This window comes from Malania oleifera, chromosome 1 (genome assembly GCF_029873635.1).
Source record: "Malania oleifera isolate guangnan ecotype guangnan chromosome 1, ASM2987363v1, whole genome shotgun sequence".
In the NCBI taxonomy this organism is placed as follows: domain Eukaryota; kingdom Viridiplantae; phylum Streptophyta; class Magnoliopsida; order Santalales; family Ximeniaceae; genus Malania; species Malania oleifera.
In genome coordinates this window covers 43,204,329-43,342,763 of record NC_080417.1, presented here as the reverse complement: position 1 = coordinate 43,342,763, position 138,435 = coordinate 43,204,329, and the positions used below count along the sequence as shown (strand labels likewise).

Below are 138,435 nucleotides of genomic sequence, written 5' to 3'. Positions count from 1 at the left end.
GAAGAATAGCATGTCCCCAAACAGATAAAGGCAATTTGGTTATCATAATCATAGGTATAGCAATGAGTTGAAGTTTCTTAATAAAAGATTCAATTAAACCATTTTGTGTATGAGTATGAGCAACGGGATGTTCAACATCTATTTCAAGTGTCATGCAATAGTTATTAAAAGTTTGGAATGTAAATTTACTGGCATTATCCAAACAAATTGATTTAATTGGATAATCAGGAAAATGAGCTCATAATCTAATCAGTTGGGAAAGGAGTCTAACAAATGTAATATTACAAGCAGAAAGTAGATAAACGTGTGACCATCTAGTAAATGCATCAATTAAGACCATGAAATATCGAAATTGTCCAGATGGTGGATGTATTGATCCATATATATCACAATGAATTCTTTGTAAGAAACTAGGAGATTCAAGACTTGCCTTTGAAATAGATGGTTTGACCATTAATTTCTTTTGAGAGCAAGCAGTACACATGCTTGATAAAAGAATCTTCTAGTTTTTTAGTGGATGACCATGTGAATTCTCAATGATTCTTTGCATCATTACATCTCTAGGATGTCCAAGACGATCATGTCATCACATCTCCAAGATGTCCAAGATGATCATGCCAAAGTGTAAATAACTTTGGGTGTAATAACCTAAGAAATTCATTCAAGTCTCATAGACGAACACAGAGGTTTCATCGACGAAGATTCTTCAGGATCTCGTCGACGAAGAAACGTCTCGTCGACGAGAAGATACAGAGGGAGGGTTTGAAGCAAACTGAAACTCGTCGACGAGGGTGTACGTTCGTTGATGAACTTTCTACAGGACTCATCGATGAGGTGACATATCTCGTCAATAAATCCGGCTCTATAAATAGTTGAAACTCAGATTTTTAATAGAATTTTCAGCGCAAATCACTCCCTCTCTCTCTCTCTCAAACGCACCCCTCCCCTTCTCTCTTCGATCCCGGCTCCATTTCTCGTCGGATCGAAGATCTGAGGTCACCACGACGCACCTGGTAAAGTTCTCTGCAAGTTTGTCGGAGCTTATCATTGGAGAAGTTGGTTTGGAATTCATCTCAATTTCAGGGTAAGGCAATTTATTGAGGATTTGCTTTCCCTAGAATTATATGAAATGTTATATGTAGAAAAATACTGATATTTTGTTGTGGGGGATGCTGTTTTCAGGATGCTAAATTTGGAACCCTGCGGGTACAGGGCCAGAATTCAGTAGGAGTTTTTCCAGAATCTAAGTAAGGGAAATATGCTATGCTAGAGACTTTGTTATATATTTTAGAAGATTATGAATGTATATTTACAAGCATGAAAATCAGGTTATTTTTCATAATATTATGAATATTATTTTACAGCATAAATTACAGAAATTGAGCATGAGATTTTTAGTATTTAAATGTGTGGCATGAGTTTATTACAATATGGTATGTTGATCATGTAACATTACAGATATTTAGTTATACAGATGAATAACGTAAATGAGACTGATAATATTTCCCAGAAAAATATGATTTCTAAACCACAACACTCAGACAGATTATTCAGATAGATTTTGCAGTTATAGCATCAAGATGCTATAATTAGATTATTCAAAGATTACAGAAATTATATACAGAGTATACGGGTATTATATACAGATATTACAGATAGTACAGACAGAAACTACAAATGATACTGACAGATATTATATATATATATTTCAGTCAGATACCTTAGATATTACAGCTCAGAATGATAGTGTTATGGTTGTTTTTGAAATCATGTTAAAAGCAGCAAGATATATATATATATATATATATATATATATATATATACTTACCTATGCATACAGTATTACACGATATCAGAACCCTGTGGAAATTTTAGACAGATAAATATACAGCAGAGCACGGTACCGTTGCTAGTACAGAATATAGTGCAACCACGTAACTCAGATTGTAACGACCTGCTTAATTAACTGGTTTTTTTTTTATAACTTTCATACTATGATATTCTACATACTCTGATACCATACTGGGGGTAAATCCAAACATTAACCTAAGCAATGAGAAGCAGAAATCAAATAAACATAACCATATGTAAATATATACATATACAATACCAATACAAGAGTACTAACATGTTTTCCCAAAATATACGCATAAATCTGTTTCCCAAAATACCCTCAACTATACTGGGATATACAAAAATTCTCCACAATACTCATTTCACTGACAGGGCACTACTGAAGCCCCTCTATTTGCGAGTCTGGTCTACTCGCCTACCTGGATCATCTGAAAAATGATTCAACACTGGGATAAGCCAACGCTCAGTAAGACGAAATGTGCTATTACTAGTGTGTGGCAAATGAGTTACTATATCATGAAAATTTGTTTCATATAATCATGTATAACTGAATATGTAAATACAGTACAAGTGATAAAATCCACCATCCCTTTTTATGTTGTTTAACATAACATTATCGTAGGTTACTATTCAAAATACTTCTAGTGTACGTAAGTATATTCCCTGTTTCTATAAATCTGTACATACGTAATAGTAACTAAAAACTTTCCCTGTGGATAACTGTGTGTTATGATTTAACCCCTTATGACAGGGTTGTGCGGCCTGTAGGCGGGATTTACCCTGACTAGTCAACCAAGAATAAATCACTATACTTCATCGGTCTGATCTGCCCACCTTAACCCATATCTGATGGGGAGCCTGTCCACGTCAAGGGCCTAGGTGATCGACCTACTACCACGTATTATCTAAATAGATAGTTGCACTCATAACATAACATAATATCTGTAGCAACGGTACCGTGCTCTGTAACTGCATAGTCCAATAGGGTCTGATACTATATAATATATCTCTATATACAACTATCTGATTTACCATGATTCTGAAATAATCGTAATTACCATGATGCTACATAAACTGTAATTGTAATTCATACGTCATAGTACTGAGAACCGTATAATCATAATATTGAGAACTACATAATCATAGTACTGAAGTTCGTATAATCATGGTATTAAAACTCGTATAATCATAGTACTGAAATTCGTATAATTGTAATACTGAAATTCATAAAAATCATGGTACTGAAATTCGTAAAAATTATATCCCCATACTATATTCGTATTCTCAAGTCACACCATACTTTAATACATAATTTTCATAATTTAATAAGCTGTATAATATTTTAAAAATACCTAATATAACATATTTCCCTTACCTGACTATTGGAAATCTCATGTGGTATACTAGCCTAACACCCGCAGGGCTTCCTATATAACACCTTGAAAACAACATTTTCCAGAACCAAATATCAGTATTTCTTCGCCTATATCATTTCCTATAACTATAATAAGGCCAAAAATGGGTTAAAAGGCCTTACCTTGAATTTGGGATGAAATCCAACTTCGTTTCACCAACGATCCGCTCCAGCAGACTTGCAGAGAATTTCGCCAGGAGCGTCATAGTGACTTCAGATCATCGATCCGGCAACTGGTGGGGCCGAAATCGAAGAGAGAAGAGGGAAGGGCCGTAGGAGAGAGAGAGAGAGAGAGAAGAAGAAGAAGAAGAAGAACGGCGCTAAAATTATGTGAAAAATGGGTTTTAGCACTATTTATACTGCAGGATTCGTCGACGAGCCACGTCACCTCGTTGACGAGCCACGTCACCTCATCGACGAGTCCTTCAATAAATTCGTCGATGAACCTTACCCTTTGCCGATGAAATTTAGAGTAGCCCAAATCCTGCGCTCGGTATTTTCTCGTCGATGAGATCTTGCCTTCATCGACGAGGTCCTAAAGACCTTAGTTGACGAAACCCTATATTAATCGACGAATTTCCTTATGCACTCGTCGACAAACCCCTGTATTCGTCGACGAGTCTTGGCAATTCCTTAAAATTATTATTATTATTATTATTATTATCTCCAAAATGCGATGTTGCATTCGTCGACGAATTCTACTGCCTTCTTCTGTTCTTGTTTCCATTTCTTTCCCTCTTATTATTAAAATACCATTATTCTTCGGGTCACTACATTCTCCCCTCCTTATAAAATTTTATCCTCGAAATTTACTATCTATATCTCTATCTATACTCTCCATCATCTAGTAAAAGAAAAGGGTCTACTTATTTTATTACCTGCCCTCACTTATGATGGAGGAATACCGTAGTTACATGGGTAGTTCTAGGGGATTACAAATATAAAAGAAAATTTCCCCCAAAACCAAAATACTACCTAACCTATACTCTACATTACAATTACACTGGACTCAACAAAATAAAATTACCATCTTAGCATATACATCAATACTATAATTCCTCAAATAAATAGGGATATTTCTTTCTGATTTCATCTTCAAGCTCCCATGAGGCTTCCTTAATCGCGTGGTTTCTCCATAGAACTTTCACTAGTGGTATCTTCTTGTTATGCAATTCTTGTTCTTTTCTATCTAAAATCTGTACTGGAGCTTATTCATATGCTAAAGTCTCACTGACTTCCAGTTCTGTATGACTGATGGTATGGGAAGGATCTGTGACGTATTTCCTTAACATAGAAACATGAAATACGTCATGAACTCGAAATAGAGATGGTGGTAAAGCTAGTCGATAGGCTACTGACCCAATCTTCTTAAGTATCTCAAATGGGCCAATAAACCTAGGGCTCAACTTACCCTTCTTCCCAAATCTCAAGATCCCCTTTAGTGGAGTTATTCTTAAAAATACATGATTACCCACTTCAAATTCCAATTCTCGGCGGCGAGTATCCGCGTAGCTTTTTTGCCGACTCTACGCTGCACTAATCCTATCTCGAATAAGTCGAACTTTATCACACACTTGCTGAATTATCTCTAGACCTAAAACTCGTCTTTCACCTACTTCATCCCAGAAAAAAGGAGATCGACATCTCCTACCATATAATGCCTCGTAGGGTGTCATGCTGATGCTAGTCAGATAACTGTTATTATAAGCAAATTCAACTAGCGGTAAAAACTGAATCCAACTACCTCCGAAGTCTAGCACACAGGCACGAAGCATATCTTCTAATACCTGGATTGTTCTCTCTGTCTAACTGTCTGTCTAAGGGTGGAAAGCAGTGCTAAATGCTAACTGAGTCCCCAATGCCTCCTGCAGACTCTTCCAAAATCGTGAAGTAAAATGTGGATCACGGTATGAGACTATGGATACTGGCACTCTATGGGGTCGAACAATCTCCTGTATATATATCTCTGCTAACCGGTTCATAGGGTAGCTGATCTTAATGGGCAGAAAGTGCGCTGTCTTCGTCAACCTATCAATAATTACCCAGATGGCATTTTGACCATGCAGCGCTGGCGGCAGCCCAGTAACAAAATCCATGGATATGTGGTCCCACTTCCACTCGAAAATGAAAATTGGCTGCAACTGACCACCCGGCCTCTAGTGCTCAGCTTTAACCTGCTGGCACGTCAAACACTGCTGCACAAACTCTACTATCTCCCTCTTCATGACACTCCACCTGAAATAATCTCGTAGATCCCTATACATTTTTGTGCTGCTAGAATGAACAGTGTATAGAAGTCTGTGTGTCTCCTCTAAAATCGTCCTCCTAATGTTGTCATCTGTAGGCACACACAATCTGGTGCGAAATCTCAAAGCCCCATCATCAGAAATACTAAACTCCTCCCCCTGACCATCCTGCACTTAGGCTAACACCTCTACTAACTCTGAATCATCTCTCTGAGTAGCTTTAATCTTTTCATACAATGTGGGTTGTACAACCAAACTGGCAATAAGCGCCTGAGGATCATCCTCCACTAGTTCCACACCGAGTCATTCTAAGTCCATCAAAATCGGATGCTGAACTACCGCTGCTAGCTGCGCCGTGTCTCCTAATTTATGGCTCTGTGCATCAGCTACCACATTTGCTTTACCTGGGCGGTAACTGATGGTACAGTCGTAATCCTTGATAAGATCCAACCACCTCCTCTGCCGCATATTCAACTCTTTCTGTGTAAAGAAGTACTTGAGGCTCTTATGATCAGAGAATATGTCACACCTCTCACCATATAAATAATGTCTCCAGATCTTCAGTGCATGTACAACCGTAGCCAATTATAGATCGTGAGTAGAGTAGTTCTTTTCATATTCTTTCAACTGTCTGGATGCATATGTTATCATCCTACCATGCTGCATTAGTACATAACCAAGCCCTTTCAAAGACGTGCCACTGTAAATAACATAACCATCACCTCCCGATGGAATCGTCAGTACTAGTGCAGTGACGAGCCGCTGCTTTAATTCTTGGAAGCTCTGCTCGCATTCTTCATCCCACACAAATCTGACATTTTTCCTAATCAATCGCGTGAGAGGTCCTGACAAAACTGAAAACCCCTCAACAAAACGACGGTAATAACCTGCCAGTCCTAAAAAACTCTTGACTTCCTGCACATTTCTCGGCCTAGACCAATTTACCACCGCGTCAATCTTGCTAGGATGCACTGAAATACCATCCCCTGAGATCACATGGCCTAAAAATGCCACCTTCTCAAACCAGAACTCACACTTGCTAAACTTGGCATAGAGCTTCTCCTCTCTAAATGTCTGCAACACCTGCCTCAAATACACCTCATGCTCCTCAAAACTCCTCGAGTACACCAGTATATCATCAATGAAAACTACTACAAACCAATATAGATACTGGTGAAAAACTCTATTCATCAAGTCCATGAACACGACCGGGGCATCCCTCAGACCAAAAGGCATCACGAGAAATTCATAGTGCCTATACTTGGTCCTGAAGGTCGTCTTCGTGACGTCCTCTACTTTTACTCTCACTTGATGATACCAGGATCTGAGGTTGATCTTAGAATATACTCGTGTACCCTGGAGCTGATGAAATAAATCGTCTATAAGGGGTAGAGGATATTTATTCTTAATAGTAACGTTGTTTATCTCTCTGTAATCAATGCACATCCTTACGGACCCATCTTTCTTCTTTACGAACAACATTGGAGCTCCCCACGGCGATACACTGGGTCATATAAACCCCTTGTTCAGTAAGTCTTGCAACTGTTCCTTTAATTCTCCCAACTCAGCTAGAGCCATACGATAGGGAACTTTAGAAATCGGCGCAGTCCCTAGAGGTAAATCTATAGGAAAATCTACCTCGCGCACAGGAGGCAACCCTGGTAGCTCCTCTGGAAACACATCTGGAAATTCTCGTACTACTGGAGTGCTGTCAATCTTCAATTCATTTTTAGATACTTCTTTCACAAATATTATAAACCCCTGACCTCCGTCCAGGAGTAATCTGCTTGCCTGCACGGCGGACACCAACTGTGTTGGAGCACGTACCCGTGAACCAACGAATCTGAAGTCTTGCTCTCTAAGAGGTCTGAAAATTACTTCTTTCTGGAAACAATTAATGCTAGCGTGATTGGCAACCAACCAATTCATACCCAATATTATATCAAACCCACACATATCAAATACAATCAAATCAGCTAGTAACATCTTCCCCTGAATTTCTATCGGATAGCCTCTAAGTACCCTCTGACATCTGATCACTGACCCTAATGGTGTAGCTACTGACAGCGCTATATCTAATGACTGGGTCTCACTCTTAAATAAATTAACATAAGATGCAGAAATGAAAGAATGAGTAGCACCCGAGTCAAAAAGAACAATAATTGGATATGATGAAATAGTAAATGTACCTGTCACCACATTCGTAGCAGCTTTTGCATCTCCTGGCGTCAGAGCGTATACTCGTGTTGGGGCCACATTCCTCTGTTGGCCACTTCGAGGCGCTTGGTATCCTCCCCGAGCTTCCTGATGTCTTCCCTGATAGGGCCTGGGAGCTAGGACCTGATCCTGCTGACCTGGGCAATCACGTACCATGTGACCGGGTCTCCCACAACGATAACACATACCTTTGTCTACCTGGAACTCCCCCAAATGATGTCTCTCGCACGTCTAACACATCGGGTAGGTCGGCACACCCTGGTTCCCATGAGGTCCTGCCATCTGCCTTTGGTCTCCCCTATCGCGACCTCCTCTCCATGGACCCCTACTGGAGCCAGCCTGAAAACCCTGAGGCGCAGGCCTCTTCCTCTGACTCTGAGCTGCTACATCCCTCTGAATGCCACTCTCAATAATCGCAACTCTGTCTACAACCTCTGTTAATTTCTGAGCCCTGAAACCAATCACCTGCTCAAACAAGTTTTGCCTCAGTCCCTCTTCAAACTTCCTTACCTTTTTCTCTTCATCAGGTGCTACATGTGGAGCAAAATGCGACAACTCAACAAACCGAACTACATACTGGGATACAGTCATCTGTCCCTGTACCAAATGCAGAAACTCTGCTGTCTTCGCACTCCGAATGATAGTAAGAAAATACCGCTCGAAGAACAAATCCTTGAATCGGTCCCACGTCACTAGAACTGGAACCAGCCTCTGCTCCTCTATCAAACGCGCTGCTCTCCACCAGCGCTTTGCCTCCCCTGTCAACTTGAATGCTGCAAATGCTACCTTTTGTTCATCCGTACATGGAAGCACTGCCAGTGTCTCTTCGATATCCTGGACCCAATTTTCAGCTACAATCGGGTCATCACCTCCAGCAAAGGACGGGGGTTTCATCCGCGTAAACTGCTCAATCGAACAACCACGCTCCCCAAAACTCCTAGCCATCTCAGCCATCACCTGCTGAGTGACGCTACGTAATACAACATTTGTATCTCCTCCCCCTATGCTGGAAGGTCCTGGCCTATCCTCCCCAGCATTCGTGCCACTGCTTCCTGGGTCCATCCTGAAAATAAGGAACACACTTAAGCACTTTATCTCATATACGGACCTATCCTGTACCAACTCAAAATTCATTACCTTCCCTAACCTTAATTCAATATCCAGTTCTGTCACCTAGATACACAACCCGACAATAGTTTACTATGGTTTTCCTGAAATCGTCACCCTAAGAAAAACACATAAACCACCACAATAATCCTGTACCCAGACATAGAACAAATCCCAAATCCTTTTCCTATACTCTAGTATTGCTTCTGCTACACTCTAAAGTCTACAGAACCTAGCAACCTGGGCTCTGATACCAAACGGTAACGACCTGCTTAATTAACTGGTTTTTTTTTTATACTATGATATTCTACATACTCTGATACCATACTAGGGGTAAACCCAATCATTAACCTAAGCAGTGAGAAGTATAAATCAAATAAACATAACCATATGTAAATATATATATACAATACCAATACAAGAATACTAACATGTTTTCCCAAAATATACACATATATCTATTTTCCAAAATACCCTCAACTATACTAGGATATACAAAAATTCTCCACAATACTCACTTCATTGATAGGGCACTACTCAAGCCCCTCTATCTGCAAGCCTGGTCTGCTCGCCTACCTGAATCACTTGAAAAATGATTCAACACTGGGATGAGCCAACGCTCAGTAAGACGAAATATGCTATTACTAGTGTATGGTAAATGAGTTACTATATCATGGAAATCTGTTTCATATAATCATGTATAACTGAATATGTAAATACAGTACAAGTGATAAAATCCACCATCTCTTTTCATGTTGTTTAACATAACATTATCGTAGGTTACTATTCAAAATACTTCTAGTGTACATAAGTATATTCCCTGTTTCTGTAAATCTGTACATATGTGATAGTAACTGAAAACTTTCCCTGTGGATAACTGTGTGTCATGATTTAATCCCTTATGATAGGGTTGTGCGGCCCGTAGGTGGGATTTACCCTGGCTGGCCAATCAGGAATAAATCACTATACTTCATCAGTCTGATCTGCCCACCTCAACCTATATCTGATGAGGAGCCTGTCTACGTCAAGGGCCTAGGTGATCGACCTACTACCACGTATTATCTAAATAGATGGTTGCACTCATAACATAACATAATATCTGTAGCAACAGTACCGTGCTCTGTAACTGCATAGTCCAATAGGGTCTGATACTATATAATATATCTCTATATACAACTATCTGATTTACCATGATTCTGAAATAATCGTAATTACCATGATGCTACATAAACTGTAATTATAATTCATACGTCATAGTACTGAGAACCGTATAATCATAATATTGAGAACTACATAATCATAGTACTGAAGTTCGTATAATCATGGTATTAAAACTCGTATAATCATAGTACTGAAATTCGTATAATCGTAATACTGAAATTCGTAAAAATCATGGTACTGAAATTCGTAAAAATCGTATTCCCATACTATATTCGTATTCTCAAGCCACACCATACTTTAATACATAATGTTCATAATTTAATAAGCTGTATAATATTTTAAAAATACCTAGCATAGCATATTTCTCTTACCTGACTACTGGAAATCCCCTATGGTATACTAGCCTAACACCCGCAGGGCCTCCTACATAACACCCTGAAAACAACATTTTGCAGAACCAAATATCAGTATTTTTTCGCTTTCATCATTTCCTATAACTGTGATAAAGCCAAAAATGGGCTAAAAGGTCTTACCCTGAATTTGGAATGAAATCCAACTTTGTTTCACCAACGATCTGCTCCGACAAACTTGCAGAGAACTTCGCCAGGAGCGTCGTGGTGACTTCAGATCGTCGATCCGGCGACTGGTGGGGCTGAAATCGAAGAGAGAAGAGGGAGGGGCCATAGGAGAGAGAGAGAAGAAGAACGGCGCTAAAATTATATGAAAAATAGGTTTTAGCACTATTTATACTGCAGGATTCATCGACGAGCCACGTCACCTCGTTGACGAGTCCTTCAATAAATTCGTCGACGAACCTTACCCTTCATCGACGAAATTCAGAGTAGCCCAAATCCTGCGCTCGGTATTTTCTCGTCGACAAGATCTTGCCTTCGTCGACGAGGTTCTGAAGACCTTCGTTGACGAAACCCTGTATTCGTCGACGAAATTCAGAGTAGCCCAAATCCTACGCTCGGCATTTTCTCATCGATGAGATCTTGCCTTCGTCGACGAGGTTTTGAAGACCCTCATTGACGAAACCCTGTATTCGTCAACGAATTTCCTTATACACTCGTCGACGAACCCCTGTATTCGTCGACGAGTCTTGGCAATTCCTTAAAATTATTATTATTATTATTATTATCTCCAAAATGCAATGTCGTCGACGAAGTCTACTGCCTTCTTCTGTTCCTGTTTCCATTTCTCTCATTCTTATTATTAAAATACCATTATTCTTCGAGTTACTATACAGATAGTATGTGGATTCCGTATAGCCGTGCTAGGAGAGATCGCAGTCTCCCTAGCGAGTTGGGTTGAGGTGGCCAGTTAGATGATGTTAGAGTTTGGAGATTGCCCGGAGAGATTGCAGTGTGTCAGATTGGTGTATGTACAGATGTAGATTGACTTACCTGATAGGCCAACCAGAGTAAGTCCAGCCTACGCACAACCCTATCATAAGGGGTTATATCATGATACACAGATCCCAAGGTATAGCAAAAGTTCCTATGTACAGATATATCACATAGCAGTAGTTTATATTATTATATTAGCAGTATGAATAGATAGCAAACTCAGATACACAACTGTACTTTAAAATTACATGATATATATTTTGTACAGTTTATCAGTTTTATTTTAGTATTTTAAATGTTTAACTCAACCGTCACACACTAGTAATAACATATCTCCACTTACTGAGCGTTGTCTCATCCTAGTGACTTACTGTTTTTCAGGAGATCCAGCTAGGCGAGCAAATCACGCTCGCGGGTAGAGGTTGATTAGAGCTGCTCTTACTAGAAGGGTAGGTGTGTTTTGGTATTAGTGATTTGGGGATAGTTTCTAGAATTTGATGTTGTCACTGGGTATTTAGTATTGTAAAAATATATTTCAGATTATTATAGTTTTCTGGTATTGTGTATAAGACAGTGTACAGTTTTTCAGTTACCACTGCTTAGATGCATATGACATACAAAATTATTCTCAGCACTTCTTGGAGCCTGAGTTTACCAGTAGTACTTCAGACATATGACGTTTATTATATTCAGATAGAAAGGAAAAAAAATTTATAAATAGCATGTCGTTACATTGGGTCATTGCACTTCTAATGCAAGACATTATATGATTTAACTGTTTTAATCTTTGTATAATACAATTCAGAAGATAAAGTTAACAGTTTTTCTAAATTTTTTTTTTCCTAGAAACAATAGAAGTAATATAAAGGGATAATTCTTTACTGTCTTCATTTGTAGTTTCAATGTGCTATCCATTGAGTCATAAATCTTTAAAGCTTAATAGATTTCTTCTGTATTTGCTGAAATATAAATCTTCATCAATTTGTAATAAAGTACCATTGGATAACTTTATATTAGCTCTTGTGGAACCTTCAATCAAATTTTTAGAACTAGATATTATATTAAAATTTGTTGAAGATATATTCAAGTAATGGATATATTTCCTATCTCAAAGAATTGTGTGTGTTGTAGCAATGTCAGCTAAACAAGCTTCTTCGATAGATATTTTAGAATCGATTAAAGCTTTAGGACAATCGATGCTACAATACATATTTTAAAAATCCATTATTATAATTGATCATACAAACAATAAATATGATAATTTATTTATTGAAATCCAAATACAATATTACTTTACTTTATATCCTAAAATATTACATCATTAATTTCGTCTTGATTTACAAGGAAATCAACAACATCAAGATAAACATAGTTAAATGGTCCAGCATCAAGGTCTTTTGGAACAACATTATCTTTAAAATTTATTTCAACTTTTTTACTCTTTTCCTTTTCTTTTATAGAGGCTTGGTATATATCTACCAAGTGTCTGGGAGTACGATAGGTATGCGACCAATGACTTTTTCTTCCGCATCTGTAGCATTTATTTTCATGATGCTTGGGTCGTTGATCCTGATCATTATCCCGCTTTTAGGGGCTATCCCTCTTCTTGGGGATTGCAGCATCACGTTGATGTTAATGATTATTTTGACCATAGTCATGACCATGCCTGCGGCCTCGTCCTCAACCACAATATGTATTCATATTCACTTCACGGAATGTGGTTGAACTAGTTGGATGAGTTTGGTGATTTTTCATCAAAAGCTCGTTATTTTGCTCATCAATAAGAAGACATGATATAAGTTCAGAAAATTTAGTAAATTTTCTCTCCCTATATTGTTGCTGCAGGAACACATTAGTGGGATGAAAAGTAGTAAATTTCTTTTCAAGCATGTCTTCATCAGAAATATTTTCGCCGCATAATTTTAGCTTTGACCTAATCTTATGCAGAGCTGAGTTATATTCACTGACTGTTTTAAAATCTTGCAACCTCAGGTGCAATCATTCATGCCGAGCATTTGGTAAAATCATAATCTTTTGATGATCAAATCTATCTTTTAAATTTTTCCTTAAGATAAGTGGGTCTTTAATGATGAGGTATCCAGTCTTTAATTCTTTATCTAAATGATGATAGAGGAAGATCATAACTTTTACGCAATCCTACAGCGTTGTGGTATTTTCATCTAAAATAGTGTTTCCCAAGTTCATTGCATTTAAATGGATATCAACATCAAGAATTTATGATAAATAATTGTTACCTTTAATATCAAGGGGAACAAATTCAACTTTACTTAGGTTCGACATCTGAATAAATTAACAATAATAAGACAATTTAGAAAATAAAATGTAAAAACTGAAATAAAATTGAGATACTAATAGATATAATATTACTTCCACCCTTTTAGGGGTACTTAAATATGTTTCTTCAAAAACATTATTTTTTCCTCAATTTGTACTCTTCAAGAGTATGATTTCAATTATAATATGAAAATAGGTAATAATTTACCACCTCTTCTGGAGGTTAAATGTACTACCTCATCTGGAGGATAAACGTCTCACCTCTTCAAGAGGTTGATTTTAACATCTCTTCGGGAGGTTAAAAACATACCCTCTTCAGGAGGAAAATATTTACCATCTCTTCTGAAGACTGGATACATAGCCTCTTCAGGAGGTCTATCTCTTCGAGAGATTAAATATATAGGCGAGAGGTTTAAATATATAGCCTCTTTAGGGGGACTATCTTACTATCTCTTCTAGAGATTGGTACTCTTTAATCTTTAAAAGACATATTCTCTTCTGAAGAATAATATACTTTTGTGGAGTAAAATTTACAAGAAATAGATTAAATAGGATTTAAAGAAGTATCTCAGATAGTTAGAGTCTCGTGCTGATAACGTGTTGTTAAAGATGTAGAAAAATAAATAGAGATGAGACAAAAATTTTACAAGGTTCGGCTATGCCTACTCCACTGGCGAATGGGATAAAAAACTTTACTATCTCTAGAGGAATTACAAAATAATTTAAAACTGGTCTTGTACAAAATATCTCTCTTCTTTCTATCTCTCCTCTTCTCTAAGCTTTTCTATATGCCTACTCTCTTCAAGCATTTTTGTTTGTATCCAAATGAGAGAGAGAGAGAAGGCCTCTTTTATAGGGCAATAAGGATAGTTCATTATTTATAGTGGTAGAAGATGAAGGAGTGGAAGATGAAGGGGTGATAGCCACAAGGAGGCTTAAAAGATGTGTTTCCCAGAGTGCCCCTAGGAGCAAGGTGGAATTATCTCTTTGTCCCTAATGTGCTTGGGCACACAAGGAGGCTTAAAATAACCTCAAAAAGGTCTATCATAACCAGGTTAATACCTTAGAGTCACAATTAAAGCTCCCATAGGCACCCAAGGTGCAATTAGACATGGAATGAAAACAAGAATAGCAATAGGTCTTTTCTAGCGTGTTGAATTAAAGGAAAAAGACAACTATATTCAAAATGGACATTGAGACCCTTAAAATTGGAACTTAATTGAAAATGTTTTGAAAATGAAACTTGGGCATTTTCAAATCTTTTAGCATTTTTCAAAACAAATTGTATTCACCCAAGATTTCATCTTAAATAAGGGATTAAGATTATTTTTAAAATTTGTATATCCCTTAAAGTATTTGATATATTTGTGCAAATCATTTTCTACTTTTGAAATTTGATATTTTGATTTGCTTTGGTTTTTGATGATAAAATGAAAATTTTGTTGAATGTTGATAAAATTTTGAAATTCTCCTATGTTGACATGCTCATTGTGAAACCCCATGATTATATCTTGAGTTGTATGCATCGATTTAACTGGAACATGTTTAAATGAATATTGTGATATGAATGCCTTGAGTGTGCTATGATTGAATATTGAGCATTATGAGTTGGAAATATTAAATTATGTTTTGTTGATATCGAAAATATTTGAATATTGAATATTTTGTTAAGAAAATTAAGAAAGTTAAAAATATTATTGGTTTGATTGAACATCATTATGAGTTGAGCATATGGAATATTTTGGAAATTGAACTTGTTATGATTATTGAGCTTAATGAGTATCTTGTGGTTGAGAAAATGTGAACACTTTGAATATTTGGTTGTGAATTGTGAGTTTGATATGAATTTGATCATAATATTGAGATTATTAAACATATGGAATATTGAATATTTTGTTATGAATGCTTGAGTATGTTGACATGATCATTGTAAATGGTTCCATGGATTTCATTTTTCGTAGTACCCTCCTAAAAGCATTTTCATATTTTCCAATGGGGAGCAAGTATATGTGAATTTTGTTTTTGAAAATATGAGCATGATTGCGAATGAATTTTTAAAAAATCTTGAATGATATGACCATGGTGAAAATTTGAAACCTTTGAAAATCTTGGTCTTTGATGAATCATGAAAATATGAGAAGTTTTGAAAATCATGAAAGTATGCAATTTTAGAAACTAAAACACATTGGTTCAAACTTGATTTTCAAAATTGTGGACCACATTGCAAGATTCATACCTCCCGTCTTTTCCTTTTAATATTGACAAAGAAGGAGAATTTTTATTTTCAAGCATAAAAAGTTTATTTTTAAGTTAATTGTTATCATTTTTAAATTCACTTATGATCAGCAACAATTGATATCAATTCTTTTATGATTGTGCATTAATTTGGTATCATCTATTGTCATACATTTTGACCATGCTAAATTATTTTATGGAGCATATTGCTATATCTTTTATGAAGAATATATTTTTAGTTATAATTGAAACCTTATGCTTAATTGTTTTATATATTTAGCCTCATTCCCTCTTATTTTGGTTTTGATGATGTCAAAAGGGGAAAGGGAAAAAAATAGGAACTTATGTATGATTTAATTATTTAATAATTGTGTTCTTATTTTTGCCAATAGTTTGTCATCATAAAAAAGGAGGAGATTCTTAGAACCAAAGGTTTCATTAACCTGGTTTTATGATAACAAATTATATTATAGACTAATGGCTTTGTGCTTAAATTATCTATATGATTACAACCATTGAAGTTGAAGAAATTAAGAGAAGAAGCTAAAGACCTTATTTTATTTACTTTAATATTTTTTTCTCTTTTGTAATGTATTTTAATGTATAAAATCATGAGAAAATATAAGACATAACACATATGGACTTTAAATTGGTAAAATAGGAACAAAAGTATACCAAACCACTTTGTGCCAAGGGCAGTCAACTGACCCTAGGGGCGGTCAACTGACCTCAAGTAGAGACTAGATGTGGTCCACTAGCCCCTGAAGGCGGTCGATTGACTTGGTAAGTTTTGTCTGCAACGATCACTTTTCCTTCTTTAAAGACTAGTAAGCAATCGACTAGACGCAGTAAGCAATCAACCAACTTAGCCAACAAAAAGGCTCTAATGAGCCAAAAATGATTAGTTTTCATCCAATATCTATATATATATATATATATATATATGTGTGTGTGTGTGTGTGTGTGTGTGTGTGTGTGTGCTCCTAAGCCTTGAGAGCGTTAGAGAACAAACCTATACTTAAACTTTAAGTGTTTGTGCTTTTATTCTCTCTCTCAATATATCTTTGTGCTCTAATTGCTCATCCTTAGAAGTTAGTTTAGAAAAAGCTTTTAATTGTGTATCCTTTGTTACGAGGAATTCTCTCTTGCAAAGCTTTCTTGTAATTAGTTCCTTAGTCTCTGTAAAATGAGAATTGTTTTGATTTCCTTGTCTTCATCAAAACAAGGTGTGTAATTGGTGTCCTTACCGCCATTAAAGTAAGGGAAATTAGTGGAGCCTCAAGACGGTTAGTTTTGAGAGAGTGGATATAGGCGAGGATAGTCGGACCATTATAAAAAGGAGTTTGCAATTTCTCTTTCCTTATCTCTTTCAATTATTTTATATTTGTGTATTTGCTTGATTATTTTAATTGTTTTAAATTTTGTATTAAACGCATTTAATTTCATTAAACCTAATTCACCCCCTATTTTGGGTGCCTTTGGGCTAACAATCTAGTCTCTACGTACGGTCGACTGACCATTGCTGCAACTTATTCCTTATAATTTAAAATGAAATATATATATATATATATATATATATTTTTTTAAAATTACTTTCAAAAAAAGGGACACACACACACACAAGTATAGTAATTATTCATACAATGAGTGCTATAGGATGTTAATTATTTGAATTCCATCAAAAAGGAATTAAAAGAACTAATGGAATTCAAAGAACTGACTTCCTTGTTCAAAATTGTACTCTCGAATCTAAATATCTTTTCAAGTAGGTTTCCTTTATTTTACCTTTTCAAAATTAAAATAATATAGCGGCTCCATTTTCTAAAACAAAAGAGGCAAGTCAAATAATTAATGGTTTGATTATCTATACTTTGATTTGTAAGAAAATTTTCATAAATATATTGCAGCTAAGGATCTTCAATTATCATGAACTTCACATCAATTACTTTATGCGGAAAATAAATAAATCATAAACTGTAAACTTTACATACCGAAATCGGTCATATCGAACCTATCGAAAAGAACACCCGGAGAATCCGAAGAAATCGTTTCTCCCACTTCTCCTCTTTCTCTTTCCTTCCTTCACCAGATCTATGGGATCTCCTGATTATTAGAGAAGTAGAGGCAGAGAGAGGATAATTCCTTTATTCCTAACTTTTCTTTATAGCTAACACCACCATGTAGTTAATCCCTTAAAGTTTAACTTGATGTATAACATGCCCTTATAGCTACACCCATAATAGTAGCTAATATATATATTATATATATATATATATCTAGATATTATATACATATATATCTATAATATTTATGTATAGGAATCTCTTTAAACTTCCACCATTAATTTCTCATATTAAATAAGCTAACCTTTTAGTTAACTCATACAACTATTAATTCATATCCTTATCATATGGGACACATTCCCTATATATGGGATCCACATCATTCATGTGGGACATATCCTTTGGGATATAAATCTTATATGCTCCCATTTGGCCCATATGAATGATATTAATATAGATTAACAAATATTCATAATGTGCACAAAACATTAGCTTATTTATATTTTTCAATGAGATTAACATAATATCATAATCAAGCAACCCATTAATACGAGTCATGGCGGTAAATATCATTAGAGCGACATCTTCCCTTCCATGTACCACAAAACTAATAAACCACTTAACTATGATCTATAATAGGAAGTTATCATACTGTCCCTATAATGTCTTTGTCAAAGACCATTTCTGTTTAACAGTGAACCATCTCCATAATCACGTGATTTATGGTAAACAAAAATAATGTTCAGAAACACTTTTATTGATATCATTATACATATTATAGAACAAAACATAAAGATCCACTATTATACATCAAGGATTACAACAAAGACCCATGTGATCAGCATGTTCTTTAAATGCCTTTGGTGTCAATCCTTTCGTTAAATGATCTGCTATCATGAGCTCAATCCTTATATGTTCTATAAGTACTATCTGTTTCCGAACTTCCTCCTTAATGGCCAAATACTTGTGCTCCATATGCTTAGCGCCATTAGAGTATTTGTCATTTTTGGAGAAAAAGACTGCTGCGAAATTATCACAATAAATTCTCAACGGCCTGACTATACTGTCGACAATCCCAAGTCCTGAGATAAAGTTCCACAACCACAAAGCCTGAATCGTGGCCTCAAAGCACCCCACAAATTCAGCTTCCATAGTAGATGCTGCTATGATAGTCTGTTTGGCACTCTTCCATGATGTTGCTCCTCTAGCTAATAGGAACAAATAGCCATACGTTGACTTACGACTATCAACGCATCCAGCAAAATATGAGTCAGAGTAGCCAACCACCTCTAACTGATCTGTTCTCCTATATGTGAGCATACAGTGTCTGGTTCCTTTTAAGTACCTCAAGACTTTCTTTGCAGCTTTCCAATGCTCCATTCTGGGATTACTTTGGTACCTCCCGAGCATCCCAACTGCAAAACTAATATCTAATCTCGTACAAGTCTACACAAACATCAAACTCCCAACAACATATGCAAAAGGAATATTTTCCATACTTTTCTTTTTGAATTCATTTTGTGGACAATCTTTTATACTGAACTTGTCCCCTTTACAAATAAAAGCAAGAGTTGGTTTACAATCAGTCATATGAAATCTTTCTAGAACTTTATTAATATATCCTTTCTAAGACAACCCTAACAGTCCAGGTGATTTGTCCCGGAATATTTCAATTCCAATCACATAAGTTGCCTCACCCATATCTTTCATTTCAAAGTTCATAGAAAGAAATCTCTTGGTATCATTCCATAAGCCAAGATCATTTCTGGCAAGTAAAATATCATCAACATATAGAATCAGAAAGATAAACTTGCTCCAACTAACCTTTAGATATATACACCGATCAACAGTGTTTTCTTTAAAACCAAAGATCGTGAACGTATCATGAAATTGAAAATACCATTTCCTAGAAGCTTGTTTAAGTCCATATATTGATTTCTTTAATTTGCAAATCATGTGCTCTTTTCCTTTAATCATTAAACCTTCAGGAAGATCCATATATACCTCTTCATCTAAATTCCCATTTAAAAAAAGTAGTTTTCACATCCATTTGGTGTAACTCTAAATCAAAATGAGCCACCAAAGCCATAATGATTCTAAAAGAGTCCTTTTTAGACACATGAGAAAACATCTCTTTATAATCAACACCTTCCCTCTGAGTGAAACCTTTTGCTACAAGTTTAGCTTTATATCGTTCAATGTTGCCATTACAGTCGTGTTTGGTCTTAAAGACCCATTTACACCCAATTGTTTTAAACCCTTCAGGCAAATCAACGATGTCCTAGACTTTATTCTGTTCCATAGATTTCAACTCATCATTTATGGCATTAATCCACTTTTTAGAGTCATCACTTTCAATGGCTTGTGAAAACGTAACCGGATCCTTACTAGTTCCTAAATCATAATCAACCTCTTGTAGATATACTGAATAATCATTAGAAATAGCTGGTTTCCTTATTATTTGAGATCTCCTTAATGCTATTTCTTGTGATTGTTCTACAATTGGCTCCATGGTGATATTTTCATTACCAAGTGATACATCATTAGACCGTTGTTCAGTGTTATCATGCCTTTCAACAACTGAAGGAACAACAATGTCTGTTAAAGGTCTAGATACCGGTATAGGAACCTAAATTTCTTTAATGAACACATTTTGTGATATATCACTCCCATTAATTTCACCATTTTCAAGGAACTTTGCATTTCCGGATTCAACTATTCTCATACTATGATTAGGACAGTAAAACCTATACCCTTTAGACTTTTTTGGGTATCCAATAAAATACCCACTCACAGTCCTTGAATCTAATTTCCTTATATTTGGATTATAAACTCTAATCTCTGTTGGACAACCCCAAACATGAAAGTGCCTTAAACTCGGTTTCCTTCCCGTCCACAGTTCAAAAGGAGTTTTCTGAACTGCCTTACTAGGAACCCGATTAAGCACATACACTGTTGTTTTAAGGGCTTCCATTCATAATGAAATAGGTACTGATGAATTACTTAACATACTCCTAACCATTTCTATAAGAGTACGATTCCGCCTTTTAGCCACACCATTCTATTGAGGCGTACCAGGCACTGTGTATTGAGCACAAATACCATATTGTTCTAGGAATTTAGCACATAGTCCTGAACATTGTTTTATGCCATCACACCTACCATAATACTCACAACCTCTGTCAGATCTAATGATTTTCACTTTCCTATCTAATTGTCGCTCTACTTCAGCAACATATGCCTTTAAAGCATCTATTGCTTGAGACTTTTCATGCAACAAATAGATATAGTCATATCGTGAAAAATCATCAATAAAGGTGATAAAATACTTTTCTCCACCTAAAGATGGTGAGTCATAAGGCCCACATACATCAATATGAACAATTTCTAATAGATTCTTACTTCTTGTGGCTGCTTTTTTTGTATGTTTAGTTTGCTTTCCTTTAATGCAATTAATACATACATCGAAATCAGTAAAATCAAGATTCGTGAGAACCCCATCCTTTACCAATCTCTCCATTCTTTCCCTGAATATATGACCCAATCTTTTATACCACAAGAAAGAGGAATTCTCGTTTGTTCTACTACGCTTTGTTCCAATATTATGAGGCAGAGTGAGGAGTGTTTCAACAAACTTTTCATTAAGATTAAATTTATATAACCCCTCATACAAAATACCAGAGCCAACACATAAGTCACCTTTCATAATACAGAAACCTTTATGTTCAAAATACAAACCATAACCATCATTATCTAATCTAAACATGGAAATTAAGTACCTAAAAATATTTGGAACATACAAAGTATCAAACGGGTCTAAACAATGACCCGATTCAAGATACAACTGAACAGTTCCAACACCCATAACTGGCACTTGATTTCCATTCCCTAAGACTATCATGTGTTCATTTTCCTTTACGCTCTGGATTGTAAGGTATCCCTGCATCAAATTGGAAACATGAACAGTAGAACCAAAGTCAATCCACCAAGTGTTAGAAGGAACTTGAGTCATGTTTGATTCGAAACATACATAAGCTAAAGGCTTACCTTTCTTTTCGAATCATGCTTTACGTTTCGGGAAATTTTTCTTTAAATGCCCATAGCCAAGACAAAAGTAACACTTGGGACCATAATGTTCCTTCCTACGAGCCTCACCACCATACAAAGTACTCGTCACCTTCAATGGATCTTTCTTTAAACCCTTCTTTATTTTCTTTCCTTTACTTCCAGCTGCGTGACTCATGACATTTACTGAATGTTGTCCTTGTTGTTTGAGTCTTGCCTCTTCTTGAACTAACATGCTTGCTAATTCATTCACATTCCATTTTTCTTTAATTGTGTTATAGTGAATCTGAAAATGCCCATACTGAGGAGGCAAAGAGTTCAAAATAAACTGAACAAGGAAGTTTTCATTAACATTCATTCCCAAAATATTAAGTCTAGCAGCCAGATTAGACATTTCTAGGACATGTTCATTCATTCCTTTGCTGTCATCAAATTTCATTGTGGTTAGTTCAGCCATCAACCTTCCTACAAGGGACTTATCAGTTGAACGAAATCTATCTTCCACTGCCTTAAGATTTTCCTTTGCATTGTCTAGTTGAGGGAGTGTTGATTTAATATTATTTGCTATACACATTCGCACAAACATCATACTTAATCTGTTCGACCTTTCCCATGACTTATACAAAGCTTGCTGTTCCGAACTGCTAGTTTTAGTAATAGCAGCCAGTTTATCCATTTGCAGAGCTAAGTCCAAATCCAGAACACCAAGGTGAAACTGAATCTGTTCATTCCAGTCAGAGAAATTTGTCCCATTAAAGATTGGAACAGAAGAAGCCAACGAATGCAATGAAACAGGAATAGACACTGTAATGACACAAAATGGTCACTACATTAATGCTTTTAGTTTAGAACATTTCATCAGTAAATTGCGTTCAATCTTTGGATCAACTTATGCAATATACTAATCCTAATTAAATCAATGACTATTTGAAAGTTGGTGCACCTTTGGGCCAGCCATAATATTCAAATAATTATTCTGTAATAATTTTTGTAAGATTATATCTCAATACAATGTTTATAATTTTTCTTAACAAAATCACGTTGGTGATAACAAGCTAATCATAATATAAACATTGATTGACTCCATACTTAGCAAAATTAATCCAAGTTTAAAGCAGATAATTAATTTCTCACAATGAAAATTTTACTTGGATTAATATTTTATTTTATTTTATGTAAAATATGGTAGCTCATGAATTAAAAACACTGCAGCCCGTATATTAAAAAAAACTGACAGCTACCGGCAACTATATTAAAAACAAGCAGCCCATGTATTAAAAAACTGCAGCCCATGTATTAAAAATAGTAACCCATGTATTAAAAACTACAGCCTGTATATTAAAAAAAAAAAACTGATAGCCACTGGTAGCCCATGTATTAAAAAACTGCAGCCCACGTATTAAAAACAGCAGCCCATGTGTTAAAAACTGTAGCCCGTATATTAAAAAAAAATTAATAGCCACTGACAGCCCATGTATTAAAAAACTACAGCCCATGTATTAAAAACAGGCAGCCCATGTATTAAAAAACTGCAATTAGTTTTTTTTTTTTATCTATGCCATGTTTCATATTCATCTCAGAGTTCATTTCAAAATACCAATCCATAATATACAACAGATAATTAATTCCCCAATATAAGAATTTTACTAACTTACTTTCATGTAAAATTCTCTAACTTATGCATATATAACATGTGAGTGTTACATTATTAATAAAATTATTCGCACGCAAATCATTCAGCAGCCTTACTTTAATATCACTGTATAGGGGAAAACCGTCAATGATCCACATGTAAGAAAATTTTCAAACCAACAAAAAACTCCATAAATCCAACAAATATCACATATATTTTCAGGAATCATTTATCATATGAATTCTTCAGTTCGACTCTAGAAAATATCATGAATACAAATTTTCACACGAACCCATAATAAGATTGTAAGGGGTTAAAAGAAATGATCTTTATCATGAAAGGAAGATCATGATAATTTCAAACTTGGCTCTGATACCACGTATAAGAAAATTTTCATAAATATATTGCAGTCAAGGATCTTCAATTATTATGAACTTCGCATCAATTACTTTATGCGGAAAATAAATAAATCATAAATTGTAAACTTTACATATCGAAACCGGCTATATCGAACCTATTCAAAAGAACACTTGGAGAATCCGAAGAAATCGTTTCTCCCACTTCTCCTTTTTCTCTTTCCTTCCTTCACCAGATCTATGGGATCTCCTGATGATTAGAGAAGTAGAGGCAGAGAGAGGACAATTCCTTTATTCCTATCTTTTCTTTACCGCTAATACCACCATGTAGTTAACCCCTTAGAGTTTAACTTGATGTACAACATGCCCTTATAGCTACACCCATAATAGTAGCTAATATATATTTTATATATATATAGATATTATATACATACATATATTTATAATATTTATGTATAGGAATCTCTTCAAACTTCCACCATTAATTTCTCATATTAAATAAGCTAACATTTTAGTTAATCCATACAACCATTAATTCATATCCTTATCATATGAGACACATTCCCTATATGTGGGATCCACATCATTCATGTGTGACATATCCTTTGGGATATAAATCTTACATGATTTTCAAGTGATCACCAACACATGTTGGCAACTATATGGGCTACTTAGCTCGATGTCAACACGCATACTCACATAAGTGTGGTTTTGCCCCTATCTCCCTCTCTCTCTCTCTCTCACACACATGCGCACACACACACACACACACGCACACACACACCATTGACTTGAAAATATTGAAAGGAATGAATAACAAAGCATGACTATCATATTTGGTGGTGAATCTAATGCTATTGATTAGTGCGAGCAATGGGCATATACATTGCACTTGTTCCATGACTTTCATTATTTATATATATATATATATATATATATATATATTTGTAAATGTGCAAAAATTAAGGAGCATGAGCAACTATTGGTAATTCTAGATGATTATATTTTATATTTATTAAATTGCCAATAAATGAAATATTTTTTTTATAAACATAAATTTATATTTCATGAGTACGCTGAAAATTACTTTCCTTTTCTAATTAATAGAAAGTATAATGTATCTTAATTTTTTTTTGAGCTCTACTTATATCCTCATGGGTGCGCTAAAACAGAGAATTTTTAATTAAATATTTGAGTGGGGGTTCTATCCTACACATGCCATAATGTGGACTTGCCCACAATCATATCATCCTTTGCAATGTTTGATAAAAAAGCAAGATAGAGGATATTGCTCATTAATCTTATTTAAAAAAAAATATATGTTTAAAAAATCAATAAAATCACAAGAAACAACTTTTTTTTTTTTGGGAGTGAAATCTTTAAAAAATTATATTTTCAAACACAATTTTATAGAAATTAAATAAAACTACAAATATTTTCTTTGCATTCAAATATTGATTGAATATTATTGATTACAAATAAATGATAAAGAAATATTGATCATGAATAATATATATAGTCCCCACGCGCATGGTGTAGTGGAAAGACATCACACGTAAGAAGGAGTATTGAGGGTTCAATTTCAGGTAGATACACTCATGGACCTAGCGGTACTTGTAGATGGTGATAATTTATTTTGTAAGTCAGTGGAGATCGTAAAATGGTGAGAGTTCGCTCTGTGAGCGAGCGGGAACCGTGGATGGTGAGAGTTCTTTGTGAGCTAGCGGCGACTGTGAATGGTAATGGAGATGTCTCCCGGAGGTCCGATTGACCGAACGTCCAACTGATGCACGGAAGTCGTGTTAGCATTCTGAACTTTACTTGATACCTAAGGGGAAGATGCTGATCCGTATGTTTGGTGCCGCACAAAAGGGTCTGAAGGGCTTGTTGGTGATTGAAGTTCTTATGTAATAAAAAAAGAAAAAGAAAAAAGAATTATATATATATATATATATGCAAGTTTTAAGAACATCTTGGTTGATAAAAAGTAGGAATTCAAACAAAACCAAAATCTTTACATACAAGTCACACAAAGAAACCATACGTCGACCAATAGATATCGAATATCGACAAACAACATTGGAAAATTTTTGACTACGTCGAGCATGGAAATATTATATTTTGGGGAAGCCGCCAATCGTCATCTCCGTTCCAATTTTGCTGGACAATCTGAGCTCTGAAGTTGTTCTTGCTCCGAGCCAGCCTCTGACGTTGCTGGTCTCTACTTCCGAGCACGGACAACTGCTTCAATGTCCACCACGCCGTCTGCAAGAAAACAAGCGGCCGTCGGTCAATCGGACGGCCGTGGATCCGCCCCAAAGCCCCAGCGCATCAGAATCGGAAAATCGAGTGACGATGGCGAGAAGAAGGTGCCGTTACTATTATTATTATTATTAAGAGCACATTTGTCTACTTCTTCAAAACCCTAGAACTATGCGTATCTGCCCATATATATATATATATATATATATATATATATATATATATATTATAGTGCAATTTTTTTTTTACATGAGTTTCTATAGATTTGAAACAAGAAACTGAAAGATGGTGATATCTACATTTTAATGGTTGGTAGAATACTCTTATTCTTGGAGTTTAATGCATTTTGGTCCCTGAATTTTTTAAAATTTTCTAATTCAGTCACTGTAATTCCCCCCACCCCCTTAATTTAATAACTTCGCAGTTTAAATCTTTGCAATTCAGTGCAAACTTGGTATAATTAATGGACTGACATTACAATGACTAAAATTACAACAATTTGTAAATGTGCGTCACTGATACAACAACAACAAACCAAGCCTTAATCTCACTAAGAGGTGGGGTTGGTCACATAAACCATTTTCTGCCCATTTAAACGATTATGAAAATTAATTCTTCTGAGAATTTAAGAGCTATTAAATCCTTTCTCATTATCTCATTCCAAGTTATTTTAGGTCGACACCTACCTCTTCTATTCTCACTATATTAACTAGCTCACTCCTCCTCAAGTGTGTACTATTTGACCTATGTTGCAAATGCTTAAACTAGTTGAGGCACCCCTCCCTTATCTTATCTTATATAGTTGCTATGCCTAACTTATTGCGAATATGTTTATTGCCTAATTTATATTTTATGTTACACCACTTATCCACCTTAGCATTCTCATTTCGGACAATGTTATATTTTGGATATGTTTCCTAGTTGCCCAACATATAGCATAGTTGGTTTTATAACCATCCAAGCTTGCCTTTTAATTTTAAGGGTATTTTATGATCACACAACACACTGAAGCACTTCGCTATTTTACTTACCCTACTTTAAATCTATGTATAACATTTCTTCGATGTCTCAATTAGCTTGCATAATAGATCAAAGATATCTAAATCTAGTAGTGCTATTAATTTATTGTCTATCAAGTTTAATATTTTTTCCACTCCTAGGCCATGACTTATATTATATTTCGTACATTTTATCTTATTTTTGCTTATCGTAAAACTTCTAAATTCTAAAGTTTCTCTCCATAATTCTAAGTTAGATTTTACTCTATCCTAGTTTTATCAATTAAGACAATATCATCTATCAACAACATATGCCATGGAACTTGAGTTTGGAAAAATCCTAGTAGTTCACTCATGACTAATGCAAAATGATAAGGGCTTAAAATAGATCTTTTATGTGCAGCTTTTGCCTAGACTCTCCTCCTATAGTCCTAATGCTAGTCAATGCTTTATTGTATGTATCCTAAATGACATAAGTATGCCTACTACATACTCCCTTTTTCTCTAAACCTACCAAAAAGCTTCTTTAGGTACCTCATTATAGGCTTTCAATAAAAACCATATAAAATCCCTCTTCTTTTTCCTAAAATTTTCCATTAATTTTTTTTTAATAGTTATACAGCTTCTATAGTCTATCTCTTAGGCATAAAATCAAATTGATTTTCTAAGACCGTCATTTATAACCTCAGTCTTTGTTCAATTACCATTTCCTATAGTTTCATTGTATGATTCATTAGTTTAATTCCATGATAGTTATTACAATTTTGAATATCGCCGCCTTTGTTTTTGTATATAGGTATTAAAGTGCTTTTCATGGTTCTAAATCGCGGTAGTGTGTATCGTAACGTAATAGTAATAGGTGTAACGGGAAGTGAGAGTAGCGGATGTTACATAATAGGAAGTAGGGTGTACAATCGTGAATTTTTTTTTCTAGCGCACACAACCTTGTGCATATTAGTGTATTTGCATGTTTTAAGCTTTTAACCCTTCTTAGAAGGAGTTCTAGTGTATTTTGGATCCTTTAGTTCAACTAAGTTGTTTGGTTAGGGCAAGAAATTTATATTTGTTTGAAGCCACCATTGACAATTAAATAATATGTGTGTCTATTTATAGTGTCTCATTGTTCTTATGCATGATAAATTCTTATGTGTGAATAAATTAATTAATAAAACAAAATACTTTATACACTCCATTAATATATTAGACACATAAGACATACTAATAATACAAATATACAATAACTAGAAAAGAAGGTTGAAGTTGAAAAATATAGAAGATAAATATCAAATTGCTAATATTATAAAAATAAAAGACTTTCCTAAAAGGTTAGTATTTTCAAATTGTTAATTAATGCAAAACTTGTGAGTATTTAAAAAAATAGTAAATTTTGTATCATTATCATCCTCATTATAATCTTTTCCCCCCGTTATGACATAGTGTATTAAGAGTGAATTATGAAAGTGGGAAAAACAAAAGTGAGAAGAAAAAGTAAAAAATAAAATAGTTTTTTGTGGGCGTAATAGTTCTGTAGCGGTTATGTAATGGCTATAGCAGCCTTTACATAATGGTTGCAGTCCGTAATGACCGCTACGGCCATGATTTTTCTTCTCGATGATTTCATGGTCTGTAATGTTATCCGGCACCCAAAAAACTGTTACATAACAGCGTTGCGTAATGATCGCGGTCGTTATTTAAAACCATGGTGCTTTTCCTCCATTTGTTTGGCATTTTACTAGTTTTTATAATTGTGATAAATAATTTAGTTAACCGTATAATGCCATTGTCACCTAGGGATTTCCAAACTTCAATTGTAATGTCATCTTTTCCTATAGATTTTCTATTTTTCACCTTTTCTAATGCAAACTTAACTTTATTAACTCTAATTTTGTGAATAAATCTCAAATTTTTAGCTTTTTCCTCATTTTTCAAATTTAAGTCTAAGCCTTCTCCTTGGTTTTAATTAAATAGTTTATTAAAGTAACTTCAACATCTTTCTTTATGTCACACTATCATCCTCATTTTAAAAAAATACATTTTACCTTCCCTTAAGTCCCTGCTTCTTCTACTAGGTTTAAATTTCTCTTCCCCCTTTTTATATCTAATCTAGCATATTAATTATGCTCTATGTTTAGCTTCACTAACGGCCTTTTTTGCAACTTTTCGTGCCTCTTTATACTTTTCTAAATTTTCCATGTTTCTATATTTTGGTCATGTTTTATACCAAATTATTTTTGTCTTTGAGGCTTTTTGGACTTCTTGATCCCACCACCAACTTTCTTTACTAGCTGAGAATCTTCCTTTAGATTCACATAAAATCTCTTTTGCTATCATTTTAATAGAGTTAACTATCCTACTCTAGAGTGTTTGCGTCTACACTATCCCCTATTGTCCAATCACCCTCTTTGATAATTTTATCTTTAAATTTTATTAAACTTCCTCCCTTAAGGTTCTACTACCTAGTTCTCTTGATTTATGTTATCCTTTCTCTTCCATTTTTGAATACATATATCTAACACTAGATCTCTACGTTGTGTAGTTAAACTTTCAGCTAGTCTAACTTTATAATCCTTAATTGATACATGATCTATCCTCCTAGTTAAAAAAAAATCTATTTTGTCCACTTTTGAAGATTATTAAGTGTTATTCTTTCTTCTTAAAGCATGTATTCATTATAATAAGATCATATGATGTGACAAAGTCTAAGATCAACCACTAGACTCCTTTTTATCTCCATATCCTTGCCTTCTATGTATCCTCTCATAACCTTTATTGCCCTTTGCAATCATAGTAGGCAAAAGCGCATTTGAGGCGCAAGGTGCATATGGGGTGATGGGGCTAGCGCCTCACCAGGGCTGAGGCGAGGTGACCTTCAAGAGGCACAGTAAGGCTCAAGTCGTAGTGAGTTGCACCTCGCTATATATGACCTTTAAGAGAGAAAACATTTACGTACGAGCCAGAGCCAGCAAAAGAGACCCTAGCCCTAGTGCAAGAGAGGCTTCGACTCGAACCAGCATGAGAAACCTTCACGTTTAAGCCTTTGAACCAGCTTGGCAGACCTTCGTCTTCGAGTCTTTGAGTCTTCGAGTTTTCGAGCCTTCGCTAGAGCTCTTCGTCTTTGAGGATCGAGCCTTCGAACTAGCACAACCTTTGTCTTTTGAGTCTTCGAGCCTTCCGCCAGCAAGAGTGCCTTCACCAAAGCCTTCGAACAAGTGAGAGGCTTCAAACCAGTAAGTCATCAACCAATCTTTGTGAGTCATTAGGCTGCTTCAAGTAGGTAAGTCTTATTCTTTGTCTTCTTCTTCTTCGAAACTAAGTCTTGAGTGATTGATGCTTTTGGGCCTCGGGCTTGGAAGTTCATTTCCTTTGTAATTTGAAGCTTGAACTCTTGCATGCTTAATTACTTATGTTGAAGTATGTTTGTTCCGCTTGGAACTGGGCACTTAGTATTCCTAATTTTTATGCATTTATGTTTTGTTATTGAGTATTTTGGCTTTTTAAATTCTAATAGTACTATTGATGTGTTCATATATCAATTACCCATAAAATAGACATTGTACACAATTTTAATAATTGTGCGCTTCACCTTCGTGAGGCGCATGCCTTTGCCTCATGCCTTGGCTTGAAGTACCCTTCGTGCCTCAGTATGCTTTGCGCCTTTGACTACTATGTTTGCAATGTATCCTTTCAAATAGCTATTATGAATATTATCTTAGTCCCTGATATCCCTTTTATAATACTATAAATATTTTTCAAAATTTCATTTTAAGGTTTTTTGCTATGCCTAATCGAGGAGCATAAGCACTAATGACATACCTAATACTATCTTGATTTTTATGATTCCATCCCCTACCCTTTTAACATCCACAACACTATCTTTTATGTCTTTGTATACAATGACTCCTAGGTCCTAGCCATTCTTATGTTTTTTTTTTCTTGTGTACCGAAGTTTAAAATTCTTGATTTTTTAATTCCTCTTTCTCCCCTACATATTTATTTTCTTGAAGGTAGAATGCGCTAATTTTTCTTCTAATCATTGTGTTAACTATCTCCATATTTTTACTCATAATTGTCCCTATATTCTATGTTGCTAATCTAACCCTAGTCTCCTAAACTAATTTCCTTACCTGCCCATGTCCAGAATGCCGCAGGAACCCTTGCACACTGTACTTGGGCGCTGACAGCACCTTGCTTCAGGGCGATGACCTAGTTCCCCCTCATGCATTTCTTGCTACAGCTAGGTGGTATGAGTGCAATGCGTCGCTTGTTGGAGATGCCCCAATGCATAATCATTAAGGGTCCATTTCATAGAGACATGAAAAGTTTTATGTTGCTAGCTTAAACGTTACCCTCCTCCTTTACCCGGGCTTGGGACTATCTCTGTATGAAAAGATTTAGGACATTGAGTGCATCCCAAGTGGTGTTATAGGACTGGTAACATTGCAAAAAAATTTACAGTGACCAAGATGCAAAATTTTGAAAAATTTTGTGATCAAAAGTGCATTTAACTTCTTATTCTTCAGTTGTAAAATGCTTGGACCATCAAAGTCATTTGAAAACAGAGGTTAATTGATTCTACTTATTTTTTTCTTGTTTTAATGTCAAGGTTCATGGGTTTATGTAGATTTTGAGCAGGAGACTCAAAGATGTTGAACTTTGTGTCCCAATTGTCTATGGAACAGTCTCATTTTGGCTGGGTAGAAAGGCCAGCGAGTAAGTGTTTTGGTTTTGATGGGTTTGTTTCTTCAAGCCTTTGAGAATTTTCTTAAAATGATTCTCCTTTTCTATTGCATAGATCTCAGTCACATAAGTGGACTGTCTATGTTCGTGGGGCAACAAATGAGGATTTGGGTGTGGTGGTCAAGCAAGTTGCATTTCAATTGCATTCCAGTTTCAATAACCCAACAAGAGTGGTTGAATCACCCCCATTTGAGTTGTCAGAATGTGGTTGGGGAGAATTTGAAATTGCCATCACCCTTCATTTCCACAGTGATGTCTGTGATAGGCAGTTGGATTTGTGAGTTCTTTACATTATCATATGCTGCGTTCATAATTGTGCTGGCAGTTAAAATATTAATGCTGTCATAATTATTAATAGGTATCATCATTTGAAGTTGTATTCAGAAGATGAATCTGGTCCCCAGTCAACAAAGAAACCTGTTGTTGTGGAATCTTACAATGAGATTGTTTTCCCGGATCCTTTGGAGAGTTTCTTTGCTCGTGTGCAGAACCATCCAGCCATTATTGCCCCTCAACTGCCTGATGGTCTTAACTTGCCATCACCCGGTAACTTCTTGTCTTAAGAACCATTGTTATTTACAGTTCATTTGGGGTTAAATTGGATGCTTGGATTTCTGCAGTACCAATTGAAAATGTGAAAGAAAAGAAGAGAGGTGATACCAAAGATCACCCATTGAGTCAGTGGTTTTTGAATTTTTCAGAGGCAGATGAGTTATTAAGACTTGCAACAGCTCGTCAGCAGGTTAGAATTTGATTTCCACTAATTAATTATTTTGAAACATCCTGAATAGTTTTTTGCATTATTTTTGTAGAAGTTTGCTGTATTCTTATTTTAAAATATTTTTAAAAAAATGATATAATCTGCTGGATATCCTGTGCTTTGAAAACAAATAATGGGTATGTTGTATGTTCTATTAAACTATGGCATTAAAAAGTTCAATCTAAACAAACACTTCAACCATGTGGCAACACTGGCAAGCCATTTCTTCTCTTGGAATTTGGGGACCCCCGCCCCCAAAAAGGTTTAAATCAATATTAGCATCAGCTTTATAAATTATTCTTGCACCCATTGTGGTCTGCCCCTTCCCCAGACCCCGCATACGTGGGAGCTTTGTGCACTGGGCTGCCCTTTTTTTATTTTTATTTTTTTACACTAAGCTTTTTATGGTGTCATATACTTTCTCAAATTATATGGCATTGTGATGGAGGACCACCAACATTATTTAGGAAGCATATTCAGCATGCATATTTTAGGCATAGATTTATTATATTATGAATTTTGGATGCATGACGTGGAGCTTGTTATTTCTTCTTTTATTATCTTTGTTGGTGATGCTTTCACTTGGGTTTTCATTTTTGTAGAAATTTTAATGATAGGGAGGGTAAGGGAGCTCTTTTCTCTACTTTCATCATGGGGGATTGTTGTCCACTCGGCGCTCGTCCTTTTAATAGGAGGGATGTTTGGGTTTGGGTTATGGATTGCTCTGTAATTTTTTCCTGTAAATCTTTCTTCGACCATTTGACGGGTTCTAATATTTCTTTCCACTTTATCCTTCCATTTGGAAGGCCAAAGTTCCCTTTAAGATTAAGACATTGATTTGGTTGATGGTTCTTCAATAAGTTAACTGTTGACACCAGCAATCTTGTTAAAATGTATGAGGCCTTCTAAGGCATTGTCCCTGGATGTTTGTGTTTTATGCTTTACAATGGAAAGGGGTTGAGTTTGTCTTTGCTTTGGGACAGTATACGATGTTTGGCTTCTCTTTGGGCTTTTGCAGCAGGGTGTTTCAAGAGAACTTATTTGTCAGATCTCCAGATTGGCAAGCTTTAATTGACTCAGGTCTTTTTTTATTTTTTATTTTTTACAAAGAGTGTGCTATATTGAAAATATTTTTGAAAAATAAATTGTTGTAGCTCTTTTGTTTCTTAAAGGGTTCAAAACCAACCTGCACCTTTTTAAGCCACATCTTTGTTTACCAAGAAAAGCATTCAAATTTTCTCTACCATTAGTGAATTTTACCAAAGTATGGGTCAAATCAACAGCTTAGCTTTTTAAATTGTTTCTTTCTTTTTCAAGTACGTTGGATCGGTTTTGAAAATCATATTTTCTTTTTCTTAAATAATTTTCTTGAATTCAAAATTCTTTTTGATTCTAAGTTTTCAAATTGTTATTTTTCTTTTTCCAAAATCATGATCTTTATTTACCTTTTAAATATCAAAATTGTGTTTGGAAGTAAGGATTTTGGCTTGGATTTGGATTTGTGTGGATTTGGATGAAATTCAATATAATTTTGTATTACATTTTATCTAAATCCATTCAAATCCAAATCTAAGATCCAAACTCCAAGCTCCCAAATATGGAGTTAGTATAGTTCCTCTAAAGCATCTTGATGTTCATGAAATAAAAAAGGAAGGTGGTAGTCTTTTATCTTAGGCTCTTCCTCAAGCTGTGACATTTGCAGAGATTTATAGAAGTCAATTCTTATTCTTACGAAGCAAATAGCATTTCCTATTGATTTGTCCCCTGGACTGGACCTATTCAGATGTCGGAGCTCTATTAGTAAATTATGACTACTGCGAAGTTTACTGCTACTGCTAGAGAAAGGAAATCATCCAGTTCAACTTCAGGGTCTCAGCCTTCTCCCATGCTGAGTCACAGGCAGCACCTCAGAAAGCTGAAAGCTTTCCCTTCTTATAATGTTTGCTTTTGTGCTTTCATCGAGCTCCTTCTCCTTGATCCCATTCTGGGCTAAAGCCTATGGTCCTGCATTCCATCCCATGGGACTAGCGATATCTTCTTCATCGAGCCTCAAACCTCTTTAACTCCGGCTATCTTTAGCTCCTCTTCTCCGTGACCTGAGTCCTATCCATCTTCCCACCTAACGAAGGAGTCTACGTCAATAGTTGCAAGCTCCCTCTTCATTCAATCAATCGAGTCCCCTACTCTATAATGTCCTTGCTTTTTTACTTTCATAACTTGTTACATAATCTTTCTTCTTTTGTTTGTTTTTAAAGTGATTTTCTAAAGAATTTTCTTTTAGTAAAGTCTTTCTTTCTTAGTAAATTAGATATGTTGGTGAGCATTTATTTCATTGTCACATCATCTTCTCAGGAGGAGTTGACCTTGGCTGTGAGTGTGATTTCCTCTTTGTCCTTAGTAGATTCTTTGTTTTGGTTCAAGGTAATCTCGTGAGTGACCAACAAACGTATTAGCTCACCTAGAGCTAGCTTGTTAAGATCCTTTGCTTCTATTACTGCAGCCATAATCACTTCCTGTTTTCTTGGGAAGTACTTGAGAATCTTTCTGACAATATCACTGTTAGAGTAACACTTTAAGCTTTCATTTAGTTGATGATATCAATAAACTGAGAACACTCTTTTGAAATTGACTCATCCTCTTTCACGCAAAATAGTTTATAGTCATGCATTAACAAGTTGATTTTGTCTTTTTAATTTGGTTGGTTCCTTCATGCACCTCCTCTAGTTTATCCCATATTTCATTAGCAGAATCACAAGCAGATATTTGATTAAATTCATTAGAATCTAATGCGGAGTACTTGGCATTCATAGCTTTTGCATTCAATTGCATATTCTTGCATCTACACCATTCATTCGTTTAGATTTTACCATATTAGTATGTTCGACAACTTTGACTAGCACATAGGGGCCATTCATAATGATTTTCTTAACATACGCAAATAGATTTTCATTTTGCTTTTTCCATTAAACAGAGCTAGTTTATTGGTTGATTGACAATCGGCAAGACCAGTGCTAAACACAGCTAGTCTATTAGTTGATTGATCCTCGGAAAAAACAGTGCTTACCATGGATGCTCTTTAGAATTACTCTGAAGGGAATGGTCAAGTTTATAAAAAAATTGAGATATTTAAAAAATCAATTAAAATTAACTTGCAGAAGCATAAACAAGTAAATCACATAAATGCATTAATTTTATAGTGGTCAGTCCCCTTGACCTATCTTCACTCTCGAAGCAACTTCATATGTATTTCACCCTATCAAATAGATCTTAAACATGTGCACTTGGTCCAAACATACAGTGGATATACAAGCCATGGTCAGGCTCTCAAAGCCTCAGACAACCATCCACAGATTAAGCAATCAAAAAAGTAATTTCAACAAGAAGATGAAACATAATAAATAATAAAATATACAATTTTTCTCAAGTTGACAAGCGAAAGACTGTCTTCCAAATTTTTTGAGATAGAAAAAGGAGCTATAGGGAAAGTAAAGATGTACTTATGCACTGTTCTCTTCTTATTCTTTTATTAGGAATGTAAACAGGGCGACTTTAGAGTGTGAGGGGCCAGAACCTGAATCCACCTAGCCAAGACTGATCTGCTCCTGTTTACCGCCCTGAATTTGCCTCGGAGCATTATATCTATCTCCATCCCTGCTTCATTAGGGGATCTGCCTCCTGCCGGGGGTTTGAATCCGCCCCACCAACTATAAAGAGAACATGAAAAATTTTGGAATTTTTTTTTTTTCTATGAATTTCTTATTAAAATAGTTAAGTTATTACTTATCTTATTTTTTATATAATTACAGGTAATTTTTTTTTTCATAGAATAATATAAAATAAAGTAAACATAATACTTTTAGAAATTATGAATAATTGAATTAAAATACTATATTTATAGATGCACATACACCCATATATATGCACGCATACACATCGATTCATATATTTATTTGTTTATTTATTTATATTTAGTGTGAGATTTGGTTAAATGTAGTAGTATTTAAGACAGGGAGGATGGGCAGGAAAATGCATTTTCCACTTATTGCCCCATATTAGCCTCAAATCACAAAATTCCTCCCAACTACTGTCTCTAATCTGTTTAGGAGCTACTAGAGGATCAGGACAGGATATCCATAAACCTGAATACTTTTACTTCCCTATCTTTTATTGTATGTGCAAGCTTTAAGAGACAGATAATATCTCTCTTTAGCGCTCTTTAACTAAGGAACAAGAAGGCTTAGAATATTGTAATTAATGTTGTTTTCCCGTTTGTTGTAGTGTTACTTGTACTCACTCTTGCAAGGAGAGTATATAGAACCTTTCTCCAACTTCTGCAATAAGAGTTACCTTTAAATCTCTATCAAAAAGTAAAAAAAAATTGCCCAAATGATTTACATGTTTAATTATTGAATAAAAATACAATCTTTGAAAATTAGTATCATAGTACAACAAAAAACAACAAAAAAACCAAGTCTTAAGTCCCACTAGGTGGGGTCGGCTATATGAATCATTTTCCACCAATTTATGCGATCATGGACCATTTCTTTTTATAGATTCAGGACTATTAAATCTTTACTCATTTTCTCTTTTGAGTCATTTTAGGTCTACCCCTACTCCTTCTACTGCCCCCCACAGTAACTAACTCACTCTTCCTCACTGGCGCACTATGTGGCCTACGTTGCAAGTACCCATACCATTTGAGTCATCCCTCCCTTATCTTCTATAGGAGTTACACCTAACTTACCGCGGCTATGTTCATTCTTTAATTTATTTTTCAGTGTTATTCCACTCATCCATCTAAGCATTCTCATCATGTAAACTTTTACTTTTTGGATTCTATTTCTTCGTCGCCTAACATTCTGATCCATATGGCATAGCTGGTCTTATAGTTGTCCTATAAAACTTCTCTTTTAATTTTAAGGGTAGTCTACGATCACAAAGCACACTTGAAACACTTCTCCATTTTACCTAACCTGCTTTAACTCTATGCATCACATCATCTTTAATTTCTCCTTCAGCTTTCATAATAGATCCAAGGTATCGAAATCTAATTTATTTATTCATCATCAAGTTTAACTTTGTCTTCAATTTTCCTCCTACCATTACTAAAATTACATTTCATATATCTTGTCTTATTTATACTTATCCTAAAGCCTCTAGATTCCAAAACTTTTGTCCATAATTCTAACTTAGCCTCTACTCTGCCCCTAGTTTCATCAATTAATACAATATCATCTGCAAATAACATACACGATAGAACCTCATTTTGAATACTCTTAGTTAGTTGGTCCATCACTAAAGCAAAAAGATAAGTGCTCAAAGCAGATCCTTAATGTACACCTATGGTGATTGGAAATTCTCTAGTTTCTCCATCTGTAATCCTTGCACTAGTCATTATTCCATTGTATATTTCCTTAATGAGATCAGTATACCTACTACATACACCCATTTTTCTAAGACTTACCATAGAACTTTTCTAGGTATCTTATCATATGCTTTCTCTAGGTTAATAAATACCATATGCAAGTTTCTTTTTTTTCCCTGAACTTTTCCATTAACCTTTTTAAAAGATATATAGCTTCTGTGGTAGATCTCCCAGGCATAAAACCAAATTGATTTTTTGAGACCTTCATTTCTAACCTTAATCTTTGTTCAACTACCCTTTCCTATAGTTTTATCGCATGACTCATAAGTTTAATTCCATGATAGTTATTACAATTTTGAATATCTCCTTTATTTTTGTGTATAAGTATTAAAGTGTTTTTCCTCCATTCATATGACATTTTCTTAGTTTTTATATTGTATTAAATAAATTAGTTAACCATATAATTCCGTTATCACCTAAGCATTTCCAAACTTCAATTGTTATCCGGTCCTATAGCTTTCCAAATTTTCATTTTTTTTAGTGCACGCTCAAATTCGTTAGCTCTAATTTGGCGAATAATTCTCATAATTTTAGTTTTTTCTTCATTTGTCAAATCTAAGTTTAAACCTTCTATTTGGTTTTCATTAGACAACTTACTAAAGTAATTTCACCATCTTTCTCTAATGTCTTCGTTCTTAATCAAGACAATGTCATCCTCACTTTTTATACATTTTACATTTCCTAAGTCCTTATTCTTCCTTTCTCTAGCTTCAGCAAGTATAAATATATCTCTTTCCCCTTCTTTTGTATCTAATCTATCATACAAACTATTAAATGATGTGTATTTAGCTTCACTAATGGCTGTTGTTGCATCTTTTCTTGCCTCCTTATACTTTTCAAAGTTATTTATGTTTCTGCATTTTTGCCATGTTTTATACCAAAATCTTTTTTATCTTTACAGCTTTTTGGACATCTTTATTTCATCACCAACTTTCTTTGCTATTCGAGAATCTTCTCTTTGGTTCACCTAAAATCTCTTTTGCTATCTTTTTAATTGAGTTAGCTAATCTACTCCAAAGAGTATTTGTATCTATCCAATCCTCTATAGTCTAATCCCTATCTTTGATCATTAAATCTTTAAATTTTATTATATTTTCTCCCTTAGGTTCCACCACCTAATTCTCTTACACTGGTTTATTTTATCATTTTTCTTTCATTTTTTAATACATATATCTAATACTAAGACTCTATGTTGTGTGGTTAGGCTTTCACTTAGAATAACTTTACAATCCTTGCATGATAAATGATCTACTCTCCTAGTTAAAAAAAAATCCATTTGCATTCTATTTTGTCCACGTTTTAAGGTTATTAAGTGTTTTTCTCTTTACTTAAAGCAAGTATTCATTATACTAAAATCATATGACATAGCGAAGTCTAAGATCATCTCCCCAGACTCATTTTTGTCTCCATATCCATATCCCCTATGTATTCTCTTATAACTTTTATTATCCCTTCCAATGTGTACATTCAAATCTCCTCCTATAAATATTTTCTCAGTCCCTGGTATGCCTTGTATAATACTATCCATATCTTCTCAAAATTGTCTCTTAAGATTTTCTGCTAAGCTGACTTGAGGAGCATAAATACTAATGATATTTATTATCTCTTGGCCTAATACCATCTTGATTTTTATAATTCTATCCCCTACTCTATTTACATCAACAATGCTATTTTTTAAGTTTTTGCCTACAATAATTTTTACTCCATTCTTATGTTTTTCTTTTCCAATGTACCAAAGTTTAAATTCTTATTTATCAATTTCTCTAGCTTTCTCCCCCACCCACTTAGTTTCTTGAAGGCAAATTATATTAATTCTTCTTCTAATCATTGTGTCCACAATTTCCATGCTTTTTTCCCGTAAGTGTCCCTATATGTTTTTGTCTCACCTGGATTGTCTACCAATTTGATTTCTGTTGGACAATTGGTAGATAATAATTGTGATGTTCATTTTTCTCGTGGTTGTTGTCTTGTGCAGGATCAGGTGTCGGGGATGGTGATCGTGAAAGGGGCCTAAAGTGGGACGTTTATTCCCTTTACAATTTTCTATTCCTAATGTTGTTTCTCTTGCTTGTACGGCTACTGCCAATAATAATGAAGTCTAGCATAAGAAATTGGGTCATCCTAATTCTATTGTCTTGGCTCATCTTATGAAACATGGTTTTTTGGGCAATAAAGATTCCTTTTCTTCATCTCCTGTATCTTTTGATTGTGCTACTTGTCGTCTTGGTAAAAGCAAAGCTTTCCCTTTTCCTGCGCATGGTAGTCGTGCTTCTAATTGCTTTGAGATTGTGCATACTGATGTTTGGGGTGTGAGTCCTGTTATTTCTCATGGCCAATATCGTTATTTTGTGACGTTTATTGAGGATTATAGTCAATTCACTTGGATATATTTTCTCTGCTCTAAAGCTAACGTGTTTTCTGTCTTTCAAAAATTTGTTGCGTTTTTACTTTGTTGATTGATTCTTCTGTACAGCCGTACCTTCTAAGTTCTGGGTAGAAGCTTTTTCTATTGCTGTCTATTTGATCAATTGTTTGCCTACTGCCACTCGAAATTATGATTCTCCCTATTTTCGATTATTGGGTATATCTCGTGAGTATCAATCCTTTCATACTTTTGGGTGTGTTTGTTTTGTTCATCTACCACCTGTTGAGCGTCACAAGCTTGTTGCCCAGTCTGTCACGTATGCCTTTATGGGATATAGTCCTGCTTTGAAAGGATTTGTTTGTTATGATGCTCATGCAAACAAATTCCGGATCTCCCGGAATGTATTTTTCTTTGAAAATCAAAATTTCTTTCAGTCTCAGGTTATTTTTGATACACCTATTACTCTTCTTCCTGCTTTTGATGATGTGTCTTCTTCTATTGAGCGATTTAAACCAGGTGTGGTGTATCATTGACATCCTCCTCCTTCCTCAACTCCCCTTCTAGACACTTACCCGTCATCTGATTCTGCGGTTCCTCGACGCTCCACCCGGGTTACACATGCGCCGGATATATATGGTTTTCCTCATTCCTCACTTACTGCCACTCTTGACACTGTTTCTGCTCCTCACTCATATACCTAGGCAGCCACCCAAGCATGTTGGCAGCAGGCCTGAAATTAGGAATAGCTTCCCAAGAGGGGGGGTGAATTGGCTTTTAAAACTTTCTTTAACTTCTTTTAAGAATCCTTAACTTTTTTAGACACTTAACCAATTCTTTAACTTGTTTGTTTAACTTCACCAATCACACAACAACTTAATTAAACAACCAATCAATTAAACACAATCTTCAGACCAAATAGTCAATTTATTTGCCAAGTACAAATCAAACAACAAACAACCAAACCAAGATATAAAGTATTCAGCACTTTGGTAATATAAGATCTTGAGATAGTTTGTTTGTTTATATAAGCCCTGTGATTATGAATTTGTAAGCGCTGTAGTTTATAATTTATACTTAGCTGATATAGTATTTACTTTTTCAATATGTTTTTCAACAACACATTGACACTCTTCTCAATATTCAGAATTCAATTAAACTCTCAGTTAATTTATCCTTGAGCTGTTAACCAAGTAACGTACTCCCGTATGGTTTCCGCAAAATATGGTATAACCAACGTACTCCCTTTTGGTTTCCGCAACCCAAATCAAAATTAAACTTTAGTTTACTTGATTTCTATATTATGTAGTATATATGATTGTCAAATTAAACCAACCACGCAATTTATGAGGTTCGGCTTATACCAAGCCTACGTCCTCGCCTTTGGTAAATCACCAAAGGATTCACTAAACTTGTTCCTTTAACGGGCGGAACAATACCTTTATAACACTCCTTGGTTAAGGCTAGAGCTCGCCTTCTCCAAACGATATTCCCTCGTCCGGTCACTCCTTACATAGGCTAGAGCCCGCCTCTCTAAGCAATGTCCCCTTGCTTAGTCAACGATCTAAACAACCCTTGGAATCGTCAATCTACAAGAACAAATCAAATATTTGTGTACAAATAATTTGCTCCTAAAAGAGCTGATTAGTACAACAATTCAGAACTATATACTTCAAAGTAAATAACAATATGAATATTCAAATTGAAGCTCAAGAAAGTATATCACCAATTTAATTCTTTCAATGAATGAAAGATTTCAGAATTGTAGCACAAACTTGGTGAGTAAAATCAACAAGAACTCAGTAAGCTTCGTGCATGTTGAGAGCAAGAGAGAGCCTTGAGAATTTGAGAGCAATTTGAGAGAAATTTTGAATTTTTGCTGAATTTGAATTCTTGGTTGTATTGATTCAATGATCTTTGAGGCTTATTTATAGACTTTAAAAGGCAATTAACTTGGTCCCCAAGTGTGTTGAAATATCCCCCAAGATTCCATAAATTTTGAGCCATAAATAACCCCATTTAAAAATTTGACCGTTATGAGAAAAATCAGAACAGCCGCGTGGCAGTCGCCTGCCCCAAACCCCAGTCGCCTGCCATGTTTATTTTAAAGGAATAGCAGGGGCAGTAGCTTGGCAGTCGCTTGCCAGAACAAAGCCAGTCGCCTGACACGACCACCCAGGCGCCTGTCTTAGTTCAGGCAGTCTACTGGTTGCACACATGCTGTTGTCTGTTTCGCGCATCCTTCTGTTTTTTGGTCATAACTTTTTCTTTATAACTCCAAATTTGATGATATTGCTATCAAATGAAAGCTAAGAGAAAAGCCTACAACTTTTAAGTTGAACACTTTTTAAAATAAAGAGTATTTGATAGAGACAAATACACCTCAATGCAGATGTAGAAAAATTATCAGCATTTTGAAAATCCTCTTTTTGATGCTTTTCATTCCAAAAATGATTCTAACCTTTTTGAAATAATTTTTGATCTTATAAAAATAATTTCTAAGTATGTTTAAAGGTATCTAGGTCTAATAAATTAACCTAAGATTTTCATGTATCCATATTGAAATTATTTGAAGTACTTACATGAAATTTCCTATAAACTCCTTCAAATTTCAAATTCTTGAATTCCTTGAGGTCTTTATGCTTGCTTCATTATACTTTGAGCTTTCATCAAGTTCTCTTTAATCCTCATACTCTCATGATCTTCAAGCTTTATCTTCAAATCCAGTTTTGAATCCATGCTTCAAGCTTCATATTGAATTCAGTCTTTGAAGTACAAGCTTTCATCAATTCTTTAATGCCCTATCCTTGAGTCCTGAAAATATATCACTTAAACAAAACATGTTAAGTTCTACTTGTTTGTTAGCATCAAAATAGAATATTAAGCCTTGTAAGGCCAACAAGGCCATAAGAAGAAATCCAAGCTCTTCAAGATAATCACACTTGGGATCTTGTGACTTGTCCCTCTGGTGTCAAACCTATTATTTGTAAATGGGTGTACTTAGTCAAGTTTCGGTCTGATGGGTCACTGGACAGATATAAGGCCTGTCTTGTGGCTCTTGGGAGCCGGCAGGAGTATGGTGTTGATTATGAAGAGACCTTTGCACCTGTTGCCAAAATGACTCCTGTGCGGATTATCTTGGCACTTGCTGCGTTGCAGGGGTGGTCTCTTCGGCAGATGGATGTGAAGAATGCTTTTCTACACGGGGATTTGAAGGAAGAAATCTATGTCTCCGCCTCCTGGCATGTTTGCTACACCTTCCTCAGAGGTTTGTCGGCTACGCTGATCCTTGTATGGACTGAAACAGGCTTCATGTGCATGGTTTGATAAATTTCACTCTACCCTGCTTGCTTTTCATTTTACTTAGAGTCAGTTTGATTCCTCTCTTCTTCTTTTTTTTTTCGCGAGACTTTTGGAGGAATTGTATTGCTTCTGGTATATGTTGATGACCTTGTAATTACTGGCTCTGATACTGAGTTAATTAAGCAATTACAATAGCATCTCAAGACCTCTTTTCACATGAAAGATCTTGGTCTCCTGCAGTACTTTCTTGGCCTTGAGGTGTAGCTTACTTTGACTGGTATGTTGTTACACTAGCACAAATGCACGCAGGAAGTAATTTCATTGGCTGGTCTCCAATTAGGTAATTCTGTTCTTACTCCCTTGGAGGTAAATCTTAAGCTTCGTCAAGACGAAGGCGAGTTTCTATCAGATCCATCCTTGTATCGGCAGCTTGTTGGGAGTTTGAACTACTTAACGATTACTCGTCCTGATATTTCTTTTGCTGTGTGGCAAGTTAGTCAATTTATGCAGGCTCCTTGACATCTTCATTTAGCCGCTGTCCGTCGCATTATCCGATATCTGAAGGGCACCTCTACACACGGGTTGTTCTTTCCTAAGAAATCTTCCGTACAGTTGGTCGGGTATAGTGATGCTGATTGGGCCGGATGTGCGGATACTCGTCGCTCTATTACTGGTTGGTGTATGTTCTTAGGCAATGCACTCATTTTTTGGAAGAGTAAGAAGCAAGATAGAGTTTCCAAGTCCTCCACTGAGTCTGAGTATCGTGCCATGTCTTCCGCATGCTCTTGGTGAACTTGGTTTTTCTCAGTTTCATTCCACTCCTCTTCATGCTGATAATACCAGTGCTATTCAGATTGTTGCTGATCTTGTCTTCCATGAGTGTACGGGACATATCGAAGTCGATTGCCGTTCCATATGTGAATCCTTTGACAAATGAGTGATTACTCTTCACATTTCCACTGAATGTCAAACTGCAGACATATTCATTAAAGCTCTTTCTTGGCACCGGCATCAGTCCTTGGTTGACAAATTGATGCTTCTTGATTTACCAGCATCAATTTGAGGGGGGATCTTAACGGAGATAATTCAGGCAATTAGGCTGTAAATAATGCTGAAAATCTGGCAGCATTGAAGTGCTGAAAATCAGGCAATTGGGCTGTAAATAATGCTGAAAATATGGCAGCATTTAAGTGCTGAAAATAAGGCAACAACTATGTAAATCTCTTCTATATAATGAAAGCAAACCTGATGGAAAGGGCATTCAAACCAAAATTAACAGTTCGTAGGGTATTTTGTGAGGTAACAAATTCCCACATTTAATTTGATTAATGTTTAAATGTCTAGGAAATTTATAGACTTGCATGATTCCAAGTTTCTTACTTTCATTAAGAAAAAAAAAAAAAAAAAACACGTGCTCTTTTCATGTGATTTCCTTTATACCATTACTTGCTTTATTTCTTTCTCCATTTTTTTTTTTTTTGGGCTAAACTACTTGGTTGCATTCTTGTTCATACCTAATGTCCCTTGTTTTTTGTAGTGTAGGACTATGTTTAGTGTGCACAAGTTGACACCCAATCATTCGTTATGTCTTAAAAATTTCTGGGCAAGTGCCCTATAGTGGAAGACCTTGATAAGTCATTTAAGCAATCTAATGGATCACCATGTTCGTATGGTTTGCCCAGGGCATTCTTTGCACTTTGGGAGTTCCGTTAGCCTCCAATAGGGCGAGTCAGACTCATTGACCGCCAAGTAGACCTATTCAACCCCTCTAGCTCCAAGTTAGAGTTTACGCTTGCAGAGGTAGTTTTGATGGGACTGATTGTGGAGTATTGGCATAAATTGTAGGCATCTCCCCACCTAGATTTGATTAGAAGGATTTAAGAGGGTTAAGGTTTATGCATGCACTTCTGATGGAAAATTAGATCCTAATACCTTCTTAGATTGGATAGAGGAAATGTAGGATTATTTTGATTGGCACGTCATGAGAAATGAGGAAAATCTATGTTTTGCCAAAATGAAGTAGGTTGGACCAACTATGAAGCATCAAATAGCACTAGTTATATGGATTGATTTGAGGAGCTTATGCTTTGTAGTGGTGTTGTTGAGGATATGTGTCACACAACTGCTAGGTTTGTTGATGGTTTTAAAGAGGAAATTAGGAGAGAGGCATATTCTCCTAAAACCGTTGAGGATGCCTACTAAAAGGCTTTTGCTATTTAGAAGTACTTAAGGACAACTTCCTGCTAGTATGATTTTAAACAGTGGTAGTGAGCCGCTAATGTGCAATAACAGGTGTAGAAGCGGGACTAGCAGATGTTACATAGTGGGAAGCAAGTGTAACAAATGTGGTTCTTTTTTTAAGTGTAAACAATCTTATCTATACTAGTATATTTGCATATTTTAAGCTCTTAACCCATCTTGAAAATATTTAAAGTACTTTGTTTCCTTGAGTTCAACATACTAACATTGTTTAGCGAGGGTAATAATTTTATGTTGGTTTCAATTTTCAAACTTCGACTGGGGAGAAATAATATGTGCAATAATAATAAATTAATGAAGCAAAACACATTAGTTTGTGTGATGATATACTCCATAATTTATTAGGAACATAAAACATGCAATAAATTACAAAATTCTATTATTTGATCAGTTTAAGTAAATCCAATAAATTTAAATCAATAAGTTGTATTGTATAACTTGAGCCGTTGAGCTTTAAAATTAGAATACTGTGGTCATATAATTTATCATTAAAAGAATAAAGTTTTAATTATTTGAACAATAGAAAAACTAGGAAACAAAATAAGAAGAAGGTTGAAGTTGAACAATATAGAAAATACTATCAAATTACTAATATTGTCAAAATAAATAATTCTTTAAGCAAAACATGTTAATGATGCATTGTGAATATTACAAAAAATAGAAAATTATGCATCATTATCATCCTTATTATAATTTTCTCTCCCTCTTTCTCTCTTCGTTTTTTTTTGATAATACTCCCCCTCGCTTCATATGCTTGATCAGGATTGATTTTCAAAAGGGAAAAAGAGAGAAAACAAGAAGCAAAGCATAACAGTAAAGAATAATTTTTGGCAGTAACAATCATGTAATGGTTGTACTGTTGTAGCAGTCCCTTAACGATTGCTACATAATAGTTGTAGTCCCATTGATTTAGCCTTAATCATGTTGGGATCCCAAAAATCCATTGCGCAATGCAATTGCATTATGCAACAGTTGTCAACACTAATTAAAACCTTGTCCGTAGGACTTTTATTTAGGTGAATGAGGCACAGCAGATGAGGACATTCAGAGTCTTGACTTGCTTCACGGTCTAGAGCCTTGCTTCTATAGAGAGTGTTGCTAAGATTGTAGATCAGCATTGGTCCATCACTTGTTCTGGTGCATCTTTTAGTGATCTTCAAGCTAGTATTTCCTAGTTCAATCTCACTATTTTCATGCCAGGGGTCATATAGGTGCTCGATATAATGACCCAGCCTTAGTTTTAGACTTGACCCATGGGCAGTGAGTATCAAACTATTACACCATTTAGGCTATTGAGATGAGGATCAACACATATGTTGGTACTGTGTGATGTGTAGTTTGTTACAAACAAAACCAAAACCAAGCCTTAAGTCCCACTAGGTGGGGTCGGCTATATGAATCCTTTTACGCCAATTTATGCGATGATGAACCATTTCTTTTGATAGATTCAGGGATATTAAATCCTTACTCATTATCTCATCCCAAGTTATTTTAGGTCTACCCCTACCCCTTATATTGCTCCCCATAGTAATTAACTCACTCTTCCTCACTGGTGCACTATGTGGCCTACGTTGCAAGTGTCCTTACCATCTGAGTCGTCCCTCCCTTAATGATGATTGGAAGAGGACCACTATCATCCACACTCTCACTGGATGTGGTGATAGGTTTCATACGTTAGTTATTGATGGGGGGTGGGGGATGGAGGTTGTACTAGTGCTATGTCTAAGTCTGTTTTGGTCAAGTTGAACTTTAAAGCAAAGCTAGTTTTATAGTAGCGTGGGTTAATGGGACCACTTTAATAGTTACAGTGAGGTGTTTAGCGATCATCCCATTGTTACCAGAAAACACTAACACCCTAGAAAACCACGTGTTGTTACCAACGCTCCGAAATTTGGTACATTTTCGTTTGGAAACGCTAATGATCGTGAGTTTTAATTCAATATTTTTCACATAACATATTTATTTATTAATTAATTTGGAGAATTATCACATTGTAAGTCCATCATTATTCATTATTTATCTATTTCACAAAAAAAAAATTTTTTTTCTTCTAGATTAGGAAACACTTCAACATCCTCCCCACCATTACATATTTTTCACCAATATATCTATATAAGTATAACCGTAAAGTTCCACATTTTAGAGCATGTTCCACACCACAATCCTATTCTTGTTCCCATTCTTGTTCCTGTTCCATGAGCTGGAATGTTCAGCATTCTATGTAACATTGGTCCATTAGTCGAGAGACTATAGATATAGTAATATGTTATTTATTGGGCCCATGTTTTGTTAGGGTGTCTTTGGTTATATGGTTTGAATGTAGCCAGTCATGGTAGTGACAACTTGTTTATTTATGTACAACGGAAAGAACATTATTCTTTACTCTGCTAAGTCCATACCTGAGGACTATAGGAGCAAGAAGCCAGCCCCACATTTCTAGGTGGAAGAGGAGTTCATATCTTAAACCATAGAGAATTTTGAAATACAAAGTTTAGAGAGTGAGTTCTTGCTACCTTTTGTAGTCAAGGAGGCCTCATTGGATTTCAACAATTTTTTCTTTTTGCGAGCTATCTCCTGCTATTGTTTATTGAGCAAAGTGTAGCAATATCTTGATAAGGCTAGAGCCATTTGGGTGGCTTGAGTCTAGTACTATTTATGAGATTAGTAGCTTTCACGGCCTAGTAATTTTTTATAGGCACTTTATTAGGAGTTTTGGAGACTATTGTAGCTCCCATCACTAATTGCCTTAAGAAAGGGGAGCTTCATTGGAACCTTTTAGGCTTTAGCTGCTAGATTTCGCATAGAGATTAAGCAGAAGATGATTAAAACACATGAACCAATAACTTTAATAGTATCTTTGAGGTTGCTTGTGATGCCTCTAGGATGCATATAGATGGAGTTTTGCTTCAGTAAGGGGCACCTGATAGCATTTTTTTAGTGAAGAATTTGTAGAGGCTTAGTCGAAGTGCGACAAAGATGATAAAGTCTTAGGCTGTGGCGAGATCCTTCCAATGTTGTAGATATTGTCTTTTACCTCGGGAGTTTGTACCTAAATTGAAATATTGTCTTCTACCTCGAGAGTTTGTACTCTTTTTTGACTACTTGCTTTGCAATATTTGAGAATTCCAAAAACTTGTGCTTAAGCTAGTTAAGTGGAGTTCCTTAACAAGTATACCTTTATTCTTAAACATCACTTTGGTGTGAAGAACAAGGTATTTATTGTACTTAGTCAAATTGTAGTCATTTTCATGTAATGTGTGTCGAGTTCTTTCAATTTGATTGCTTGATGGATTAGTATTCTTGTGTCCTGGCTTTGGGATCATTTTTCAAGAGGTGAGTGAGGTAACCATACAAGTTTGTAGACTTTCTCAATCATGAGGGTTTCGTGTTCAGAGTCTCTAGGTTATGCATTTCTTGCACTTCTTTTTAGGACTTCCTAGTTTGGGAATCACATGTTGGTAGGTTCGATTGTCGTTTAGGTAAGGGTAAGATATTTGTCTTAGTCAAGAATAGTTTTATAGCCTTTCTTTGAAGAGGTATGTAACAAGGATAGTCTCCCAATGTCATATTTGTTAGTTGGCTAAATATAGGGGACAAAATACTAGTTTTTATACCCCTCTTTCTTTGCCACATATGCCTTGGAAAGACTTGATTATGAAGTTTGCTCGTGAACCCCTAAAACAAACAGGGACACAATTCCATCTATGTTTTAGTTGATTAGTTCTCCAAAATGGCACACTTCATCTTATGTATAAATCCTCTCAAGCTTCGCATGTAGTTCAACCGTTCTTCAGGGAGTTGTCCTGGCAAATTGCATTGCCAAGTTTCATAGTGTCTAATCGGGCTGCTAGTTATGATTTCTAATACACGTTCGAAAACTTGTGGCACTAATTTGATGCTTTCTTCTACTTGTCATCCCTAAATTGATGGTTAGATTGAGGTTATTAATCTTAGTTTGGGTGTTCTTCTCAAATGTGTAGTGAGAGAAAAGCAACGTAACTAGGACTTAGTGCTACCTGCTGATGAGTTTGTGTGTAATAATTATGTGAAAGGTCCATGGGTACGGGTCCTTTTGAGTGTGTATTCAGTTACAAACCCATGCATTCATGGATTTGTTTCTTTGCAACAAGATGCCCATATTTTAGAGCATATTGGCCTCTTTTTTGTCACATTCATGAGTTGCATACTCTAAAGGTTAAGCTTAAACTTGCCATGAGCAATGTGGATTATAAATTCGCTCCTGTATTATTGGATTTGAGTCTTAAGGGATTGTTTGGAATTACTTATGGAGAAGTGCTTTTTATGAAGGGTACTGGATTTAATGTGCTGATAATAAGTGCTGAACTGGAAAAGTGTTGAAGTGGTGTTTGAGTGTTTAAAATAAGTGGTATTTGCATACTCCCTTTATTTATAAGGCGTGATATGAATTTATATTTTTGTATTTCATCAATAGTTAATATTTTATAGTATATAATAAAAAAATATAATTATTATTAACTATATTTTAAATTAAAAATATTAATATTAAGTACAACAAAATAAGATTATTGAATTCAAGGTAAGGTTGCGTACTATAGATCCATTGTGGTCCGCCCCTTCCTCGGACCCTGCATATGCGAGAGCTTTGTGCACCAGGCTACCTTTTTTTTTTTTTAACAACAAAATAAGATTATTAACAAAAAATTTGTTATTAATGTATATTTTTAGTGTATGACTTATATTAATTTATGCTAAAAATTGTATTATTAATTAATTTAAAATAAATTTATGTTAATTTAAATTAATAGATGGTTCTTTTTCATTCTAAAATTGAATTCTATTTCATTAATAACTAATATGTCATAATAAATAATAAAATAATATATTATTATTTTTTAATATATCTTAGATAAAAATAATATTTTTAATTAGAAATTAGTTGATAATTTTGTTAATTTTTTTAATTAAAATTTAAATATTTTCTAGTAAGTAAAATTATTTTATATTATTTTTCATTAATAATAATCTTGTTATTAATGTATATTTATAACATGTGATTATCACATTAATTAATGTTAAAAATTGTATTGATAATTAAATTAAAAAAATTTAACCTATTTAAATTTTTAATGTTAATTTATGTTAATAGATGGTTCTTTGTATTCATTCTAGAATTGAATTATGTTTTATCAATAATTAATATGTTATAATACATACTAAATGATATATGACTTTTTTTAATATATTTTTTAAAATAACAATTATCACTGAAATCTATTACATTTAAAAAACTGACCGCTCATATGGCTAGTGCCACTTACAAGTGGCCAAAAAGTCATCTTTCATTACTTCTCAAAATTCACTTAAAAAGTGCTCGAGTAGTTCTGGAAAAGCACTTTTTGTAATAAAAACTTGTTACAGTACAAACCAAACACCACTTTTTTGTAAAAATGCTTATTCTTAGTGATAAGTATTTTGAGCACTTTTTTAAGTGCTCCCAAATGGAGGCTTAATGTGGGTGATAGTGGCATGGTTTGCATTAAACCTGAATGCTACTCTAGAAATTTCGTTAAGAAGCTCCATGCTCACCCGTTGGCCCTTTTTGTATCCTTAAGAAACTTGCACTTAATGCATATATGTTTGATTCATCTAATTATATGCATTAGTTTTGTTCTTAATGTGAAGGATTTGACACTCTACCTAGGCACTTTGAGCCTCCAGCCTTGTCTCCTAGTGCTTGGTTCTGCAGTTCCTAAGGCTTGTCCCACTTCTCAGCCATGGGACACAGTCAAGGCTAGTCTAGATGATGAGTTCATGACTTCTCCTCGTGGGTGGTTTTTGATGATATTTGGTTTGTGAACAGGTTGCCCCACTTCAGATGCTACCTAAGCTTTTAGTCACATTTGCAGTCATCCTCTTTAGATCTATTATGCAAGCTGTGGGAGAAATTGAAGAGGATGTAATGCATAGAATTAAAGCAGGTTGGGTAAAATGGAGAAGTGGTTCAAGTGTGTTTTGTGATCATATAATACCCTTAAAATTAAAAAGTAAATTTTATAGAACGACTATAAGACCAACTATGCTATATGGATTAGAATGTTAAGTGACTAAGAAATAACATATCCAAAAATTAAAGTTACCGATATAAAAAATACTTAGATGGATGAGTGGTATAAAATGGAAAGATAAATTAAGAAATGAACATATTTGCAATAAGTTAGGAGTAGCTCCTGTAGAAGATAAGATAAGGGAGGGACGAATCAGATGGTTTGGACACTTGCAACGTAGGCCACATACTGCACCAGTGAGGAAAAGTGAATTAGTTACTGTGAGGGGCAGTAAAAGGGGTGGGTAGACCTAAAATAACTTGAAATAAGATAGTGAGTAAGGATTTAATAGCCTTGAATTTGTCGAAAGAAATTGTCCATGATCGCATAAATTGGCGGAAAATGATTCATATAACCGATCCCACCTAGTGGGACTTAAGGCTTGACTTTGTTGTATAGCATATCATCTTGTATCACATATAGAATTACTCTCTCATTTGGAATTTAGATTTTTTATACTAATGTACCTTGATAGGTTCTCTATGATTTCACACACAGTAATCAGTCTTCCCATCTACTCAATGTTTGCACTAATTTTCTATGACTATTTATGCTAAATTGTCCACCCATTACCGTTCCTAGTTTTACTTATGCTATACAAAATTTAGGCATCTAATTCATCTAAAAAATAGAAAAAATGATAAAATACAATGTTGTGGTTGCATAAGAGAGAATTTTACACAAACCCAACTTGTTATGCAACACATCACCCTAGTGTCTTTTGGTTCTAGTGTCTTGCATATTTTCTGTGGTTCATATGTCACGTCCAATTGGAGAATTTGGGGAGTTCAGATTTCTAATTTTAGCACATGAATGTCAACATAAATATTTAGTTTGAGATTTGATCATTGTTACAAATAGCTTGAGTCAACATTGTAAAAGAAACAATTAATCATATATATGTACTATGTAGTTGGTCATTTCATTATGAGTAGTGTTGGAAGTTTTATTATGATTTTGATTGGAAGAGCAGGTTTTGGCCGAAATTTTAATCAGTTGATGTTCAACATTGTATTGGTTGACCTTCACTAAGATACCATCTTGGATATGAGATTTGCATAATGATCATCTAGTTTGATCCTAGTCATACGTATTGTTGACCTTTTGTAAACGCAAGATTCTATTTGGGGGTGCCAATGAATGGGAGTTGCATAGCGATCCCTAAACAAGAAAACCTAAAGAAAAATACTCTAATTACAACAAAAATGCTGTTGACCTCTTGTCATTTCTTTTCTTATTACTGTTATTAAATATATATATTTTTTTTAATAGTTGGTTAGCTGTGGTGATTTTGTGTCTAGGATTTGTAGGCTTAATATTTATTTTTGTGTATTCATTTGCAAGTCTTGGAATATAACAAAATTTATTTCTTATTTTTTATTTTTTTCCAAAAATTACTATTGTGTGGATTTTAGTCTAGCTTGGATGCACACCCAAAATTTTATGCTTTAATTTTTTTTTTTTAATGCAATGTATTGTGTGAGTAGTTTCTACTAGTTATAGGGTGTTATGCAGAAAATTGTCTTTGTGAAATAATTTTGCTTAAAAAAAAAAATGCAAACGTGTACTTTGCCTTTGTAACACAAAGTCTTTGTAGACATGGTCGATCCCAAGCCCGGATAAAGAAACAGGGTTGTGTTAGGTAGTTGACAGCCAACATGAAACTTTGTCGGATATTTTATTATGAATTCTTACAAAATCACCAAGATCAAGGAAATAGACCGGGTCAGTATAAAGGGGAGAGGGTTAATAAGTTAGCACAAGAAACTAAGATAAGATTAGCAACTTGGAATATAGGAACTCCTATTGGAAAAAGTATGAAGATAATGGCAATAATGTTTAGAAGGAAAATTAATTTAGTCTACCTTCAAGAGACGAAATGGGTAGTAGAGAAAGTTAGAGAAATTGAAAAATCAGGATTTAAACGTTGGTACACTAGCAAAGAGAAATATAAAGACGGGGTGGGTATTATTGTATTTAGAGACCTAAAAGATAATATAGTAGATGTTAAAAGAATAGAGGATAGGATCATTACAATCAAGTTAGTTTTAGGCCTAGAGATAATGAATGTCATTAGTGCATATGCTCCCCAAATAGGCTTAGCAGAAAATCTAAAAGGACAATTTTAGGAAGTTATGGATAGTATTTTATAGAAGATTGTGATGTCTGAAAAGACATTCATAAGAGCTTATTTGGATGGTCACATTGGGAATGATAATATAGTGTATGAGAGGATACGCGGAGGCCATGGATATGGCTATAAAAATGAGTTCGGTGATACAATCGTAGATTTTACCATGTCTTACGATTTGGTTATATTGAATACTTGCTTTATAAAAAGAGCACACTTAATAACTTTCAAGAGTCGGTACAATAAAAGCCAAATAGATTTCTTTTTAACTAATAACGGGGACTGTCCATCTTGTGAGGATTGTAAAGTTATCCTAGGTGAAAGTTTGGCTACACAACATAAAGTCTTAGTATTAGATATACATATTAAAGAATGGAAGAGGAGTAGCATAAATCAACCCAAGATGACTAGATGGTGGAACTTGAAGGGAAATATAGTAAAATTCAAAGATAAAATGAACAAAGTGTGTGATTGGACAATAGGAGATAAGGTTGATGCAAATACTGTTTGGAATAAAATGGCAAATTAGTAAGGATAGCAAAAGAGGTTTTAGGTGAGTTCAAAGGAAGATACTTGGGTAGTAAAGAAAGTTGGTGGTGGGATCAAGAAGTCCAAAAAGCCGTTAAGACAAAAATAAAATTGGTCCAAGATATGACAAAATTGTTGAAATATAAAAAAATCTTGAAAAATATAAAGAAGTGGGAAAAAATGCAAAAAGATTATCATTGAAGCTAAACATAGAGTTTATGATACTTTATATACTAAGCTAGATACAAAAGAATGAGAAAAAGACATTTATAGACTTGCTAGAGTTAGAGAAAAAAAATGTAAAGATTGTTTTGTAAAATGTATAAAGGACGAGAATGATAATGTCTTAATTAGAGAAGAAGAAAAAAGAATACTTTGATAAGTTGTTCAATGAAAACCAAAATGAAAGATTGAACTTGGAAGTGACAAATGAAGAGAAGATTAAAAATAGGAGATTTATTCGTAAAATTAAACTCGTTGAAGTTAAGATGACATTAAAAAAGATGAAAAATGTGAAATTTATTGTACTAGATAAAATACCAATTGAAGTTTGGAAATGTTTAGGGGATAATTAACTAATCTATTCAATAATATTATAAAACCAAGAAAATGCCAAAATAATGGAGAAAAAGTATGTTATTACCTCTGTATAAAAACAAAGGCGACATTCAAAACTGTAATAACTATCATGGAATTAAGATTATGAGCTATACGATGAAATTATAAGAAAGGGTAATTGAATATAGTGTGAGTTATGGTGTAATCCCAAGAGAGGGGGGGGGGGGGGATGAATTGGATATTTTAAAAATCTAGGTCACTTTTTGCTCTATTTTTAAAACACAACCACACTATCTCAAGCTTAGGGTTTCTCAATCAATCTTAAGTGCTATAGATATTTAAAACAAACACAATAATCACAACAACAGAAATGTTTGCAGGGAAAGAGAAAGCAAACATGGCAATTTTTACGAGGTTCGGCTATCCTCGCCTACATCCTTGTCTCAAGACAACCGCTTGATGATTTCACTATCCACTCCATCAACCAAGGCGGACCCACCTTATACACACTCCTCCACTTGGGCGGAGCCACTCGTTACACCACTCCTTATAGGCGGAGCCACCTCTCCAAACGATATCCCCTCGTTTGGCATGCTCACAAGATAAGATTTAAGTTCAATATAGTTTGTGTGTTTCTCTCAAAAAGATTGTTGTAATATAAGAGAGTAAATGATCTTTGAGTAAAATGTGTATAATAAATACTTCAAAGATTTCTCCAAAAATATTTTTCAAGATAAGAGTAGGAGAAGTTAGGGTTTTGCTCTCAAAAGGATTTTTGCAAAGTAAAGGTAGATGAGAGTAGTTGATCTTTGATGTGAAAATTAATGCACAATAAATGCTTCCTCAAAGATTCAAGAGTAATAAATAATTTCTCCAAAAGTGATTTTCAAAACCAAGAGTATAGGAGAAGCTAGGGTTTCTCTCTCAAAATGATTTTGTAAATGAAGAGAGTAGATTAGAGTAAATGCTCTTTGATTTGAGAAAATGAGAGAATAAAATGCTCAAATATGTAAGAGTGTAATACAAGATTAGCAAAAGTTGTTTTAATAGTTTTGGGCTTGGTATTTATAGGCAAAGACCCTTTGTGACCGTTTGGCTAATATAATAATAATAAATTTGAATTTTGTGGCCTTTTTTTTTTGCTCAAAATAGGCTTAACCCAAGAATTCCGGTCGACTGACCCGAGGTCCAATCGACCGACCTAGAGGCGATTTCATTTTTCGCGCTGTTTGGTCGGCTAAGCTTATGATCCGGTTGGCCGGATCTTCCTGGCATGAATGCCGGTCGACCGGGCTTATGATCTGGTCGATTGAGCCCTTTACAAGAATAAGTTTTAGCCTTGTTTTGAACTTCAAAAACATTTCAAACCTTTTGTATGGGTTTATCTTTTAAAGTAAAAGGTTTTCCATGAAAAGTTTGAGTTCCTAGGGTCAGTCTATGGTCGTTATTGAGCTTCTCATCAGATCAAGTAAGACATGCATATACAATTAAATCTAAATGCATTACAAATGAAACAAAATATGTCTTCACTCTTTGCTCTTCAATTTCCATGTAATAAGTCAGGCGATATGTGCTTTAAGAGCCTCATGGCTTCCATATTGTAATGACCATTTGTACCTTCTGAAATATAAATCTGTTCATACACTAAATGCACAAATGAGATACAAATGATTTGTCATTATCAAAACGGAATAGGATTCAAAAAGTCAACAATCTCCATCTTTTTGATGATGACAAATACAAGAGTAAAATGAGGTCAGCGTGAAAAGGCTCCCCTTTATAATATGCATAATTTGAAAATAAACAGTGCAATTCAAACATATCTAGAAAGAAGACATTGAAATATTTCAAGTTGAGAAATTTTGAATTTCAGCTCAATATGCATTTAGTTTTGGCAATATAGCTCAGACGGTTGTCCCATTTGAAATGCAAGAAGTAGGGAGTACTAAAAATGAATTTTACAATTTTGCTTAGATATTTCTCTCTCTTTTGTCATAAAAAGAAGGACTAAGCTAAGCACAATATCATTTGAGCCCCCCCAAAAAAAAAAAAAATTCTTTAGCTTGAAAAGCCTCTTTTTTGACACAAAAAATGGGCATAGATAGCAGTCTTATAGCTATTTTGAAAAACATTTTGGCAATTTTGTACACAACAACGGTAAGTGGCCATTTAAGATCAAAACAATATGTTGAACATGGTCACCACTTTGATGCTACATAAGACCCGTTAAAATATTTAGAATTCAAAAATTAGTCTTATGGAATCATAATTTCAGTCAACTAGGCAGCATGTAAGTCTGTATTTGATCATTGAATCAATCATGCAATACCCTAGTCAATTACCAGCATGCATTCACAAAGTATCAGCCATGCAGATGACGTTCAATTCAAATAGCATGCAAATCTCCTAATCAACTATTAGCATGCATTCTGCATCAACCATGCAGATGGTATCCAATCAATTCAATATGGCTCAAAAAAGTTCATGCTATAATCAAGATTAAGAGATAATCACCATCCATCAAAGAAATTTAAGCATTCAGTACATTATGGATAATAATTTGAAGCATAAAAGCATAAACAAATTTAATTTTCAGAGCTATAAGATCAAATTGTTTACCAGATTCAATGACAAAGAGAGCTGCTCCCCCTCAGTTATGCACCCTACTCATCACCACGGGTTAGGCCTAATTCCTCAAATGATTACTTAATTGTTTCTAGGTAACTTCCCTAGTGTGCAATAAGCCTAATTCATGTCTAATTTGGATAAATCTCTATCCTCTTGAAGTGGTTTGGTGAATATATCGGCCCATTGTTCATCAGTGTACACAAATTCAAGTGCCACGTTCTCCTTTTGCACATGATCATGAATAAAATGATGTCTAATTTCATTGTGCTTGGTTCGTGAGTGTGAGATGGGGTTCTTAGATATGTTTATTGCACTAGTGTTATCAAACTTGATTGGTACTGTATGTCTGTATCATTGTGCAATTTGTAGTCCATATTCATAAGTTGTTGTTTCATTTAAAGCGTTTGAGCACAACAACTTCCAGCGGCTATATACTCAGCCTCGGCTGTGGATAGTGCAACTGAATTTTGTTTCTTGGAAAACCAATAAACTAGAGATTGTCCTAAAAAATGACACGCACTGCTCGTGCTCTTTCGATCAACTTTGCTACCGGCAAAGTCTGCATCGGAATAGCTGACAATCTCAAATGAGGCATACATAGGGTACCATAAGCCTAAATCAATGGTCTCGATGAGGTATATAAGTATTCTCTTAACTGCTAGTCTACTAGTAGGTGTGACTCTTTTGGTGCAACTTGGAATCTAGTAGACATTCATACACTAAACATGATGTCTAGTCTGCTAGTAGTTAGGTATAGCAGGCTACCAATCATACCTCGGTAGAGCTTAACATCTATCGGCATATCTTGCTCATCTTTATCTAATTTAGTGGAAGTGCTCATAGGTGTTCTTAAAATTTATCCGTCTTTCATATTGAATTTCTTGAGCAGGTCTTTTACATATTTTGATTGGCAGATAAATGTTCCATGGTTAGCTTGTTTTATATGAAGTCCTAGAAAGAATGTGAGTTCTCCCATCATGCTCATCTCAAATTCATCTTGCATGCATTTGACGAACTCATTACTCATCTCTTCGTTAATTGCTCCAAAGATGATATCATCTACATGTATTTGAATTAGGAGCATGTTCTCATTTACAGTTTTTATGAAGAGAGTTGTGTTAATTTTTCCTCTAGTAAACCCATTATCTAGGAGAAAACCACTCAGCCTTTCATACCAAACTCTAGGCTCTTATAAGGCTTTTGATAGTTTAATAAACACATGGTTTGGACGCTTGTGGTTTTCAAAGCCTGGAGGTTGCTCTACATACACTTCCTCATTTATATAGCCATTCAAGAATGCACTTTTAACATCCATTTTGATATAACAAAAAATACTTAAAAGATACATAAGCTAATAACATGCGAATGGCTTCCATTATGGCTACTGGAGCATATGTCTCCTCAAAGTCTATTCCTTCTTCCTGGTTGTAATCTTGAGTTACTGATATGGCTTTATTTCTAATTACAACCCCATTTTCATCCTTTTTGTTTCCATAAACCCATTTGATTCCAATAATAGTATAATTATCTGGTTTGGGAACCAAGGTCTAGACTTTATTTCTTTCAAACTGGTTTAGCTCTTCCTGCATAGACATCACCCAAGATTCATCCTCTATTGCCTCATGCACATTCTTAGGCTCTTCCTGAGACAAGAATGCCATGTGACTACATATGTTTCTCAAAGATGAATGGGTGGCTACCCCACTTGAAGGTTCACCTATGATTTGGTCCTTAGGATGATTTTTCACAAATTTCCACTCTATTTGATTGTCCTCAATAGACGTTTCTTTATTTTCAGTGCTCTTTTCAATATTATTTTCAATGGTCAAGTTTTCTAATCCCTTTCTTATCTTTAGGTCATCTTCATCAGTCTTTTTTGAAAAGGGTTTGGACTCATCAAATACTACACGGATAGATTCTACAATAGTTAGGACTATCCAAAGCACATCTTAGAAATATTCTTTCATCAGATTTTGTATCAAATTTTCCTAGGTTATCCATATCTCTTAGAACAAAACACTTACATCGAAAGACATGGAAGTAGGAAATATTTGTCCTTTGACCATTCCACAGTTCATATGGGGTTTTGTTGAGAGTGGGCTTGATTAATACTCTATTCATGACATAGCAAGCGGTGCTTACCGCTTCAGCCTAGAAGTATTTGGGAAGATTGTGTTCATTCAGCATAGTTCTACCCTTGTGTTCATTCAGCATAGTCCTACCCATTTCCTGTAAGGATCTATTCTTTCTCTCAACTACTCCATTTTGTTGTGGAGTCCTAGGTGCAGAAAAGTTATGAGATATACCATGTAAATCACAAAAGTTCTCCATATCCTTATTTTTAAACTCTCTACCTCTATCACTACGGATATGTGTGATGGTATAACCCTTTTCATTTTGGATTTTCCTACACAATTTGGCAAGTCTCTCACATGATTCATCCTTAGATGCTAGAAATAAAACCCATGTGAACGAAGAGTAATCGTCAACAATCACAAATGCATAGGATTTACCTCTTAGACTTTGGATTTGATTTTGACCGAATAAGTCTAAGTGAAGCATTTGTAGTGGCCTATTAGTAGAAATAAATTCTTCTTTTTTAAACTAGACTTGGTTTGTTTACCGAGTTGACAGATATCACAAATTTTATCTTTTATAAATCTTGTCTTACGTAAGCCTTTAACTAATTTTCCTTTTACTAGTTTTGAAAGCAAGTCCATACTAGCATGACCTAATCTTCTATGCTAAGGCCAGCTAGCCTCATTAATTGCAGAAAAGCATTTTACATCTTGTGAGGCTAAGTTGTCAAAGCTAGTTGTGTAAACATTTTCATGGCGATCAACAATAAAGAATATTTTATGCTCAAATGAATTTTCAACAATGCATTTATCATGTTCAAAAGAAACCCTATACCCTTTATCACATAACGGACTGATACTTAACAAATTATGCTTCAGACCTTCTACTAACAGAACATTATCAATAATGAAAGAAGGTTCCTTATCGACCTTCCTGACTCCTATGATTTTTCCTTTGGCATTATCTCCAAAGGTGATGAATCCTCCATCTTTCGGCATAATGGATGCGAACTTTGCTTTATCACCTGTCACATGCCTCGAGCATCCATTGTTCAAATACCATTTATCTCTAGAGGAGGACGTCCTGAAGCATACCTTCAAGAAAGACTTAAGTGACTACTTTTGGTACCCATATTTTCTTGGGTCCGTTAGGGTTAGTATCTGAATCTCCTTTAACTCTCCAGAACATCTTAGATTTAGTGTCCTTATTTTTGAAAGGACAATCAAATTTATGTGCCCTTTCTTCTTACACATAAAACATGTGGTATGCAAATAAGACACTTTTGAAGGAGTAAAGGATTTTGATTCCCTCACAAAAGAGCCCATGTAAAGATTTTTCTGTTTCCTATTTTCTTTTCCATTAAAACCAAGTCCTTCCTTGTCTAAAGATTTTCTTTGAGCACCAAGTAGTTTTTCAAAATTGTTTTTGCCTTTTGTAAATAATTTTGGAGTCATCTTTTAGTTCTCTTTCCAACTCTACAATTTTCAAATTTTTTTCTTTTATCAAAGTAGAATGAGAGTCCTTTAGATTTTCTAAAAACTTTTGACAATTCGTTATTTTTATTTTTCAAATCAGTGTTCTTTTTAGTTGTTTGCTCAAGCAATTTATGAACACTAAGATACTCCTCCTGCAATTCTTCATATGTGGGAATGCTATTATCATCAGAATCATCACCAGAATAATATGAAGAAAAAGAACAAGACGATTATACCTCATGATCGCTGTGTGCCATCAGACACAAATTAGCAACTTCATTGTCGCTGGAGTTGCTGTCGGAACTGCTGGAACTTTGTTTGTCCCAGGAGATGGCTTTCATTGCCTTCTTTTTCTAGTTTATCCCAAATCTCCTTAGCAGTTTTACATGCCATGATTCTATTAAATTCATTTGCATCTAATGCACAGTATAAAACATTCATAACACTAGCATTTATTTGTTACTAATTTCATGTCATCTTTAGTAAAATCATCTTCAGCTTTAGGAACACTTTTTCCTTCAACAGTTGTTACAAGTATATAATCTCCTTTGGCTACAACCCTCCACACCCTCCAATCTATATTTTGAAGAAAAATTCTCATTCTTTGTTTCCAAAAACACTACAAAATATTGGAGGACATGAAGATGATTGTCCCTCACCAAAAGGGGATACACCAAGATGAGTCATTTGATCTTTAATAAAAACGTTTAAGCTTTTTGCAACAAGGCTCTGATACCAACTGTGAGTTATGGTGTAATCCCAAGAGGGGGGAGGTGAATTGGATATTTAAAAAAATCTAGATCACTTTTTGCCCTATTTTTAAAACACAACCACACTATCTCAAGCTTAGGGTTTCTCAATCAATTTTAAGTGCTATAGATATTTAAAACAAACACAATAATCACAACAACATAAATGTAAACATACAAGTGCGGAAAAATAAATAGTGTAGAGAAAGAGAAAGCAAACACGACGATTTTTACAAGGTTCAGTTATCTCCGCCTACGTCCTCGCCTTAAGACAACCGTTTGAGGACTTCACTATCCACTTCTTCAACTAAGGCGGAGCCACCCTATACACACTTCTTCACTCGGGCGAAGCCACCCGTTACACCACTCCTTATGGGTGGAGCCATCTCTCCAAATGATATCCCCTCGTTTGGCACGGTTCAAACCCAAACCGCAAATACAAATGAGAATAAGTGTTTTTGCGTACATTGAAATGCTTCTTCAAAAGCTAATTTGTAGAATGAAAACCTTAATGCACTCTCACAAGATAAGATTTAAGCTCAATAGAGTTTGTGCGTTTCTCTCAAAAAGATTTTTGCAATATATGAGAGTAAATGATCTTTGAGTAAAATGTGTATAATAAATGATTCAAAAATTCAAACCCAATAAAAGATTTCTTCAAAAATATGTTTCAAGATAAGAGTAGGAGAAGCTAGAGTTCTTCTCTCAAAAGGATTTTTGCAAAGTAAAGGTTGATAAGAGTAGTTGATCTTTGATGTGAAAATTAATGCATAATAAATGCTTCCTCAAAGATTCAAGAGCAATAAATGATTTCTCCAGAAGTGATTTTCAAAACCAAGAGTATAGGAATACCTAGGGTTTCTCTCTCAAAATGATTTTGTAAATGACGAGAGTAGATGAGAATAAATGCTCTTTGATTTGAGAAAATGAGAGAATAAAATGCTCAAATATGTAAGAGTGTAATACAAGATTAGCAAAAGTTGTTTTAATGGTTTTGGGCTTGATATTTATAGGCAAAGACCCTTTGTGACCGTTTGACTAATATAATAATAATAAATTTGAATTTTGTGGCCTTTTTTTTTGCTCAAAATAGGCTTAACCCAAGAATTCTGGTCGACTGACCCACTGTCTGATCGACCGACCTAGAGGCGATTTCATTTTTTGCGTTGTTCGGTCGGTTGGGCTTATGATCCGGTCGGCCGGATCTTCCTGGCGTGAATGCCAATCGACTGGGCTTATGATTCGGTCAGCTGAGTCCTTTACAAGAATAAGTTTTAGCCTTGTTTTGAACTTCAAAAACATTTCAAACCTTTTGTATGAGTTTATCTTTAAAGTAAAAGATTTTCCATGAAAAGTTTGAGTTCCTAGGGTTAGTCTATGGTCGTTATTGAGCTTCTCATCAGATCAAGTAAGACTTGCACATACAATTAAATCTAAATGCATTACAACTGAAACAAAATATGTCTTCACTCTTTGCTCTTCAATTTCCATGTAATAAGTTAGGCGATATGTGCTTTAAGGGCCTCATGACTTCCATATTGCAATGACCATTTGTGCCTTCTGAAATATAAATCTGTTCATACACTAAATGCACAAATGAGATACAAATGATTTTTCATTATCAAAACGGGATAGGACTCAAAAAGTCAACACATAGAATAATATTAGAAACGAAGATTTTATAAAATCAATTTGATTTTATGCTTGGGAGATCAACAATACAAGCTATTTATCTTTTAAAAAGTTTAATGGAAAAGTTAAGGAAAAGAAGAACTAGCATATGGTTTTTATTGATATAAGAGAAAGCTTATGATATAGTACCTAGGGAAAGATTTGAAATGAAGATTTCAAAAAATCAATTTGGTTTTATGCTTGGGAGATCAAAAATAGAAGCTATGTATCTTTGAAGAAGTTTAGTGGAAAAGTTTAGGGAAAAGGACTTGTATATGGTTTTTATTGATCTAGAGAAAGCTTATGATAGAGTACATAGGGAAGTACTTTGGCGGGTATTAGAAAAGAAGAGAGTTTGCAGTAGATATACCGAGGTCATAAGGATATATATGATAGAGTAGTGACTAGCGTCAATATTGGAGGAGGAGAGTCTAGAGAGTTCCTAATCTTAAAAGGTGTTCATCAAGGTTCTACTTTGAGTCCTTATCTTTTTACTTTAGTAATTGATGAAATTATTAAGAATGTCCAAGATGAAATCCCTTGGTGTATATTGTTTGCAGATGATATCGTGTTGATTGATTATAAGAGCGGAGTGGAATCTAAGTTAGAACTTTGGAGAGCCACATTAAAGTCTAAAGGGTTTAAGATAAGTAGGGATAAACTAAATATATGAAATGTAATTTCAGTAATGTAAGGAGTAGCAATAGAGAGAAGATTAAACTAGATAATCAAGAGATTAATAGCACTGATAGATTTTGATATCTTGGATCTATTATGCAAGGTTAAGGGAAAATTGAAGATGATGTAGTACATAAAATTAAGATAGGTTGGGTAAAATGGAGGAGTGCGTCAGGTGTGTTGTGTGATCGTAGAATACCCTTAAAATTAAAAGGAAAGTTTTATAAGATGACTATAAGGCCAATTATGCTTAATGGTTCAGAATGCTAGGCAACTAAGAAACAACGTATACAAAGAATGACAGTTGCTGAGATGTGTATGCTAAGGTGAATGAGTGGTTTAACATTAAAAGATAAAGTAAGAAATGGACATATACTAAAAAATTTAGGCATAGCACCGGTTGAAAACTAGATAAGGGAGGACAATTGTGAGGAGGAGTGAGTTAGTTATGGTTTCTAACATGAAAGGGGTAGGGGATAGGCCTAAAATTACTTGGAATGAGGTAGTGATGAAGGATTTAATAGCCCTTAATCTAATAGAGGAAAATGCCATGGATCGGGTAAATTGGCAGAAAATGATTCATGTAGCCAATTCCACCTAGTGGGACTTAAGGCTTGTTGTAGTAGTTGTTGTAGTTGTTATTTTTACTAGACATAAATGATTAAAAAGTGAGTTGCCACCTTCATTTTTTTGAAGGGAAAAGAAAGGAAAAACCCCAGTAGATGTACAAGTCAAAGAAAAGGGTTTAGGAATACAATTGTACATAGAGAAGGTGGTTGACAAACTATTTTAAAGGAGATCGGTCAACCAACACCCCTATCGAAACTCGTTCTAATATCGGTTACCATTGAGTATTTGTGCATGCGTTTTAAACAAAAAGAAAGAGAAGGAAGAAAAACCCCCCTCTTTGGTTATCTAGTGAAAGATTATTGTCCAATAGTCCACATAATAGGGCTAGAAACCCTAATATACTCTTATTTGAAAAAGGGGTGGCCTTAGGAAACCCTAAATTTGAAATAAAAAAGATAGAGAAAATGAGATTTGATTTAATTGAAATCAATGGATTTAAAGATGATCAAATTTGAAAACCAACTTGCTTTGAATGGAATGGAGTGACAAAGAGATTTGATTTGTAATCAAATTAATTATGAGCTTTGAATTGATGGAAATCAAGGTATTAGAGAAGATAAGATTTGAAAATCGATATGTTTTTGGAAGGAAAGGAGTAATTGAGGGATTTGATTTGCAATAAAATTAATGATTGAGATTTGAATTGATTGAAATCATGAGATTAAAGAAGATCGAGATTTGAAAACTGATATTTTTTTGGAAGAAAAGAAGTAATGGAGGGATTTGATTTGCAATCAAATTAAAATGGATTTGATTGGACTAAGAACAAGGGATTGAAGAGGATCGGGTTTAAAAATTGACATTTTTTTGGAAGGAAAAAAGTGAATGGAGAGATTTGAGTTACAATCAACCAAAGATGAGATGATTTGAAAGAGGATATTTGATTGGATTTGAAATCCATCAAAAGGGGAAAAGGTTTGAAAATGAGAATCTTTGAAAAAGGAAAAAGTTTTGAAAAATGCAACTAGGGTTCATCATCAGCCAAAAAGGAAAGAATTTGAAATCAATTTGAAGAACTCTTTCTTGAAAAGATGGAGTTTTGAAAATAAGGATAAAATTCCATGTTTACCCTTTGTACTTCTATCCCGTTGGTGTTAGCACGTATTTCCATTCTCACCCATACATGCTAAAGAAAAAGTGCTTTCACGATACCTAGGGAGGGAAGAGGGAAAAACATCATACAATAATATTCTCTCACTCACTGCATCATAAGCCAGGATAAAATCACAATGGTTAGCATGGAAACACCCTATCTTCTAAGATGAGACCAAAAGTGCACTTAAAATTCCAATTTTATACAAGTAAAGTGGGTAAACATGATAATAGACCAAAAATGCAAGTGAGATTATTATACATACATGTCATCTAGACTAAATGTAGGTAAAATGGTGCTTCCCTCTGGTTTTAAAGCAAATCCTAATATTTTTTGACTTTTTGTTGGCTTTTCTATTTTTTGAATTTTAAATGTTTTTTTCTGATTTTATTTGAAATTTATAAAGATTTATTTGCAATATTTGTATTTTTTTAGAAATTTATTGTTAAAGAACTTATTATGTTCATAGAATTTGGCCATGGTCTTACCATCCCATCATAAAGACCCAAGCAAAAGTTTTCACAATGAAAAGTAAAATAAAGAAAACTAACAAAAAAAAATAAAATAAATCAGAAACTACCCAAATGTTTACTAGGAAATAAATGGGGTAATAATAACTTCTACCATCATAAAGACCTATGCAAAAATTTTCTTAATTAAAAAAATAAATAAAGGAAACTTACAAAAAAGTAAAAATCATCCAAATATTTTTGAGGAAATAGAATCCAACATGCATATTACCCCAATAAAAAAAAAAAAAAAAAAAAATCTCACCTGTATGCATTCATTATCATGAGAACTCAAAACCCTAACATTCTAAACTCCAAGAAAAAACCTTTTCATGCATCTTGATAAGCATAAACTCATGGATATAAAACGTGCACACACCCCTATCAAACATAATATTTAATGAACATGCATTCTTAATGTCAAAAATACATCAAAGAAATATGTCAAACCCTAAAACCTATTCAAACATGTTGACAAACATAGACTCGTGAATTCAAAACGTACATAAATCTCTAGAACATAATATAAAAAGGGGTTTTATGTCCCCTACAAGCACACCAAAGCAAAGGTTAGGAAAAAACAAAAAAAAAACACGAAAATATGAAAATAAAATGGGCATCGACACCTTACAATGACGTTTCATGGCTTTCTATTTCCAATGGTTTATCATGTATCTTGTTTGATATACATAGTTACATACTAGCATGCAGAAATTTCTGGGGTAAGTTCTTCACTTTTTTTTCAATGTTACAGGTGCAGGGTCATATTGGCAAGCTGAAACGACAATTGAGTGTGATGGATGGGCCGCCTCAGCTTTAAAACCAGCCTCTGGTTAGTAGAGGCGCAAGATCACGGTAGTTTTTTTTTTTTTTTTTCCTTTTTTGGTTTGTTTTTGGCTGTAATTTCCTTGCTTTTTAGGGATCTGGAATATGACTGGCACATATGATAAAATGTAAGTATGTGGGTTAGCAAAATTATGGGGAATTTTGTTAACTCCTTCAGTCTGTCCTTTGATTTTGTCGATCTTATTTTATCCCCGGGGAGTTGAATAACGAGAGGGCTGTATGCAACTACAATGAATGTTTATTAACATCTGCTTGACTAGAAGCATATATATGTGTTGTATGTATATATATGTGCATGTGTATATATATATATATATATGTGTGTGTGTGTATCTTAATTGATCCCTTTGTGCCTGAGTAAAGTTAGTTTCCATTTGTTATCATTATCTGTTGTGGAATGTGGGTTTAAATGTAGTGAGACTGAGATTTGGTAGTATTTTCTTGCGCAATACATTTATCAATTTTCATTGCCTTAGGAGCTGACACCAGATGTTCTATTCTGTTCATTTTCTGCTATTAACCTTTAATTAAATTCTAGTATATGGATCTTGGTTCAGAGACGATATGAAAATCTTTTGCTGAGACAGCTGATGGGATACTATCCCCAGAGTGAGCTCCTTCTGCGGCTGTGAATTCTAGCTTGCATAGGTTTCTGCATACTGTGCCAATTTGATTAAGACTATGGCACCCTTAGCCTGCCCTATTATTTGCAATATCATGATCAAAGTGGCATAATTTATTTAGGAATTGAAATTTCATTTCAAGGAAGTTATAGAAATATGGCAGAACCTACCATCAAAGTTCAGTTAATTCCTCTGGGAAAATGCATTATCTTCTGGTATCTGATTCACCTCCAATGCTTTCAGTTTCCTTAATGTTGTGACAGCTGGAAATTTGTTGTAGTGTTTTTCAATTGAAATAGAGTTGCAAGTAATCTATCTTGCTTATGAATCTGTATTGTAAGCAATGCATATTTTCTGTATTGTGCACCCTATCTACACTATTTGATACTCTCTCTCTTCCTTAATACTGAAGTACTAACATGTGTAAGCGAGCGCATGTGAGCTCAGCATGTGATTTGTTGTTGTCATTTTATGGTGGTTTCAGAACACATGATTAAACATCAATGTTCCCCTTGAATTGAAATGCTATATATGACCATAGCCACGAAAGCCTTCAAGTAACTCTGCGGTCCCCATCTTCTTTAGGATCTTGCAATGGACTTTAACAGGGTCATTACTCTGCTTCATATATAGAGATCTTTGTTAATTCCATTCAGTCTCTCTTGTCCGTTTCATACTTTCATGTTAGTTTTGTACCATTTTCTCATTATCATAAAGCTAAGTTTCTATATAAAAGCAACTTGGGAAAATTGATGTCTCATGGCATTGGAAATAACTTGACCTATTTTGTCTGCCTATTTACTGTATAAATTGAAGTTGCAGTTATATTTTCACATGTGGCAGAACTAGATGGTGATTAGCTTTCTGAAGTTTATTTTAGTAGGGACTGCTTGTTAGAACATGATCCAGAACCTTTTGAAACAGGTTAATGGACAAGCTACTGATTAAATTTATAGGGGAGTAGAAGAACCATTTCTACCCAATATTTGTTGATGCCCTGAGACCGACTCTTGATTTTTAGATTTTGTTTTATGCAACTCTTCGTCCTTTACAGCTCAAACTGGTGTGTTTATCTTTATAATTTCTATGTTGATTGATTATACTTGAGATGGACTGGTGTTGATGGATAATTTGGTACCTATAGCCTCATTCCTCCCCAGTTTTATACAGTAGGAGCCAATGTACATAGGGTGGTTTAATGGTGAGATTGAGCCATCAAATTTGGACGTATAGGTTCGATTCTTTCATTGGATTAAGCTTGTATTTAAGTGGACACCTGTGGCTCCCAAAGGTAGGTGGTCAATCTACGGTTGAGCTACTCCATTTTATTTAAAAAAAAATCTTACTAGGGCTGAGTATTTTGGAAGATGCTTATGAAAGATCCCTAGTGGATGATTGTTTACTTCTTTAGGCGAAGGGCTCTCTAGGGCAGTTAGGATGGTGTCTCATGGCATTGCGGTTCTTGCCTTTGTTGGGGGGTTTTTGAAGGCAAGAGTAACATGCCTTCACATGCTAATCAAAATCAGTAGACAAGGGTCATCATCAACCAGAAGAAATTGCCTTCCGCTCATTAGAAATGATAGCCTCTGCCTCCCAACGACAGTGATGTGCCATCCACCGGGTTTTATGCCTCCATTTTTCTTTTGCAGTATCATTTAGAATATGCACATACAGCATACTATTATTATAGTGTGAACATTGAACAAACAGCTTCTCTCAATTGTGACCCACACCTTATCTCATTCTAATCTTTCCATGACATTCCTTTTTGTATTCTCATGTTCTGACGGCTTAAGTTTATGTACATCTCTCTCTCTCTCTCTCTCTCTCTCTCTCTCTCTCTCTGTGGCTTCTTTATGTACAGCTTTTATGTTTTGTGGGGTGCTATTTGGAGTACAGACAAGCCAAAGAAACCCTGGCAGCTGTCAGTAGAGAACAGAGTTTGACTCGAATAGGCACCAAATACTAGGACAAGGAGAGAACAAGGGTGAGAAGGGAAGGTAAAGGTGCCAACTAAAGCTACTGAATATAGCTTTCCAAACCAAAAATGAGGACCCCATCTTGATCGTATATTACCTGTTTATTTTCAGTTTTCATAAAATTACAAAAAATGTCACTTTATTTTCTAATTTTCTAACATTTTATAAGAACATGGAAAGAGAAAGCTGCTTTACAAGTTTCCTAAACAAATGCCGAAAAATTTAGAAATAGTGACATTTTTAGGACTTATTTAGTTATACAAAACAATTTCTATATTCTTTCAAAATTAAAAAAAAAAAAATAAAAAAAAATCAGTGCTTTCAATTGTAAAATTTATACAGTAAACTTAGAAAATACATAAAATATGCTTGCTGACTTTTAAATTCTAGAAAATTGAAAAATAATGTGATACGTATGTAATTATTTGAAAAGCAAAAGAAAAATACAAATGTTTTCTATAATAAAACAGCAACTATAATTTTTTGAAAAACCTAAATTGGAAAATAAAATTTGTTTTCTTCGATTAGACGAATTCCCCAACTAATCTATCAGAAAATAAGGTTGCTATTGGAACGTGCTAGCGGTAGAGCTTCCATATTTGACATTAGTTTGACGGGGATTCAAGCGAAATCCAAACCGAATACGTAGAATGAATAGGAGGTAGCTTGTTGGGACAGGTGCCAAAGGTCCGATGATTAGGACGCTCCCCGCCATTCCTTTGGTATAATGTTCACCACTGCATTCTCTTTATCTTATCTAGAGAAAGATGGTGTCTTGTTCCCTTCCTTTTTGTTTTTCAGATTGGAACCTAATTGCTGTTGCTGCTGCTGCTGCTGGCTGATGGTCCATCCCATGATTCCCAATGGGTTTGACAAGAACCAGCCCTCCCCTCTGCTCTAACTTCAACTCAAAGCACATGTTAACATTTACTGGGAGCTTTAGAAAGTGCAAACTGCAAAACCAATTAAACTTCGAAGTGCCTAAAAGGCCGCACTTGCATTCTGTTTGAGGGCTATGGATTTTTGGTTTTGTATTTGAATTTGTATTTGAAATTTATATTTGCAAATAGGGAAACTCAATATAATTTTGTCTGTATTTTATTCAAACCTAGATGATTTCTAAATCAAGATTCAAGCACCAATTATAGTATAGGAGCACTAAGTTTGTAAGTATAGGGTTGTTGTATGAGATTATCGTGCTTTTACATTTTGTGAGATTGTTTTCACAAGTCAAACTTGGAAGGAAAAATTGAATAAAGTCGTTTGCTAAATGATGGGTGGGCCCTTCCAAGCCCAAAATATGCAAATATAAATTAGAAAACATTGTTCTTTCAATGTAAATTATATGTATAAAGCATTAATTAATGAAAACTAGTCCATCTGATCAGCTGTAGTATTCAGCCGTAGCTGATAAATTGATGAAAACTCATGGCATGATCAAGAGGACCAAGTAAGCACCCCTAGCTAACTAGCTGGCAAGCTAGTAGCTACATCATTATACTCTATAGATGTAGATATATAGAAGCTATAGCATATATATATATTAAATATCAATATTGTGCATGCTCAATTCATCGAGTGGTTAGTTTAGTTTGGCCCTTTGGGAAAGTACAGGGCATGTCCCTTGGCGTACCCGATAGATATATCCACCTTTATATTTCATATATTGTTGCTTTATTTGTCACCAATTAATACCATTTGGTACCTAAGACATTTCTTCCTTTATATTTATTTTCCTTTATTTTTTTGGATTAACTCGTTTGATTATATATATACAACACGCATACACAATTTGAACCTCTATACATGTACATGTAATTATGTAAATACATGCTATATTTATGCTAATTGGTAGGATTGATACATTAATGAAAGTCTAATCTGCTCGGTTTTTAGAGAGAGAGAAGGCCTCTAGCTGTTGTCTACAGGAGAGGCAACGTAAAGCCATGGTACCCTACCCAGACGCCCCAAAACATGCAACGTTCCTCTGTTCCTTGTTTTTTTCAAGGACGACTCCACACCCACCCTACCACATGACTCTCTCTCTCTCTCTCTCTCTCAGGCCCCTTTCAATTATTCTCTCTCCATAAATACCACTCCCCACCCTCTTCGACCCTTAATCGTATACTCCTTCCCCACCTCTCTCTCTCTCTCTCTCTCTCTCTCTCTCAAATTAATTAATCCCCTGTTCAAGCTAGTTTAGTACCTCCATATTCATACATGGCCATTAGGAAGTCAAACAAGCTACCTCAACCAGCAGCTCTGAAGCAAATCCTGAAGAAGTGCTCCAGCTTCAGCAAGAAGAGCGGCAGCGGCTATGACAGCGGCGGCGGCGGTCTTCCTGATGATGTGCCAAAGGGGCACTTTGCAGTATACGTGGGACAAAACAGGAGCAGATATATTGTCCCCATAGCATGGTTGGATCACCCGGAGTTCCAGAGCCTGCTCCGGCGGGCGGAAGAGGAATTTGGTTTTAACCATGGTATGGGCATTACCATCCCTTGTGAAGAAGTTGTTTTCCGCTCTCTAACGTCCATGATCAGATCCTAAAAGCTCACTGATCGATAAAGGTTTCATGCATGCATGTGCGCATGTGTTGCTGGGCAGCTGAGTGAGTATGTGTGTCTCTATATATATACATGATAGGGCAGATCAGGTGGATTGGAGGAGCTGCAGGTTCATCATATATTCTTGTCAATAGGAAATATGTGACAAGGGGGTTGGTTAATTACGTATTGTAGGGATCTTGATAAAACCATGTTGAGATTTTCAGGGTTAGATTTGTATATTGATTAATCTAGTTAAGAGCGAGATTTCAGAGCTAGCTAATATATATGTACTAGGGCAAGGAAAAATGTGTAGAACTAATCTCTCTCTCTCTCTCTGGCTTGTGGCTAGCTTCTGTATTTTGTCATACGGTTTATTAATCTTCTAGTGGAAAACATGTCCCTTTTCTTTCTATTGGGAAGCTTATTTTCTTTTTCAAATGGACCATGCTGGGCTTCTAGAATTTGGGAGTCTGGAAGACTCACAGCATGTGGTCCCTTCCGTTGAGTGGCCGGGACTGTGTCGAGATCCCAAATTTAGGAAGTTAATAATTTTCTTTTGGAAATTATTTCATACCCATTTCAAGTAGGACTATAAAATATTTCATTGAAATTAAGTTAACTCACTAAATTGGTTGATTAAATTGACTTGAATCACTAGACTGATTTTCTTGGGTTTGATATTAACTCAAATTGATCATTATTCCGTTTGAGTTCAATTATTCAATTGTATCTGTGTTTGATAGTGGGGATGATTTTGTTAGGTTTCTTTTTGGGGCTGAACATTGACGAGAACATTGTGATTGGTTAACTCGTTGATTATTTATTTATTTATTTATCGATAGAGGCGGATTTGTTATTTTGATTAGTTTTGTTAGGTCAATTCAATATTTAGTCAATTCAATTAGTAAATTTGCTTGCTAAAACTTCAGACTAACTTGGAAGGTTGATTGAATTGACTGAATTGATTGAATGCGCTACTCTAATATGAAGATTTAAACTTGATATCTTAAATATAATTAAACTATGGGACATCAAAGGTATTGATTATAGTTTTCGAGTGTTTGCAATGACATAAAAAGTAATTTATGTGATTTATAGCTCTAATAATTACTTTTAGTTACTCATATGCTAACTTAAAGCTCGAGACATTAAATTTGAATGTGGTGACTATTGCTAGTAGTGTGATCATTAGATTATTTTACATAGAAATTATGTCCCTACACAAGAGTAGTACTATAGTTAAGAAATGGTAAATAATGTATAAGTTCATACATAATTGAGCAAGGAGCAACAAAGTTTGTGGGCTCGCAATGAAAATGAATAAATAAATGAAGTGATTTGAAAAGAACCTTAACGAATGAAATGAAAAGTCAAGCATGTGAATAATTGTTCCACAATTGCATGACTTGTAAGAGCATATCATAAAATTTTAAGTTAAATAAGTTGAAGTAACTCAATATTAAAATTTTTGATCAATTATAGAAATATTCTCTCTTACAAAAGATTGTTGATTATTAAATAGTTATAAATGAGTTACAATTTGTCCAGTAATACCACTAAAAAAATGAGTTGTTGAAAAAACTATTTATAAATTTGCTTTGTGTTTTTGGGAAAGAGTTAAGCTTCATATAACGGGAAACTATACAAATAGAGGCAACAAAACTTTATATCAACACTACTCTTAACCTGTATCTTCTAGTCTTTATAATAGTCTTGTTGATCAGTCTATTTAGATCCTCAGTACTCCTAAAGACTACCTCATTCCTAAGTTTCCATACAAAATATACTGTGGCTACCCATATTGTGTTGACCTTTTGTCTTACATCGCCACGCATCCCTTCAATCCAGATTAAAACATCCTCCTAGTTGTAGCTCTTGGTATTGGAGGTGATGCTCTCCAAAGAGCTTTCCATAATAGTCCTCCTAACTGAACAATGGAAAAATGGATGATCCCTAGTCTCCCTATGGCTCTTATGTAAAGCACAGTTAACATTAGTTATGTTGCCCTAGGAAAATATTTTGTCCTTGGCTGAAAGCCCGTTTAAGGCTGCCAACCAACATATAAAAGAATGCCTTGGTTAAGCTTGTTTAAACCAGACTACTTTGCTCCATCTCACTATCTGTCCCCTCTGTCTTATGACTTCCCAAGCTGATTTGAAACTGAACTCATCATCCAAATCCTCATCCCATCTTAGTTTATCTGAAGTATTACTCAGAGGATGAAAGCTTACCTTCTGAATCAAGTTTGCGGAGCATCCCTCGCATCTCCTTGGCAAGTTCCATAAGGACCATAAGATAAACTGCTGTAAAGTAGTGTATCTCTGGATCCCGAGGTTGCACTACAACTGACTACTGTAGTGATCAATTAAAGGACCGTAAGGATTCCAGTTATCAAAAAGGATGCGAATGAAATTACTAATACCCACCTTCCACTTGATTTTCTTATGTATGATTTCCCTACATTTCAATATCTTTTTCCAACAACAAGAGTCATATGGCCTGACATGCAACTCCTAAAAGCTATTTCCCTTGATTTTATATATATAAACCCATATCATCCATAAAAAAAGATTTAGACATATAGATAAACCAGCAAAGCTTGATAACCGCAACTGTTATTGTTGGGATATTGTAAAAGAAGAGGTGATTGATGTAGCTAGAGATTTTTTTGCTAGGTCTCCTCTTCCTAGATTTTATTCTGCATCTCTTGCATTGTTCTAATCCCAAAACTTCAGAATCCCTAGAGTTTTGACAAGTTCAGGCCTATTAGTCTTTGTAGTGTTATCTACAAAATTTTTTCAAAAATTATTGTTACAAGGATGACAGGTTTATTGCCTGCATTGATTTCTCTGGAGTAGGGAGCTTTCATTCTTGGTAGAAGTATATTTAAAAATATTACATTGGCACAAGAAATGGTTCATTCGCTACATAATAAGTCTAATGGTGGAAATGTAATGATCAAAGTAGACATCACTAAGGCTTATGATAGGGTCGATTAGGATTTTTTAAACTTGGTTGTGAAAAGTTTTGGATTCTCCCAGAAATTCTATGGTTTAGTGGCAGAATGTGTTTCCTCTCCTTGGTTCTCCATTATGATGAATGACACTTATAAAGGCTTCTTTCTCGAGGTCTTCGCCAAGGAGAACGTCTATCTCCTTATCTATTTATTATTTTACAGGAAGTTCGTTCTCGGTTTCTAAAGAAAAATTTTATGGAGAATAAGATAGGGGTTTTCTATCATGCTCGTGGGACACCTTTGGTATCTCACCTACTCTATGCAGATGACATTCTTATTTTTGCCAATGGTAAGAGAAGTTCCATTCGAATGTTTATCAAGACTCTTAAGAAATATGAGGATTAGTCTGGCCAAATGATAAATAAAGACAAGTCAAGTATTTATTTGTCAAAGAGAATTGCTTATGCTCGGAAGCGATCCTTGTTAAGGATGACTGACTTTGTGGAAGGAGGGTTCCCTGCTACATACTTGGGTGTTCCTTTGGTATTGGGTTGTCTTACGGCCCGTATTTTAGAGCCTCTAGTTGCTAAATTGAGGAAAAAGATAGCGGGTTGGAAATTTAAGCTTTTATCTCAAGGGGGCCACTTAGTTTTAATTAAGCATGTATTATCATCAATGACGGTTCATTAATTGGTAGTAATTGACATTCCTAATATTTTCTTCACAAAGTTAAATTCTATGTTAACGATTTTTTTTGGAGTGGAGTAAATGATAAAAGAAAAAGGAAATGGTGTTCTTGGCCTAATATATGTAAGCCTGTTTGTGAGGGTGGTTTGGGTATTAGGGATTTTGAGGAAGTAAAAAAATCATTGCATATGAAGTTTATGTGGAGATTGTTAACTATAGATAATCCATGGACTTATTCTTTAAAACCAAGTATTTGAATGATAGACACCACTTAAGAGAAATAAAACCAGATAAAGGAACCAGATTTTGGAGATCGATTGCTCATGTGATACCTGAAGTATTAGAACATGTTTGTGTTCAAATTAAAGAAGGGTCGGCCTCTTTTTGGTTTGATCGATGGTTAGCCTCCAGTCCCCTTTGTGCTAAGGTTCAGGAAATCAGAAACCATAAGCTACGAACATGAGATTGTTGGGATAGACATGGGTGGAATGTTAATTTATTAGTGGATCTGTCGGGTGAAGAACAGGATGAGGAAGTAATGAACTTTTCTATTTCTTGCAAGGAGGGTCTAGATACAGTGATTTGAGAACCTTCAACAGACGAGAAATTTACCACGACAAGTGCTTGGGAAATTATAAGGGAGTGTAAAGAGGAATTCTTATTTCCAAAATGGATATGGCATCCTATGTTGCCAAAACAAGTGTCAATTTGTATGTGGAAGTCTTGGTTTGCTTGTCTTTCGGTTGATACTCGTATTCAAGAAGTAGGTGTTCAGATGACCTCTCGGTGTGATTGTTGTTCAAATGCCAAGATTGAATCTCTAGACCATGTGTTTTGCATGAGATATTTTGCTCAGGAGGTATGAAAATAAGCAGTAGTGGCGTTGGGTGTTAGTTGTATGACAATGAATACATGGAAAGCCATAGTTAATTTCTGGTTTAGTTGTGCAAGATGGGCCTCACAGTTAGGCATTTTGGTAGGTCTCATACCTAGTCTCATCATTTGGAGACTTTGGATTCGTTGAAGTAGAGTCAGGATGGAATCAATTCATGATTCAGTGAAAATTGTGTGGCTTGATATTAAATATTGGCTGAGATCCATTTCGGACAAGTTAACTAAATGTGCACCCACTTCTTGCATGGATATTGTAGTCCTTCATGCTTTGGATATTCAACTAAAAAATGTGAGTGTTCGTCTTGCTCGTGTAGTTAGATGGTGTAAACTTGGGATAGGTTGGGTTAAGTTGAATGTGGACGGAAGCTGTAGAGGCAACCTAGGTAATTGTGGTGGAGGCATGATAAGAGATGAAAGAAGATTATTTAAAGCAGTTTTTTCCTCATTACTGGGTCATGAAACCGATAATGTAGCTGAATTGAAAGCGATTATTATAGGGATTAATCTATGCAAAGATCTTAGATTTGATCAAGTGGAGATTGCCCATGACTCTACTTTGTTGGTTCAGTGGATTGATTCTAGGAAGTGTTCGACTTGGAACTTATGGGAATTGTGGGAAGAGCTTGTGTTAGCATTGAGAGGCATACATTACAAAGTGGAACATGTTTACAGGGAGGCGAATCAAGGGGTGGATTTCTTTGCCAAGCGGGGTGAATCTGGTATATCTCGATCATATAGTTGCTAGGATGAGCTTCCATAGCAAGTCAGGGGAATGATTCAATTGGATTTATTGGGATTTCCTTCCTTGCGCTCGTGATGCTTTGTGTTGGTGTTTGTGAAGGTTGTAGTGTTTGGTTTATTCCTTGAAATCTTCTGAAGTTTTGTTTGTGTTCCACTTATAGTTGTTTAGTTCTTATTTATTTTTTTGGTTGTTGGTCATTGGTTTCTCTGTTTTGAATAAGTTGGTTAAGTCAGTTTTACATTCTTGGGGTTTGATTTTGTTTTCCCCAAGTCTCAAGGTTGGAACCACAGTATTCCTCCGCCATAAGTGAGAGATTTTCTAATAAAGATAGGAGATGCCGCCCTTTTTTTCCCAAAAAAAAAAAAAATTGCAACTGTTTTCCAATTTGAAAGAGTTTTAGATCTAGGCCTTCTTCCATGGCAGGCTTACAAACACTACCCAACTGACTTTACAAGCCTTGGAATTCCAGTCACCACCCTTCCATAAAAAGCATTTAAACTCCTTTTCAACCTCCTTGAGGACAAAACAAGGGATATTAACCATTCTAGCCTAGAAAGATAAGATACTATATAGTACCAATTTCAGAAGTTGAAGCCTACCTATATAAGTGAGAAGTTTAAAGGCCCAATGATTTATCCTACCTCCAATCTTTTCAATTAGAACCTGACAATAAGCCTTGCTTAGCCTTTTTGTGCTAAGAGGGATACGAAGAGAATGCGCTGGTAACATTCCCTTTTCAACTCCCAACAAAGCATTCATTTGCTCCACTGCTGCAGGATCAACCCCTGAAAAGGAAACCACAAATTTAGATTCATTACAACGAAGCCCAGACATCCTATAAAAAAAATACCCTTAAGCTTCTTGACACATTTGGCAGAGCTAAGGTCCCCTTTTGTATGGATTAAAAGATCATTAGCAAAACATAGATTAACTAGCTAAATCTTCTCACACTTGGCATTGAAGGAGAGAGAGTAATTAGCAGTGGCATTCCTCAACATTCAAATGAAAACCTCCATGACCATAGAAAAAAAGTAAGGGGATAAAGGGCCGCCCTATCTTAGCCCTTTCTTCCCTTTAAAGAAACCCCTTACAGTACCAATGATGAGAATCGAGTACCATGGGTTGCATATACACTCCCCCCAATACATTGAGCCAGCTCCACATGGGTATCCAGGTATTCCAAAACCTGCAAGACAAACCTCTAGCTAATAGAGTTATATGCCTTCATAAGATCGACCTTATAGGCCATTTTAGGTGTCCTTAAGTTGATATGATATTTACTCAACAACTCATGAGCCAAAAAAAAAAACTATTATTGATGTTCCTCCCTTTGATGAAGGCAGATTTATTCAATCCCATGAAATCACCAATGCAAGTCTGCATTCTATTTGCCATCAGTTTGTTAATGCACTTGTAAATAAGATTGCAGTAAGAAATAGGCCTGAAATCTTTCATGTCAATAAGATTCATGACCCTAGGAACCAGGGCGATGAAAGTATTGTTGATGTGCTTCAAAATCCTCCTCTCCTTGAAAAAAGACAACATTGCTTTAATAACATCCTCCCCAACTAGATGCCAACACAACTTAAAAAATTTTGCATTGAAACCATCAAGGCCAAGAGCCTTTTGATTTGCAAAAGAAAACATAACTTCTTTTGTAATGAACTGCCTATTTTATCATATACATATATTCATATTTATTTATTTATTTTTTCACATAACAACATTCATAATAACTCTGATATCTTGCTAAACTGATATAGTCATGATCAACCCGGACCCATGGGTACCAAGGATATACTTATCACACATCTCTGATACCTAAGCAGCGGAAAACATAAATTACATACATGCCATACAACAATGGGCACAATACTAGAACTCTACTGAATCTGTCATATATATACAAACATCCAAAAAAGGACTAAAATGCACCCTAGGGTCGTAACCCAAAAACCAATTTGACCCTAACTCAACTACTTACCCTTCTGACAGGGTAGTTCAGTTAACCTCTATTGCTGCGAAGCTCTATTCATTTTTCTTCTTGGATTTCTTGAAATGTTTGTAATGTTGGGGTGAGACATCTCTCAGTAAGGAAGATAAACTAATGTCAGTGTGTGACAACATGAGTATTATCGTGCTTAGACATAAACTGTACATAATATGTGTGTGTGTGTGTCTATATATATATATATATATATATATATCTCATAAAACTGGCTGTATAAATTCTGAGTAAAACATGATTCATCATATCATAATAAATAACGTACTAAATTCTGTAATCATGTAAAATATCTTCTATAACTGTACAATACTAAAATAATACCCAAGATGGATAGCTAGCTGATGTCATGTCTTACCCCCCAAATGACAGGGTTGTACGGCCCCGTAGGTGGGACCTAGCAATGGCTGGCCGACCATGCTAAGTCAAACATATGCCTGTAAGTACGATGGGCTTGCCCTACCTAGTCCGGACTGTCAGGGGAACACTTGCACTACACTAAAGCCACATCGCCTGCCATCCCCCACACTCTATTTGAGATGTGCGGTAGCACTAACATAAACTTATACTTGAACATAATCTTATCATATGGCTACGATACCGTGCTCTGAATTCTAGACTAAGTCATCTGGGTTCTGATAACATATAGTACATTTCATGTTACTGATACATAGTTGTTTTATATTTCAAAGTAATATCTGACATAACATGCATAATTATGACATCTGCACCAACTTGTAAATCATAGCATATAAATCACAGCATCTGTGCCAGCCATGTCATAACATATAAATCACGACATCTGAGTAAACCATATCATAACATATTTAACATAAAATTTCTACATTGTTTAACATAATATTTTCAACCATAGTTCATATACTGTTTTTATAGTTTTTTTGAAAACTATCGTAACATGCTTATTCTGAAAAAAATCATATTATTCTAATATAACATAATTTTCATGGAAATCTATACTCATGCCACACAAATGTGAGTGATACCCTAAACAAAAATCTGAAATCATATTTTCTGATAAAAATGTATTAAATATATTTTCCTATTCAACAACAGTATTCTCAAACACTATGCCATAACATACGTAATTTCTGAAAATAAATGCTGTATATTAATAAATAATTTCATGAAAAATGCTGACTTAATTTATCCCCTTACCCGGCATATTGAGAAGTCCACAAATCTAACCAACCCTACTCCTGTGTGTTCCCAGCTCAACACCCTAAAATTTACATTTCCATAATAAATCAACAAACACCTTCCAACATATTCCCCTCAATTTAGAAATACCCAATAACTTATAAAACTTAAAATAACCAACTTACCTAGATTATGGGATGGCGCCCAAATGCTCCAAATCAAAATTTTGATTTGGTAGTATTGTAGAGAATCTTCAAAGGAGTAAGGTGGTGGATTCTGATCGTCAAACTGGTGAGAATTGAAGCCGAAAATCTAGAGAGAAGTCAGAGAGAGTCGTATTCTAGAGAGAGAGAGTCTTATTCTAGAGAGAGAGAGAGAGAGAGAGAGAGATAGAAGTTGCATGCAAAAATTCTTGTTGAATCCCGAGTTTGGCATATTTATAGAGTGCTGCCTTGTCGACGAACCCAAAAGGAGGTTCGTCGACGATATCATAACCTTCGTCGATGAATTTCGGGCCCTAAAATTAGCCTTCTCAGTATCGTTTTGTCGACGAGACTCGTGCCCACATGACATGCCCAAGAAAACTATTCGTCAATGAATGCAGAGCGTTCGTCGATGAGACCTTGCTGAGTGCCCCTCTGGAAATTCCTTTTTCTCTCATTCCTTTTATTATTTAATTGCTATAATTCTCAGGGTCTCTACATTCTCCCCTCCTTATAAAATTTTTTCCTTGAAATTTCCTATCTGTGCTATACACCATCCCCTAAGGAAAAGTTGACTACTTTTTTTATTACTTATCTTCACTTATGGCGGAAGAATACCATGCTTACATATATGGCTCTGAGAGATTACAATAACTGAACAAAATTCTCCCATAGCCAACCAAAATAGAAACTAATACATGTACTGATGAACCTACAAAAGAAACTCTTCTTACTTACCTAATCTTTTCTTATTACTGCTGGTCCTAACTGAAAAGGTATGGGTATTTCTGTCATATTTTCTCCTCGAGCTCCCATGAAACTTCTTCCATTGTGTGATTCCTCCATAGAACTTTTACTAATGGAATGTTCTTACTGCGCAATTCCTGTTCTTTCCTATCCACAATATATATTGGTGTTTTCTCATATGCCAAAGTATTACTGAGTTCTATCCCTACATAGCTGATAACATGGGAAGGATCTGGGATGTGTTTCCTTAGCATGGAAACATGAAATAAGTTGTGTATTTTGGATAAAACTGGCGGTAAAGCTAGCCAATAGGCAACTGACCCCACTCTCTCAAGTATCTCAAATGGGCTAATAAACTTAGGGCTTAATTTACCCATCCTCCCAAATCACATAGCTCATTTCAACGGTGCTATTTTCAGAAACACATGATCTCCTGTATTAAACTCCAATTTTTGATGGCGAGTATTAGAGTAACTTTTATGCTGCTCTGAGCTGCATTGATTCTGTGTCTGATAAATCGAACTTTATCGTATGCCTATTGCACTAACTCTTGTCCCAAAACTCGCCTCTTACCCATCTCATCCCAGTATAATGGAGAACGACACCTCCTACCATATAACGCCTCGTAAGATGCCATGCCGACGCTGGCCTGATAGCTGTTATTATACGCAAACTCAACCAGCAGCATGTATTGGGTCCAATTACCTCCAAAATCTAGCACACATGCTCGTAGCATGTCCTTAAGGATCTAGATCATCCTCTCCATCTGCCCATCAGTCTGAGGATGAAATGCTGTGTTGAATGATAACTGAGACCTTAGAGCCTCCTACAAGCTCTTCCAAAATCGTGACGTGAAACGTGGGTCTCGATTCGATACTATAGACACTGGCTCACCATGTGATCGTACTATCTCTTGAATATATAATTCTTCTAGCCTATCCATGGAGTAATTGACTTTGATAGGGATAAAGTGAGTTGTCTTTGTTAGTCTATCTACAATCACCCAAATCGCATTCTACCCATGCAACGACAGCGGTAAACTTGTAACAAAATCCATAGAAATATGGTCCCACTTCCACTCAGGGATGTGAAGTGACTGCAATTGTCCCTCCAATCTCTAGTGCTCAGCCTTCACTTGCTGGCATGTCAAATAATGCTCCGCAAATTTGGCTATCTCCCTCTTCATGCCGCTCCACCAGAATGATTCCCGAAGATCTCGATACATTTTAGTGCTGCCCGGATGCACTACGTATAGGGATCTGTGAGCCTCCTCTAGGATCGTCCTTCTAATATCCATATTTGCCGGCACGCAAAGCCTGGTTCAGAACCTCAGAGCTCCATCATGTGAAATACTAAATTCCTTTCCCTGTCCATTCTACACTTTAGTTATCAGTTCCACTAATTCTACGTCTTCCCTCTGAACAACTTTAATCCTCTTCTATAGAGTAGGTTGTACCACTAAGTTGGCAATAAATGTTTGAGGATCACTCTCTACTAGCTCCACCCTAAGCCTCTCCAAGTCCATCAGGATAGGGTGCTGAATTTCTACTGCTAACTATGTTGCTTCCGTTGATTTCCGACTCAGAGCATCAACCACCACATTTACCTTCCCTGGGTGGTAACTGATGGTGCAATCGTATTCCTTAATAAGTTCCAACCATCTCCTTTGCCTCATATTCAACTTATTTTGTGTGAGGAAGTACTTTAGACTTTTATGGTTTGAAAATATTTCACATTTCTCTCCGTACAGATAATGCCTCCAAATTTTCAATGCATAAACCACTGCAGTCAATTTTAGATCATGGGTAGGATAATTCTTTTCATATTCTTTCAATTGTCTGAAGGCATATGCTACAACTCTACTCTTTTGCATCAACACACATCTAAGTCCTTTCAAAGACGTGTCATTGTAGATCACATAACCATCACCTTCTAATAGAATGGTTAATACCAATGCAGTGACAAGCCTCTGCTTCAATTCTTGGAAGCTCTACTCACAATCGTCATTCCATTCAACCTAACATTCTTCCTGGCTAGTCACATCAAAGGCCCTGACAATCCTGAGAATCCCTCTACAAACTGACAGTAATAACCCGCCAGTTCCAAGAAACTAGTAATTTCTTGAACATTCCTCGGCCTGGCCCAATTCACCACTGCCTCTATCTTACTGGATCTACTGAGATTCCATCTCTAGATAAAACATGTCCAAAAATTGCAACTTTCTCTAACCATAATTCACATTTTCTAAACTTGGCATACACTTTCTTTTCCCTAAGTATCTGAAGTACTAGGCTTAAGTGTGTCTCATGCTCCCCAAAACTCCTTGAGTAGACCAGTATATCATCAATGAAAATCACAATGAACTGCTCTAAATACTAATGAAAGACTCTGTTAATGAAATTCATAAATACAGTAGGAGCATTCGACAGTCCGAATGGTATGATCAAAAATTCATAATGGCCATACCGGGTTCAGAACGCTATCTTAAAAATATCCTCTGCCCTGACTTTTACTTGATGGTACCCATAGCATAGATCAATTTTGAATAAACACGTGTACCCTGAAGCTGATCAAATAAATCATCTATATGGGGTGGAGGATACTTGTTCTTAACTATTACTTTGTTTATTTCCTTATAATCTATGCACATCCTCATAGTCCCGTCTTTATTTTTCACAAATAAAATTGGAGCTCCCCACAGCGATACACTAAGTTTGATAAACCCTTTATTCAATAAATCCTGCAACTGATCCTTTAATTCTCCTAACTCTACTGGAGCCATTCAATAAGGAGCTTTAGAGATTGTTGCTGTCCCTGGAAGTAAATCGATAGCAAAATCTACCTCGCGGTTAGGAGGCAACCTAGGTAATTCCTCTGGAAAAACGTCTGAAAACTCTTTTACCGCTGGTATACTAACAAACTTCAATTCATTTTCTGTCACCTCCTTCACAAAGGTCGTAAACCCCTGACATCCGTCGAAGAGTAGTCTTCTTGCCTATATGACTGACACTAACTGAGGCAGGGAACACACCCGCGATCCCACAAATTTGAATTCTTGCTTTCCTAGTGGTTTGAATATCACCTCTTTCAGATGACAATCGATACTAGTATAATTAATTGCTAGCCAGTCCATACCCAGTATTACATCAAATCCATGCATGTCTAACACAATTAGATCAGCTGGTAATACACTCCCCTGAATATCTACTGGATAGCCTATGAGCACCCTATGACACCTCACCACTAATCCTATCGGTGTAGCTACTAGCAATTCAACATCTAATAACTGTGTCTCGACTCCAGACAATTTAACATATCCCACAGACACAAAGGAATAGGTGGCACCTGAATCAAATAAAACAATAGCTTGACATGATAAAATAGTAAGGGTACCTCTCAAGACGTCTCCTACGGTCTCAGCGTCTTCTGGCGTCAATGCATAAACTCTAGCCAAGGCTACGTTCCTCTGTTAGCCGCTATAGGGTGCTTGATAACCTCCCCGATAAGGTTTGGGAGCCGCAGCGGTACCAGGTGGTGCAAGGCAATCTTATACCAAGTGTCCAAGTCCTCCGTAGCGATAGTAGACACCTCTCCCTGCTTGACAATCCCCCAAGTGTCTCTTCCCACATGTTAGACAGATAGGGTAGATCTGCATACTCTAAACCTCACGGCCCCTCGTCTCCTATCTCATCTTCTTTGCCTCATCAAGAATGATATATGGGGCGAAGCGGGACAACTTTATGAACCTTGCTGCGTACTACTGAACTATTTGCTGTCCCTGCTTTAAATTTAAGAATTCCTCTACTTTGGCCTCTTCGGTAGTGGTCGGGAAATATCAGTTGAAGAACAAATCCCCAAACTGGCACCAAGTCATAGCTATAGGTACTAACCTTTGTTCCTCCAATAGTTTTACAATAGTCCACCATCTCTCAGCCTCTCTTGTCAGCTTATAGGTGGAAAATAAGACCCTATGCTCCTCCATGCACTACAGCGCTGCCAATACTTTCTCAATTTCTTGCATCCAGTTTTCGGCGACTGTAGGATCAACTCCTCCTGAAAATGCCGGAGGATTCATCTTAGTGAATTTCTCTATCATACACCCATGGCCTGTAGATGGACCTCCCTACTCCCTGGAGCTTCGTGCAATCTCAGCCATGACATGTTGAGTGACACTGCGTAATACCGCATCTGAATCACCTCTGCTTGCGCCCAAGGGTCCTGCACCCTCACTACCACTTGTATGAACACTACCACCCCCAAGGTCTATCTCAAAAAGACAATAAACAAGGCTTAGGGACCCTATCCTTAAAATTTACATATCTAACCACTATCTTGACATCCTTATCTTAAATCAAGATTCGATCTTGCACTATAGAAACACAACCCGACAATAGTTTACTATGACTTTCCTAAAATCATCACCACAGGAAAGACACAGAAACTACCATGGAAGTCTTGCCTCCACACTGTAGAAAAAAACCTCGAATCCTTTTTCCTATATTTTGGTATTGTTTCCGCTACACTCTAAAGTCTACAAGACCTAGCAACCTAGGCTCTAATACTAAATTGTAACGACCTGCCTATTTTACCATATACATATATTCATATTTATTTATTTATTTATTTTTTCACACAACAACATTTATAATAACTTTGATATCTTGCTAAACTAATATAGTCATGATCAACCCAAACCCATGGGTACTGAGGATATACCTGTCATACATCTCTAATACCTAAGCAGCAGAAAACATAAATTACATACATGCCATACAACAATGGGCACAATACCAGAACTCTACTGAATCTGTCATATATATACAAACAACCACAAAAGGACCAAAAAGCACCCTAGGGTCATAATCCAAAAACCAATCTGACCCTAGCTAAACTACTTACCCTTCTGACAAGGTAGTTTAGTCAACCTCTATTGCTACGAAGCTCTATCCACCTTTCTATCTGGATTTCCTAAAATGTTTGTAATGCTGGGGGTGATACATCTCTCAATAAGGGAGATAAACTAATATCAGTGTGTGGCAACATAAATATTATTGTTCTTATACATAAACTGTACATAATATGTGTATATATATATATATATATATATATATATATATATGATACAACTGGCTATATAAATTCTGAGTAAAACATGATTCATCATATCATAATAAATAACGAACTAAATTATGTAATCATGTAAACATCTTCTATAATTGTACAATACTGAAATAATACCCAAGATGGATAGCTAGCTGATGTCATGTCTTACCCCCCACATGACAGGGTTGTGCCGCCCGCAGGCGGGACCTAGCAATGGCTGGCCAACCACGCTAAGTTAAACATATGTTTGTAAGTACAATGGGCTTGCCCCACCTGGTACGATTGCCAGGGGAACACCTGCACTACACTGAAGCCACATCGCCTGCCATCTCCCATACTCTATATGAGATATGCGGTAGCACTAACATAAACTTATACTTGAACATAACCTTATCATATAGCTATGGTACAGTGCTCTGAATTCTAGACTATGCCATCCGGGTTCTGATAGCATATAGTACATTTCGTATTACTGATACATAGCTGTTTCATATTTCAAAGTAATGTCTGACATAACATGCATAATTACGACATCTATGCTGACTTGTAAATCATAGCATATAAATCACGACATCTGCGCCGGCCATATCATAACATATAAATCACGACATCTGAGCTGACCATATGATAACATATTGAACATAAAAATTTTGCACTATTTAACAGAATATTTTCAACCATAGTTCATATACTGTTTTTATTGTTTTTCTGAAAACTGTCGTAACATGCTTATTTTGAAAAAATCATATTATTCTGATATAACATAATTTTTATGGAAATCTATACTCATGCCACAAAAATGTGAGTAATACCTTAAACATAAAATATGATCTGAAATCATATTTTCTTATAAAATGTATTAAATATATTTTCCTGTTCAACAACAGTATTCTCAAACACTATGCCATAACATACGTTATTTATGAAAATAAATGCTGTATATTATTAAATAATTTCATGAAAAATGCAGACTTAATTTATCCTCTTACCTGACTTACTGAGAAGCCCATGAATCTAACCAACCCTACTCCTGTGTGTTCCCAGCTCAATACCCTGAAATTTTCATTTCCCCAATAAATCAACAAACACCTTCCAACACATTCCCCTCAGTTCAGAAATACCCAATAACTTATAAAACTTAAAATAACCAACTTATCCAGATTTTGGGATGGTGCTCAAATTCTCCAAATCAAAATTCTAATTCGACAGTATTGTAAAGAATCTTCCCAAGAGTAACCTGACGGCTTCTGATTGTCAAACCGACAAGAATTAACGTCGGAAATCTAAAGAGAAGTCAGAGAGAGTTGGATTCTAGAGAGAGAGAGAGAGAGAGAGAGAGAGAGGTTGCATGCAAAAATTCTCGGCGAATCCCGAGTTTGGCATATTTATGGAGAGCTGCCTCGTCAACGAGACAAATGGCCTTATCGACGAACCCAAAAAGAAGGTTCGTCAATGATATCATAACCTTCATTGATGGTATCTTTTCATCTACAAGACACGTGCCCACATCAACGTGCCCAAGAAGATTGTTCGTCGACGAGACCCTATTGAGTCCGCCTCTGGAAATTCCTTTTTTTCTGCTTTCTTTTATTATTTAATTGCTATAATTCTCTGGATCTCTACATCTTTGGTCTCATTACCTATTATCTCCTTGCTTAGCTTTCTGTTATTATGTTCCTCTTGCCGGATGAAATTAATGATCTCCTTCAAATAAGCAGTGTTGTAGTCTAAAACATTATTACCCACCCTTCCTAGTAAGTTCTCATAGTATTGCAAGATGATTGAGTTTATATCTTCATCCTCTTTTACTGTGCTGCTTTCTCATTTCAAATATATTTGATGTGGATTTTCAAATAATTCCCTTTAACATAGGCATGGAAGAATTTATTGTTCTTGTCACACAAATTTATCCAGTCGATCTTACACTTTTGTCTCATCAAGTCGTCCTCTTGATTATACTATTCCAAAAGTCATCTGCTCTTTTGGTTAGCCAACTTAGGGTTGACTACACCCTTTATCACTCCTTATTCAGCAAAAAGTAGATCTTTCCTAGCCACTTCTACTTTCTTGTTAAGGAGATTGAAATGGCGAAGATGGAATTTCTTTAACTCCTGTTTTAGGCCTTTCAATTTCTGAACTGATCTAAGCATTGGGGATCCATTCACTATTACATTCCAGCTATTTTCCACTACTTTCAAGAAGTCTACATGAGAAGACAATCAATTCAAAAGTCTGAATGGGAGATTATAAACCTTCACCTTTGGGTCAAGCCGAACTAGGGAGGCACAATAATTTGATGCGCTTGAAGAAAGGAATTTCGCATGAAGTCCCAGGAACATATCAGAGACACTTGGAGAGATAAGAACTCTATCTAGCTTCCTTTTAATTTGCCTCAATCTCTTTTGTTGGACCATGTGAAGCCATCTTCTATAGCTGGAGAATTATCCATCTCAGTTTCACCTAGAAGAGCTTGGAAGTCCAACATTCCCATAATATCATTGTCACTCAGATTGTTACTACTCTATGAAGAATCTTTAACAATATTGAAATCTCCCAAAAAAAGCCAGGGGGTTGCAAATTCTATCGTTAAGAGCACCCACTACACTCCATAATTTCCTTCTATCTATATAGTCTGTAGCACCATAGACAAAAGACAGTCATAGATGGCCAAACTCTGACAATACATGGATGGACAACATCTGTTTATGCTTTACAACTTCTATCAACTTAATCTTTGTAGGATCCAGGCCTACAAAAATACTTGCAGTAGAATCACTATTTTTAAAACTATGTATAAAAATCCAATTCTTATTCAACATTTTTAAAATTGTAGCATATCGTTTAGCCTTTACCTTGGTCTTAAGTAGCCCAAAAATCTTCAACTTATGGACTTTCAAGAGTCTTCTGACCTCAGTTATCTTGACCAGGTCATTCAACCCTCTAATGTTCCATGACCGGGTCATTCAAACCTCTGATGTTCCAACAACCAAAATTCATTTAGGAGAAGGAGCTATTGTGTTTTTAGGTAATTCCTGCTTTTTTTTGGGGCCTCCCTGTTGGAATTGCTGTATTCTCAAGAGAAGGAGGGGAGGGTGAATTAGGTATTTAAAATTTATTCCTAGGTATGTCAAAATTAGCAGCAGTAATACTCAGCCTAAGGTCTGTATACTCATAAACTCAAATGCGTAGACAAATGAAAGATGTGGAAATTAAATCATGTGCAACATTCATAGACTATTGAAAGTAACATACACGTGCAGTAAATAAATTGCAGAAATATAAATTGCACACATGATATGTTATCGGGGTTCAACCAACATTGCCTACATCCCCGCCTCAGCTCGCAAGCTTGAGGATTTCACTAATGGTCACTTAACTGGTGGAGTGGCATCAGTTACAACTAGGTCAAATTACACTAGGGTTCACCTCAACCTTTACAAACTTTCCTCATGGGATGGAGAAGGCCCTAATGATCCTTATGGGCTAGATCAACGCCCCCCTCAGGCCACGCCTAGAATACAATAATGAATTACAAATTTTTGTACAATTCAAATGCTTTTAAACAAGCAGATTTTGTACCAATACGCACATGTAATAATCAATGCACATCAATATGATAAGAACTATAAGCTCAGTGCAATATGTGTGCTAATACTCAATCTTATGTCAGTAGTCAATCAAGTGCAAGAGTGCATTTTCAAACAATCTTTGAAACAGTATATCAAAATATCTCAATCACAAGTAGGGTTTCAAAGATATCCAAATAGTTTAATAAAAATATCTCTAAAATAATTTTCTAAAAATTCTAGCACAAGAGATATTTGATTATAAACTTGTCAAATGATTTTTGCAATAACATAATACAATACAAGCTTAATGAGTCTAGCAATAATGGTGCCAAGACTTACTAGCTAAAAGTTTTCCCCACCCAATGAGTTTATTAGTTAAACCGGGGGGAAACACCTTGGACTTAACTCTCTCAGAAATCAACAACCAATATGAGAGTATAAGCTAGTATAAGTAGTATAGAATCTCTCAAAGCACTCACACCAAACATGATTTTGCAAGAGAATGAAAATAGGTGGAGTATATGGGCTTGTATGTGAAGAAAAGGCTTTCTAAAAATTAGAGGATTTTCCTTAATCCAAATTCCTAATCCTGGATTAATCTTTGCAAATGAACCCATATATATAGCCTCACTCAAAAATATTATTGTTAGGACACAGGGTATTCTTAAATTTTTTTAATGAATTTTAAAATCAATTTACCCTTAATTAATCGCAATTACACACGGTAAAAATTGAGCAACCCGAGAGTTTCAGTCGCCCAGATCTTAGGTTCGGTTGCCCGAACAGACACCGGTGAAACAATTATTTTTCACGTTCGGGTGCCTGAGGAAAGGGTCAATTTTCTGAACCAAGGCGATTTTCCAAATGGGTGATTTGAACGTTAAAGTCCAAATGGGAAGGTGAAAAGGGACCGCTTAAGGTTTGGTTGACCGAGGACGGTGAAGTCCTTTTTGGTTCGGTCACCCAAAGTCAAGTCAACTTGTTGACCATTTAAGGGTTAGGTTGACTGAGATGTTTTGAACACTAAGGTTCGGTCGCCCGAAGTCCTATAATTTTTATAACTTAAGTCCAATTTCAATTCAATAGTTTCCCCTGATAGTATTTGTGATAATGTGGACTAACTTAAGTGTAAGTGCAAGGACCTAGGGTCTTTTCTAAGGTTTTAGGCATTTTAACTTATGGTAAAAAACCTAACGTCGGTCGACCTTCCAAGGTCTCTCAATTTCCAAGCGGATTGTAGGGAACTAAGGTTGTTCTAAGGCCTTTGAGCTTGTAGTTCCTACATGCATGATATGCATATTATTACAGATCTTGTCTGAATAAATAAATATTACAGACCCGAAAGACTTAAAATAAAGATTACAACAATTTAAATACTTTGTCTTCAAATCACTTCAAGTCCATGTGCACCATATGATATTGCCAATTTGATCCTACATACAAACTTGGAAAACATTAAATACCTTATATTTGTCATTATCAAAAACAAGATTGGACTCAAAAAGTAAACACTCCCCCTTTTGTTCCCTTTATTCCCAATTTGTTTCTTGTCTTTCCCTGCATTCCTAGCATTGTTTGCAGCAACGTAGGGAGGAGAAGCAGAACTAGAAAGGCAATTCTTAGTCGATTGGATCCCCTTACCTTTATCAATTATTGTTCCAACATTTGCAAGCCCTTTTCTGTTGTCTGCTGGTTGCCTTTCAGTACCTCTGTCCGACTCAATGTTGTGAGAGTTAGCCACTTCAACTAGTGGAGAATTAGGATTGTATTCTTTAGTATCTTCTAGCACGCTAAACTTGTTGGCAGACTAGATCCCTTTCTCTTGGAGTTCAGGCTTCTAGACAATGGAAGGGTTCTCCTTCCCCTAAACCTTGTTAACCTGCTCTAAGCTATTTTGATGCTTACTTAACCTCTGATTAAATTTAGGTTTCCAGACCTTGGGAGCATTATAATCCCTCGTCAAATGCCCTAATTTCTTGTGCCCCTTACACAAAGGGTAGTGTTAGCCTAATAAGGCTTTCACCTCTTGTTTAGATGATAACAAATGAAGAAAAGGTTAATGACATTATGTGGTCAAGTAATGATTTTTTTTAGGAATCTGAAAAAGCCAAACTCAACAAAGCTTCGAAAGATCACCAACAAGCTTAAAGGTGTATGTTGTGTCATGAAGTGATCAAACCAGGATGCACAAAGACATATGAAGATGAAATGAACCTAAAGCTTCACGATGATCATGAAGTTTCAAAGAACAAGAAATGTTCATATTGTTAGGAAATCTTCATGTAAGTACTTCAAAGTTAAAAATGTCATTGTGAATGAAATGAAGCTCATTAGGGGATAAATATGGACTTAGAGACTTTATTTTAATACCCCAAAAAATGTTTTTCAAAAGTAAGAAAGTAAAGAAACCAAATATCTTTGAAAAAGAAAGAAGGAAAGTGATTTTGTACTTTCCAGGCGATTAAGGTTAAATCCTCAGGCAACCGAAGATTTTTGCTAGAGAAAATCAAATAAGCAGTGTATCTTCAGGTGTCTGACCCTGTGTCTTCAGGCTCTTGAACCTACTTCAGGCTACCGAGGTTGCACTTCAGGCAACCGAAGTACGGTAACGGGCAGATTTTTCAAACTTCTCTTTTTCAAATTTAATTGACTTGTGTCCTAATATTTTTGGAAACTTTGGGGGCACTCCAAGTAAACTTGGGGAACATGAATGGAAGTGTTTTTGAAGCCTATATATACATGGTTTATGAGAAACAAAAACACCGAGCATTGAAAATTCTTTCAAGATCTCTTTCACTCAAAGCTTCTTTCTATTTGTTTTAAAGCTTTGAATTGCTGCGAAATTTCTGAGAAATCTCTGAGCTTTTACAACTTCTCTAAAGCATCTGATTTAAGTTCTTGATCCTCATCAAAGAGAAGTAAACCGGTGATATTTATATTGAGCTTCTTACTTCATTCTTTTGATATTTTGAATTTGAAGTATATTAGTTTCTAAAGTGTACTAATCAGCTCTTTATGTGAGCATTATTTGTACGCATCTTTTTGATTTATTTCTCGTAGATTGATGATTTGCAAGGATTGTTTGGATCATTGGCTAAGCAAGGGGACATTGCTTTAAGAGGCAGACTCTAGCCTAATTAAGGAGTGACCAAATGAGGGGACATCGTTTGGAGAGGCGTGCTCTAGCCTAGTGAAGGAGTGTTTGAGTGTGGGGTATCGCTTGTAAAGGTTTTGTTCCACCCATCAATGGAACAAGTTTAGTGAATCCTTTGGTGGTTTGCGAAAGGCGAGGACGTAGGCTGGGTATAAGCTGAACCTCGTAAAAATCTCCGTCTCACTCTCACTTTCCCTATTCTTTATTTCAGTACATATTTAAATTATGTGGATGGTTTAAATTTGAAAATCATATAAACTACGTATATTTGGAAATCAAGTAAACCTTAAAGTTTGATTTTGATTTAGGTTGCGAAAACCGAAAGGGAGTACGTTGGTTGAACCATTCTTTGCGGAAACCATATGGGAGTACGTTACTTGGCTAAACATCCCAAAGATAAATTAACTTAAGAGTTTATTTGAATTCTAAAGTTTGGAAAGAGTAATTGGATTTTATATTGAATATCATATTGAAGAAGAAATTTCATATATACATGGATTTGTTCAAAACTCATATTCACCACAGGGCTGAAAACATCAAAAGCTGAAAGTTACATATATTATATTGATTGTGATTAGATGGTATAAAGATTTGTTTTATATTCCAAGAGTCTTAAATCTTGAATGATTTCATCAATCTAATAATGCTGTAGTGAACTTATATTTGGTAAATAAATTGTGGTTGCATTGATTTGGAAATTGTGATTAATTGTTTGATTGTTTTTACTTTCGAAGTGCAGTTGAAGATTGAATGTTTAGTTGTGTTTAATTGTGTTGTTGATTGATTGTTGAAAAGAAATCAAGTTCTTGTTTGATTGAAAAAATAAATAAACAAGTGAAAAAATTGGTTAAATATTAAAAGAAGATAAGGACTTTAAAAGAACTAAAGAGAAAGTTTTTAAAAATCCAATTCACCCCCTCTCTTGGGATGTTAATCCTAATTTCAATTGGTATCAGAGCGGGGTTATAGAAAATCTTAATTAGTAGCTATAAAAAGATCGTAATGGCTAACTTAGGCGTAGGCCCCTTTGGAGAGGGACAATCTTCAACCTGGCCGCCCATTTTTGTGGTTTGAACTATACCTTCTAGAAAAAGAGAATGCAAATATATCTTCAAACTATGAATTGGAATGTATGGGAAGTTGTTATAGATGGAGATGAAATTCCCACTAAGATAGTAGATGGAAAACAAATCCAAAAAGAGAAGAATGATATGATTGATCAAGATTATAAAATGCTCCAAACAAATTCAAGTGCTATAAATGCTTTATATTGTGCCTTGGATGCTAATGAATTTAATAGAGTAATGGCTTGTAAATCAGCTAAGGAAATATGAGATAAGCTAGAAGTAACATATTAAGGAACAACGGATGTTAGGGATAATAGGATTGATATGCTTACAAGTGAATATGAAGCGTTTGAAATGAACCCGGATGAATCCATAACTAATATGTTTGCAAGGTTCACTCACATAATAAATTCCCTAAATGCACTAGGAAAAACCTATACTACTTATGAGATGATTAGGAAAATTTGTAGAGGGCTGCCACCAAAATGGAAACCAAAAGCCACTGCCATAACTAAAGGAAGAAATCTGAAAACCACTTCCTTAGATGAGCTTATAGGTTCTCTACTTACCTATGAAATGGCTATGAATGAAAAGAATGAAAAAGCCAAAACCCAAGATTCAATAACCTTCAAAGCCTTAAAAGACAACTCAAGTAGTGAAGAAGAAATGGATGAAGATGAAGTAGCCTTCATATCTAAAAAGTTAGCAAGAATACTAAGAAGAAGAAACAAATTCAAAAGAAGAAATCAAAAATCTGAATCAGATGAATCAGAAGAAGAAGTTAGCAAGAAATCAAAGAATAAAACTCCTATGTGCTACAACTGCAATAAAGTTGGACATATAAAACCAGAATGTCAACTGCTACTAAAGAAAGAGCCTAAGAAGAAAAAGAAAAAGGCCATGAAAGCCACTACTTGGGACATGATGAGTACAGGTAGTTCAGAAAATGAATCAAGTGACCAAGAGGTTGCTTATACATGCTTTATGGCTTGGGACAATGAGGAAAGTTCTCATCTAAATCTTCAAATAATTCTTATTGTGATGAATCTGATGATGAAAGCATGCCATCATATGAAGAACTTCAAAATGATTTATTCAAAGTTCATAAGATGTTGGTTAAAGTAACTAAACGAAATACTTTATTGAAAAATATGAATGAAGGTATAATGAAAGAGTTAGAAACCCTTAAGGTTGCAGAAAGAGAAAAGGATTCTAGAATCAAGAAAATCAAAAGTAATAATGAATCTATGACAAAAGAATTAGAATCCAAAAATCTTGCTGAAAAGGAAAAAGACTTGAAAATCAAAGAATTAGATAGCAAGAATGAAAGAATGATAGCAGACCTTCGATCCTTATCCTCTACAGTACATGAGAAAGATATGCACATTTCTGAATTAGAGGATAGAATCAGAAAATTATCTCTAGAGTTTAAGAAATCACTAAAGAAAGTTGACAACAAGAAAGAGATAGAGATAAACGATCTCAAGAGTCAAATCAAAGATAAAGATAAGATCATTTATAACTTCACTAAAGGAAAAGAAAATTTTGATAAGATGATTGGCTCACAAAGAATGTCATTGAACAAAGAAGGCATTGGTTTCAATGGAGTTGAAAATAAAAGGAAAAAGAATCTGTATATGGGATATTTCTCAAAAGAATCCAAAGACTATGCTACCACATCTAATAAAGCCTACACGAATACAATATGCTATAAATGTAAGAAAGAAGGGCATATCAAGTTTGAATGTCCATTTAAGAGAAAGGCTATGAAGACTAAACAGGTGTGGAAAATAAAAGAAACATCCCTTGACAAATCAAAAGGAACCAAGAAGATATGGGTACCAAAAATAAAATAGAGAGTAGAAGGATCCATAAAGGTTGGATGATTAAATGAAAAAAAAAAAAAAACTCTAAAAGCTTATAACATAAGTGCTGTTAAAAGATAGGTATACATCAATAAAAAGAGAAACTTGAACCATTATACAATAAGGGAAATAAGTTAGAAAGGTTCAAAACAAGGAAATAAGGAAATTTCAAAAGTTGAAGAACTTCGGTTGAATGAGCAGATAACCTCAGGCTCTTACATGTACCTCAGGCGATCGAACAGCTACTTCCTATTGAATTTTAGCCTAGAAAATTCTTCAGGCGCCTCTACTTATTCTTTAGGTGCCTAAAGTCGCGGAGTGCTTATATTTTAAACGCATGAAACACTACTTTTTCTAAACTCTAGGCTCCTGAACCAAGTTCTATCACTCACCTGAAGTTCCAAACACCAAACCTCCTTCAATCTCCGGCACTAAAACTTTCAATTCCAAGCTTCTCAATTCAATCATATGTATTCTAGGGTCTGAAAGAAGGCATCTGTTGCTCCAAGAAAACCTCACAATGCCTCGAACTAAGCAAACAGCAAATCGTGGCTCATCTTCTAGTAGAGATGGTCCTAATATCGATCGATGGCTGGTATCCTCTCAAGCAAAGTATGTTTATCGAACCCGTCTTTAGTTCATAGATCCTATATTTGGTAAGGTACTTGATGTTCAATTCTTCAACATAGAGTTTCCGGATATTCTGCTGTTGTTTCAAACCATAGGATGGAAGAACTTCATTGTTTACCAAGCTAAAGGACTTTTTCCAAATCTTGTCAAAATATTTTATGCTAATTTAGTTCAAGGAGAGAAGCTTATCAACTGAAGTCAAGAGTAGGAAAATAATTCTCACTCCTCAATCGTTGGCTCCCATTCTTCAAATTACTCCAAGAGAGTTTGAATGTCCTGCATTTGCCCAATCTTGGATACTTCAACAAGAGTTTACACCAGAAGAATTTTTGCCACTAATTATGGAGAATGAACCTATCTACTTTGGACATCCGCCACTCTATAAGAAGCTAAATTTGAGAGCCCAAATCCTTCAAAAGATCATCACAAATAACATTTTGCCACTAGCTAGATCATATGATCATCTTTCGAATATCGATTGTTTTGTGTTGTGGTGTCTATTAAAAGGGAAGAAGCTTGATTTGGCTAGTCTCATTATGAAATGGATGTCGGCAAATATGGATGCAAAACGAGTCACTTTTCCATATGGGGGAGTTCTTAATGTGATCTTTGCAAATCAAAATATCACATCTTCATAAGACTTTTTCATAAAAAGGACCAGATATGAACTCTTTACCTCAACCACTCTCAAACAGATGGGATATGAAAAAAAAAAAAAAAAAATCAGGAGTGGTTCGTAAAATAAGGGAGACAATAGAGGGGAGCTGCTGTACCTCCTCCTTCACCTCAGGATCAGCCAGAAGGTTCAGTCTCTGAAACTCCCTCATGGTTCACACTGTTCTATAATGAATTCACCTCCTTTAGCCGAGACATGCGTGAGGTCTTAAAACTATACAGGATAACTATTCCTCCTTAGATCAGCATCTTATGTGCATTGAGAAGATTTAGGGTAGTTCCTCACACGGTGATCCTATGGACACTAGCTCCATACCCCGTAGTGATGATTCATCAGCTGAAGAATCTGAAGAAGAGAAAGAAGGAGATGAAGAAGAAGAAAAGGAAGTTGGTAATGATGAAGAAGAGGAAGATGAAGAAGAAGGAGAAGAAGAAGGCCCACAACAATTCAAAGGAAAAGGAATTGTTGAAGATAGTGACACTAGCTCTGATACATAGACTTTTGATGGTGTTTTTGCTATTTTGTATACTACACATGCTAAAATTCTGAATGTATTTTGCCTTTTTGTTGATGTAAAAAGGGGGAGTATGTGTGAGCAAAGTCTATGAGTCTTTGCATGTATTTGTTTCTAGATCTGAAACTCTGAACCTATGAAATGTTTTGTTATAAGTTTGATGTACTATAAGTTCTAATGTTAATGTTAAATCTGAAACTTTGAACCTTCTGAATTTATGACTTAAAAGAAATTATTGAGTATACTAATTGTCAGGGGGAGTGCTATGATTTATCACTTGTGTATAATCATTTTTCTATTAATCAATTGATATCATGCATTATATTTTAAAATTGGAAGGACATGATGATTGAGATTTCTTAACTTTAAGACGTAAACTTAAAAACAGCTCTTTTTGTGATTCATTGTACTGCTATAGGTCACACCTTAGTGATGTTGGTTCTCTAGATGCATATCTATATGGTTCTTTGTTCTTTGTATTAAAATTGAGTACCCTTTTTGTATGGTGACAAAGGGGGAGAGATGGTTTAGAGAGCAAAAATATGAATTGGATATTTGAGCTAAATTGAATATTTGAGCTGAATATTGAGCTGAATTGAAAATGCAAAATAAAAAATTGACTATATAAATAAACTATGCAAATGCAAATATTGGGAAATATTACTTGAATCTATGCTTATTGTAAGGGAGATCATTCTACAAATTTTATAAATTTTTGCTCCTTATTTGTCATCATCAAAAAGGGGGAGATTATTAGTCTAACAAGGTTTTCACCTCTTGTTTTGATGATAACAAATGAAGAAAATGTTAATGACATTATGTGTTCAAGTAATGATGTTTTCAGGAATCTGAAAAAGCAAAACTCAACAAAGCTTCGAAAGATCACCAACAAGCTTAAAGGTGTATGTTGTGTCATGAAGTGATCAAACCAGGAAGCATAAAGACATCTGAAGATGAAATGACCCTAAAGCTTCAAGATGATCATGAAGTTTCAAAAAGCAAGAAATGTTCATATTGTTAGGAAATCTTCATGTCAGTACTTCAAAGTTAAAAATGTCATTGTGAATGAAATGAAGCTCATTAGGAGATAAAGATGGACTTAGAGACTTTATTTTAATACTCCCGAAAATATTTTTCAAAAGTAAGAAAGCAAAGAAACCAAATATCTTTGAAAAAGAAAGAAGGAAAGTGATTTTGTACTGTCCAAGCGATTGAGGTTAAATCCTCAGGCAACCGAAGATTTTTGCTGAAGAAAATCAAATAGGCAGTGTATCTTCAAGCGCCTGACCCTGTGTCTTCAGGCTCTTGAACCTACTTCAGGCTACTGAGGTTGCACTTCAGGCAACCGAAGTACGGCAACGGGCAGATTTTTCAAACTTCTCTTTTTCAAATTTAATTGACTTGTGCAATAATATTTTTGAAAACTTTGGGGGCACTCCAAGTAAACTTGGGGAGCACGAATGAAAGTGTTTTTGAAGCCTATATATACATGGTTTATGAGAAACAAAAACACCGAGCATTGAAAATTCTTTCAAGATCTCTTTTACTCAAAGCTTCTTGCTATTTGTTTTAGACCTTTGAATTGCTGCGAAATTTCTGAGAAATCTCTGAGCTTTTACAACTTCTCTAAAGCATCTGATTTAAGTTCTTGATCCTCATCAAAGAGAAGTAAACCGGTGATATTTATATTGAGCTTCTTACTTCATTCTTTTGATATTTTGAATTTGAAGTATATTAGTTTCTAAAGTGTACTAATCAGCTCTTTGTGTGAGCATTATTTGTACGCATCTATTTGATTTATTTCTTGTAGATTGATGATTCCAAGGATTGTTTGGATTGTTGGTTAAGTAAGGGGACATTGCTTAAAGAGGCGGACTCTGGCCTAATTAAGGAGTGACCGAACGAGGGGACATCAGTTGGAGAGGCGGGCTCTAGCCTAATGAAGGAGTGTTTGAGCGTGGGGTATCGCTTGTAAAGGTTTTGTTCCACCCGTCAATGGAACAAGTTTAGTGAATCGTTTGGTAGTTTGCCAAAGGCGGGGACGTAGGCTGGGTATAAGCCGAACCTCGTAAAAATCTCTATCTCACTCTCTCTTTTGCTATTCTTTATTTTCAGTACATATTTAAATTGCGTGGATGATTTAAATTTGAAAATCATATAAACTACGTATATTTGGAAATCAAGTTAACCGTAAAGTTTGATTTTGATTTGGGTTGCGGAAATTGAAAGGAAGTACGTTGGTTGAACCATTCTTTGCGGAAACCATATGGGACTACGTTACTTGGATAAACATCCCAAAGATAAATTAACTTAAGAGTTTATTTGAATTCTGAAGTTTGGAAAGAGTAATTGGATTTTATATTGAACATCATATTGAAGAAGAAATTTCATATATATAGGGATTTGTTCAAAACTCACATTCACCACAGGGCTGAAAACATCAAAAACTGAAAGTTACATATACTATATTGATTGTGATTGGATAGTATAAAGATTTGTTTTATATTCCAAGAGTCTTAAATCTTGAATGATTTCATCAATCTAATAGTGCTACAGTGAACTTATATTTGGTAAATAAATTGTGATTGCGTTTGTTTGGAAACTGTGATTAATTGTTTGATTGTTTTTACTTTCAAAGTGTGGTAGAAAATTGAATGTTTAATTGTGTTGTTGATTGATTGTTCGAAAGAAATCAAGTTCTTGTTTGATTGACAAAATAAATAAACTAGTAAAAAAATTGGTTAAATATTAAAAGAAGTTAAGGACTTTAAAAGAACTAAAGAGAAAGTTTTTAAAAAGCCAATTCACCCCCACTCTTGGAAAGCTATTCCTAATTTCAGGTAGGTTTCCACGAGTAGTCGACTTCCATAGAGTATAAGGAGCTAGAGGGAATCTTGATGGATATGCTCTCTGGAAGACTCATATCCACCTCTATACAAACCCTGACACACTGCAAATTTCCCATCGGTTTGGTCCTCTCATCCATGTACAACGAAGTCCCAATGGCACTATAATTAATGTAGCTTAGCCCCTCCTTAGATTAGTATGCTGAAAGAATTTCGTAAATACTCACCCACATGGGAATGCTTAAGAGCTGCAAATCCTTCACCTTATAGTTGAGATTCCATTTAGATAGGAACATTAGGCTATTGCCAACGAACCATGGTTTATTCTCAAGCACCCAGTTCTTCTAATCTTTTTTGGTAAATGTAAAAATGTATGATCTTGATGCCAAGGAGAAAATATCAATTCCTTGAAACCTTCTCCATATTTTCTTAACAATGAATTTCACATATGAGAATAGTGGAGCTTCCCCAAGGAACTGCTCAATTAGAGAACCATTCCATTTCTTTTTCCCAATTTCAAAGATTTTAGGGGGTGGAGCAATGAGTATCTTAACTTCATGGATTCCAGGCCTGAAGAATTCAAATCAAGGCTTCTTCCCAACGAAGTAGTGAAGATGCTACTCCATTTCACATTCTCCCCTACTTATTCCCGTTCGCAAGATCTTTATTTTTGATCGAATAATCTCCTCTCATCAATCACTGCCTGCTGGCTCGAGGAGCAGGACCCAAGACCGCCTTCTCCCTCCATCTACAAGACCCCGACCAAGCAGATAAATGTTCAATCGGAAGCTCGATGGAGAGAGGCCACTATAGAGATTGCAGGCTTGCAGACCATCAACGGAGAGCTCGAGCAGTGCACGATTGCCTCGCCTACGTATACTACGTCGAGAACTTTCGACCCCAATCCTCCCCTTCAAATTCATAAATTTGCTTTTATAAAACACTTTTTCTAATTTTTTAAAAAAAAATTTATATTATTGTAGCTATTTTTTATTTTTTATTTTTTACGTACAAGACTAATTCACTAAGATAAAGATGGACCCTTGCAACCCTTTTCACTTAAATACTACAATTTAATCTTAATAAGAATTGGTGACCTATAATATTCCAATGGATGTTGAGTAAATCAAACACCTTATAAACAAAAGTCCTTTATAAAAGAACAATTTTCACATTCACAAGGCCAAAATGTACGGACTGGCACTGTTATGCTGCCCTCCTATATATAGAGAGGGAGGGGATGTGTCCCATCCCATGACCGACCATTCTTGTACCTTTGGTGTCCTTTTGTTCAAGTCTTCTTTGCACCAAAATTCTCTTCACTTGGAAAAAGAAAACCTTTGGTCCCTTCAATTCAACCAACCACAGAGAATACTTATTCATCTTGATGTCATCCCCCAATGACTAAGCATTGTTCAACCTACCATGTCATATTTATAAAACAAATAAGATGTTTATATTATTTCTAGTAATAAAATACACAAACTTGTATTTTCCAAGCATATTTTAGATAAAAATATTAACTTTCAGTGTAAATTTTTTTATATAAAAAAATTAATTGTAACTAGTCAATTTCCATTGTTTTTTTTACATGTCTTTGTTGGTTTAATTGGATTTTGACCAAATCTTGATTAGATTTAATTTTAAAATTCAAACCATTCCCAATTGAGCAAGTCAAATTGGTTCCAACTGAACAAGTCAAATTGGTTTGATTTTAGAAGCAAGGGATTGCAATAACTTTATTGAAATTTAAAGTCTCGATGCATATTTGTAAATTTCATAATTTAGGGAGAATGTCCAAAAAAAATAAGACCAGATCCACCCACCTAGCTAAAACCAACGAATTCTCCATTAGGTCCATGAAATCGAGTCCTCCTCTTGTTTATTCTTTCTATTCATTAACTATGAGGCTAGTCATAGTTTAAAGGAATGGAAAGAGAAGCTGGACAAAAAAAAAAAAAAAACAACTAAAATATCTACTCATTTTTTATTTGTTGTCCTATTCGTACATTCATGCTTCATTTTTTTTTTTTTTGGGGGTAAAGATTAATGCTTGATATGTCCATTTTTGATTTATTATACTATCCGTACATCATCACTTCTGGTCTTTGTAAGATTAACGCATGTGACACGAAGAGCGACAAATAAATCATATATCCTTTTTCGATTTGTTGTCCTATCCGTACTATGCTATTAGTTTTTGTGAGATTAAGGCATGTGATGAGAAAGAGAGACAAATGATCCACTTTATTTAATCATAGCCATCTTGAAGAATAAAGTGTAGGATGAATCAAAAGTACGGTGTTAACCTTATGAATAATATATAAATAAACATAGAAGTCAAAGATCACACGCAAGGAAAGATTTAAACAACTCAATTAATTACAAGTAGCACGCTTCAATGAAACAATCCTAATTTGATTCAATTTCCTTTTACAATTTTATTACTCTTTTATAAAATATTTACTTTCAATAATGTTTGATGCACAAACTATTTGCTTATAAAGTAAACCTGCAAGAGATAAATTATGTTTCCTTTTATTTATTATATGGATTTGCATATTTAGTCTTGTGTTGGATGCTGTAAATATATAATGAGTCTTTTTATGTATTACATGATTTCCATTTTTGGTTTTACTTGTATAGGAAATGCTAGGTCTATAAGAACTCTTATGTATGTGCATCTATATCATTCTTGTCTGGCCATTCTTTATATGTGCTATGGAAGCGAACAACTGTGTATTGCTCCCAATTACTTTAATGAAATATTCATCAATGAATTATTTTTTTTAAAACCTAAATTTAATATAAGAGTTTGTTGATTGAGATGACATCAATGCAGTCTATAGTTAGAGGTTCAATGCTAGTATTTTGGAATGTTGTACATTAAAGTTATTGAGTTGATGGATGGATTAGAAAACAACATTGATTATGGCTGGAGATAAAGATATAAAGGCATGGAACTATATTTTTTAGATGATTGATTCATCAATTTTTGAGAAGGTTGCTCACACAAGAATCACAAATGAGTAATGAGATGCATCATTGAAGCCATATGAGGATGTTAAAAATGTCTTTGGGAGAGTGGGAGAAAACCTACAAGCTCTCAAGGAAAGGATGAAATTTCTAGAAAATCACCAGCAAATATTTTTTTCTGAGGAGGTCGAAACCGATTACTTGACTACTAAATTGGAGATTCAAGTGTGAGAGAATAGGGAAACATCTCGCTTAGGAAAAATTGCGAAAAAAAAAAAAAATTGGTTGATTGAGAGGGATCAAAACTCTAATTCTTTCATTCAGTTATCAATCAAAGGCGGAATAAGGTCCATATAGACCGTATGGTTCTGAACGATGGGAGGATATTGGATGGTGTGGAAGGAATACATAATGAAGCTGCTACTTTTTTTTTTTTTTTTTTCAGAATTTTTTCTCAGAGTCTTCAGTGACTGAACCTTGTGATCTCTCCGAGTTAAGTCAAAGGCAGATTTCAAATACTAATAATAATTTTCTCTGCGCTGATCCGACGGAAGAAGAAGTTAAAAAAGTGGTGTTCTCTATTCCTAAAGAAAGCAGTTTGGGGCCAGATGGGTTTGGCTCTGAATTTTATATTTCTTGCTAGGACATTGTTAAAAAATATGTCTTGGATGCGGCAAAGAATTTTTTTCAGGGCACTCATCTTTCCAGGTTCTTTTCCTCTTAGTTTATTGTTTTAATTCCGAAGGTGGACAATCCTTCTAACTTTGATAAATTCCGGCCTTTTAGTTTGTGCTTTGTGGCTTACAAAATTTTTTCCAAGGTTATTGTTTTTAGGCTAACTGAGATTGTTGATAAGTTGGGCTCGCATAAGCAATGCGTTTTTATTCTTGGGCATAGTATTTTTGAGAATATTACGCTTGCACAGGATATGGTTCATTCTTTGCATAAAAAAATTGTTGGCGGCAATGTGATGGTAAAACTGAATATGGCTAAGGCTTATGACATAGTGAATTGGAATTTTCTTTTGGAGGTTCTTAAGGTTTTTGGCTTCTTTGAGAGGTTTCGCAAACTCATAAAAAATTGTGTGGAGTCCCCGTGGTTTTCCGTTATGATGAACAGAACTTTTAAAAGGTTTTTTCAATCAACTATAGGCTTGAGGCAAGGGAATCTATTGGCCTTACAAGGCTTAACATCTTATTTTGATGCTAACAAACAAGTAGCACTTAATATGCTTTGTTTAAGTGATGTATTTTCAGGACTCAATGATGAATGTAAGGTTAAAGAATTCATGAAAGCTTATATTTCAAAGAAGGATGATTTATATCAAACTTGAAGCATGAATTCAAAAGTGGATTTAAAGATAAAGCTTGAAGATAATTAGAGCATGAGGATTAAAGAGAACTTGATGAAAACTCAAAGAAAGATGAAGCAAGCATAAAGACCTCAAAGAATTCAAGAATTGAAAATTTGAAAGAGTTTATAGGAAATTTCATGTAAGTACTTCAAATAATTTCAATATGGATACATGAAACTCTTAGGTTAATTTATTGGACCTAGATACCTTACAAAATACTTGGAAAATATTTTTATAAGGTCAAAAATTATTTCAAAAAGGTTAGAATCATTTTTGGAATGAAAAGCACCAAAAAGAGGTTTTTCCAAATGCTGTTAATTTTTCTATATCTGCATTGAGGTGTATTTTTCTCTGTTAAAACCTATTTATTTTAAACAGTGTTCAAAATGCAAGTTGTAAGAGTTTCTCTTAGCTTTCATTTGACACCAAGATCATCAAATTTTAAGTTACAAACAAAAGGGTACTCGAAGATGACAGCAACCAGTAGACTGCCTGAACCAGAACAGGCGCCTGGGTGGTCAAGCCAAGCAACTAGCTGTGTCCTGGCATGTGACTACGACCCTACTACCCCTGCTGCTCCTTTAAAAATAACATGGCAGGTGATTGCCAGATTGGGGCCGGTGACTGCTACGAACAAAACTTTTAAAAAGCGTCAACGGAAACATTTTTTAAATGGGTTGCTTGGGGCTCAAACTTTGTGAAAACTCGGGGAATACTCCAAGTCACTTGGGGACCAAGTTACATACCTTTTAAAGTCTATAAATAAGCCTCAAAGATCATTGAATCAATACACCAAGAATTCAAATTCAGCAGAAATTCAAAATCTCTCTCAATTGCTCTCAAATTCTCAAGGCTCTCTCTTGCTCTCAACTTGCACGAATTCAACTAAGTTTTTGTTGATATTCTTCCATTGGAATTGTGCTACAAATTCTAAATTTTTCAATCATTGAAAGAGTTAATCTGTGATATACTTCATTGAGCTTCAAGTTAATTTCCATATTGTTATTTACTTTGAAGTATATTATAGTTTTGAATTGTTGTACTAATCAGCTCTTTTAGGAGCAAATTTTTTGTACACAAATATTTGATTTGTATCTTATAGATTGATGATTCCAAGGGTTGTTTGGATTGTTGGCTAAGTAAGGGGATATTGTTAGAGAGGGGGGCTCTAGCCTATGTAAGGAGTGACCGAACGAGGGGATATCGTTTGGAAAAGGCGGGCTCTAGCCTTAACCAAGGAGTGTTGTAATATATTGTTCTGCCTGTTAAAGGAACAGGTTAAGTAAATCCTTTGGTGGTTTGCCAAAGGCGAGGACATAGGCTGGGTATAAGCCGAACCTCATAAAAATCTCCGTCTCACTCTCTCTTTCCCTTACTTTTTATTTTCAGCATATTTAAATTGCGTAGATGGTTTAATTGATAATCATATATACTATGTAATATATAAATCAAGTAAACTTGAAGTCTAATTTTGATTTGGGTTGTGGAAACTGAAAGGGAGTACGTTGGTTATACCATACCTTGTGGAAACCATATGGGAGTACGTTACTTGGTTAACAGCCCAATGATAAATTAACTGAGAGTTTAGTTGAGTTCCGAATATTAAGAAGAGTGTAGATATTGTGTTGATTGGATGTTATATTGCACATCATATTGAAGAAGCAAAACCATCAATACAGGGTTTTATATCAGCAAGTACAAATTTCATATATACAGGGCTTATATAAACAAACAAACTATTTTAAGTGCTTACATTGCCAAAGTGGTGTATGTGTTAATTTTGGTTTGGTTGTTTACTTTTAATTTGTGATTGATTGATTGGATTGACTATTTGGTTGAATGATTGATTACTTGTTTGGCTAAGCAATAGTATTGTTGATTGGATAAAAAAATCTAAGTTCTTTTGTGATTAAAGAGTTAAACAAACAAGTCAAGAATTGTTTAAAAGAAATAAAAGAAGTTTAAGAATTCTCAAAAGGAATTAAAAGAAAGTTTTAAAATCCAATTCACCCCCCCCCCTTCTTGGGACTACACCTTGCTTTTCAGAATCCACTTTCTTCTTATTTATTCATTATAATGGAGGAGGTTTTGACAAGGTTGCTTAGGAAAAACTATGAGACAGGTCATGTTGGACAATTTATTCATCTGATTGGAGCCCCCTTGGTTTCACATTTGCTTTATGTGGATGATATTCTTATTTTTGAAAATGGTGGGAAAAGGTCTATTAGAAATTTGGTTTACACTCTGGAGATGTATGAGAAGTGGTTGGGTTAAATAATCAGCAAGACAAAGTCTACATTATTCCTTTCGAAATACATTACTCTTGCTCAAAACGTGGTTTATTGAGAATCACAAGTTTCATGGAAGGTAAATTCCCAGTTACGTATTTGGGTGCGCCTTTGGTTTCTGGAAAATTGTCTTCTAGGATCTTGGAGCCTCTTGTGGAGAAGATTAGGAAGAAAATTGCAGGGTGAAAATTTAAGTTGGCGTAGCAAGGTGGAAGATTGATTTTATTAAGACATGTGTTGTCTAACATGCTGATACATTTGATGTCGGTTATTTATGTTTCGCAGGTCACATTTTTCCTCATCAACTCTTTTTTTGTTAATTTTTTATGGGAATAGGTGAAAGGTGAAAGGAAGATTCATTGATGCTCTTGGGAGGAAATTTGTAAACCTACCTTGGAAAGGGGTATGGGCTTGAGAGATCTTAAAGAAGTCCAAAAATTGCTTCTCATAAAATTTGCCTTCAGACTGCTCACTTTTGATAATCTATGGTTAGGTTTTTTCAGGGCTAAATAATGCATAAATGATCATTTATTAATAAGAAAGGGGAGATCAAATGACTCTCGGTTTTGGAAATCAATGATGGCCACCATTCCGGAAGTTATGGATAATGTTAAAATTTTGGTGAGAGGTGGGAACTCTTCTATTTGGTTCGATAAGTGGCTTACATCAGGTCCATTAGCTGTGCACACTAAGGATATTTCGAACAAGAAGCTGTGTATTAATGATTGCTGACTAAATAACAAATGGGACTCTAATTTATTAATGGAATTAGTTGGGGCCGACAGAACAATGGAAATCTTGCATAATGTGCTAGTTGGTAAAAGTGTACAAAATATATTCATCTGGAAGCTTGCCCCTGACAACAATTTCTCTACAAAAATGGCATAGGAGGCAGTGAGGAGAAGAAGTGATAATTTTGTGTGGAATGACTAGTTTTGGCATTCTTTATTGTCAAGAAGAATCTCAATGTGTTTATGGAAAACCTAGTTTAGATGCTTGGCAGTAGATGATAGAATTCAAGCCAAAAAATATCGATGGCTTCGACTTGTGATTGCTGCTTGCAGAGAAGGTAGGAAAACATTGATCACATTCTTTCTTTAGGCGAGGTAGCTTCAGAGGTTTGGCGTCGGGCTAGTGTGGTGTTGGGGATTCTTTTCCAAAGATTTCTTCCCTGGAAAAACAAAATTGTAAACTAGTTCTACTATGCTTGAAAATCATCTATTAAAAGTATTTTAATCGGTCTAATTCCGTGTTTGATTACGTGGTGCCTCTAGAATCGAAGATGTAAAGTGAGAATGGAAAGAGTTTATCAAATTGCAAATTAGACATGGAGAAGTGTTCGATACTTGGTTAGTTCTTTAGTTGAGAGCTCTAATTTGTTTTGAAAATTGAAGATATTAGACATTACGATTTTGAAAGAGTTTCAAATTAAGCATCAGGGAGTTTGCACCAGCCTGGAAAAATTATTTCATAGGTTAAACCCCCAACAGGGTGGATAAAAATTAATTCTAATGGGAGCTATAGAGGCAATCTGGGTACTTCAGGAGGTGGAAGAATTATTCGGGACTGCCATGACATGGTGAAAGTTGTTTTTTCAAGCTATTTTGGCAATGTTATGAACAATAGTACGGAATTAAAAACAATTCTGGAAGGAATTCGTTTATGCAAACGACTTCATTATTTCAATGTAATTATTGAAAGTGACTTGCAAATTGTTATTGATTGGATTCAGAAAGGTAGATGTATCTTATGGTATCTTTGAGATTTTTGGGAGGACCTCGTGGCGGAGCTAGAAGGTGTGAACTTCATGGTGATCCATCAATATAGGGAAGACAATAGTGTAACTGATTTTCTCGCTAGAGAAAAGGAAATGAGAAACAATGTCATCTACGAAGAACAACATCTTTTACCACATTCTCAGAAATCTATCCTTTGGATAGATAGGTTATGTCTCACTTCCTTTCGTCATTAGTTCATCCTCTCGATTTTTGTTTGGTTGGTTTAGATTTTTTGATTTTAGTTTATTTTATTATTTTTGTTGACCTCATAGGTCATACCCGATTTTGATATTGACAAATAATCATGTATTTGATAGCTATCTAGTTGTATGCAAGTTTATATTAGCAGATAAATTGATAGCACATGAAATAAAGCCTGAAGACCCTGTAGATTATTTTATGTTGTAATTTCTATTATTATTCAATTCAGGTATGTAATAGTAATTATAGGAAAAAGGTTTGTAATAATCTCTGCATATCATGCATATAGGCTTTTTGTAAGCTCATAGACCTTAGGTCCCTATGCAAATGCACAAAATAGTCCCCATAATCACTTACATTATTAGAGGAAAGAATTGAAATGAATTGAACTAAAAAGGTAAAATTATGAGAGGTCAGGTGACTGAACCTATTGTGTTCAAAACACCTTGGGTGCCCGAACCGTGAACCGATCAACATGTTGACCTAAGTTTGAAAAACTGAACTAAAATGCATGTACCATCCACGGTCAACCGAACCGTTGAGCTGACCTTTTTCACCAACTCAGCCAACTAAATTTCACCGTCAAAATGGCCTTGGGTGACTGAACACATGAGTTCGGTTAACCAAATTATAGCGGACAGAATGGAAATCGCCTTAGTTCAGCAAATCGAGTCCTGATTCGGGCACCCGAACATTGAAAAGTAACTTTTTCTACTAAGTCTGTTCGAACGACCGAATCGTAGTTCAGCCACCCGAAAACTCTTGGGTTGTTTATTTTTTATCAAGGTTAAAATTAGTTAAACAGGGTTATTTTTTTTAAATGGTTTTAAAAAAATTCTATTGATGCCCTATGAGTCCTTAACGGTTATAATTTGGGCTACTTCTATATATAAGGTCTCATTTGTGAATATTAGGAAGAGATTAGAGAAATCATTAGCAAGAAATCCTCTCAAACTCAAAAAGCTTATTTTGCCCATTCTACTTCAAATCCTCTCATACACTCATTTCTTTGATTAATCCTAGTATTGTGAGAGTTCTTATTATGCTATGGCTTTGTTATAAATTGCTTTATACTCTCAATATTTTGGTTATTGATTGTTATTGATTTTCAAGAATTAAGCAAAGAGTTAGCCCACAGATTTAAATTTGCTAAATCTTGTGTTGGGAAAACTCAGTACCACAACTTCCTGATCAGTTAAGTTAGAGGCCCAGACAACCTAGAAAACCCTTCCACGAACCAACGATAATAGCCCACTAGTCCCAGAAAACTCCAAACCTCCTGCACACTCTTCAGTCTCACCTAGTTGACCACAACTTCGATCTTACTAGGATCAACTGAAATACCATCTCCAGACACCACATAGCCTAAGAATGCAACCTGATTCAACTAGAATTCACACTTCTTCAATTTAGCATACATCTTCTTCTCTCGCAAAATCTATAATACTAACCTCAGATGGTTCTCATGCTCTTCTGTACTCCTCGAGTATACCATAATATCATCAATAAACACCACCACAAACCGGTCTAGGTACTCATGGAAAACCATGTTCATAAGATCCATGAACACTGTCGGAGTATTCGTCAACCCAAACGGCATGACTAAGAACTCATAGTGGCCATATCTAATTCGGAAAGTAGTCTTCACCACATCCTCAGATCGAACCCTCACCTGATGATATCTTGATTGTAGGTCAATCTTTGAAAATACTTGAGTTCCTTGCAGCTGGTCAAAGAGATCATCAATACGAGGCAAAGGGTAATGGTTCTTCACAGTCACCTTGTTAATCTCACGGTAATCAATGCACATATGCATCGACCTGTCCTTCTTTTTCACAAACAGTACTGGAGCTCCCCAGGGCGAAACACTAGGTCGAATGAAAGCCCTGTCAAATAATTCCTGCAACTGCTCCTTCAACTCTCGAAGTTTTGCTGGAGCCATCTGGTACAAAGCTTTAGAGATCGGTGACTTGCTAGGCAGCAACTCTATCACGAACTCCACCTCACGATCCGGAGGTAAATCGGGTAAAATATTTGTAAACACATCCGGGAACTCGCTGACTACCCTAATATTATCGAGCCTCAACTCATCCCGCGGTGGTTCTCTCACACTAGCCAAGTACCCTTGACATTCGTCCAAGAGTAATCTCCTCGTCTGCAATGCCGATAGAATTTGTGGCGTCGAACGCACACATGATCCCATAAACTCGTACTCCTGTTCCCCATAAGATTTGAACACTACCCACTTCCTACGATAGTCAATCACGGCATAACTGGAGAATAACCAATCCATCCCTAATATGACATCAAACCCTGACATGTCCTATACTACAAGGTTCGCCAGTAGCAACTTCCCATGAATTACCACTAGGCAGTCCTCCAACATCCTCCTATAGAATGATATACCCCCAGATGGTGTGGCTACAGAAAATTCCTCTTTCATGACTTGGGTCTCCACCCCACACAGTTTCACAAAATTAACAGATATAAAGGAGTGGGTTGCACTCGAATCAAATAAAACCACAGCTCTATTTAAAAACAACATCATAGTACATGTCACCACATTCCTCGCGTGCTCAGCATTCGCTGGAGTAAGCGAGTACACCCCCGCTGGAGCTGTATTCGTCTGGTGGGTTCCCCAGGATACCTGATTACTTCCCTGATTCTGACTCGAAGAAGGTGTGCCCCTCCTCAGTGCGTGACAATCCCGAGCCATGTGACTTGACTGGCCATAGTTGTAGCAGTTACCCCCAAATGGCTGGCACTCATTGCTATGCCATTTACAGCACCTAGTACAATAATCACCCACCTGGCTCATTTGAGAACCCTGATGCTCGGAATTCTATCAATAACTCGAGCCCCTATTCCTCTTCTTCCATGATCCTTGAGGAGATCCAGACTGAGAACCAAAAGGTACTAGCCTCTTCTTCGGCTCTTGATCCACCTCGTCCTCTCGGATATCAGTCTCAATCACAGTGGCTTTATCCCCCAAAATTGAAAACTCATGGATCTAAAGCATACCCACTAATCTATAGATGTCCTTCCTTGGGCCCTTCTTGAACCTCCGAGTCTTCTCGTACTCATTCGAGATCAAACACGGCGCAAATCGTGATAGCTCTATATACTAAGCAGCATACCCCTACACCGTCATACTTCCTTGAGTCAGCGCAGAAAACTCATCCACCTTAGCGTCATGTACAGAATCCGAGAAGTATCTGTCAAAGAACACTTCATTGAAATGACTCCAAGACATCTCCACAGGACTAGCCCTCTGCTTCTCCAGCAGACTCATGGCAGTCCACCATCGCCTTGCCTCCCCAGATAACTGGAAAGTAGCATAAAGAACTCTTTGCCTATCTGTACAGTGTAGGACTTCTAAGATCCTCTCAAACTTCTCGACCCAGTCCTCTACTATCATCGGGTCATGACCCCCAAAGAACGTCAGAGGATGCATGTGTGTGAACCTCTCAATAGTGCATCCCACAAACATAGGAGAACGTTCGCGTCTCTTGACACTCCGCCCGATCTCCCGTAGCACCTATCTCGTCAGTCCTCAAGGCACAGTAGGAGACTCGTCACTCGCCGTCTCCTCAGAACCACTTCCCAGGTTTTTATCCTTGGGCTCCATTCTGAAAACACAACAGAGTTCTATCAAGACTCCTACAACATGTACAGTTCACACAATTATCTAACCCTAATCATGTTAACTACCACCTATCAGGTCCAGGTCTGTCCTATCACACCAACACGAAAGTCATCAATGGTGTTCCATGATTTTACTGAAATCGTCATTTCAGGAAAAACACTGAACACCGCCGACAAGTCCTGATCTAGCAACAAAACATCCCTCAACCAAATCTACCCCCATCCAACCTCTTATGCTTTGGTATGTACACACAGCTATGCCTAACCAATTCTGCAAGACCTAGCAAACTGGTTAGCTCTAATACCAAGTTGTCATGCCCCGAACCCGGAAATGGGACCCAGGGGTGAAATAGTAATCTAACTTGTCCCTATATCATCCAAATCACCAAAGATACAGTACGATGAATGAGGGTCCAACCTCGTGGGATTCCCTATGTACCCTATACACATTCATATACAACCACATACACAGCGGAAAATACCACACAACCTCAGGTGTCAGCCAAAACCACCAAAAGATCACCCAGTACAGTCCTAGTACGTACCCAAGTACCTCTCGCAGTACATCGACCACTGCGCTCCCACACCTGGACGCTAGTTTCGGTTACTCGACAGACCTGAAAAATATGTATGTACAGCATGGGTGAGACACCTCTTATAAAGGAAGAATACATGTTATATCGGTGTGTAGCATTTGAGTGTTATCATGACAGAAAGACATACACAGTTAAATGCAATTCTAGTATTTTCAACAAACGGTTCTAGTACAGTGCATACACGCACACACACACATGATCAACCCGATGTCGTCACACCCTTCGGCCCATAGTCGGCCCACGATATCTGGCGTTGGCCCGTAGCCAACCTACGATACACAGCATAAATGGCAAATGCCTAGTCCTAGACTCCTATGGCATCATACCGGCACAAACTGGTGGATCCACACCCTTCGGTGATCAGCCAGTAAGGCTCACGCCCTCGGATATAGAGCCGAACACTCTTTCCAAACATGGCCTAGAGATTTTATATGGCCACAGATATATAGTCAGACACTCTCAGTACCTGGAATAACTTAGAACCCAGTTCCAATTGCATTCCACAAAACATAACTATGCATGTTCATATAACCAAACATACCACACCCATTTGGTAATCTAAAATCATGGCTTTCCAAACATATACAGTTTAAATAAAGTCAAGGCACGGTCATCCCTATTACACAGTATAAATCATCATATACATACGGTTTTCCAACAAAACCAAGGATGTAACCCAATACCCCTTTTTCCCAAAACTGTAATCATGAAAAACTTATAGTTTTATCCATTAGATCCCCCCAAATGAGTAACCAAAACGCAGCAGGACCGCGAACCACAATTCTATCGAGTCTGATTTCAAAAATAACGACATAAACTGAATTCCCTTACCTTTTCCCCAAATGGCAAATCCCAAACTCTAAAGCCCTTAAACAACGAACCAAGTTCCAAAACCTACAACCCACAGTACATAATATACTCACGAATCCATTCTCTACAAAACTACTGGAACGGAAATGAAAACCAAGCCTTACCTTGATTTCACGCCAAAACTCAAAAATGCCCGAACCGAAAATCTGATTCGTAGAACTTGTAGAGAATCCTTCCACGATCCTTGTGGCAATGTTGGATCAAGAAATTCTAGTGACGTGCAATGAAGAAATCTAGAGAGAGAGAGTGTAGGATGAGTTTCTAGAGAGATAGAGAGATAAAATGAGATTTCTTAACTGAGAAGTAACTTAAATATCTATTTATAGTACCTTTGATTCAGCTGTCCTCGTCGACGAATAGGGTCCTCGTCGACGAGCCCATGTAGACACCTCATCGATGAAGCGGTGACCTCGTCGACGAGCCTGAGAGTCTCGATTTCCCAAAACCTTTCGGCTTCTCCTCGTCGACGAGCACCTGAAATTCATCGTCGAGAACTACAAAACCTTCGTCGACGAACTCCGACTTTGTTGACGAAGCTTGCTTAAATTCAAATTTTACCCTTCTCTTAATTATTTAAATTCATATATTACAGTTCGGGTTCTTACAAGGCACCCTACACCGTATGCAACAATAAGTTGGGCAATCCATCAATAATTTCCTATCTGAGATGCACTATATTTGGGATCAACTTGCTTCCTTAGAACCAGAATTTAAAAATGCCACTAATTGTAACAACTTGCTTAATTTACTACATAATCAACCATGTTAATTATCATTAACTAAAAACATAACAAAGTCAACCCAAACCCGTAGGTAATAGGGACACACCTGTCATAGACAGCGAAAACCTAGGCAACAGTAAACATAAAATTTCATTCACCAAACCATAAAGTTCATTATACCAAAGTTACCTACATTCCATCATAATACAATATATATACAATCCCCAAAATCATCAAAAGATATATCTAGGATCTAATATCAAAAACCTACAGACCCTAGTTCAAAAGACTCACCCTCCTAGCGGGGTGGTAAACACTACCTCAATGGCGGCCTCGGTTCGCCTGTCTTTCTGGGTTCCCTGAAATGGTTTAAGTTAGGGTGAGACACCTCTCAGTAAGGGAAATAAACTAAATACAGTTGTGTGGCAACATGAATATTCGCGTGCTATAATAAATACATAGTACATATCACATGCTTGAAAAACTGATAATATCATAACTAAATAAACATATCATTTTGTAAATATACTAAATCATATTGCATTTCACTGTTCGTAAAATCATTTGATATAATTAGTAATTCTGAAATTGACCTAGGATGAATAGTTAGTTGATGTCATGTATTACCCCCCATGACGGGTTGTGCAACCCAAAGGCACAATGGCTGGCCGACCATTGCCTAGTCAAAAATATTTATAAGTGTGATGGGTCTGCCACACCCTGATCCAGACTGTCAAGTGGACATCTACAACTCTACACTGAAAGTCACATCGACTATCCATTTCCCACCCCCTCTACTAGTAAGGGTACTTAGCACAAGTCTGAACTGAACTGAACTGTATAACTACGGTACCATGCTCCCGAAACTGATCTGAACTATCATCTAGGTTCTGATAACATATAATACATGATAATACACTGTTTGAACATAAATAGATTGATAGCATTTTTTGATTTTTGTAATAACATAAATAATTACGGCCTTGCGCCGATTACATTCATAATTGCGGCTTTGTGCCAAATACATGCATAACTGTAGCCTTGCGCCAGCTATCAATCATGGCCTTGCACCGAACATATCATACATACTTATCTGAATAAATGTACTATTTATCATATATTTTGAAATCATAGTTTACTGTATTATCATGTTATTCCTGAAAATAACTGAAACATGCTTTTTCTATAAAATTCACATAACATAATACAACATGCGTAAAATAATATTCATGCCACACAACACTGAATAAGATCATGAATTCTATTCTGAAATCACATTTCCTGACATTTCATACTAAAAATGTATATCCCTATATAATAGCAGTATTTTCCCAAATATACATTTTCACGAATATGCTCATATGTAATACATGCCTTCTGAAAATTAATTTGCTAATAGATAATAATAATTATTTATGAAAAATTACTACTTTAGTTTACTCCCTTACCTGACTACTGAAAGGCCCCTACACTGTCTAGTCTTACACCCGTAGGGTTCCCCGTTCAACACGCTGAAAACAATATTTCTCTGAACAAAAATTCATTATTTCTTCGAGTATTACATGTCGCGACGTCCTGGGAGCGCGTGCGCCCCGGGGGGCGAAATAAAAAAAATGATTTAATTTTCAAGGAAAATTCATGGAATGTCGGAGTCACGACTAACCTTTTAGTGTGGTTAGAACACATAACTACTACCCCGTTAGGGGTAGAATGGGTCAATGTTACCAGAGTTAGGCTCAAGAGTTCGGTTACACGAGGGGAAGGTACAAGCACCCCCTACGCGCCCGTTCTTACGAACGGTACCTAATTAATTTGAAATTATCCCTAAGTTAATCTAATAAGTCTTTAAATTACTCCTTTTTATGAATTTATAAATATAAATAAATAAATAAATATAATATAATATATATATACATATATTCCCTTAGAGCTTAAAGTACGTGATGCCCGAAGGCTCATACCCCCCCGCAATTAAATCATAGGGATTAAAATCAAGAAAATATTTAAGAAAGTACGCTCCCAATTTTGGAAATTTTATAGTTTTCTTTTTAGAAAAATACCAATATGGGAGGTTTTAATATATGGTAATAGGGTAATAAGCAACAAATACCTACTAAAATATTATGAATGTCAAAATACGTAACTAGATACCATAATACTATATATATTAATATACTAAGGATATTATAAATAGTAATACTTTATATATTAAAAGGCTAAAAATGCCCTAATAGGTAATGTTAGATGTCCTAAAGATACCATATTAAATAGTTCCCTATACATTAAAATTCTAAAAAATACCCTAATAAGTGATACTAAATATAAACGTAGTAATAATACCATATATATACCTAAAATACTATAATGAGTTACGTATATTAAAATATCAATAAAAAATATATACATAAAAAAAAGAACAATATCATAATAACTACTATCATGTGAGTATACCAAATATATAACGTAGTATATAATACTAAGAATACCATAATAATATCATATATGTACTAAAATACTAAAACACAAACAAATACCATAGCAATATAACATCATATTAATAATGAGGACCCTATCACAATGATAAACTGGAACCCTACATATGTACCTAAACAAACAATAATGCCCTAAAAAAAAAAAAGTATTATGATAATAAGAATATTAAACACATAATTGACACACCGAAACGGAAACCCTAGAAACGAATATCAAACATTATGAACAACATACACCTTATAACACGAACATTAATATTTTAATGAATACAACCACAGCCCTAATATTAGGTATACAACTTGACTATTATATACTCAAATAAATACAACATTTAAATACCAAAACTCATATTAAAACTTTAAAACTCTTATGTCATTATAGTTCATGCCAAGAGATTTCAAACTTTAACTATTAAAATGAATTTCCACAGTAAAGATTCTACAATCATATCTAATGTTTAAGAATAAATGAATAAATAAATAGACATTAACAAGTATCAGAAAAATTAAACTTAATATATATATATATATATATATATATATATATACAATAAAATCATTACCACAAGATTTAATTTTTAAATATTGAAATAAGCCCCTAACAAGAATCCTACAAAACAGATAACAAACAAATTAGTATTTACCTTAATAATGATAATAATAATAAAAAAAAAAAAAAAAACAGAACAAGGGGGGTGATAGAAAAATAAAAATAAAAAATAAGAATATTTATAATGAAACCAAAATAAACCGGCTCGTGCACTGTGTGTGTTGTGGCAAGCGTGCAGAGAATTACCTGGGAGAAGCCGGAGTCGATGGGCTGGCAGCAGAGAGGAACAGGTGGTCGGAGATGATGTTGCTGTTGCTGTGGCGTGAGGTGGCCTGGAGCTGTGGAGAGGGCAGGACGGAAGAAGGGCCGGGGCTGGTCTGGCGTTCTGGTGTTGCAGGGATGATCGGAGGAACCAGTGGCCGGAGTTGGGCTGTGACAGTGTTCGGGGTTGTAGAGTAGGGAGCGGGGGCGGCAAGTGCTGCTGCGGCATGTGACTGAAGGAGCTGGGGCCCTGAGAGTGGCCTGATATTAGCCGGAATGGTGTGGTGGCCGTGGGAGGCTATCAGAGTTGAAGATGGTGGTCGGGGAGATGGTCTGTGCACGAAGCGGCGGTGAGGGCCTGCCGGAGTTGGAGAGGGGAGGATGATGATGGAGAGAGATGGGTGTGGCTTGCCGTGGTGGTTCGGCGAGAAGGAGAGTGGCTGCGAGAGAGTGGGAGAAAACGATGAAGAAGACAAAGGCTGCAGAAAATATTTTTATTTTTTCTTTTTTGGCCTCCTGCGCTGCGCCTGTGTTTGTGCGCTCCCCCGCTGTTATATAAAAAAAAAAAAATTTGAAAACCCTTAGAAACTTTCCTTTCTTGATTTTATTTTTTTCTTTTTCTCTTTTTTTTTATGCTTTTATTCTTATATTAATAATGAAAAAGGAAATAATATTAATAATAATCATCATAATAATATAAATATCAATAAGGTAATAATAATAATAATACTACTAAATAGTAAATAGTAATTATAGTAAAAATAAAAAAAATAATAAAGATAAAATAATAATAATGATAAAAATAAATAAATAAATAATAGTGATAATAAAAAATTACTTATAATAATATAGGAAAATAAATAATAATGATAATAATAATAATAATAATAATAATAAATAATAATAAAAAAATAACAATAATAATAATAATAATAATAGTAATAATAAAGTATCAAATTTGAATAAAATAATAATAATAATAATAAGGTAATAATAATAATTATAGTAAATTAATAATAACAATAATAATAAAATAATAATAATTATAAGAAAGTAATAATAAAAATACTAATAATAATAATAAAATAATAATAAAAATGGAACCCCTTGTTCTATTTGGCTAGGGCAAAAATAAGGTGTCTACATTACATTTTCTACAACTGTGGGAAAGCCAAATACTAAATAAAAAGTCATATTCTAAGCTTGGGATGGAGTCCAAATTAATCCCACCAACGATTCGCTCCAGCAGACTTGAAGAGAACTTTCCCAGGAGTGTTGTGGTGGCCTCGGATCGTCGAATCGGTAAGAATCTGGCCCAAAATTTTAGAGACAAGGGAGAGGGGACAAACAGGAGAGAGAGAGAGAGAAAAAAAAAAAAAGTTTAGGCTATTTATACACTTGCACTCGTCGGTGAGCCACGTCACTTCGTCGACGAGGCCACGAAGGAAGTTTGTCGACGAATGGCTATTCCTCATCGACGAAATTTACAGTTGAAAATAACCTTGGTAACTTCTCGTCGATGAGACATGTGTCCCCGTCGACGATCTCAGCAAGTGTGTTCGTCGACGAGCGTGTTGTGTTCGTCAACGAGACCCTTGTTTGAATTTCCAAATTACAATTTATCCTTCTCTCTCCTTTCCCTTATTATTTAATTATTATAATTTCTTCGAGTCTCTACACTAATATTGAAAAATTTTCCAATTATTGGGATCTTCAACACTTGGTTCTTTTTTTAATGGCACTCATTAATGACTTCAAGCATGTCCGTGCATCTCCCCTTCATCGCAGTCCCCTACCTACTTTGGATCAAGCTATCACTGAACTTTTCTCGGAGGAAACTCGCATTGCCTCTCACAAGACAACCCCTATAGATGTTGTCCTCGCCACTCCCAGGGGGTCTCACCCGAACAATAACAAAGGGCGTCCATCTGGATCTTTAAAGAAATTCTACTGCATTTATTGCAAGAAATCGGGACACATTCTCTTGGAATGTCCAGTTCGATTTTTCCAATTTTGTCAAAAACAAACCCCTGTTCATCTTCAACTTGACTGTTTCCAAAACCCCAATAGACATTCCCAACAATACCCATCTCGCAGTACTCCTTCTAGATCCACTACCACTAGTGTTGAATGTTCATCCTCCACTACTTCCATTGAAATGCTTTCTGCTTCTGACATAGAGCAAATTGTCCAACAAGTCCTTGCTCATTCTCGTAATCCATCCTCAAAAGCTACATCAGTCACATCAAGTAATTTATCTTGGTTCTTTGACTCTGCATGTTGTAATCACATGACACCTGATTCCACCCTCTTTTCCACCAAACGTCTTGCTAGCTATACTCCAGCCATTCAAACTACTGATGGTTCTCCCATGAACGTGAGCCATAATGAAAAATTTTCAACATTAAACACTTATCTTCCTGATACTTATTGTATTCCTAAACTCACTCTCAATCTTATATCTGTTGGTCAATTATGTGATTTCGGTCTAATTGTTATTTTTTCCTCTTTTGGTTGTTGTATGCAAGATCTACAGATGGGACAAACTCTTGGGATAGGCCGTAAGGTTGGATAACTCTTTGAGCTTATTAATCTTCATATGCCATCTCGTTTCTCCTCATCAATTTAGATGGCAGCTCCAGTATCATCCACTGGTCGCCTCCAAACTTTAGTGTCTAGTGGAAATTTGGGACTTGTTAATAAAGAACAATTTGATTGTCTTCCTTGTCAACATGCAAAACAATCGGCATTGCCATTTTATAAAAGTGACTCTTTTTCTTCTGCACCATTTGAATTAATTCACTCTAATGTTTGGGGCCCATCTCCAACTGCTACTATGGGAGGCTCTCGATATTTAGTCATATTTATTGATGATTACTCCCGTTACACCTAGATATTTCTTATGCATAACTAATCTGAATTACCCCAATTATACTTTGATTTTGCTACCATGTTCAAAACACAATTTTCTTGCAATATCAAAGTATTTCGTGTAGACAATGCGGCTGAATACACAGACTCTTGAGTCCCTAATTTTCTTCGCCAACATAGCTCTCTTTCTCAACGTTCATTTCCCAGAACCTCTTAACAAAATGGGCATGCTGACGCAAACACCAAGATATTCTCAATACCATTCGTGCTTTTCTCATATCTGGTTTGTATCTTGAATGTTTTTGGGGTAAAGCTGCTCTTACAACTATTTACACCAAGAACCGTGTGCCTTCTCCCATCATTGGGAATCAATCACCCTTTGAGTGTCGCTATGGTCGCCCTCCCTACTATAACACTCTTATGGTATTTGGTTGTGCATGTTTTGTTCTCCTTCAGCCTCATGAGCATACTAAATTGGAACCTAGATCTCGCTTATGTTGTTTCTTAAGATACGGTGTTGAACACAAATGCTACAGATGTTGGGATCCTTACTCCAAACGTCTTAGAGTGTCATGTCATGTTGTTTTCTAGGAATACAAGATGTTTGCCTCCACATCCAAATTTCAATTGTCACACTATAACACTTCTCAACTCTTCACTAATCTCTCCACAAATCTTTTTTCGATACTCCTAAGACAAGCACTTCTTCTGAGTCAACTTCCCTAGCAACGCATCCACCTAACATGTCTCCAGATACTCCACTTGAGTCATCCACATTGCCTACTTCTCAGTAACTTGTCTTTGCTAATGGATTCGCTCCAATAGCTCCTAACATCCCTCCTTGACGAAGTTACTGGGTAAAAACTCCTTCTGTTCATCTTCGTGACTTTGTTTAGTCCACTACTTTTACTCCGCACGAACCTCAGCCTTATCATAAAGCTAGTTCTAACTCTCTTTGGCAGAAAGCAATGGATGAGGAACTATAAGCACTCGAAAACCCTCACACTTGGGATCTCGTGGACCTGCCAACTGGAAAAATGCTCTGGGATCCAAGTGGGTTTACAAAATCAAAACTCACTCTGATGGGTCCACTAAGTGGTACAAAGCTCACTTAGTAGCAAAAGGGTTTCCCTAAGAGTATGGGATCAACTATGAGGAGACCTTTGCTCCGGTTGCCCATCTCACTTCAATCCGCAACGTATTTGCAGTTGCTGACATTCATCATTGGGGTCTATTTCATATGGATGTGAATAATGCCTTTCTTCATGGTGATCTCACTGAAGAAATGTATATGTGTCCTCCTCTTGGTTCTCATCATCTTCCGCATCAAGTTTGCAAAGTTTGCCAAGTTCCTCGGGCTTGGTTTTCCAAATTTAGTACCATTGTTGGAGATTTTGGATTCACTTCCAGCCTGCATAATCCTGCCCTTTTCATCTGCAAATCAGACCAACAACTATACTCCATCTCCTCTATGTTGATGATATAATCATCACTAGCAATGACGCATCCGGAATTTTGGCTCTCAAGACCCAACTTAGCTGACATGTTGAGATGATATATCTTGGGAAGCTCAATTACTTTTTGGGACTTGAGATCACTTCTAACTCCGAAGGATATTATCTTTCTCAAGCCAAGTATGCTTCAAATCTTCTTACTCGAGCAAGACTCACATATAGTAAGACATGCACCACTCCTCTCGAGCTCAACTCAAAACTCACTCCTATGGATGGTACACCTTTAGATGACCCCACCCTATTTCGCCAGTTGGTTGGAAGTCTTGTTTATCTTACAGTGACTCGCCTAAACATCTCTTATGTTGTCCATATTGTCAATCGATTTCTATTTGCTCCTCGCACAGCCCACTATGACGCAATGCTTCACATTCTCAGGTACATCAAGGGGACCCTATTTCATGGTCTCCATTTGCCCACTCTTCACTTGCACTTCATGCCTACTCAGATGTAGATTGGGCAGGTGACCCCACTAATCATAGATACACCACTGGCTATTGCTTCTTCATTAGCGACTCTCTTATTTCTTAGCACAACAAGAAGCAAACAGTCGTCACCCAATCAAGCACAAAAGCTGAGTACTGTGCTCTTGCTGATACAACTCAAGAACTTCTTTGGCTTCACTAGTTACTTGAAGACATGGGCGTCACACATTCTACTACTACTATCATCAGCTGCGATAATATCAAAGTGCTATCCAGATCACTCACAATGATGTATTCCATGAATGCACAAAACACATTGATATTGATTGTCATTTTGTGCATCATCGTCTCACCCGTGGCACCATTGGACTATTATTAGTTTCTTCTGTTAATCAAATTGCAAATATCTTCACTAAGACGCATCCTCCTAGACGCCTTTAGAATTTAGTTTCCAAACTCAAATTGGTGTCCATTTTTCCACTTTGAGTTTGAGAGGGGTTGTTAATGTATATAACACTTGTCCCACATCGAGTTGATAAACAAACATTTCCCTTAAAATAGACTATAAATAGGACATCCCTCTTGTATACAAATTACATCATTCAATACAATTATCTTCTCTTGTACTCTCTCTCTCTCTCTCTCTCTCTCTCTCTCAATACAGTCAATGGCACCGTCAACTAGGTCACACCTGGTCTCCTGGTCACGTCACTTGATCTTAAAAAATATAAGATTGAGTTTAAGTCATCCGATAATGATCAATGATCACGATCTCGCAATGATGCAAACATGCAAAATGCTAAGTACTAAGTGCTTGTATGTCAACTAAATGTGTCACTAGCGCCCTACAGCCCTACGCTACGCCACACTAAAGTACACACTATCACTCTCTCTTAACCAACTTTAAAAGATTATTACACCTTATCATTTATTAATGAGCTTTCATTTTCCACTTTTTCCAATGTAGAACAAACCCACATAACAATAAATACTTCTCATGAATGTTTTAAAAAATTCATAGATGGAAAACTTTGAAAACCCATAAAATCATATATTTTAGAAAATATTTCAACAGTCTATATATAATCTAGAATATATTTTATAACTTTTGTCTAATTAATAATAATTAAATATAATTATAGATTAACTTAATAACTTTAAACATTTGGTAACCTTTTAAAGAATTAATAAAAATTAATAGAGTTATGACAAGTTAAAAATTTAATGGATCTTTTTACCTCAAGTCATAATTTGCAATTTAGTGGATTGATATTATTAAAAATTTAGTGGACTTTTACAATGTTACTCTTTTAAAAAAATCTACTGCTGCTAAAAAAAAAAAGTCACATCATGAGAGGTTTATATAATTTTTCATTTACTTTATTATTATTATTACTATTATTAAACACAACATCATCAATTGGGTTAATTTGATTGCATAATTGCTGATCCCAAAAAAGGAAAAAGAGAATTGATTGCATAATTATTGCTGAAGTTGAGTGGCTAAAAGCCTAATCAGGATTGATTACATTTAGAAGAGGAGAGGTGAAGGGCAATTTTGTTGTCATTCGAAAGAGGCAAAAAAATCCAACAACATAATGAATCATTGATGATCAAATGGAGAAGCTGCCTACGTCAAATCTTTCGCATCATCCTTTTTCTCTTTCTTGTTTTTAAAAAAGTAAAGGATTTGGTTGGATCCGGCCTAGAGGTAAGTAGGGCTTCCTTAGGTCCTATCCCCACAATTGATTTAGTCATTTTTGTCTAATCAATGGCCGAGGACCCATTATGATTATGCAAAAGCATCCTTCATTAGGTGTTAGGTCAAATTCAATTTGGGTCTATCTAAAAAGGTTAAACTCAAATGATGTTAAAACTCATGAGAATCTTTAAAATTTGAGTACAAAGTGGATGATAAAACATAATTTATTATAAATAATTATTTAAAATATATGTAATGTGATTCGTATTAAATATATGCATAAAAAATGAATTATTGTTTTTATAACATAATAGTAGTAAAAGTTAACCAAATTGATTAAGTCTCCAAGCATAATTTTGAAACTTTAATTCAACTTCTCAAACTATTCGAGTGAGACAAATTCAATTCAAATTTAACTACAGTCCAATTGAATTTTGTTGCAAAATTAGATCAAGTTTGAGTAACATGCAGCTTGATTTGATTGACTTACACCACTTCATTGCGCCTGAGCAATGGCTCCGGTGGCAAGGTGGGCTTGGGATGGGCCACTTGCTGGTTTAAGTCCCAAGTTCGATTCTTGTTCCAAGCGAGCAAATCCTATATTTACTCATGTGCAGTGAAGGGGCCCTTGTTGTGTGGGCATGTGAATAGTCTGAGTACCCTGTGTCGCCACTAGAGTATATCGGAGTGTGTTCGGTCAACGAGAGTGTCAACTGAATGTGCCGGGGAAACCAAGATATTCGGCGTAATAAAAAAAAAAATGCTCACTTCATTTTTCATTTTTATTTTTCCTTTTTTTAAAGTAAAAAATTTCCCCCTTTTTCATAATTTTGGATAAAATATTGTTTGAAATTCTTTGGAGACAACTAATCTACCGAGATAATGAGTCTGCTCTTTTACCCTTCGCCATTTAAATACTAAAGTTTAATTTTAATTGAAAAGTTGTAATCTCCTAAGGCAATCGCGATGTTTAACCAAAAAAATATTGACTAAACCTTTTTTTCTACTTTCTTTTTTTACAGAAGTAACTTCCGAAAAGAATTAATATTTCACTCTTATACCCTTCATAAACTCTAATTTGCACAACTTAAATTGTAATCTCACCCTGAAGATATAAAAAGAAACAAAATGGAGGGCACACAATTTACAGCATGTTTGATTTGTAGAATGGAATGGGATAGAAAGGGAATGTATGAAAATTTGAACGGGTATCGTGATGAAATCAAGTGAAGATTTTGATTTCATTCATCAGTATCCTACGTCCCAAAATCATAGTATGTGTTTATGTATATATGTAACTTAGCATGGGTGAACTTTCATATTCAAGAACGCGTATCTTCTGCATTCCCTGATATTTTATTTGTTCTTTTTAGCTGCAATGGCTTGTCTCTGCATATTTAGATGGGGGAAACAAGAATTAGGTTGAAAGATAACAGAGATTGTAGGGAGTTGGGCAGATGTAGGGGCAGACATGCTGGGGGTGTTCATATTCTTCATCACCAAATATTGAGTTTTAGCACTAAGTTCCTGCCTAAAACGTCTGTCTTTACCGTCTTCCCTCCATTCCTCCTAAATGTGTGAAAGATCCAAATAAACAATGTTCAGGCTAGATTTGTTGTGCTTCCTTGGTTGTCTTGTGATATCATCAATGGCCTAAAATGTCTCCTCACATTCAGTTTTGTGAGGTGTTTGTCATTTCTGAATGAAAGTAATATAACCCTTCATAGTCTATAAACAAGAAATGAATTTGCCTCTTCTCTCTCTCTCTCTCTCTCTCTCTCTCTCTCTCTCTCTCTCTCTCTCTCACACACACACACACACACACACACACACATTAATAGATATACTTAATATTGTTTGTATACTGCATGTAGATTCTAGTCTAGACCAACTAGGAGGCAAAGTGCAGCAAGAAACTTCAGTTAACTCGTTTCAGAGTTGGGGCATTATCGCTTTAAAAGGGGCATTTCTGAATGTGCCTCAAAGCTTGAAATCTGTTGAATCTCTACTCCCATCTCTTTGCTTTGTTAGGATTTGGAAAGTCCATGGGCGGACTTCATATATATATAGATGAACACCAACTTGATCACAAAACTTAAGTTTATTGAGTTTTGGGCTCAACCATTCTACTTTTTCAATGCAGGACAAACTCACAGAATTCTCAACATATTCTAACATTAGATATAAGAAAACAAAATTTGAGTAGAAGAAAACAAAAATTGAGCGGATGGAAATTACACCCAGCAAGTTCTAATAAAACCATACATAAAAGAAAAGAAAGCTCATCCAAGATGGCTAATTATGTCCATCTCTTCATATCACTTATCAAAGCATTCCATTTGAAGGGAGCCAGGCACCCATTGAAGCAGCTCTAGAAACTTCACGGTACCTGAATCTCTGAACTAGAACTCCATCAGTACTTCATGATAGTCTCTTGGAATTGGGATTCCAATACCATGCACATTTCGTCATGGGAATTCAAAGGCATAGAATTTCAAAAATTGATGCCCAAAAGGTCCCCTCATTTTTCAACAGAAACAGCTAAGATGAGCTGTTTCATTCTCCCCATTCCACTACACTGGCCAAATTGTATTGTGTGCTCAGTAAATCCTCATTTACAAAACATAAAAACTCAGTTACACCGCCTACCTTGCCGTCTGGATCCTATATCCCGCTCTTCCCTTTCAAAGAAAAGAAGCGGAAACTATGAGGATGCTTCTCTGGCACCATAGGGTTGTTTGAATTTATTGACATGTTTGCTTCAACTTCAGATGGACCAGAGAGAGAACTATTTCTGCCCAAGGATTTCTTGCCTGTGGCTTTCACATCAGCACAAGCAGCATTGTCCACATTCCCCCAATAATTTGAGAGACCAAGAATTGATTGATCATTTACAATGGTCTCACCTATTTGAAGCTTCTCACTGTGGCTAGATGCAGAAACTGGTGTCTGAGGATGCAAAGCTTTCAATTGCCTACCAAGAAGATAAATAGTCTCTTGACATTGTGCAAGCTTCTCCGCTGCAGCTGCTATCTCTTTTTCCTGCCATGAGAAATTTAAATTATTGTAGAAGCAGTTCAGGTCAATTGAAATCTGAAGCCTAGCAATAAAACACAAGGCTTATATTAAGAATACTCCTCTATTTAACTTTATGCGTTTACATTTAAAGAAAAATATAGATGTGCCAAAAATCTAAAGACAAAGGAACAAGTAAGTGGTCTTTTCTTCCTTTGACATGGATGTCACTTATGTATCCGGACTAGGAAATAAAGGAATAGAACTGCGAAGTCTAAGAAAATTGGAATGGCAAATTATGAGGATCTCCAGTTTAATGGTTTTAAATGCAAAATGCTACGGCAGCCTTTTCAGGAAGAATAGAAACTATGATTCTCTCCTTTAAGGTCATTACCCAGTTGTCCTACCAGGGCCAGGCAGGATCCAGGTGTTTATTATTCTCTTAAATAGTAAATACTATTTGCACCCATGACTGATAAAGCAGAACTCATAAATCCAAACAATTTAGCCTTTACGCCAAAAACATGGTACTATATCTTAAGCAAGCTGGAATCTGAGATCAAATCATGAACAGAAAATAAGTCTAAAACTTGCTGGACAGCCATAACTACAAGATAAATGAGAATCACTCTCCTCATTCTTTATATTCATTCGCAGATAATGGAAACAAGAAAGGAAAAGTGGGTGAAGGCAAGTCAAGCTTTCCTATAAATGGCTCCATACCTGTCTGCTCTTCTCATCAAGATTTGACACAGATGATGATGAACAGGTTGAGCAGCTTCCGTTCCTTAACCAAAAATATATGTGGGACAAGTTAGAATTTACGCATCAGAAAGAATAGAGTGCAAAAATGGCTAAAAGAAAATAATACTCAATGCAACTACTGCCCAAAATGCGGGCAAGCAGGATGTTGTGCCAAAACCCTAATTACAGGTTCAAGTTACAGATTTAGCCTTTCTAAATTTTTTGAGGTACGGCTGCACACGCCATGCCCATAGCTGTCTCCAATGCACCTGATATGGCATGGGAGACCCAATTGTGTTGCCTATGCATGTTACTAAATGGTAGCCTTTTAAGGGGTAGTTCATTGTTTACCTTCGAATTTGTTCTTGAAGATTCAAGCACTGGTTCAAAGCATCCTCATGACTGCACTTCTGTTTTAGAAGCTCATTTTCTAAATTTTCTGCTTTCGCCTGTAAAAGGTCCACCTCAGCTTTCAACTGCTGTGCATGCATTTCAAGTGATTTATAAGACTCTGTCATACACTTTAGCTGAGTCTCTGCGAGGCTGTTTGACTTTTGACGTGAATCTAATTGTAATTTCAGTTCTGCCAGAAGCTGTTCTGTTTCTTGTAACTGCGACTTTGTACTTTCAAGATCTTGTGTGCATCTATCTAGATCCATTGCCATATTATATTTATCTAATTTCAGCTGTTCCAACTCCTGTAATGAGCATTTACATGATGAGAAATTGGATCCAAAGCATGGGCTTTTGTTTCCTTCTTGAAGTACATCAGAATTAAAGGCAGAATCAGTAACTTGCTCGCTTCCATTAGGAAACCCCTGATTTGAGGAGTCATATTGAACTGTCTCACTCTCTAGCAATGTAACCTTGTCTACACAATCGCCACTAGTGACTTCTCCTTTATAACCCTTATAGCTGATGCTAAAGCTCAGTTTGCTAACTTTAGCCAGAACATGAGAAAGTTTGAGGATAAAGTCAACCATACTTATTTTATTGAATAAAAATTTGTCAACAAAGGCTGAGAAATCCTCACATTTTTCACTCAAACTATGTCCAACAGAATAAATGTCCTCAATTCGAATAGCTTCCCTTCCCAGCAATAGCACAAATTCATGAGTTTGAGAAATGGCAGTCAACAAATCTTGGTTTGTAAGATGCTCTCTATGAGTAATAGATTTACCATCCGAAACCTTTGAGTTCTCACCTTCGGTAACTAGCCCAATATCTTGAGGACAAGCCTGCCGACTGCAAGCATCATCGAGTTGAGTTTCTTTAGAAGAACACCTCGTCGAGTGCTGAGACAATGAACCTTCCACGTCTTCCATCACACGTTTTATGTCCTCCAGAATTTTTTCCATGTCTACGTCAGTTCGAGATTCAAGTATCATAAGAATCCTTGATTGGAGTTTCGGAAAGTCTCGTTTATCTATATCAAGCTGAAGTTCTCCTGCTGCAAATTTCCCATAGGAAGAAACCTGATTCAGTGACAGACTTGAAACAGGCAGCTGTTCAGATTGGCAAATGCCAGCATTCATTGAATCCATTGATATTATACGGTCTGTTGTCTCGTTTTTTCCAGAAATAGAGATAGACCCACTTGACTCACTTGACAAACATGCTAACCTTTCCATTTCTAGAAAGTCATCCATTAATTCCAAGTGATTTCTTTTGTCAGTCTTGTTAGATTTCTCAATGTTCTTTTCTCTTTGATGAGAGAGTTCAGATATCAATGATGTGTCTGGCCAAGAGTCAGCAGTACTTTCTTCATCAACCACACCTTTAGCAATTCCAAGATTTGATTTTGAGTTTCGCTGCTGATCAAGAACCAGTATTTGTTCCTCTAAGCCCTTTATTCTCCCAGCCATCGTCAAGCACATGTTTCTTGAAGCCTGCAGCTCATCTTTACTACTGGTCAAAGCTTCTTTCAGCATCCTTGTTTCTCCTTCTGCTTCTGATAAATGTGCAGCAAGCAACTCATTCTCCTTACAATAATTCTGAATGTTTTCAGTAGAAAATTCTGGCAAGGGAAACAAATTTGGTCGAGAATTCTTAACTGGAGTCCTTCGTAGGTGAGGTTCACTGAAATCCTGGTTTATATTTTCAACTTCAAGCTTCATTTGGGCCAATGCAGCAGGGCCAGGCAATTTCTTCCGAACAAGGCCACGTAATCTTTGGCACTCAGCTTCTAGCTTTGCAATTTTCTTGACTCCCTCCAAATGTTGCTTGTTTGCAGCTTCTGCAGATCTTAAGGTCATATTCTTCTCTTCATTTCGGATATCAAGCTCTTTAGAAACTATATGTACCTCATACTTCAGTGAATTTATTTCCTTTTCATATGATTGAATGATTTCCTTCAGAAGTTCAATCTCCCCTTCAGCTTTAGTTTTTTCTTCACTGATCTTCATTAGCATATTAGAGCGCTCTTGTAATGACCGTGAAAGTGCAGAATTTTCAGCAGCCAACTGAAGAAGTCCTCTGTCTAGTTCAGCTACTTTTGCCTCAAGTTCAAACTTGATTTTGTCCCATTGCATTGTTTTAGTCAGAATAATTTCGTTAAGTTTCTTTTCATTTTCTTCCTTTACATTTCTAATCTGCTTCATGCACTCTTTCAGAGCATCATCCAGATGGGATGCTCGATCTTCAGCAGTAAGCTTCAAGAGTGTGACAGATTCAAGTTGATGCTTCAATGCAAGGGCTTCTTCATCAGCCTTCTCCCATCCTAAATACACAAATATATTCAGTAACTAGATGAATTCCAGCATGCAACTAGATACCAATACCTGGAACAAATAATAATAATAATAATAACAATAATAATAATAATAATAATAACTGACTCAATTCAACAAGAACACATAAACAAGACAAAGGCATAGCCATCATCCATTGCTGAAGATTCCCTTAAAAAATCAATCAATCCTTTATTTTATTTTATTTTTAGTAGAGATGTTCGGAAATATATGTGGGGAATGAGTGAACAATGAGAAACATGTCCTTTGTAGTTCATTTCCCACACCCGCCACCCCCCCCCCCCCCCGGGGGCGCCGCGGGAAGTCCCCCCCTGCCCCAAGTAGCAGGACAAAAGCAAAGTCATACCTGAAACAGCTTCTTCAGCAACTTTTGCATGCTGTTTGACTAAATCGTCCTTTTTAATCACCTCTGACTGAGCTGCAGAAAGTTTTTCATTCAATTCCTTTACTTGATCCTTCAATATCTTGACTTGATCATCCAACATTTTAACTTGATCTTCCAACCCATTCATGTGCGCATATGAATCCGCAGATATTTGAATGTAGTTTACTTTCTCGCAATTTTCCTGGCCAAAAAATTAAGATATTAAATCTTGGAACTATCAGTCCAGCAGCAGTTATCACATGATTTCTAAGGCTATCTTGTCAACAACCCCATTTCCCAACACTCCTAATTCTGTCTCATAAAGATGATTCAACTTTTGAAACCTGTGTATTTGTTTTTTGTTTTAAATTTAACAAGAAGGTTACCAGAAGATTTTTGCCCCATACAGGAATAAAGAGATGAGAAAAGCAACAATGTTTAGAAAATGCTGAAGTAGAGACTGTAGCAGCAGACACCGCATTGAAATCATGAAACGATTTACTGCCACCAACATTCAACTAAGAATGTTCATTCAACACTGCCTGGTTTATGTACGACTGTCTGAAAAATAGTTTCATTTTCTTTTCACATTCTTCAGAAATATCATTGATACAGAGAGATTTAGGAAAGAAGTGTACACAAATGCAGCTAAATAGTTTAGAGAATGCATTTATGCTAGAAATGTTGTACACTTGTACGTAAAAACAAAATGCTACATTGCTTATTGGAATGCATGTAAGACAGCTGAAAAATTAAGCATTATTTCTTAGAGGTTTTGCCCATATAATTAATTATTAATTTTGTATTGACAGATTTGTTCAGGATTCATCTCCATGCCAAATTAAAGGAACATAACTCTTCCTTGTGATACAGAAACAGGACTGTGACAGCCTGACAGGGAAGTAAAAATTCAGGCATAAATTTCATTAAGAAAGACCCAATAGTACCTAAGACAAACAGGAAGTGGCAAAAGTGAAGAGACTTTACCATGAAGTAGTTTCAGAAAAGGATAAAATAAAGAAAGATTTCAAAAAATGAGAAAATAAAGAAAGAAAAGCATTAAGGATAAACACCAAAAAAGTTGGTAGACCAAGAAAAAGGGGAGACCTCCAAAAAATTTCAAAGAAAGTTTCAATTAAAATCCAAATTTTTAGGTTGTTTATTTAGATTGTCAAAGTTCAATTAGCAGACCTGTTCTCCCAGAGATCCTGCTGAAGCTAAAGAAACATCGGCTGAATCTGATGTAGCCACTGATTTGTTGGTGATGGTTTTGTCAGAAGATTTTCTCTTCCAGGGCCAGCCACGGCGATCCATGTCAAATTATATACTCTACATGCATGAGTTGAGCATAATCCAGAACTTCAGTAATAGAATAAATGAAAAAACCTTACAGTTTAATAGCTAAAAAATATGGGATTTATTGAAATCAGAACATGAAACACGCAACAAGACTATTGATATGACAAGTATAAAATTAGCTAGAATGCCAGTCCAACCTTCATCCTTCAAACATTTCTTAAGAGTTCAAAAGGTATGACTCTGCAGACACAAGGCATGGATTCTTAGATTGTTAATGACGCTAGGAAATACTAACACCTGTGGAAGCTTAAAGTATCAGTGTTTAACATGTCACATACAGACACTTGCCAACACTTCCCCAACATGCTTCTGACAAGTGTCGAAAACTAATTACTTAGTTTTTATTTTTTGGACACAGCTGAGGCACTTCATGACATGGCAAGGATACGTCCGGGACACTTCTTGCAGCAAGACACTGCGTTTGTTGCCCACTTTAATTCTGTTAATGAAACCCAAAAAAAAATGATGAGAAACCAAGGGACTGAGAGTCAGGAGGTTCTTTGACATTTGAGTGACTGGATTCTGGAGCCCTAGTGCCACAATGCTATCCTGGCAAAGCACTACAAAAACCCCCAGTCCCCAGACTTGCCCCTTCTCTCTAAAGCCATTGCTAATTTGCTACTCTTTGCTAATATGTTTTTTTTCTTTTTAAAAAAATTCTTGACTGGCCGTGCCTCTTGCCCACCATCAACCATGCCCCCTGAGTTGTTTTTCTTTGTAGTTGGATCAATATTCTCTAATATAAATGCAGTTGATTTGTATAATTGTAGTTTGAAAAATGCGCAATCAATAATTGTGCATGACTGGTGCATATCGTTTTAAATTAAAATTGCTGCAATATTTGTCATCTAAAAGGAAAACATGCCTACATGGCTATATATATGTGTGTGTTGTGTCCATTAAGTAAGGTATCCCTTTCATGTTGTATCCTCATTTATTTCCAAAATTCTGTATCATCGTGTCATGATCGTGTTGTATTTGTGTCTATCAATATCGCTACTTCGTAGTTTTGACAGATTTAAATTTTTTTAGTCCTCTGTCATCAAGTAAAAAATGTGATGGATATTATGAGATTTCAAATCAACATAGTTCAAAGGTTTGAAATCATTTTATATATGTATATATATTTATAAACAAAAAAATTTTATTCAACGGAAAAGAAACTAGAACACAAGCTTTGGAGGACAAGATGTCCCTATGCAAACAGCTAAAAATAACTTCGAAACTGCTGCTGTCTGGTCTCTTTGGAGGTCAGACAACGAAAATTTCCAAGAAGTGCCCAAAATGAAGTTAAAGAATCTACTCTTTGTCTTTATCCCATAACAAACACAAAGATTTAGTTTTCACGTTGAAGGTTTGTGCATTTCTCTAAGTCCACAAAGTCCAAAGAATAGCATAAACCACACACTTCCATAAGGCCTCTCCCATTTTGCTGTTCTTGAAACCCCAATATGGCAGTAACAAAATCAAGGTAAGAGTGACACCAGATGTATAGGTGTTGGTCTCCTGACCTACATCTGCTCCACATGTCAACCGACTTGAACTTTCCACTACTTTTTTTGACAGTTTTACATGAAATAATCACTCTCACCGAACAATCGTCCCCCAAGCCAACTTGCTCACTCTCTTGACGCATCGTCGAGATATCGTGCCATTGCACTTTGGACCTCAACCCACTTTGAAGATACTCTATAGTTTACAAAATAAAGGAAAAACAAACAACCTCACAATTTTTTTTTAACAAATCCTGATACTCTAAAACTTGAAGCTAGAGTATTTCTAAAGATATAACAATAAGCACACACAACAGATGAAAAATACAATAGGAGTTAAGTTTTTCCCAAATGTATGTAATTTTAAGTCAAGCTTCTCCTTTGAACAAACCTTCTATTATAGACCCTTCTTGCAATCATGATCTAGGACAAATAATGCACAACGACTATTGAGAAGCATTAAATACCCAACATTCACTTTCCAATATGAAGAGTCATCTAACCCATTCGATATTGTCAGGCCAGTCTTGTCTTCTCAAAAAAGATTCACATTTTTCCAAGGAAGTTCAAACTTGTTTACAACGACAACAACAACAAAACCAAACCTTAAGTCTTACTAGGTGAGATCGACTACATGAATCCTTTTCCGCCAATTTATGTGATCATGGACAATTTTTTTGACAAATTTAGGACTATTAAATCCTTACTCACCATCTCATTTCAAGTTAGTTTAGGTCTACTCCTACCCCTTCTCCTACCCCTCACAACAACTATCTCACTCTTCCTGACTGACGCGCTATGTGGCCTACGTTGCAAGTGTTGAGAATTCCACTTGTGAGTTTGTCTCATATTGGAAAAGTGAGTAAATGATGGGTGCTTATATACATGGTTGGGCCCAAGACCCAATAAGCTTAAGTTTTTGGGTCAAGTTGGTGTTCATCCATGTGTATCAAGCTCACCTATGGACTTCTCGGGTGTTAACAAGTGGTATCAGAGCCGATAGTTTGTAACTCTGGGTGAGTGACATCGTAAAAGTCGGGCGTGAAGCTAATTTTCCTGACTTGCTAAAAGTCGGAGGACCAAGTGTGTGACCGAGGCCAATAAGGATCATCTAGGCTTAGATGGATCCGAATAGGGTCAAAATGTGGGAGGTAGGATTGGTTCAGAGGCACGTGGAATGCAATCCGAGGCACGTAAGGCGCTAGTGGTAAGGCTTACTTGAGCAACTGTTGGGGAATTGGGCTTACTCTCATAAGAGAGACGATTTCCATTCAAGGGGAAGCAGTTGGAACTCACAAGTGAAGGGGAGATTGTTGAGAATTTCACTTGTGAGTTTGTCTCACATTGGAAAATTTGAGTGGATGATGGGTGCTTATATATATGGTTGGACCCAAGACCCAATAGGTTTAAGCTTTTGGATCAAGTTGGTATTCACCTATGTGTGTCAAGCCCACCCATGGGCTCCTTCAATGCTAACAGCAAGTGCCCAAACCATCTGAGTCATCCCACTTTTATCTTATCTTCTATAGGAGCTACACCTAACTTATTGCGAATATGTTCATTTTTAAATTTATCTTTCAATGCTATACCATTCATCCATCTAAGCATTCTCATCTTGACAGCTTTCACTTTTTGGATATGTTGTTTGTTAGTTGTCCAATATCCATATAGCATTGCTGGTCATATAACCACCCTATAAAACTTTCTTTTTAATTTTAAGGGTATTTTATGACCACAAAACACACTTGAAACACTTCTTTATTTTACCCGATCGGCTTTAATACTATGCATTACACCCTCTTCAATTTCCCCTTTAGCTTGCATAATAGATCCAAGGTATCGAAATCTACAAGTGCTATTTATTTCTATATCATCAAGTTTAATTTTGTCTCAAATATTCCTCCTTCTAATATTGAAATCACATTTCATATATTTTGTCTTATTTCTATTTATTATAAAGGCTCTAGATTCTAAAGCTTCTCTCCATAATTCTAACTTAACCTCTACTCCATCCTGGTTTCATCAATCAATACAATATCATTTGCAAACAACATACACCATGGAACCTCATTTTGGATACTCCTACTCAGTTGATCCATCACCAAAGAAAAAAGATAAGGGCTATTGTGATTGAAAATTCTCTAGTCTCTCCACCTATAGCTTTTACACTAGTCATTACACCATTGTACATATCATAATGATATCAGTATACCTACTACATACACCATTTTTTTCTAAAACGTACCATAGAACTTTTCTAGGTACCCTATCATACACTTTCTCTAAATCAATAAATACCATATGCAAATCCATTTTCTTTTCCTTAAACTTTTCCATTAATCTTCTTCAAAGATATATAACTTCTGTAGTAGATCTCCCAAGCATAAAACCAAATTGATTTTTTGAGACCTTCGTTTCTAGTCTTAATCTTTGTTCATCTTCCCTTTCCTATAGTTTCATCGTATGACTCATAAGTTTAATTCCATGATAGTTATTATAATTTTGAATATCTCCTTTATTTTTGTATATAGGTATTGAAGTGCTTTTCCTCCATTCATTTGACATTTTTTTAGTTTTTATAATTGTGTTAAATAAATTAGTTAACCATATAATTCCATTTTCACCTAAGCATTTCCAAACTTCAATTGGGATGTTATCTGGTCCTATAGCTTTTCCATTTTTCATTTTTGAGTGCAAACTTAACTTTGTTAACTCTAATCTTGCGAATAAATATCATAT

General features: G+C 35.7%; 3 protein-coding genes across 5 annotated transcripts in view; 2 read left to right on the top strand and 1 right to left on the bottom strand.

Moving 5' to 3' along the window:
* Window positions 1–25,965: 25,965 nt before the first annotated feature.
* LOC131152769 (transcription initiation factor TFIID subunit 14b) lies at window positions 25,966–68,046 on the top strand. Its single transcript, XM_058104620.1, is given in 7 exon segments — window positions 25,966–26,364; window positions 31,877–31,965; window positions 32,048–32,269; window positions 32,351–32,538; window positions 32,613–32,734; window positions 67,671–67,728; window positions 67,731–68,046. Coding segments are annotated over 7 exon segments (822 nt in total). The 5' UTR covers window positions 25,966–26,244; the 3' UTR covers window positions 67,754–68,046.
* A 4,442-nt stretch (window positions 68,047–72,488) lies between these two features.
* Window positions 72,489–73,325, top strand: LOC131152756 (auxin-responsive protein SAUR50). The gene has a single exon (XM_058104612.1). The coding sequence runs from the start codon at window positions 72,585–72,587 to the stop codon at window positions 72,912–72,914; it is 330 nt and encodes a 109-aa protein (XP_057960595.1). The 5' UTR covers window positions 72,489–72,584; the 3' UTR covers window positions 72,915–73,325.
* Window positions 73,326–128,053: 54,728 nt separating this feature from the next.
* The window catches only part of LOC131152738 (filament-like plant protein 4), a 17,025-nt gene continuing 6,643 nt past the window's right edge, over window positions 128,054–138,435 (bottom strand). For all 3 annotated transcript variants that reach the window (XM_058104603.1, XM_058104590.1, XM_058104596.1), the window contains 5 exons: window positions 134,036–134,173; window positions 132,827–133,046; window positions 130,082–132,449; window positions 129,710–129,773; window positions 128,054–129,013 (listed from right to left, as the gene is read on the bottom strand). In XM_058104603.1, coding sequence (XP_057960586.1) covers window positions 128,636–129,013; window positions 129,710–129,773; window positions 130,082–132,449; window positions 132,827–133,046; window positions 134,036–134,158 — 3,153 coding nt within the window. In that variant the 5' untranslated portion in view covers window positions 134,159–134,173 and the 3' untranslated portion in view covers window positions 128,054–128,635. The remainder of the gene's footprint in view (window positions 129,014–129,709; window positions 129,774–130,081; window positions 132,450–132,826; window positions 133,047–134,035; window positions 134,174–138,435) is intronic.

What these genes read in the sequence shown, in the direction of transcription:
- LOC131152756 (XM_058104612.1), top strand. Translation starts at nt 72,585, where the DNA reads ATGGCCATTAGGAAGTCAAACAAGCTACCTCAACCAGCAGCTCTGAAG.